Raw genomic sequence first — 135,594 nt, forward strand, 5'->3', positions numbered from 1 at the left:
CAACCCACCCCCTTGTGCGCCGTACCGGCCTTCATCGGTGCTCGCTAAACAGCACTTGCCCCAACAGTCTTTGTCTATCACTAACATCAGCGGTAAACAAAGCAATTTGTCTTGCGCCACCCCTAAGTCGACTCAGCTTAAAAAAAAGGGTTACAGGTCTTTTGTATGGCCAAGTGTTGATATGTTCATTGCGAGCCGGTGGACGGGTGGAGGTGGATTTGTAAATGTGGAAGGACCGAAGCGCTGCAGTGAGTGGGCGTTAATGCGTTCGTACAAAGGTTTTAGACTGATGACCGTATGGGCCTTATTCGTAATTGGTCGTCGGTGTTGGAGATTAATATGGAATAGTCTGGCGCGGTTCAAGTGCAGATCATCATTCAAACCGGGAGATTCTTCTGCGGAGTCGGCGATTATGTGATTATTGTTGACCCGCCCATACTGGACATCTGTCAAAAAGAGCTTCATAGCTCATCGGACTCCTCCTTATAAATATCGTGATTTTTTTTTTACTCTCAAGTGCCCGTCGGGGACGTTGGTATTGTCTCAGGTGATCAAGAATCGAATCCACGGTTGCCGCGTTCATAGCGGTGTGCTAACCACTACACCCACCACTCCTCAAACCGTCCCACATTCGACGAATGCACAATTTTAAAAGGGCATAAAGTTAATGGCCAAAATAATGCTGGGCTGCGACCACTCCACTGCTAGAATTTGATAGAGCTCGTCTCCACTCTTCTCTGGGTGGTACACGTGTGGTGCATTTTTTGCTGACCTCCCCGGCCAATTCGCTCACAGAATGTTATTATTTCAAAGCTGTCACTTGCACCACATTTCCGTCAATTCGCAGATGTCCCCACGTGCCGCCTTCCACCCCACTTCGTAAACCCAGCGCCTGGGCCACGGTGCCGTTGCACCTACTTCACACTCAATATATACACACACTGCTGGGTTCACTCAACGTTCCGACAACATCCTTACCCGCCCCTACTGAACATCTGTGAAAAAAAGAGCTTTATAGCTCATCGGATTCCTCCAGTATAAATATTCTGATTCCGAAACGTGCAGCGCGTGCAACAGTTAAGCCCCCCCCCCCCCCTTTCACCATTACTGCTCCCTGAAGGTTGTGGAAATTAAAAGCTCAACCAATCACCCCCTCTCCCCCCAAACTGCCCCACGTCCTCTCAACGTTATTAAGCATTAATGAACTTGCCACGGCGGCAGAGCAGGCGTGCCCGTGACGGGCCCGGCACTCCCGTCCACCGCCTGTCCACCGCGCCACCGTGCAGAAAGGACACGAATTGGATGCGACCGACAGCCGTCGGCACTCGCCCCCCCCCTCCGTGCCTCGTTCGCGGCGCGCACCGTAGAACAAGAGCAATCAATAGCCAATTACATCCCTCCCAACCACTCCCGGTCTCCACTCAGGCGCGGCTGAAACTACAATAAAGCCTTAAACATAAAAACCGCGTCCAGAAAAGGCAGCACGGGACAATGAAATGTCAGCGAAAGGCAGCCAAGTCGGAAAAAAACGTGGGTCGTTTTAAAAAATACACGCTAAACTGCACCCAACATATTTAGCGACGGATGTCATTTTCGCGAAGTGAACATCCTTTTTTTCAGCTTCCTCTGGGAAGGCCAGCATATGCGGTGTCATTTTGCACTTAATTATCGGTAATTGATCTAATATGCAGCAGCCCTGATGTTTCGTTGTTTTAATGTCATAACTTGCACAGCTTCCAGTAATTGGACTGACCATTATTTCGCTCAAAGCACGAGTAACCCAGGGCCAATGAAAGCCCCAAAGGGGGGGGGGGCTCTCCGTCTGCTTGGAAGTGTACAATTTTACATTGAATTGCTTTAAATAGCATGTATGCTGCAAAATGAACCAGAAAATCGCTGTTTAAACGTAGTCGTTTTGAAAATCAACTGTAGAGCAACACCTCGTGAAATTCGTGTACTAAAAAAGCAACTTTCAGTTGTCGAAAATTGTTGCAAAACGTTTATTTTTTTTAACCATTGAACGATACTCAATAAGCTTATAACGGGCAGAAAAGCACAAATAAAAACATGAGAACATTAAAAACCAATGTACTTTATTGGACATAATTGTTACCAAAATGGAGTGAGAAAAATATGCATTCCAACGGCCATTGTCCAAAAATTTGAAATACTGCTTTAAACAAGGCTGCCATTAAATAAAAAAACGTATTAACTTTCACAAAAAAAAAACCAGGGGCCCATTCACGTTAGATTTTAAAACCTACAATTTGATACTGTAATTACAAAGTTTAGAAAATATGCACGATGACCAAGTAGCTTACTCAAGCAGTTCAAAACTCACAGGATCATAAAATAAAAAGATGACAAGAACTGGAGCTGTGATATTTCACAGAATGTTCTGCAAGATCTTAACAAAAACTCGTTTATCCAATGAGCAAACCATCAATTCAGTTTTTGGCCTTGCCAACAGCAAGCAAAGCCAACATTTAAACTAATAACAATCACCGACTAACATTCGATTGATGTCAACAGCCGTAACTTTACACCCAGAGCCAGATTTTACATCTTGCCAAAATGGTCATAGCTTTTTGTTAATAGAAACAGCACAATTTCAACAAGAATAAGATGAAAAGCATTCACAAACAAGTTAGGTTCATAATAATCTTGCACATTGCAAAAACTGGTTTATGACGAGACTTTATTCACACAAAAAATCCCATGCACTTCAGAATGTGCAATAACCAAAATGGACAGCTGTTTCTGATCATGTAATTGTGTGCTCTTTAAACGCACCAAGTCTACACCACAATTTTTCTATATCCCATGCATCTCAGGTGGGCTAAGATAATGAGTTTTTTTTATAAATAAAAGCAGCTGACTTGAGTGCAGGTCCCTCTATATATCTGGAAATGTTTGAATGGACAAAAGCAATTTTCAGAAAATTGAGGACTATTTGAGTGGACATGTTAATATGCAGTGTTTAAACACTTCCGTTGCAATCGCAGCTATAAGGTACATGTTTCAGGCAAATGTGCTCACTCCCAACTAAGCAACCATCAATCAAAATATAAAGTTTGGCTCAATGTGGACTAAACTTTATTGATTTTAAATATTTTAACAAAAAGTACGCATCACTTTAGATGTAGCCATTATCTGCGTGTCACACCAGTTGTCATCTTGAGTGGTAACATTCCATAAGCATACATTGCTCTAAGACATCATTTTGGAAAGTTATTTTATCACGTATTTCAGTGCTGCACAATTTAACATAAACATAACCCCTGGGCATAGTGTAGCAGCTCACTAATTCAACTCGGTTCGAGAGCAACATACGGGGGAGGGACCTGCTCCTCAGCAAGCACTGTGCCACGACAGATTAACATCCTTTATGTGTGGGAATGCCCTCCTCCTCAGCAGCACACCACTTTTGTGCACATATAGTACTTGCAAAAAACAGCGTTTTTATTTTTCAAAGCGCCGACACAGTTCACGACCATTGAATGCGTGGAGGATTATTGGGTGCACTGAAAATACTTCAAAAGTTCTCCTGATCAATAAAAAAAACTACATGAAAACTTAACTTTTTTCTTCTTCATAAAACATGTATTTTATTTTACGACATACCAAAAAACCCTCACCATCAATTATGACCTGAAACGTTACGGTGTATTTGTTGTGTAGATTATCAGTATCTGAAGAACGGGAAATGGCGCTTTCGTTGTTTGCATCGATTCCGGATGCCCAGTCACCCGCGCCATGGCCTAGGCTTTGTCCTCCTTGGTGTTATCCGCGTCGTCGTCAGGGTACGCATGCCAGGTGAGTCGCTCCTCGTAGAAGGAGATGACGATCTGCGGGCAACTCGTGTTGGCCTCCTTGGCTGGGACGAGGTCTGCCTCGTCCGAGCCTTTCCTACATTTGCGGAAAAGTCAGACAGGATCGTCTTTAATTCACGTGCCCCCTTTTAGTTTCACACGAACCGCATTAAGAGCACCATCTGGCAGCAGCAGTATACCACATTTTACACCACACGTAAAGCAATTGTTAGGAATAATTTGGCAACAAAGGTTATTACGTCACGAATACAACTCTTCTGGATTAAATGCAGCCTCAATGTAAATTCTAGGGTTGTAAATATGTGATAAAAATGTTTTACTTAAAACCACAAGTCAGCATAATACAGCACACACATGAGCGTCAACTACATGTAAATGTCGATTGAAAGTTTTCGTGACTGCAGGGATTCATATTCTTGGTTCTATCGGTAAAGTCACGTAGAAGGAAAATAATACAATAAAAAGTGGCCAAAAAAACCCGCCACTTTAACAAAAAAAATATTGCTGTGGTTTTCACACCTGATGATGATTGCTTGTGTTGCAATCGAAACGTTGTGATAATTTGATTGTTTTATTTTTATTATTTTATTATTTCCCTTCTACGTGATTTTACCGAAAGAACCAAGACTACATGTAAATGTATTGTGTTCACAGCCGTACCATTTCATGAGGAACATAAGCTCTCCACTGGAGTCCGTGGCACCGATTATTCTCTCTGGCTCCAACCCCCGAGAAAATCCAATCTCTTGACCTACCTGAAAAGGCGAATAACAAATACCATCAGTAGGAAACAGCCTTGGTTTAAGTTAGCGGAAACTACATTTTATATTGTCAAGTACAAACGTTATCACTGTTTACATTTCTTTAAACATTTGTTTATAGAACCTTCCTTGCAGGAAATGTTATTTTAATACTTAAATCACAAATTCACATTCTGATAAAATAATTCCTAATTATCTGCCATTTTACATTTTCCAAAATTACAAAGATACATTCACTGCAATTAAATATATGTGCAATACAGCCAATCATTTGTACATACCTTATTAGTATTTAAACAAACTACTAAGGGTTTGTCTTGATATGTTTTCAAAGAGATAATTCTAGAGTGCGAATTGTAAATACTCACATTAACGTGAACAGTTTAAGTCGGGCAAAATGGATATTTTACAAGAACAATACTAGCAGTGTGTATGTAACAATAAAAAAAAACTATTTAAAATACACGTATTACAGTAGTATTTAATTTCTCAGTGTAAATTCAAAGATGTAGAATGAACCAAGACGTACAGAATATATTTTAATATGTCAAAGCTACCATATCAAATCAGGATTGCTCTGGGTATAATTTCCATATTCTACAGTTGAATAAATTGTAAATCAGTCTTTTTTCACGTGGTAATTTTGACAAATGACTTAAAGTAGGGTAAAGTAATTACTTGTTATTTCAGGCCATATGGATCAATATTCAAGGTTATAGGTCACGTCTTTTTCCATTGACCAAATAGATTATACTAACCCCAATATTGGGACATAATTAAGCTCTCTTGATAGCAAGTTCACAAAATCCAATAGTCTGCCAATGTGAACAAATTGCCCAACACTATTATAACGGCGCTATTTATACATGGTTGGTTAAATTGTCACTGCATTTGGGTCCTTAAAAATAACCAAAGGGGGAACGTGAATTATACATACTTTTAACTACACTACGACAACTAGTTACAATAACTGGCAGTCCGACTTTAAACAAGTGCTGCAGGACTATAGTCTTCAAAAACCATGTGCTTTCTTTTGTAACCAGGTGATGCACACAAATCTTACGCTGTGTGTGAGACATTCCCAGAGAACCATATTTTAATTACAGTAGTCAGACTATATGCGTGCACTTTGCAAACTACTAATGCCCAAGTGAGTGCTCATTAGTTTGTATTCAAATCAGGAGACTAGGTCATTTGACTCAGAATGTGTTTAGTTTGTTGTCCTTCCCTCACACCTCCGATTAGCACGGTTGGCTACGTACTGTGTGAAAGAATAATCAACATACGTATGGGTCTTTAAAACTTAAGTCGTGTTTCTGACAAATACCTTTCCTGCCTCTTTTTTTTTCTTGGCCTTGTTATCTCCAGTGCCATTGAGGGAGGCAGATTTCCGTTTGGTGCCCTCAGCCTTGTCCTCGGACACCTGCTGCTTGCCCTTGCTCGTGCCCAGGTACTCCGAAATAAGGTCAGGGCAGTCCAGGTTCTCCTCGGGCTCCCATGTGTTATCCTCCCTAGACAAAAACAAGGGTAGACAAATAGAGTCAGTTTTTAATAACGCTACTACCAAACAGTATCTTGAGTTTGTTAGGCTCTCTCTTTGATATCCCACTCCAATCAAAAAGTACTTTTGATTATTAGTGCTGTAATGCAATTCAATTAGTTGTGTCTGTCCAACTGAAACGGTCAAAAAGCTTCAAGATTTTAGGTTGCAGAGGGTCTATCTCATCTTAATTGTAAATGTCGGTTTGGGGTATAAAATAAAACCGGAAGTGTCGCTCAATGTCTTGTTCAGCATCTCAGACCTTCATATGGCTCAAAGTGCTCTCCACCAATACATCTATCTTTTCCCCTGTCTATGTGAGAAAAGGGCCTTTTATCCCAAATAGTCTACTATATACCGGCAGTCATCGACTTACAAACATGGTACATTCCCAAGACCCGTTTCTAAATGTGTTGCAATTTTAGAAAAAGCATTGTTAAACTCATACGCAGAAATATTGTACATATGCATGCAATACTCTAATGCTGCATAGCAAATAAAACATAAAATAAAGCAACATGAATAGAAAAAAATAGTTTTTATTTCACTTACCTCCAGCCTTGATACTAACTATCTTGCTTATCATAAGTGGCGTTTCTAGGATGCTGGGACTCATTAAATTTCATGGAGAATCGCTCCGCTGACAAAAAAAAGTTCTGCGGTTCGGTAGTACGATCGAAAATTCGCAAGTCGGATGGTAAAATACATAACATCTTATGGTTCTTTTGTAAGTACAGATGTTCTCAAGTCGGACGTTCGTAACTCGGGGACTGCATCATTTGATTGTTATGTGGCATTGAGTTTAGTCTGTTCGAGTTGACATGCCACTGGATAACTGATGAGAATTGTCTTATTCGAAAATATGAAGATGAATGCACTCCACCAGCAACGATATCATTTATGTATTGTACCACACTAGTGGCAAGTGGAACACAACTGATAGCAATTGTAATGTGTAATAAGGGCACTACGACCACCATCTTGTGAATGTGATGCAGCTTTAATGTGTTTAGAGTGTATAGATGAGTGACACATACTTCTTAGAAATACAATTAATTGAGAATGTTAAATATTGTGATATGGTCAATACAAGTTTACAAGGGTGGCCCACGTGTTTTTGCAAGTGATACATGTGCACCACTGCTAACACAGCCTTTTAATGTTTAATGGTTGGAATTGTGCCCAGGATTAGGTGTATTGTCATCAGCCTCCCCGCTGGAATTGTCACCAGCCTCCCTATTGGAGTGGCAGTGCTACATGGACTCAAGATTTGTCCATCTGAACCTGCACGTGCCGAATTTCGGCAACCTTAGAAGATAAGCAGAATTAAGTCGGTTCAGTTCTTGGATGGGAGACTGTCATGGAACATAATGTTATAGGCAGAGAATGGCAGTTCAGAAATGGACTCAAGTCTACACATACAAGCAATATATTGGGTATATTGATTGAACGTTGTGCTTAGTTTGTCCTTCCGCGCACCTCCGATAAGCATGGTTGGCTACGTACAGTACGAAAGTTAAACATACATGCATGAATACGATTCTGTGTGGCGGCTTACAAGTGTTATTTTGGGAGATTTTATATATGTTTCGGTTACACATAAAAAGCCACTCATTAATGCAATTAACCAAATATGAAAATGCAGCGATCTCCTGAAAGCATCTTGAGCCTCGGTGACTTTCTGGGGGAGACTATAACTGCATTAGCCACCAACAGTAGTGGCAAATTAATTATTATATTTTTCTTCATAAGACTTACTCTGTGAATCCCTTCCACTTGAGAAAGTACTCCACCTTTCCCTTCACCACCCTTCGGTCCATGACCTTCTCCACTACATACTCCTCCTCGGCGGGGGGATCCGGATCGCTCTTCTCCTTTCTGGTCTTCTGTTTTCCCATTGTAACTGCACCCATTGAACAAGCACATTTCGGAACGTGGTTAGAAGTACACCACACAATTGGACTTTCTTTTTTTTGATAACTCGAGCCTCGTTGTCCTCAAAAATAGCGGGATAATTCAGGAGTGGGGTGCACGGTATTTAACAGGCACCAACTTAACTCCCCCCCTCAGCCCACTGACAAGGTGATGTGCTTGTTGCCAAATGCAAAGACAACACACGGGGGGGGACTATGTTATATTGTATCATGTTCCAACGGTTTCCCCGCTCAATGCAGTGCACATTCTCTGCAGAGGGGGACACACAATGTTCCAACGACGAGCCTCTCGACCGATGCCCCATCTGATTTCACGATGATACGCATATCCTCAAGTCCGGCACATACAATATTTCGCTCCTCCAAGAGTTGCGGGTAGAATTAACTTAATAATTCCAGATTCATGCTTTTATAATTAAAAATTGGAGGCGGAGTTAACTTCAACCTTCAACGAGTGCAATTCAACAGCCAATCGGAATCCTGCATGCCCAGGTTTTCAGGAGCATGAGCTGAAACTACTTCGATCGGTGGGTGGGGCTCAGAACATTCTAGAACTAACCACAGAAAACTCCCATTATTAAATTCCGGAGTGAATAACCAACAGTGTTATGACATCGTAAGGCCATGAATCTGCGAAAAGAGCCCCACTCCACAGCAAACAAAAACACACGTGGCTGAACGCCATTTCACGTGTACATTCACACACGACAGTAACACACACGTTACATTCACGTTCCAATATTTCAACGAAGACAACATTTTGCCAATTTACAGATAATTTGTGGGGCTCAAATGCATCGGCAGAGTTTGACTTTTACATTTCAGGGGGGGGGGGGGGGTGGCAGGGGTTAGGTGTGTCCCTCACATTAAGAATCGCGGGTGCTTAATTAGTTTTTTTAAATATATTAATTGTAAACTACTGAAGATTACTTAACAAAGGCGTCCAGTTTGGGGTGAGGGACATTGCCTGTCTGTGCACCCCCCGGCCCCCAAAAGTCCGCTCATGCCCAAACGTTACATTAAACACAAATTGTATACAATACGCTGACTTTGTTGAGATGCAAATCATCATGACGTGTATTAAAATACACCCGTAAACATTTTTTTAAAAAAAGTGTATTTTGACGATGCAATAACCACAAAAAAACAACTCCCTACGTATCGCTGACGTATGCATAATCACAATGATGTAAACATGCATTGCGCTTTTAAAACGTTCCACGCATCTGGGTGGCGCCACCACCAGCAAGGAATCTTCTTCCCAGCTCCTCCACCAAGCCCCCCTTATTGCTTGGCTCCATCTCAATCAATCACTCCACTCGGCCGCTACGGCCGGGGCGGGGGGGTGCTGGAGTTTGGATCAGCAATGTTTTACACGGCATTCTCCTCGGCCTCTGTTGTCATCCTGGCGGAGGGCAAATACTGTTCTCGTTCCGGGAGCTAAGTGCCGATGTCCGAGGTCTGATAGCCGTTGAAGGAGCGCATAACTATTGCGGCTTAAGCTGTACGGTACTCTGTACGGTCCCAGAGTTTCGTTTGCCCCGTTGATGGAGCAAGAGGCGCCTCAAGCGGATAAGGAGCATCATCCAGGCTACAGGACACCCGCGTGGGGCTGGGAATCCCCGCTAGTCGTTTCTGTAAAAAAAAACATGTGCAATTTACCCTGAACGCGTGCAGTGTAGGTTGTGCACTCATCTATTAAGAGGAGCAGACAACGTGGGTTGAGACGAGATCCACTCTTTGTTTTTTTTCGGTAAAGTCACGTAGGTGAAATAAAATAAAACTAAATTAAATCTCGACTTTTTGAGACGAGATGTTTAAAGCAAATTGTCCACCTTCCGTTGAGCCGCTATCCCGCGGGCAGCGGAACCAAACGAGGCCTCAAGTTCCCCGGGGCACCCCGCGCCCCCTTCATCCCCTACCCCCAAATCGACACACAAGCGTGCCGCCGAACTGAACGCCGACCCAAGGGTTAATTTGTGGGGGGGGGGGGGGGGGTTTCTTCCTGCAACCGTCCAATGGCCTCTTGCTGAAACTCGCCAGCAGCGCCGAGGTTCACCGCGGGTTTCCCCATGGCCCCGCGCGTCCCGCCGGACCACCCCCAAGTGGCCCCCCTGGAGAACCCCAGGCACGGGTGGCCCCAACACGACTCGCGTCGTGAGCGCGTAAAAATCTTCGAGCGGCCATGTTCCCCACACCCCAACAAAACCACACACCACACCGCGCGTACACAAAACAAAACGGGGCCCCGGCAGCGGCGGCGGCAACAACAACGACGACGCCGCCGCCGCGCCATTCCAGCAAACGAGGCCGCGCGGAGCTTCCCGCGGGAACGAACGTCGGAAGGGCGCGCCTTGGCTTACATTGGGGGGGGGGAAGGCGGTCCAGCCGCTTTGCTGCTCGCTCCGGGAATGAATGAGACGGACGGGTGGGTGGGAGTCTGGCGCCTTCCCGCTACGCGCCAAAAAAAACCACGGCCTCGCCGACGGAAGTCGCACAACGACGGCGGCAAAAAGCCTCGAACGTCAAAAGCTCACGGGTAGGACGGGAACACGCTTTTTTTTGCTCTCGGCGCCACCCCCCCCACCACCACCACCCCCCTCCACCCCGGGCGCCCGCCACCAGCCGCGGCGATTGCAACTTGGTAAGCGACTCAGGGGGGGGGGTGTCGCGTCGGAGTTTTTGTTTAAAAAAAAAATGTAATTTAATTTGTTACAAAAAAATATTTTATTCTCTCACACACGGGGGGCGACGGCGGAAGTGGTCGCCCGTTTCCGCTTCCGGTGCGCGAACTGTTCACGACGCCGCCAAATGGCGCCAAAAAATGGGGGGGGAGGAGAAGGAGTGGGGGGATGGAATCCGCGACCGCCGTTGGTCGACGCGGGGGTCACGTGGCGGCTACCCTTGCTCAATCGCGCGCTCGCGGGGCGTGGCGTGCCGTGCTTATATAAGGCGGAGAGGAGGTAGTTGGCGCCCCCCCCCCAACCCGTCCGTTACCACCACCATTGCCCGCCCTCTGGCCGACATTTTGTACCATGGAGGTGAGAATGTGGCAGACGCGACGGCGGGGCTGGCAACGGGAGTTTAGTCCACCCTCGCCGGGTTAAACCCACGAGGGTGGACTAAGGGAAATGCGCATGGGGGGACGGGGAGGTGTGGGCAAGGCACTGGTCGTGGGATGGATGGATGGGGGAGGACCGCGCTCACACCGCGTGCTGGTGTCGATTGAAACTCCCTATGCGGCATGGCGGGCCCGCGCCATTCGCGGGCTTCGTGCGGGAGAGAGAGATCGATATATATCCGACCCGCGCTTCGAGGGGAGGTTTACTGCACGCCGGGGCGTGCGGGAGACGTGACGAGGGGGGTGGGAGGACATCGAGGTTGGAGAAGAAGATGTGAGCGTGGCCCCTTAGTGTCGGCTGGAAGGACAGGGCCTCAGGCCGACATGGCGGTCGTGGGGGAGCTTGCAATGGACATCGACGGCCTTAAGGCGCCGAGGCGGGACGGAGCGGCGCTTAATGAGCGCCGCACGACGCGCACTTGGATCGGACTCGCCGAGAGGCGACGTTGTTGGTTGCGGCACTTCGCGCCTGTAAAGTGCTCGGGTTGCGTGTTGTGCAGAGAGAGCGAGAGCGTCCATTTGCCGCGCTGCCCCCTCCCCCTCCTGTTTAACGATGTGGTTATCTATCCACCCCCGTCGGTCAGCCCATCCGTATCTAATATCCTCGTTGAGTGGCTGCAAATTACACGGCGCCCGCAGCCTTGCCACTGTGTTTACCAACCACAACAACCCCTGGGTCTGTTCATTCATCCGATTTAGTCCGCGTGTTGTGGGCAAGTCTTTCGGTTCTGGTCCGCATTAATCACCAATTCCGCTGTTAATTTGCCGGCTGGTGCCAGATAACGGATGCGATTATGTGAATCGTGTGTTATGTTTTGGAATATCGGGTCGTAATTGCGCAATTGGCTTCTGTTCGTAAGGTTGAAGACTCCCAGTGGGTGGGGGGGTGTCACCATGGACCACACTTCGTGATGGAGATTGGTTTTCCCCGATAATCTTACAATCGTCAATGTCGTCCATTCCGTGTTAATTATTCACAACCGTGATTCACCGCCACCACCCAAGGTATTGGCTATTGGTGTTAACCCTTACACGTGGAAATCCGTACATAATGCTGATAATTGGTCCAGCGCTGTGAGCCGCCTCTGACCAAATTACACCCCAAATGCCCGATCTCAAGAGATTGTTTGGGTGAACAAACACCGTGTATGAGATGTATAGGTTCCGTGCAAGTCAGCAAAAAAGTCGATGTTAGTACCTTGTAGAAAGGCGCTTTGTTGACAGAATGGGCTGCACGTTTGCGAGCCAAAGGGGGGGGGGGTGTTCGATATTCAAACTTGAAATGCATTTCACATCGTAACGATGGCGCATTAAAACGCATAGTTTTACGCACAATAGGAACAACTGCAATTGTGGTGAGGGATGCACGTTCAACAGTTAACCCAAATGTACGTTTTGGTTTTTTTTGGCCACTAGTTTCATGAGGATTCCTGGGATATCGATGAGGGTGCTGACAGTTCAGAGCACACGTTCCGGGGCGAAATGCGTTCAAGACCTCCATCCCACTTAAAAACGGAGAAAAAAGCTGAGCACCATTTTTACGTACTTATAGCACTGATTACACTTTGCTTTTAACGTGCGTGTTTATTTCATAATGCTCTAAATGATCTCGAGATTAATCACGAAAGCGCACTGCCTTAAATGCATAAGGTCTTTAAATGGCATGTTCCGCTTTCATATTGCTTAAACGTCATGACTTTCCACACTCAAATTGTCTTGCAGTTTCTGTATAAAGCATATGTCAAACGTGTCTTTCTAATGGTTCGAATTTATTATTTCCACCCAGGATCGTGAGCCAGAGCAGTTCCGGAAACTGTTCGTTGGAGGGCTTAGCTTTGAGACAACAGAAGAGGGCCTCCGGCAGTACTTTGAGCAATGGGGAAGCCTAACCGACTGTGTGGTACGTGCATTCGTTCTCCTGCCCTAAGGACCGTGCATGCTATTCGTAAGCATTTGCCTGTTATTTGATGAAATAACGGTGCGCTTTTTAACCATTTAATTTGTTGGTGTGTTTGTTTCAGGTCATGAAGGACACACAATCGAAGCGGTCGAGGGGCTTTGGCTTCGTGACCTTTTCGAGCATGTCAGAGGTTGACGCAGCAATGTCTGCCCGGCCTCACAAGATCGACGGGCGAATGGTGGAGCCCAAGCGGGCAGTGTCTCGAGAGGTAAGGAGTGGTGGGTAAGGTTGGTGGGTCCACTTGATTGCTGAATCCAGAACGCTCTTCTGACATTAGGAAGCCACTGGAGCTCATGAACTTTAAAAAAAATCTAGATTTAAAACTCATTTCTTTAGAACTGCCTTTTTTGTGTTTAGTGTTTGTATGCATGTTGAACTTCTTTCACACTGTACATAGCCAACAGTGCTACGTGTAGTTCGAAAGAAGTTCTACATACAACCCCAGACTTGTTGGTGCTTGCCAAACTTATTTTTCTCTGCAGCTTTCCAGGCAAAAATGGAGATTGGTACTCCATCGTAAATACATTTTCACATTATGCATTAGTGTTTGTCCACCTTGACATTGCAATTCTAGAAACGTTTGCTTTTGAGATTTTTTTACAAGGACCTCAAAACTCATTTTTATTGCAGGACTCGATGCGACCTGGAGCTCACTTGTCTGTTAAGAAGATCTTTGTTGGTGGAATCAAAGATGATACCGATGAAGAACATTTGCGAGATTACTTTGAAAAGTATGGGAGGATTGAAATTGTTGAAGTTATGACGGAGAGGGAATCTGGAAAAAAGAGAGGCTTTGCCTTTGTTACCTTCAATGACCATGACCCCGTGGATAAAATTGTTGGTAAGTCTCTTTATGCGTTTTCCTCCTTTAAATTCTTTATACTGATTGCATGTGTTGAAATGCAATGTTCATCATTAATTGTGCTTTTTCATTTAATCTCCAGTTCAAAAGTATCACACCATCAACGGACACAACTGTGAAATCAGAAAAGCCCTTCCAAAGCAAGAGTTGCAAAATTACGGCAGAGGTAAGTCTTATTATTTGTGTGAAGAGACGTTTGTTACATCGTGCTTAATATTCGATGCTTATTCGTTTTTGCGATTATTTTTTTTGTCAGGCCGAGGAGGATATAACAGAGATTTTGGTCCTTCTGGTGGAAGGGGGGGTGGTAAGTCATTTGCAGAGTTTGCGCTCGTTTGTTCCTCTGTCAATATTTTCTTCTAGTGTTTGTCCTCTTTGAATGATTTACTCTATAGTCTACGAGTAGCTTAGTGTCTTGTATGCCCCTTTTAATGTAAATCCGTTTTCCAAGTTGACACAATAAAATGGCTTTTGTCCATTGGGCAGGTTTTGGTCGGGGAAATTATGGAGGCGGAGATTTCAACGGTTGTGGTGATGGTGAGTAGAGCATCTGAACAACCGCGTGCGCACAGAGTTATTTTTTGTCACTTATCATTTCCTGCAGTCGAAGTAAGTAGTGCATTTGTAAACGGGAGCTAGGGCAGTGTTGCACATGTTGCGAACAATTCAAGTGAGTGATATCTTGACTGGTCCTGGTATCCCCCCCCCTTAACCAGCCTGCAATGACCAGCATGGTCAAACAACTCTCATAGCCGACTTGCAGTGGGGATACCCTGACAACAAGCTCTGTTATTATGTACATATTTACATTTTATGGAATTTCTTGAATAGTATTTTTTTTATCTTTTTTGCAGGTGGAAACTTTGGCGGCGGAGGAGGTGGTGGATATGGTGGGGGTGGTAGAGGCGGTTTTGGCGGCGGTGGCGGCTATGGCAACCAGGGAGGTGGTGGCTATGGAGGAGGAGGGGGTTTTGGTGGCGGCGGCAGCGGCTTTGGGAACCAAGGAGGAGGAGGTGGCTTTGGGGGAAACATGGGTGGTGGAGGCTATGGCAACCATGGAGGAGGAGGAGGCGGAAGCTATGGTGGTGGAGGAAACTACCAAGGAGGTGGTGGTGGTTATGGTGGACATGGTGGACATGGGGGTGGTGGTTATGGAGGGAGTGGACATGGGGGTGGTGGTTATGGGGGTGGTGGACATGGAGGTGGGGGTGGTGGTTATGGGGGTGGTGGACATGGAGGTGGGGGTGGTGGACATGGGGGTGGGGGTGGTGGGTACGGGGGTGGACATGGTGGGGGTGGACATGGTGGGGGTGGACATGGACATGGTGGGGGTGGTGGTGGACAAGGCGGCGGGGGTGGCCATGGGGGTGGCCATGGGGGTGGCAATTATGGTGGTGGCGGTGGAAGCAGCGGATATGGAGGCGGAGGCAGCGGATATGGAGGCGGCGGGAGCTACAGCGGTGGAGGAGGTGGCTATAACCAGCACGGCGGGGGCGGCGGCGGTGGCGGCGGCGGCAACTATGGTGGTGGTAAGTGTGACGTCTTAAATAAGGGCTCCGTTATCATCAGGCAGATGTAACCCAGGGGATTTGCAAATTCGGTCTGGATAAAAGAAAAAACCTGGTGTCTGATAGTCCAATGTGTATTAGCCATAGCCTAAAACCACTGTTTCTTTTTGTCATTAAGGCGATGTAGCAAGTCAGACCAGTACAGGAACAGTCGCTCTTGCAGGTAACTTTGGAGGCGGCGGTGGCGGCGGCAGCAATTTCAACGACTTTGGCAACTACAGCAGCCAGGGACATTCGCATTACGGCCCTTTGAAGGGAGGCCACGGTGGTGATGGTGGTGGTGGGAGCAGTGGCAGTTACAGTGGCCCCAGGAGCGGTGGCGGTCCCTACGGAGGTGAGATATGTTTGTTCAGTAATGCATTAGTGTTAATCGATCTCCAGTGCCATCTTTAGGAAGATTTCATTTACATCAACATTGTCAAGTGCCATATTACAATGGTTTTCGAAAATTGTTCAAATTGCGCCGCCCGCCACTCGCAAGTTATTCCTCCTTTGTTAACCTATTATTTTGACAAATTCAGTTTTATTGAGCATTGGCTTTTGCCATATAATCACTATCAGACTCTCAAACCATTGTATTGTCTTAGCAATCTTTTTAGAGTGCCTTGACGTCTTTTGAAATTGAAGTATTGTTACCATGTGCGAAGTGATTTAGTTCTCACACCATGTAGAAGCAGTTTTTCACGTCATTTTAATGCATTTCCCTCTGCGTTGGAGTTGGGTGTTGAAGTAAATTATTTTTTGCTCAATTTTTTCAGGTGGCTATGGTTCCTCGGGGAGTGATGGCGGAGGCTATAGAAGCGGACGCAACCGATATTAGAGCTGCTTCATTTTCCCCCCGAAAGGTACGATTTGTTTTTTTTTTCCAGACTAAAATGTGAATGCACATCTATCAATTCACCTCTTCACAGGATACATTCAAAATTTTCCAATATTTTTTTTTTACACAATCTTACTTGTGTTGTCTTTCATTGCCACTTAAGTGCATTTACAACCTTGTCTGTTAATTTCTGTGTGTAGCCCATTTTTTTCCCCCATCTTGCATGCATATTGATTTTTGTAACCATATTTCTCTCCTGCAGGCATCAATGTACCATAAATAAGGGAGGCTGAGCTGACTTGGAAGGACAGCGTCAGGGTTCTGACTCAGTCCAGGGAGTGTCAGACAGTGCATAGAGGCAGGAAAGAATCCTGCAGCAAGCAAAGCGAGTCAAGACGCAGTACAGGTAGCAAGACTAAAATCACGTGTCATGGCTACATTTGTCTGAAATTCGCAGATTTTTTTTAAGCCAGGGTTTTGCCACGATTTGTATTTTTATCGAACAAGTTTATGATCATGTAATTCAGATGTTAGTGGTGCATGTTTATTTAGGCCATATACACATGCAATAGACAACAGGTTTGAGTGTAGTATCTGTTTTTTTTTTCCATGGATGTATTGCAAGATGAGTAAGTTGGCAATGCATTTGCTGTGAAGAATTATGTTTTGTACAAAAGTGAAATAAAGCTGTAGACAACTACTTCTGAAGTACGTTTAAGTTTTTGGTTTGATTGAGTAGTCGGTGAAGCTAAGAGAATTGAGAGGCGGCGCTCACAGTTCGTCCCCTGGCTGCGAGAGTGGTTGGAATGTGTCCCCCCCTTTTCAACGTGGCGCGCGCCCGAAGGCAAGTAAGGAATCTCTACAGCAAGGAAAAGCGTGCTGAGGAAGCCGGCAGCCCCCCACACAGTGCAGAAGCGGCAGACACGGGACCCGACCCCACACAACGGCAGCACGAGGGAGGAAAGCAGCAGGCAGCTTGGCCCGGAAGGAAGAAATGCGCAACCAGTCTCTTTTTTGAGGGAAGGAGTGCAATGAGAGGAAGAAGAAATCCCAGGTGTTGGCCTCAGGCATTTTTTTCTCAGAGTGCAGGAAGCTATTGATATTAATATCCGCAAAAGCCAGTAACAGGCTTGAGTTGGTAAGTTACAGGGATACTTTCCTCTTTCTTTTTTGTCCACCAGGACGTGCATGTCCTCTCATTTCTACTTTTAATGCCCGAGTGGAAATTACATTTTTCTTAGGTTGGAGTGAAGCTGTCGGCACTGGACTGGAGAACTGGTCAACTCCATAACAGGGTAAGCCATTAGGTCCGATGTGGTTGTGTTTGTTGTGAATTGTGTTTTAAGTGTTACAAGTTGTATAATGCATGGATTGGTAATGTAAAAAAAGTTTAATTATTGTCTCAGCAACTGTAATACACAAGTAAAAAAATCAACTTTGGCATGTTAGAAGTGGCATGACTGCACAAAAAAAACCTCACTCCATGTGAAAATGTAAACCGTAAGACAACTGATTGAAGGGATGTTAGATTGTTTAATTTGTTAAAGTGGGGATTTCAATTCCTATGCTTTAAATGCAATTGAATACTTTGTTTGCATATATTTTTAATAAATTCTTTATTTTTATAATGTGATTGTTTAATCCCAAGCGGTGTGGTCTCAATTTGTCACTTGTCCAGCATCAAAGCATTTGATCACAGGTCATTGTGTTGGCGAGGCACGTGATGTCTAGGAAGTTTGGCTTTTAAGGACATGACAATAACTTTGACCTGTAACACACGCACAGGTTTTTGCTCGCTCGAGGAGAAGAACATGCTTCTAAATATGTATTAATATACATGCTTTAAACATTTTTTTCTTTCGAGAGATCAACTTTGGCGCAAGGAGATGGTCAAGCTGAAAAGCAGCCAGCCGTTGAGCCAGTCTCAAAAATTACCCACGCTCAAAATATTTATATGAAGACATGTTTGGCCAATTTTAATCCGTTCCGAGACGTCTGCAAGCGCGAGTCCTGTTCCCCACTCAATCTTGGAACGCGCAAGCGTGGTTGGCATTTTGAGGCATAACGCCGTTTTTTTTAACGACTTTGTACTCGCCACAATGAACAAGCCAAACTACTGCCCGCATTTCCACATGGCCTTGTGAGAGCCTCGGTACAGTACTGATAGTTATTTTAGTTTTTTTTCCCCTACGGATCCATTCCAATTACGTGTGCGTACGTAACCAGGGAATGGAAAGGGTTGGTTTGTAATTCGGAGGCAATCCGATCACCTGGCAGAAACCCACACGTGTGAGGTGGGAAGATGTCCCACCCAGTACAGATCGAACCCCATAGAGATTCCCTTGCTATACTGCCAGGGTATGGTGACAACACACAGGAAAGCAGTTTTGCAATATTGTGTTTCACCAGCCCCTTGCATCAGTGCTAGATTATAAAGGTGTGCCGTTGCCTGACATGAAGTAAAATCCTTTAAGATAAATTGTAAGCCAGGAATGATGTCTTCTGAAACATTGAGTGGTGCATAAACTTTCTGACAAGGTGCAAAAATTTAATTTTTCCAGTGAAAGCTTTTCCAAAGTTTTTAGGTGAATTGCAAAAACAACTAGGTGATACATTTTTAAGTAAGACTTTTGTTGGAAGTGCTTAATGCATTTCGAAAATCTCATGTGATAACAGCACTCTAGATAAATCACTGAATCGGCCATATTCTATGAACCTGCTTTTAAGAAATCTGAAAGCACTAATGAAATACAGGACCCTTCTAAAATCCACAATGCAATACAATTTTCTTTAAAATCCGCCAGATGGAAAGTTACATTTTAAGGCAAAAAACTCAACACGTATCTGTCAAAACCACTGCCTTAGGAAAAGGACAGATGAAGGGCCATTGTCCAAAAAACCTGTTGTGTATTTTTCAGGCAATGTCAATTATTCATTAGTCCTGGTGTTTGTGCTTGCGCACCTGCCAACGGAGCGTCACAGAATATATATTTTATTGCAATATAATTTAACGAACACGTGTTACAATGAATTTCTCATCGTGGATCGCTTCCGAGTTCGCTTCCTGTGACATTGGTTGCGTTGGGAGCGGTAGTGTAGCGGGCTAGCGCTCTGCACTGCAAACACGGCGATCCGAGTTCCGATTCCTGCTCACGGCCAACACCAATGACGATTATTCTTAACCGGTCATGGGCCTCCCCGAGGTCGACTCGGCCTCAAATGAGTACCTGGTGCAGTCTGTGTGTAAACATCATTGCCACTGTTGGCCACGCGACTCTTCGTGTGCCGTGCCAGCCTTCATAGCACTTGCCCAAGTCTGTTCAGGCTATACGGGGGTGATCTTTGTTACCCTGGTTGTGTTATCACCATGTACGTCCATGTGGTGGCAGCCGAACAGCCCTTTTCGATGACCCCGGAAGACAAGCGATGCTCCACCCTTAAGGGGGTAAACAAGTCCCTCGGTTAACAGGTTTTACGCGCTCAACTCAAAAGGAAGACATTGAAAACAAAAGGGACCTTAATACTTAATTGGGACTGATACGCAATCACAAATTATTGTACATTCATCATGCATGCTGCCTTCGAAGTAAAATGTGTAATGGGCGATGGTTGGCATTTGCTAGGGGAAGGGCCCAGAACAACCCTTCATTGCAAGTGTTATCAAGAAGGGCTATTGAAATAATGTCGATTTCCCCCCCTCTTTAAGGCAATGTTATGAATGACTAATTTTGGAGAAAACTTTACCAATGTGTTATCGTAAAACTGAGCTCGCTTGCAATGAGGCGTTTGGTTTTTGTGCCACTACTGAAAAAGTTCGCTTTATCGGCATTTTAAGTGACATCGCAATCCGTCTCCCACGCATGAGGTTGTGCAAACGTGTATGGGTTGTGGCTTATAGGTGCCAAAAATCTAAAATTCAGTTCTTTGTGATTCTTCTGGTTCAAACCACGGACGATTTGTGGAAAGTGTCAACGTTCCAGCCCATCTAGGACCTAAGAACTCTCATCACTCTCATGATCACGTGGGCCAGAGGTTCTTAACCTGGAGTGCACGCACCCCCTGGGGGTGTGAGATGCCCTTTCTGGGAGTGCGAGACATGCCCAGATTTTTTTAAAAGGTAAATCCTCGAAAACGAATTAAGTACGGGCATGTAAGTACTACAACTGCTTTGTTTAATCAAACCCTATGTATTAAAACAAATTTACGATTGAGAACGAAAGGGGTGCAAGGCAACAGCAAAAGTTACGAACCACTGCATTGGACTAATGAGTAAAATTACTAAAATACTAACGATGCCTCCATTCTGACGCTGTTTGGTTATTGTTCCTAAACCGATGGTGGACTCAGAGTTAATTTTGTAAGGAACCGATTTCTTTACACAGGATGAACGTTGCTGAATTCCCACGAGGTAGAAATCGTGAACTAGATGGGCTTGAGTGAATCCCGAATCGTTCGTTTTTTTTATAATCAAAAGGGTGCTTTGTCACAGCGCAACTCAACTTCATATTTAACTTTCATGGTGGTTTATATCATTTAATATTAATTTCACTCAAAATACACCCCTTGAGTGCTTAAGAAGCACAAACTACAACCAGGTGATGGGCCGGCGCACCCCACCCCCCCCCCCAGTTCTGCAGGCTCTCTGTTAAGGTGGCCACATTTGCTGTGCCCCCTTTGGCGGCACCTGTTTGCCCACGGGAGGGGAGCTTAACCTTCGTGGGACTCACCAAGCCTTGCCTCAACAGTGCGCGTATGCCACCATCAGCCGTCTGTGCTTTGGGATGATCGCGCACAACCAAATATGTTGTGCATTTAACGTGCGGCTTCAATAATTGTAGTCCTACTTCGTTAAATAAAGAAAAAAAATTCAAACGGCAATGGCCTCGCGTCTTATTACAGAATTGGAGCGCTCTGCTTGAAGGGGAGTTGTTTCGGCTGCTGGACTGTATTTGTGTTGCGAAGACCATGCGGTTCACTTTGTTCTAGAGGCGTGTGGGGCCGGTGAGCTAGACTTTGTTGAGTGTTGCTTCAGTGAAGCTGAATGAGCATTCCATTCTGTCGTGGCGCTGCCGTGCTCAGCAACGCAACTCAAGCACATCCGTGGCATGGGAAAATTACACCGGAATGGACTCTGCTGGGGATTTGGCGTCGGCCACTTTTTAACTGTATTGCCTATTCTAACGTCTCCCCAAAAACACCGTACATACCAATTTAAATATCAATGGACTCCCTCCTGCCCACCTCTCCATGTATTCACTTTCACACACCCTGCTCCATAAAGCAATATTTCTATCGAAGGCCCCCGGTCAGCCTTCACTCTATTGGAACTATGGCCCACTGAGCCATATAGCTCGTTCAGACGTGACCTAGCCACAAATGATAGCTCAAAGTGGCATATTGTTTCGAAATGCATAGCAGCCAAATGCTCTAAATGCGGAGGGAAGACCCGGAGAAAAATCACTTCTACCACAGGAAGACACGCAAAACTCCAAATATGCATGCGTCAGGATCGGGATCGAATCCACAACTTCATACCAGGTGAGGTCGTGAACATCTCGCCACCGTGACGCATCGGTTTGGAGGTTGCTTCTTCTTTGCTGCACCATAGCCTGGAAACGCCTTTCCCCACCTTTACTAGCTGTTGACTACCTGCCCCTGTTCAAGTCAAGGCTTAAGAGCTTTTTTTTCCTTTGCGCATGACCGACACTTCCTATAAAATATATATCCACTGTTCCTGTGGTATATTTTATTAGTTATGAAATGAAGTAATTGCGGATGACTTGGACTCTTGTCAATGGGAAAACCTAGAGTTTTAGGATTCGCAAATTATGTTATTGAACGTTATTTTTTATATTCGACTTGAGCAAGAGGTAGCATGCACATTTGAGTATGGTAGATAAAATAAACGCATGTATCTTTCAGAAATCCAGTTCGTGTGACTATGCGCGAGCATTGTGCATCGTCATTTTATCCTGTGCCAGTGAAAACTCCACATTTCTATGACAGGGTCCAGTCTTTCTGTAAAATAACCATTTGTGGAAATTACACATTGTATGGGGTTGTGGGGGGGGGGACCGGCACTACCCATAGGATAATCACTGGTGGCTTCGCTTAAGGATAATCTCAAAACAAGTGTTCAGCATGTGTTTTATTTGTGTATATCCAGCAGTAGATAAGTCTCGCCCTCCGTGGATGTTAGTTTGATGAGACACTGGCGCCCGAGCTCGTCTCAGCAAATCCGGGCACAACCGGCCACCGTCGCCACGTGTGACGTCGAAGGTGGTGACTGCAGACCTGTCGTGCCACGTGGTGCCACGTGGTTGCGCACGCAAACACGTGCAAAAACATTGGTTTGCGACTCTCGCACCCGGCTGGTGTTGGTTGTTCACGAGCAATTGCCGAGGTGAAGTCACGGGCCAAACGTTTAACCTTGTCTCGCATTATCTAACGGTCATCTGACCAGAAACATCCGAGTTCAATATCTATTCGGCATCGTCCAACATCCGGTGGCTGGTGCCAGGATGGGCGATGTGGCCTCATTGTGTGCACAGATAAAAAAAAGAGCGCTGGGAAAAAGAAAAGAAAAACCGCGTGTCCGTTTCACGAAGTGTGTGTGTTGACACGGAATTGCGTGTACCACACAGGTTTGTAGATGTGTTCAAATAGCCAATAATTTACATTTTGAACTGACATTTACTCAGCCACTTATTTATTTCTCGCTGAATATTATCTGAGCCGCTGGTTGACTGGAGTAGGGCACGTGCCTCGTTGCCACAACGATGCTGGATGTGATGCCGAAATATTTTCCGGGTGTCTGGACCCATTCCGACACCGATGAAATTCACCCTTGCGGTTCGTGGTTTTGGTTTTACAAAATCGAGGTACTGAGGTACCGACCGACACTCGTGTTCGTGGTTATTTTAATTCTCGGCAGCACAAAAAAAGCAAACTAATTGGCATATTTGCCCACGTGACAACGTGATTCAGTTGCCTGAGGGTATAATTGAACATTGGCACACCTACATGATTTAACCCAAAATAAACTAAATACAGTATTATTCCGCACAAGTTAAATACAGAAATAAATGTCGAATCATGTTGGGCTTGCACGAATTAAGGTAACACCCTACCTTTCCATCTCATGTATGTAACACGCATGGCTAACGAGTGATGAAATACAGTAACTCAATATACCTGTAGAGGTAGCGCAAACATAACCTTTGTGGCACACCTCTGGTTAGCAACGGTTGGCTACGTACGATGAGAAAGAAGTTTAACATACATACAAACACAAACATCAAATCTATAGATTCGGACACGCGCCCACACTGGAATGGTCCCGATGGTGAAGCGTTCATTTCAGCAACGTCATAAATAAGACGACCTCCATCGTAAAGTTACCACAGCCATGATCAGACGGCAACTTTCTGTGGGAGTGCACATTGGATTTATTTTCTGAAGTCTGATTTATTGCACGTGGAAATACATTGGCAACCACGCCAGTTCACACTCGGGTATTTGCATATTTCCAATGCTGCGGCTAACACAAATAAGTGAGAAAGGCAATGTTAGGGAGTATTTGATACTGGGCAAGCTACAAGTATACACGTATGCATTATCATTATTGCCATTATGCAGGAGGCCATGGGTTCGTTTCCCACACCTGTATTTTTTTATTTGTATGATCTCCCCGTGGTCGCGTGGATTTTTCTCCGGGGTCCTCCAGATTTTCCCTCCACATTTAGAAACGTGCGTTTTAGAGTCATCGGCTGCTATACATTACACATAAGTCACTTCGTTGAACGATCATTTGTGGTAAGGTAACTTTTGAAAAAAGAGCTATGTGGCTCAGTGGGCCTTACCTGGTAAGATATTTAAAAAGGTGTATTTTTAATTCAAAGTTCACACGAGGCAACGTGTAAATCTGTTGCGTGTCCTCTGAGCCCATCGGTCACGCCACGGCTCCTGCCTGGTATGCAGGGCTTTGTTAGCTCGGGTTCATGGATCGCATATAATACAGTCTGTTCTTCCGTAACGCGGCAATTGCGTTCTTGAAGAACACCGTTATCGGAAAAAGTCGCATTATAATGAAATTATATATATGGGACAAGTATGTGTGGTTAATGCAAACTTTTGATGCATTTTCAAGAAGCGTATCCATTTGGTGTTTTTTTTTTGCCAGAAATGGTAAAAACGCCTTTTTTGCTGTTTGGTTTTGCCCTGGGCTCGTTGGTGCTGTCCACTCCCTTGGCTGTTGTCCCTGCAGGGCCTCGTCCGTGATGTTGGTGTCATGCCCCAGATGCTCAGTCCCAGGGTGTGCCGCTCCTCTCTCTCTCCCCCGTGATTTCCTGCCCTGACCACCAAAAAACCCTCCTACTCTCACGTCGTTTATGTTTCATGTTCGTAAAGTGCCTTTGAGATGGATCTCTTTTGTCACAATGCTCTGTACATTGAAATTGTTTTTTGTGGCGTATCTGTGCGCTGCAGGGATTGTGTATTTTTCAGACTTTTATTTGCAAGTATCAAAACAATTAAAAATAATGATAGGTTCTAGATTTAAAAATAGCCTTAACCATTTCTGGCAATAAAACATGTTAAACTGTTCAAACACCAAATCGATAGTTATTGCAATGCATCAAGTCTGCATTTACCACACGTACTTGTGGCAAAACATGCAAACAAACAGGCTTTAATATATCGTCTTTGAAACTAATTGGCCTGCACCGGATACAGCCTTCTTTATGGCCTTGCCTCGCCAGTGATAGACTAGAGAACACCAAAAGGCAAACAGTTTCAAGGTAATGCTGGTATTTAAAAAAAAACATTAATAGCTCGGGTTGAGCAGTTAAATCTAGTGGGACCTTCTCTGGGCACCTTTACACCATCTTACCGCCCGTTTTATTGCCAGATAGGCAAAATAAAGCCCACTCTTACTGTTTTCATTGCACAAGTACAGAGGCAATGTCAGCAGCAGCCCTAAAACCGGTGTGCTCTTTCCCGAACGCAGCATTCGCTCCAGGAACACGAGCGGAGGTGGTGCGTGCGACACGAAGAGGGGCTCGTGCTCGATTGAATGACATCTACACCGGTTCAAACCTGTACGTTTCTTTTGCAAACATTGGCGTATTCAGCAGGTGCCTATAAAAGGTACGTTCAAGTGTCTCCTTTTGTAATGCTCATTCCGGTTTAGCTGGTTTCTGTGCCGTTAAAATAAAGTCGAGAAATTCCGAACTCACAAAGTGAAAATGGCCATTTTTCTTGACGTGACCCACGATGCACAATGCAATCATCGATGCCCTGCTACTCTGAAAAATATCAGAGGCGACCTTACTCCGTGCCTCTCGCAGGGCTGCAAGTGACGGGGTTAATGCTACCTACCCACGATAAACGAGCATAACGACTTGTCCAAGTATTTGTGCTGCTGTTCTCCACTTTTGAGAATGCGACACGCGAACTGCCTCGTGCAGTGGCTATTTTTTTGCACGCGGGCTCGCTTGTGCACCTGGTGCGGTGTGTAGTAAACATCGCCACCGGGGAGACAAAGGCGGTCGGGCGTGGTGCTGGCCATCCACCCCCTCGTGTACCGTTCCGGCCTTCATAGGTGGTGCCCCCAAAGTCTGTTAAGGCTACACGGGGGGGGGGGATCTTTGGGGTTGTTTTGCAGCGGTGCCCGGTTGTTTTTGCACAGCAAGTTGTTTGTCGCTAGGAACTATTATCTGTCTGCACCAGGTTAGTCCTGCCCAGACTGCCATGCTGCTGGTCCGTCCCTGCCGCATCGTTTCCAAAATATCGGCGTTATATTGTGCAGTGTGCAGCCCAAAACCAGACGCAAGACAATACGCCGAGAGATAGACATATTTAATAAAGAAATACATAGCACACGAGGGAATAATGTACTCCTTAAACCTGGGGTTAAATGCTTTGACTCTATGCAATTTTGTGTAAAAAAATCACGCGAATTAATCTGCCATTTTAGTACAAAATATATGCGCAACAAAACCTGTAAAAAAACTATCGAAATCGAATGTTGGTAACACACGTTTTTATAACTGTGTGACTTTATTGTAATGCATGGAATCACCGTACAAGAAGAAGCCTTAACCAAACATTAACATGTCTACGGCAAACTTAAACACCACCGCATAGAAAAAAAAAGATTAACAATGAGAATTAAACGCAACACAAAAACGACTTAAGAGCTTTCTACATGTAGGAGGGCACAGCCAGCCAGCAAAAAACCCATGTGCATCTGACTACACTGTGTTCTGCGAGCCTCTGGAGGTTGCTGCAAGGTGCATAAACCATCATCACGCAAACTCCGATCATCCTCGCAGCAGCGCCTTTTGGCTAGCCATCGACCAAGAACGTTCGCTGCATCGCGCGCTTTCAGACGCGCTTCTGCTGCGGCCGTCTGGAACGCTCTTCTTCCTTCCGATATTAGGAAGCAACTGGAGCTCACCAATTTTAAATCTAAATTGAAAACTCATTTAATGATATAAGTGTTTTTTTGTGTGTTTAGTGTGTTGTCCTTCCCCCCGCAGCTCAGATTAGCACGGTTGGCTACGTACGGTGAAAAAGAAGTTCAACATACATTATGTGCACATCTTGGCATTTTGCACCAAAAGCCTCGAGTGTGTAGACTGACGCTTCCCTTTCTTGCTCATTCTTGACAGACCCTCCTGGCCATGCCCCCAATAAAATAAAAGCATGCTTTAGACTCCAGAGGAATACAACTACTGGCACTTAAGTAGAGTTTAAAAAAATCACAGACCCAGTTGGTCCACCACAGATGCTGATTTGTGATCAAGTATAACATAAATAAAACAAAAACGTTAAAACTTAATTGTGAACACAAATCTGTTAATCTTAGACCTTAAGTTCCAAAACATGATCCGATTGAAAGGATGAGCAAGCCAAACCAGTTTAATTTCGATTACACTAAAGGCACAGACATTTGTTATAGAAGGCAGTTAAAAATTTTAAGGACGTATACTTTGATGCTATTTAAATCCACAGTGTTCTTCAGCAGAAGTCCACATGTTGCCATTTTAGCAAATAAGCAGTGGACAAACGCTTGTGTTGACTCTCATAACTGTGAGTGGCACGCGTTTAGGCTGAGGAACTTGATTACTGAACCCTTTGCAGCCTCAACTACAAGTTGCACAAGGATGGCAACTTGGAAGTCACCAACATGAACTCTTGCAACAATTGCCATCATAACACGATTAGCTGTGCAACGTGGTATTTGTATATTGGCTTCATCCTCCTTATGGAAGATCAGTACACGCTAACCCTGTTGACCCTATCTGTACAGTGACTCGTGCGGTCGCACAGAACACCACAGGACAGGGGGGTCAAACTTGTTTTTGGTGATGTCTGAACTTGGACCTCTTTTTCATGTTCGCACATGATGCGATACGATATTCTAAAGTTGACCTACACAATCTCTTCACCCGTACCGGGTTCTTATCGACACATCAGCTCGTACAAAACACACTTACAATCACTTATCCAACATCATTAAGCACTGCAGTAAAAGGGAAAACTGAACATTGTCGGTATATAGACGACGTCGGTTTGTGTGACGACAAGCAGCTACGCTTTAAGCACTCTTCAGCAGTATAGTTTTTGTTTTATATATAACGGCGAGTGAGCAACTAAGAACTCTACTTCTGCACTCTGAGCGCTTCCACGGGCCGGACGACGTGGCTCGGGTGCCTGGGCACGAGGAAGATGGTGCCGTTGCTGGCGTACTCGAGGAAGTACTTGGACGGCGAGTACGGCTGCCCGGCATCGTCGCGCAGCGACTCGAACACCTGCCGCTGCATCTGCTCCAGGCCCTGGCGCACCGAGGCGAGGCCCGAACTCAGCTGGTCCCGCTCGCGTTTGAGCCGCTCGCGCTCGCCCAGCAGGCCGTCCAGCTCGCCCTCGAGCGACGAGAGGCCCTCCATCTTGCGCTTGCGGCAGTTCTGCGCCGCCACCTTGTTCTTGCCCCGCCGGCGGATGTCGCGCACCAGGGCCAGCTGCGAGTCGTTGAGCTGGTGCCGCGACAGCAGGCCGACAAAGTCGTCCACGGGGAGGTTGACTATGTCGGCCACCGAGAAGGGGATCTTCAGGGACTGGGCTTTGCGCTCGTCGCGCGACAGGCGGCCGCCGCCCTTCGAGGTTGGGTAGCAGCCGCTTTTGTCCCGCGCAACCGGGCGCTTTGCGGAGCCGTCGCTGGCTGCGGGGTCGGAGCGGCTCAGCTTTGACTTCTTGCCGCTCGGATTACGCCGCTGCTTCTCGTCGTTCCCTGGCGACGAGGAGCTGTAATGTGCCTCGTCTAGAAAAGCCGACCCGTCTTCCTCCTGGCTGTACGTGTGCCTCTCTCCGCTGACACTTTCCATTTCATCCAGATCATCTTCATCACTGAACTCGTCATCCTCGTCCCTGAATAGGGCTTGGTAGTGTGAGCCGTGAGAGCCGTGAGGGCTCGAGCCCGTGGACATCCCAGAGTCTGAGTCGTGCTCATCAAGAGCGGCCGTCGACTCAAACGCTAGGAAGCTGCTGCTGGGTCTGAAAATCTCTATTTTACCCACGTCGCTACTTCCAGGGATGCTTTCCCGTGGAGGGAGATTCAGTGGAATTCTGCTGTTCCCTGCCGTTACCTTCACGATTCCATATTTACTTTCTGGCAGATCCATACCGCAATAATTAGCTTCTGAATCGATGGGGACTTCCACTGAACCAAGGCTGGTAAGGACTGTGGACCCTAGTAATTCATTTAACTCACTGTGTGCTAAATTGTTGCTGGCTTGGACTGCGGCATTGCTGACGGGGGCATAAGTTGACGGAATGGATGGTAGGAGCATGCCAGAGTCGAACGGTGGGTAAATATGTGATGTGCTAACCTGCTCGAGACTGTAAAATGCAGGGCAGGAATTTTCTGCGTTGGGCAAGTTGCTGCCCATTGTGTCGTACGTGGAGTTAAAGTCCTGTGCAGGAACTGCAGTGGCAGTGCTATCACAGCAGAGTGCCGGGCAGTTCTCCAGAACATCCAAGGCTGGCTGGCTTTCTATGCCAGCGTAGAGCGAAGGTTCGAGATCAACCACATGCATGTCCAAAACCTTAAATGAACAACACAAATACAGAAATTAAGACAGCCTGTATGTAATGTACTTTTCTGGGTTTCGGTATTGATTTTAGCCATTTGCAAATGCTTTAGGTCAAATGCACGTTTGGAAAAGGGTGCAATGTGAGGGTGATCATTTCCCTAACCACAAAGGCAAACACACCTGTGAAAACGTCCTCGCTGTGGGCGGATAGAGTGAGCACGCACCACCAAACTCACCTGGAAGTCTGGTAGCGAGAGGATCTCCTGCCACCGCTGCTCCAGGTCGAGCGGTTGGCATTGGGCAGGCGGAGCAGCCATTTTGTCCGGGGCCAGCACTGGCACGCATGGCACAGGTTCGCCCATCGCCATGGGGCCCGTGACATCAGGGAGAGCAGGAACCTATGTGTGTGTGGACATGGGGGGGGGGGGGGGGGGGGGTCACCCAGGAGCCGGTCAGTTACAGTGTCAACTGTAGAGACCTGACTTTAAAATCGGCACGGTTGGCTACATACTAATGCTAAACTTCTTTCGCAAGCATAGGTAGCTAACCGTGCCACTCGGAGGTGCGGGGGAAGGACAACAAACTAAACACAAAAATCAGTTCTAAAGAATGTGTGTAAAATGAGTTTGTGTATGTAAACACATACATGCAAGGGACAGTCCACTATCACCATCGGCTATACTGGGACAAGGCCTCCCCAAGCTATCATCGTCTCTCATGGTCTTGTAATATAAGAATCCACTATAGCACTTTCCCACGAGGAGATTTTGCTGTTCCATCTCCGTAATGGATGGTTCCGTCTCTGGGCGCTTGTCATTCTCGACAATTGTGACGTTTGCATGGTCAATGTCTCATTAGTTGTTGGAATGCGTGAGCGCCCGCGTAAATTGCGCGCTGGGTTTGTGGAGGAGGACTTACATCTGTACAGTGTGTAATCCATTCGTGGTTTCAGACATGTCCATGTCAAATAACGGTGCACTGGAGGACACTGGCTTGATTACTCGTGGGAGGTTCTTTGTCCAATTAAATTAGCATGACAGGAAGGAAATTACAGTCCTGCTATTGCTGCCAAACCCCTATTTGTCTTTCTGCGGGACTTAGCTTCTGTGGAAATATTGGCACAAGAACTGTGCTTCTTGCTTCATATGGCAGGGTTATTAGCATTGTTCTGTGCCGATGGCGAGGTCGGTGAGCCCGTTTGAGGGATACGGGCAGCGGATATTCTGAGCGTGTGAGCTGATGCTACACTGGTGGAAGATGAACAGCATTCTCCACAGGGCGACTGTGAATATCAAAAGCCAAACCATGGAACACACCATCCAACAATTGCCCACTTCGCTCCCTCACCTCAGGAGTGGTGTCAAAGTTGAAGTTTTCTTCCAGAATCTTCAAGCACTCGTCAAAGCTGAGTGGTGCCTGTTCGCCTCCTGGTATTGCAGAATCCTGCACAGAGAAACACGGGACAGAACGTATTAACTTTGATCATCTTCACTGTTCAAACAACCATCCTCAACTATTTCCTAATCTCTTTATGCGCCCTATATGAAGAAGGGCCATTGCCATAAACGTCGCCTATTAGTCGCCTATTATATACGGTGGTCACATTTTAAAACATGCATTTAGAGTATTTGACTGTTGCTACACATGTCCACGTGATAAGCCACTTCGTTGAGGTATTATTTGTGTCCAGGTCGCTTCTTAAAAAGAGCTACATAGCTTAAGCGTGCCTTACCTGGTAAAATAAGACAGAGTTTAGTTTAGTTTTTCCTTTTAAGAGAGTCTCATTGAAATATGTGCAGTCTTTTATAATCACGCAAAGAGTTACAAAATTGGTATGGTGACAGCTGTTTACTCATGGCTTTGTGCAAACATCTTCCATGTGGAAACTTTGGTCCCACCTCAGTGCATTTGAGTGCTTTGGTTTGCACTTCTGACTCACAAAGTAAATAATTCTACACTGGGTTAGCATGATGATCATGCTGCTGCTGCTGCTGGGAGATAATTAAGATGGACCAAAACATTTTTTTTGATGCAGAGATAGACACAGCAGATGTAATTTGCAGGGAATGTTGTTATTCAAAGGACGAAAATGCAAATGCACACGTTTGCGTCTTCGTCGAAACATGTTTTCACAAAGCACCTTGACAGGTTTATGTATCATTGTAAAACTCAAGCTAAGAAAATAAGGTATTTTCTAAAGAGTCAAACTCTTTTTTATATTATTGCACCAACGTGTAAATCTTTGAAAGCATTTTAGTTTTACAATTTTCCTCCCACTGCGTAGTAAAAAGATAAAAAAGGGCTTGCTAAAATGGGACATGTGGATACAATTCATTTCCATACAAGGCCATCCTGTGTGTATGCCCCTGACATGGCAGAATGCAGAGTCAAAGCCCATGGGATGTGGCATGAAGCACATGTGCTTACCTACAATTTAGCATTAATTGAATCGTGACATCAGGCTCATAAATCACACACCACGCTTATCTAAGTGAGCGGTGTGGGGGGTAACTTATGGCCTTCGGACCGGATACAGCCCAGCAGCGACTTCACTTCACACAGTCTGAGTAGTCACATGAGGCCTACCACTTTGAAACGGCCTACAAACAATATTTATCCGTCACAGAGAGCATTTGGCTTGTTTGGAATGGCTACTACAACGGGAATATCTTTGACCTGACAACAGTGTGTTTATAATGTTAGCGTGCTCACTCGCTTCTGTCAATGCCAGGGTGTCTTGCAGTGATATGAAGTGACCAAGGTTAATGTTAATATGTGGCTCCGCCAAAAGAATGTATTTGATAGCCCTATTCGGCCTTCAGTCAGGAAAACATTGCCCACGCTTGTTCCAAGTGGCAGAGTCGAAAACACACCCTGTCCCGCACCTCCGATTAGCACGGTTGGCTTTGTACTGTGGGAAAGAAGCTCAACCTGCATTTATTTATTATTTTACCAGGTAAGGCCCACTGAACTATGTAGCTCGTTTTAAAAAGCGACCTGGCCACAAATGATAGCTCGACAAAGTGGCTTATTACGCGGAAATTTATAGCAGCCAAATACTCTAAACGCAAATGCATGATTCTCAACCTGGAGGGAAAAACTGGAGGACCTGGAGAAAAAAATCCACATGACCACGGGGGAGAGTGAATACGCAGTCTCCCAAATATACAGCAGGCGTCGGGGTCGGGATCGAACCCACGACCTCCTGCATACCAGGCGAGCTATTTAACATCTCGCCACCGTGGGCGCCCCATACAGTGAGGGAAAAAAAGTATTTGATCCCCTGCTGATTTTGTACGTTTGCCCACTGACAAAGAAATGATCAGTCTATAATTTTAATGGTAGGTTTATTTGAACAGTGAAAGACAGAATAACAACAACATCCAGAAAAACGCATGTCAAAAATGTTATAAATTGATTTGCATTTTAATGAGGGAAATAAGTATTTGACCCCCTCTCAATCAGAAAGATTTCTGGCTCCCAGGTGTCTTTTATACAGGTAACGAGCTGAGATTAGGAGCACACTCTTAAAGGGAATGCTCCTAATCTCAGCGTATTACCTGTTTAAAAGACACCTGTCCACAGAAGCAATCAATCAGATTCCAAACTCTCCACCATGGCCAAGACCAAAGAGCTCTCCAAGGATGTCAGGGACAAGATTGTAGACCTACATAAGGCTGGAATGGGCTACAAGACCACTGCCAAGCACCTTAGTGAGAAGGTGACAACAGTTGGTGCGATTATTCGTAAATGGAAGAAACACAAAAGAACTGTCAATCTCCCTCGGCCTGGGGCTCCATGCAAGATCTCACCTCGTGGAGTTGCAATGATCATGAGAATGGTGAGGAATCAGCCCAGAATTACACGGGAGGATCTTGCCAATTATCTCAAGGCAGCTGGGACCATAGTCACCAAGAAAACAATTGGTAACACACTACGCCGTGAAGGACTGAAATCCTGCAGCACCCGCAAAGGCCCCCCTTCTCAAGAAAGCACATATACATGCCCGTCTGAAGTTTGCCAATGAACATCTGAATGATTCAGAGGACAACTGGGTGAAAGTGTTGTGGTCAGATGAGACCAAAATGAAGCTCTTTGGCATCAACTTAATTCACCGTGTTTGGAGGAGGAGGAATGCTGCCTATGACCCCAAGAACATCATCCCCACCGTCAAACATGGAGGTAGAAACATTATGCTTTGGGGGTGTTTTTCTGCTCAGGGGACAGGAAAACTTCACCGCATCAAAGGGACGATGGACGGGGCCATGTACCGTCAAATCTTGGGTGAGAACCTCCTTCCCTCAGCCAGGGCATTGAAAATGGGTCGTGGATGGGTATTACAGCATGACAATGACCAAAAACACACGGCCAAGGCAATAAAGGAGTGGCTCAAGAAGAAGCACATTAAGGTCGTGGAGTGGCCTAGCCAGTCTCCAGACCTTAATCCCATAGAAAATCTGTGGAGGGAGCTGAAGGTTCGAGTTGCCAAACGTCAGCCTCGAAACCTTAATGACTTGGAGAAGATCTGCAAAGAGGAGTGGGAGAAAATCCCTCCTGAGATGTGTGCAAACCTGGTGGCCAACTAAAAGAAACGTCTGACCTCTGTGAATGCCAACAAGGGTTTTGCCACCAAGTACTAAGTCATGTTTTGCAGAGGGGTCAAATACTTATTTCCCTCATTAAAATGCAAATCAATTTATAACATTTGTGACATGCGTTTTTCTGGATTTTGTTGTTGTTATTCTGTCTCTCACTGTTCAAATAAACCTACCATTAAAATTATAGACTGATCATTTCTTTGTCAGAGGGGCAAACGTACAAAATCAGCAGGGGATCAAATACTTTTTTCCCTCACTGTACATCAAACATACAAACATATGTAGGGACGAGGGGGCCAACACATTGAGTGAGCGTCTGCAGCGTGCAGCACGCACGCACGCACATACGTGCGGGCCTCACCTTGACCCCTCGCGTCAAGGCGGACTCTTCCTCGAGCTTGGGCGGCGGGTTCCCCCCGCGCTGCACGGGCACGTACTCGCCCGTCTCCCCGTCCACCTCGAAGCAGGCGAGCCGCGCCTTCTCCTCCTCGAAGGCCACCTGCTCGAGGCGCTCGTGCTCACGCTTCTTGAACAGCTCGTGCTCCAGCTCCTTTCGGCGCAGCGCCACGTCGAAGACCTCCCGCCCAGCGCCCAGGTCCACATCCTGCTTCCACAGGATCTCTATTTGGTCCATCTAGAGTGGGGGTGGGCAGGGGTGGGTGGGGGCGACGACACGGAAAGCGAAAATGAACAAGGAGAGCAGTTTTTTTTAATTGAGTAAACAAAAAAATCTCTATTTCAATAGCCGCAAGGCATGCCACATAGGAGACGGTGGCCCTTGATGAATTACGTCACAGAGCAGTCCTTAAAGAGCCGCGCGCGGCTCCGGAGCCGCGGGTTGCCGACCCCCTGGTCTAGAACTGGGGACACGGGCAGGTTAGCTCAGCACAGCAGGGCCTATGTTCAGAATTTGTTTTTGTATTGCGTTAAAACGCGAACCCGGTACATTCGGTCGATCGACATTGGAGGGGGAACAGAAACTCCGTGAAAGTTTGAATTCGAACGCTCTTCCTTACCATTATAGGAAGCCACTAGACGATGCACTTTTAAATATAAATTGAAAATGCATTTCTTTATAAATGCTATGTTTAGTTATTACGTTTAGTTTGCCGTCCTTCGCCCGCAAAGTTGGATATGTACTGTGCGAAAGAAGTAAAAATACATACATAGGTACTATTATATATGGACATTACAGGATACAGAGCAGCAGTTACATCAGTTACGATGCTGGATGCAGAGCTATACATACCCTTAACGCTTTCCAATGTTAGTTTAATGCTGACCAATTTGGATGTCACTAACCGTTGAAATAGGCTTTGGCTCGAGTTATGTAGATACTAATATTCCCAATTAAATTCTAAGCATGCACCTCTCCATGCTTATTTGTGCACTTTTCAACGATTTAATTATGCATGTTGAACTTCTTTCGCACCGAACGTGGCCAACCGTGCTAATCAGAGGTGTGTGAAAGGACAGGAAACTAAACACGAAACAAAGCGCCATTGTCCATCGATTAGAGAAAACACACCAAGCCAGAGACGTATTGACGGTTAAGAAAGGTAAAGTTGGGCTTGGGCAGGGCACATCACTGCAAGAGATGATGGCCAGTGGCCAAGGTGAATGATGGGAGTGGCAGCCAAACGAAACAGATCACACCTTGAAGGGCTTCCTACGCAGAGAGAGCCATAGCGTGATGAAATCAGCGTACCTTCAAGTGCGCGATGGAATGTTGCATTGCAAGCCTGTGAGAGTTAGCAATGGCTGAGGGAGACTCTACTCGAGCAGTCGAATGAATACGGCTGATGGTAGATGTATTATTTAAATGCACATTTGCCGAACCACAGCACACAAACACAATAAACGTTCGGCTGGGATTAAAGATTCCGATTTGAAAGCACGACCAAGCTATGGCAAGATTAAGTACCATCTTAAAGAAATAACTTATCACACAATTGATGTAGTAACAGGAATCGTAATAATAGGGCTTTTCCCCTTTTTTTTCTGGCAACAAAACTGAAACCTTTTTACGAGGATTCATGTCTGCATTAAACCACATACCTGCAGTCAAAACGTATGTTTTTTTTGTTTGCATTATTATTACATTTTGGTGCTGGCAAAGGAGGTCTAATGAAACAGGAATCGTCTTAAACCTATGTTGCTCGCTTTTTTTATCCAAGTACGGCACGTGCAATGTAACGACCGTAATGCCGTTTGTATCACGATGCAGTTTTTATCTCAAGGACGACACGTTTCTGCTTAAAAACAGACGCGTTTGTTCCCCTTGACTTAAAGCTTTCGGTGACTGCAGAAATTCATATTCTTTGGTTGAAAGAAAACAACAACAAAAATACTTTTGTGATTTTCTTTCAACCTATCTACGTGACTTTACCGAAAGACCCAAGGGAATGTTTATTATTCTGTTCAATGCACAAATATAGACGACGCCCATACAAAAAAAAGAGTGCGTTGCGTGTCGATTGCCGGCGGGGGAACTCACGTTGACACGAAGAGGCAAGGCGAGCGTCAATCGCATGGAAGCCACGAAACGAGCGACCGCAAAACCAAAAAAAACCCGCAGCTCAAAATGCACGGGCAAAGTTTAAAGCGCTCCCAGTCTCTCGCTCAGGAGCGGGCGGTCTCCCAATAACGCGTGGACGCTCACTGCGACCGGCAAACACCACCACCACCACTCCACCTACCCTCACTATCGAGAACTCTGCCTCCTCCGTGCGGATTAGTGCAAATAGACGGCGTGCGCTTTACAGCTTTTGCCGCAGAGCCATTTCGTAAATGTTGACACAAACGGGGAGTGGTCGCTGCCCCGCTTGTGTGTGTTTGTGTCCATGCGAACGCAGCATGAACCCACCCCCCATCCTGCTACTGCTGCTGCTGCCCGTGAACCTGCATGCACACACCGCCTGGCTTTGCAGGGTGAAACCCGACTCGGGCAAAAAAAAACAGCGACGTTTGTAGACTTGGGGGGGGGGGGGGGTGGCGACAGACAGATTTTGTTTTAGGCTCATATTTTATCACCGATGACAAACACAAAATCGGTTACAATGAATGATTGATGCTTCCGTGTAAGCAACAACCTGCACAGTACACCTGACCAATCGCTAAGTGCTCTCTGCCAGTGCACGTTGCACAACAAACACCGGCACCTTCTCGATCGCACGCTTTATGCTCGCCATGCCTTTGTTATCAACATTGCCGCAAAATCAGACTTTCGCCCCTATAATGTAACTCACCTCTGTACCAACAGGTCCGTGTTTTAGCCAAGCAGTGTTTAGTAGGTTTCTACCCACCACGAAGTCTGTCCTCGCAATGCCTAGAGACGATTTCGTAAAGACATCAAGGCTGGCACGGCCCGGTTTAATTCATTCGGGTTTTAATCGGTTTTTATATAAAACCGGACCACCCATTAGCGGCGTTCGGGCCAGGGCCCGGGCTCAGCCGCCACGCGCGTGAGTGACGCGCACGGCGGCATGGCCACGTCGACCGCTGCTGCTGCGTCTGAGCGAAACTTCTCGACGATGGGATCTATCCATTCCAAGTTGAGGAACAGCCTGGCGCCCAACACGAGTCGAGAAGCTCGTCTTCATCGAGTCGAACCTCAACGCGTTCTACGACTACCCCACGCCCGACGACGACAACACCGAGTCCAGCGGCGAGAGCGACGACGAAGACGACGCGGCGGCGGACGACGACGACGAGGAGCAGGATTGAAGTGTGCACGAGACGCCGATAATAAAACCAGGTTTTAATCGGCAAAATCGGGTTTAATTCCATTAAAACCAATAACCCGATTTGTCGGGCAAAAAATATCGGGTTTTTCCCACCCTTGAAAGACGTCGCTAACAACATGGGGCCCTGTTTTTAACCAGTATAAAAGTATGGAAAAACACGAATAGGTTTTAACCTCTGGCAATAAAACAGGCGTTAAGATGTAGGCGAATCAGTTTCAAAGACAACGCATATATTATCTGAGCATATTTGTTTGCATGTTCACCACAAGTACCGTGTGGTTTAATGCGAACTTGATTCCTTGCAAAAGGTTTATATTTTGGTGTTTGAACATCTTAACATCTGCTGCTTTATTGACAGAAAGGGTAAAAAAACTATTCTTATTTTTTTCTTCATACGCCACTAACAATATTAATAAATGCACAATACATCGGTGGCTATTGCTGCGACAGATGCTTCCTGTGTGTGTTGCGAGGCGTGAGGTGGGTGGGGGGAGAGACAAATATTATCCTTCGGTTAAATTGCAAAGTCTGATTTGTGAAAGAGGGCTTTTAACCAACAAAGCCTAACTCGGTCTCAATGTCCTAACCCTGGCGATGGTTGCCATGAGATGAATTGGTACGAAAATGGTACGAAATAGGGCATGGTGGGTGGGTGGGTGGCAGGGGAGAGTCAAATGATTTGGTACAAAATAGGGCATGGAGGTGGGTGGGTGGAAGGGGAGAGACAAATTATTCCAGCACATGCTGGTTCGGCTCGTGACCACACGGGGGGGGGGGGACCACAACCCCAAGAAGGCGCTGCTTGTTCTCACACAACCAGTGCGGCATGGAAGGGCCTTTTCAAGCAATCCATAAAAAATATATATCTCTTAACTGTTGCCCCTTAAACACACTGAGGCACGGTGGCAGTCCCTCCTGAATAGGTATGAAGACTGCTGTTAATAACTCTCCCGGAGAGATTTCGTTTGTTAAATATTTGTTTTTCCTAATTCTTTTCAACAATTCGACAATAACATTATTCTACCCTGGTGCTGGAGCAGAGTGCTCCATTTACAATGAGAAGATGACACGTTTGTTTTACAGTACTGTATTTGTCAATCCACTACTTATGAATGTCTACCCCCCCCCCCCCCCCCCCCACTATGTCGGCAAAGGGGGTTGTTTGACCATACTTCACCACACGGGTAAATTTAGGTTGGTGAAGGCAAGTGCCCAGGCACTACTTAGTTATTGCTCACCCCAGGATTCATGGCTCAGTGTACTGACCACCAATCAGAAGACTGTGTGAGTTCAACTCACGAGTGCGAGTTAACTCTGCCCATTATCTGTCGGAGAGCAATATGATTATTACTGTATTTATTCCAAATTGTGGGATGTCAATAGTGATTGTTCTGTGAAGAAACTGGCCCCAATCATAGGGATGTGTAGTTTCCGGCACTGGCTCTGGGCTGTTAACAGATCTGAGCTCGATAAAGCAGTGCAACACCTGGACACTTACCATATGCATGCACCCTTACTACTCTTTATCAAATATAACCCGTATTGTATGTATGGATGTTGAACTTCTTTGGCACCGTAAGTAGCCAACCGTGCTAATCGGAGGTATTAACAAGAGACGCAAGGTCTACCAGAAGCACGGTAATTGTGGTAGGTGCACACGAGTGGAGATGAATATGCAGGTGTGTCTGTGTGTGATTGAACACTGCCGTTAATAACACCACCAAAACATTAAAAAAGTTTAATCCCGACCAGAGCTTTCTGAACTTTAACAAAAATATTGAATAGTTAACCCAAAGCACTTAACCTGCCATATGGCCTTTGTGAATTACCTTGCCACTGGGAGGCAAGGGCATCATGAAGCTGCCTGTAGAAATGCCCTCCAAGCTGCACTGACCCAATTGTATTCCTGTGTGCACAATTTTTACACATACCCTAATTTTTAGCGTTCATTTAGTAAAACACTGCGTGGAATATTTAACACAATGCCAATTCACAATACATCAAGTTTAACACAGACCTACCATTATTTGTTAGAGGGCAAAATAATAAGACCATAACAATACTGAAATAATAATACTGTCATTTCAGTATCGTATAGTAATTTAACAAAAGCAGTTTTGACTAAAGAATGTTCAAAATGACACTTTGAAAAATCAAAAACGCTGTGGAGAATATTTCTGCAAATGCGTACACTATGTTCCTGTTAAGTATGGAAAATATGCAGCGTTCCATAAATACCCCTCGCCATGAAATGGTCCCATTGCGGCTAATTAGTGTGGTTTAAGAGGTCATGTGAAGGGTTTGTGTGCATTCACCGTACTCTACAGCATATACTGTACGTTACACACTATACTGTACTGTATGCACACATCTTGGTCACCATCTCAAATGAGTGACGTTGTCTCTCGACCTTTGACCTGCTTTCTGTTCTATATTTTACATGTAAAAAAAGGATATGGAACCACATCGAATTACATTTATCGAAAGAACCCAGTTGATTTGTTCACTTAGGAATTAAATTACCTACCTCCATCAACACTGCTGAACTCTGATAATTGGGAGATGATTACGGGGAAATCACATAAACTACAAGAGCCGAAAGAGTAACTCACCCTGGAAAAAACTGAACATTGTCATACTGGGTGGTTCTACCTGCCAGGTTCCTGAATGCAGGTTTTACATGAGCCAGCAGATAGGTTGATGGAGGAGTTCATTACGAATGGCAGTATGAGTCACATCGTTCTAAACTGTGTAGTATCATATCTCAACATGTTCTCGTTAATGCACACTTCATATTCTACAGCAATACAAAATGAAGTTAACGCGTCTGAGTATTTTTTCTACGCCAGCGGCTCTGAAGAGTGTGGTCCACAGACGGTCATCCAGGTGGCCCTCGGGGCCATGATGCCAATTACCTTGTTTTACTCATGACATTGCATTAAAAAATTAAGTTAGGTAAACCACCCAGATTAAAATACCCTAACCCTAAGATCTAAATGCTCCCCCCCCCTCCTAAAAAACATAGCTGGGTTACAATTGTTTATGTTCCCATAATAGTAATAGTTTTATATTAGTGGTATTGAGAGAGAGAAGTAAATGCGTTTTGTCATTAGGGATGGGGGGCTGGGTGGTCTGCAGAAAATGTTTGCATCGGCTGAGCGGTCCACGCGGCCAAAACATTTTCAAAAACACTGCTCTCCGCATTCGGTTTGGAGAAATGAGAAATATTGCTTGTTAGAATATCCCAATTCCACCCCTAGCGTGCTTTCGGCAGGATCTGGCAGGTATAAACATGATGGAAGATTTAGCGCAGAACAAATAACAGCTCACGATGGCCACCTTTTCCTGCTGGTATGTCGCCTATCTGATCTTGTTGTCTAGAGGTCTCCAATGCGGCTTGTGTGGTATGGTACTATAAACATGGCGACACATATCAACAGTGTGTGTGTGTGACCCAGTCAAAATAACATCTTGGCATTATCTTGTTCAGTAGTATTTGCATACAATGTCCTCTTGCAAGACAAAGCATTGTTTTTACTTGCTACGTTTTTTTGGTTTTATCACAGAAGCACAACCAAAGTCATGAGCACTACTGTTTAGATGAATACAGTACTTTACATTATGTTTAAAAAAACCTTTGTGAAAGTCTCCTATAGTCATGGCTCATGTTTTCTATCAATTATATCTTTGAATAAAAATGTCACAATTCAATGCCCTCCCCATCCCCTCAGAAATTCAATGACTTGTCATGATCCTGGGTCACCATTCGATTCAAGAGTCAATTATTAGTTTCATTTTCATCTTCTCATTCGCTTTTCTTTTTTCTCTCTCTCTCTCGCTTCTTTGTCCAATCCGTGTTTCATTTGCGTATAATTTTCACAAGTCACAAGGAACCTATTCTCTCACGCACAATGCAAAGCACGCACTGCGAGGGTGAGAAACTATTATGGTCTGATGATCACCAGCCGCAGAGGCCCAACAGTTCTGCCCTTGTTACAGAGGGTGGTCCAGATGTATTGTGACCCCCCCCACCCCCATTAATTGACCCCCGACATTTTTTTTCTGTTATATATTTTATTCTATTTTAAATAAACCTTACTTTAAAAAAAATATTTCTAAGTTTTAGAGAATAAAATGGGGGGGGGGGGTCACAAGACATCTGGGCCATCCTGAGTACAGGCTGTACAAGTCATTGGCATCGATTTAAGTTACTCATAAAATTCAAAGCCAAATGTGGTATCAAGTCAAACCGAAAATGTATTGATACAATACATGAGGGCCGGTGCATTGGTCGGCGCACCGTGCTACAAACCCGGCCATCTGAGATTATTTCCCGGCTCCGGCTCACGTCAGTGACGGGGGGATATCCACCAACATTTGTCCGGGCCAACACGGTGAAGTACGGTCAAATAACCACCGTTGCTGACACGGTGCGACGGAGCCTTCACACCTAGCAGTGGATTGCCAAAGCACACTCATGCATGCCTACAAACTTGAGGCAGCACCAATAATGTGCGAACCAAGTCGCCACTAAAGGAAATGTGACCCATGCCATGTGCTCTTCGTTTAAGCGTACACACTTGCCGCTGCAGTTGTTCCTCACATTGACACATCTGTGATGAGATGAGAAAGGGGAGTAGGGAAGGTGTTGGGTAATATCAGGTAGCAGGCTAGCTGCATAAAACATGACACCCCCCCCCATCCACAACACACACAGCTGTAAATCAACAGATTTTCGGCCGTTAAGAGTTTAAAATACATATTTATACGAGGCGGTTTTAACAGCTCAAACGGTATCCCTTCTCCCCCCCCCCTCTGCCCTCATTCGCTTGAGCATTCCGTGAAAAAAATTGACGAAAAGTTGAATCGTTTACCGCATGTGGAGGGGAAACTACTCGAAAATGGAGGCTTGGCAACAGGAAAAGTGTGTTTACGATCAAGGGCGGGCGCTCAATTACACAGAAAGCTCCAGAGCCGTGACCTGAAACAACCCGGCCACAACTCACTCGTGTGAACTGCGTAGGGGGAACTACAGGAGGGTTTTTTCCGTTTGTTTCTGCCCGTAAAGCGGATATGAACTTCGTTCGCACCGTACGTAGCCAACCGTGCTAATCGGTGGTGCGGGAATTGCAAGAACATTTGCGTCAAATACTGCGTGGAATACACCACGTACAATAAGATCGCTACGGTTTCATCCATATGTGCATATGTTTATATTTCTCCAAGACAATTTTCGTAAATACTTTTTCTCGAATTTAACTGTAAGTAACTTGTGTCTGCCGGTCAGACTCCCCTTCTAATATGCATTAAATCGCTGTACTGTAACGTGTACAATCTCGGCGTGGCTGTTTCATATTGGCAAATGGTTTTTAGCGGACGCTTCAATCGTGTGTGTATTCACGCCTTGTTGTGTGACCGCTTGAATGACATCAAACGATTTTCAATCATCTACAAAGGCTTGGCGTAATTGAAATTAAAATTCATTTTGAAAAATCCGGAATCTCACCGATATTTTGTGTGGTCGGTAGTGCGTTAACCTCTCAATATTCAGTTTTGCTCCCAATGATCCATCTACTGATTTCCTGATGACGTGGAAATTAACTCCAGGAAATAAAATGATTGAAGAAATTAATCCAGGAAGCCAGCCGCCAAAGTTGCACTAAAGACAAATACAAAAAATATAGGCACGTGCATCAATCTCGCTAAACAATTTAATATTATGCTGTACGTTGAATGGAGTGGAAAACGCACCATAGTATGTATCCCGAGGGCAGTTATTTCAAACGGACCTGGGATCAAAGTGAGGCAGACAACAATAGGTTGAAGTTGTTTTGGAAACTGAACTTGATCATAAAAAGCAGCATACCAATGTGCCTAAAGAAAGAAACGTGGACACTGACAGAGAACGTGAAACTAAAGCTGAAAAGCGCACAGAGATACGCATGCTTAAGTTACACACTGGGCGACAGAAAGAGGAACACAAGTCACAGACATAACGTTGAATCTTTAGGCAAGTGAATTTGGGCAGGATATGTCGTGAGAGGTGATGACGGCCGGTGGTTGAAACTCATGACGGAGTGGCAGCCAAAGCGGGAAAAGGCATACGAAAGGACTTGCACCGAGGAGACGGAGGGATTCAGTTTAATTTCAGTTTCATTTATTAGGTATAACCCTGTCAGCCATGCGGCTCTTGACTCGGGTGCAACCGCAACAAAACAAAAACATGAACAAGAAAACATCTTAAAGTGACTACACGCAACAGAAAAAAATCCTGGAAAAAACAGCAAAGTCTTCCAGCTCCAGATCAGCTCCAGATCAGCTCCAGATCAGCTCCAGATCAGCTCCAGATCAGCTCGCATGCGGGAGCTACAGTGAGGGAAAAAGTATTTGATCCCCTGCTGATTTTGTACGTTTGCCCACTGACAAAGATATGATCAGTCTATAATTTTAATGGTAGGTTTATTTGAACAGTGAGAGACAGAATAACAACAACAATATCCGGAAAAACGCATATCAAAAATTGATTTGCATTTTAATGAGGGAAATAAGTATTTGACCCCCTCTCAATCAGAAAGATTTCTGGCTCCCAGGTGTCTATTATACAGGTAACGAGCTGAGATTAGGAGCACACTCTTAAAGGGAGTGCTCCTAATCTCAGCTTGTTACCTGTATAAAAGACACCTGTTCACAGAAGCAATCAATCAGATTCCAAACTCTCCACCATGGCCAAGACCAAAGAGCTCTCCAAGGATGTCAGGGACAAGATTGTAGACCTACACAAGGCTGGAATGGGCTAAAAGACCATTGCCAAGCAGCTTGTTGAGAAGGTGACAACAGTTGGTGCGATTATTCGCAAATGAAAAAAAACACAAAAGAACTGTCTCCCTCGGCCTGGCGCTCCATGCAAGATCTCGCCTCGTGGAGTTGCAATGATCATGAGAACAGTGAGGAATCAGCCCAGAACTACACGGGAGGATCTTGTCAATGATCTCAAGGCAGCTGGGACCATAGTTACCAAGAAAACAATTGTTAACACACTACGCCGTGAAGGACTGAAATCCTGCAGTGCCCACAAGATCCCCCCTGCTCAATAAAGCACATATACATGCCCGTCTGAAGTTTGCCAATGAACATCTGAATCATTCAGCGGACAACTGGGTGAAAGTGTTGTGGTCAGATGAGACCAAAATGGAGCTCTTTGGCATCAACTCAACTCGCCGTGTTTGGAGGAGGAATGCTGCCTATGACCCCAATAACACCATCCCCACCGTCAAACACGGAGGTGGAAACATTATGCTTTGTGGGTGTTTTTCTGCTAATGGGACAGGACAGCTTCACCGCATCAAAGGGACAATGGACGGGGCCATGTACCGTCAAATTTTGGGTGAGAACCTCCTTCCATCAGCCAGGGCATTGAAAATGGGTCGTGGATGGATATTCCAGCATGACAATGACCCAAAACACACGGCCAAGGCAACAAAGGAGTGGCTCAAGAAGAAGCACATTAAGGTCCTGGAGTGGCCTAGCCAGTCTCCAGACCTTAATCCCATAGAAAATCTGTGGATGGAGCTGAAGGTTCGAGTTGCCAAATGTCAGCCTCGAAACCTTAATGACTTGGAGAAGATCTGCAAAGAGGAGTGAGATAAAATCCCTCCTGAGATGTGTGCAAACCTGGTGGCCAATTACAAGAAACGTCTGATCTCTGTGATTGCCAACAAGGGTTTTACCACCAAGTACTAAGTCATGTTTTGCAGAGGGGTCAAATACCTATTTCCCTTATTAAAATGCAAATCAATTTATAACATTTTTGACATGCGTTTTTTGGACTTTGTTGTTGTTATTCTGTCTCTCACTGTTCAATTAAACCTACCATTAAAATTATAGACTGATAATTTCTTTGTTAGTGGGCAAACGTACAAATCAAATACTTTTTCCCTCACTGTATATGTGAAGTAATCCTTATACATTTTATACCTACGGAAGGCCAGTAAACCTGTCCGTGCGGATTTTTTTTGTAGCGTTCTCCCCTCGTCTGTGTGGGTTGTACTGGGTACGGTGTCTTCCTCCCACAAGCAGAAAGCTCATCATTCAAAAACTGGACCATGCTGACAAAAGCTTAAGATTTAGTGGGGCATTCTTAAGTAAATACTTTAACAGCGTGACCAAGAGGATTAGGCAGAGCAATCAACAACAATGTTTGGCGAATTATCTGTAGAGTTGTTATCCGTCACAAGAGTATGCATACAACGTACACGCAGAGACCTTTATTAATCCACTGCTGGATGAGGGCCTTACCATGCCATGTGGGTAGTGGGAGTTATTTGACCATACTTCACCAGGCTGGTCAATACGGATTGGTGAAGGTGGGAAACGTGGATGGGGAGGGAGCGTTTAATTACGGTACAAAAAATATATTTTGCAGCCAACCTTTTGCCTGCTTACCTATAACAATAACACAACCTGTTTAACATGGTGGTCACACATTCAAGCATTGCCCAGGCTCACACCTGCTTAGCTTCTGAGATTCGATGACATCGGGGTTCATTCCGGATTATTTGAATCACCAGCTTGCACACTGTGCTGTCACATGAATACATAAAAGTCTACGATAATCCAACGTGAATGACCAAACTCAATGCGAATTCACAATGTGCCGCCTGAACAGCAAATAACGAGAAAGAAAACCTAAGCATTCCTCTTATCTCGACACTGTACTGTATCTACATTTCATCATCCCACCCAGGGGTGCACAGCAGCAAGAGATAATGCGAGGAGGCGTTTTACTATGCTGGTCTACACATACAGGCCTTCATCTGGCAGTGGAGTGATCATGGGCGATGACGATGATACACACATGCACAAAGACATTCGTTTTTTTTGGCATACTGTATATCTCCAGAATTGTGACCACATTTTTGAGTTATGCCCACAATAATGTTCTCCAGTAAACATGTTCCCATTTAAAGGAGTGGACGTCTCTGGGTAAAACAAATTATAATAATTGTAGCAATGGAAATGCTTGGAAAAATAAACGGTCCCTAAAAAAAAGTATATGGGTTGCGGCGTGTCACGTGGTTTCTCTCATCCAACATGTGAAAGACCTAAGTGTGCTGTGCACAATTACAGCAGTCGGAATGCACGCATGTGGGTTCCACAGCGAGTCTGTCGCAAGCTGCCTCTTCTCCTTAAACGAACGCAGCAATCTCGTGCTGCGATCACAAACTCGGCATCCCAGCACGATCACAATCCAATAGCTCGAGGAGCTTGAACGGACTTTAACGGCATTGCCTTTAAAAAAAATTGAAGTCAGGCACTAAGGGGCAATACAAGTGAAAGCTCTTAGGCAGACCTGCCACGGACTCACGTGTGTGTACATCCCACCTAAAAAAAAGTAGAGTATGCCTGCGGTGAGTGTGTGTGTGCGCGTTATCTGGATGTGCCTGTCAGCTGCGCCCTAGTTGTGACGCAACGCGTGACCTTCGCCTCTGCACGCAACTCTGGTGAGAGAGAGTGGAGTGTCGTGTGTGCAATAGGGAGGAGGGTTCAGCAGAGGAGTGTGCTACCAGCTATTTTACCCTCGGGTCATTTCGAGCATTAAAATGACCGCGACACTCCCAACTGTACTGCACTCATCCTCCTCCTCCTCGTTCCGTGAAGCTCCGATTGCTGTCTGACAAAATCCACATTCGTTTCGTGCTAACTTCGTTTTTTTTTCTCTCCCCCACAACGAGTGGCCAAATAAAGCACGGCGGTGTGCGTGCGTCCGAATACCCCCCGACGTCCCCCGCCGTGACTTGCATTTCCATTTGGACATCGTACACCGCTGGATAATAACATCACGTATGATCGTGTTCACTAAAATGTAACCACGTGCAACGAACAAAAAGGGGCATTTTTTGTTTGTTGCAAATACAGTCGTGAGCGTGCATTTGAGGATGGAGGAGGGAGAGACAGAGTGAGGAATAAACGCAACTGTGTGACTGGGTGTATGTGGCATTATCGATCGCCTTGTTTATCCAAAAGCTAAGTTGGGCATTGTTGTTACAAGTTGGCGAATTTCGATGCATAGATTTGACAACGATCAGTGGTGGCTCTCTCCACTCATGCACTGGACGAAAATCAACAAGGACCGCCATTTCAGCGGCACAGACAGATCCAAAATAAATATATGCGCGCACAAAGACAAAGATCCCCCGCATAGCCTTAACATGCTGTTGGGGCAAGTGCTGTTAGCGAGCACTTATGCAGGCCGAACGGTACGCGATGGGGATTGGTGGCCAGCACCACGCCCGGCCGCCTTTGTCCCCCTTGTAGCAATGTTTACACATCGCACCGGGTATTTATTTGTGGCTGGGTCGACCTAGGGGAGGGCCAGCACCCGGTTCATATATTTCTCACCGGTGTTGGCCGTGAGTGACGATCGAACTCTGGTTGCCGGGGTTCGTACCACTACGCACATTACTACCACTGCTGCCCCGTTACCACGATTTCCATACCCACGCCCCCGATACGAGTGGATTGTCAGAACCCCCAAAGCAATCGCACTCAGGCCCCGTGAATGTCGCCCTTTGTGGAGCCATCACGGGACCCACATGACGACATTTAGAGCGAAGGCCATCTGGGGGAGAGACTGCATAGCAAGTCGCTTGAAACAGCAGCTGTACTCATCACTATGGCCAGGAGTTTGCCACACCAACATAAACCGCGCGAGTTTCGACGTTTGGTGACATTCCCACTTGACACTTTTCAGGAAATTAAGAAGAAAATACAGGCACATTCACAACAGGAGATGTATGACGTCAAAGGGTACCAGACAGTATGTTCAATTGTCTCGGGCTGAATAGTGGCTTACCTATGCTATATACCATTTCGCTCCGACAAGTTACCAAATTGAACCCCCATACTATTCAGCAGTAGTGCTTGCCCTATCAATACACTAAGCACGCCATAGGAATGTGGATTTTCCACCACGAGCTTGGGTTTGTCAATGAGCACGATAACTAAACGCTTGTTTGAGCAGAAACAGATTTTAAAAATATATATCTATTTAAATGCGGAAATGTTGACTGCTGCCACTATTTCCGTCAGTACGTTGTACTGTAAATACTTTATCCCATCAATTAACACGTCTTATAGTTAGTGCCGTACTGTGATTTCACAATTGCGATAATTTCGAGGAATGTTTTCCGAACTTCATTGGAAACCTGAGCAAATTACCTGATGTTGTTACGCTTCACAGGCTTTGTTCGGCACAGGCGCTTACCGTAAATATAGTTCAAGCACAGCGACCTATCATCACCTTTTAAACACTCTAAAAACAAAGCAGAAAAGAATGCTACTATACACTTATTTAACCGCCGGGAAGCGTAATGCTTCGTTACGTAAACCGCACGCGAAGGACACGCGACTTTACATCACGCAGATTTCTCACTGCTGGCTGAACCCAGACACGTTTAACAGTACCTACTCTGGAGTCAGTTCACTATAAAAGCGTTCTTCACGGTCATCATTTAACGCGTAAAGCTAAAACCGCACACACCGCACACACATGTTGAGCGTGGAATGGCAAAGTTCCAACTGTGTTCTGGACAACACAGCATGAGAAAAAAGTTGAATCGACCAAGTGTCAAGCGGTGACTTGCCCTATGACCTGTCAAAACCCACTCCTACCACGGCCCGACCAAGTACAGACCTGCACGGACAACAAAGACAAAGATCCCCAATACAGCCTTAACAGACTGTAGGAACGGTACACGAGGGGGTGGGTGGCCAGCACCACGCCCGACCGCCTTAGTCTCCCCAGTGGCAATGTTTTTATCCACCGCACCAGGTACTCATTTGAGGCTGAGTCGACCTAGGGGAGGCCCAGGACCGGTTTCAGATAATCGTCACCGGTGTTGGCCGTGAGCGGGAATCGAACCCGGGTCGCCAGGTTCATAGCGCAGCGCGCTAACCGCTACACCACCGCTCCCCACTCTAAGCTACACCATCGCCACCTTCACACACAAACGTCTTCCGACGGTGGTGCATGCTCTAAACTATGATGACATTCAAAGTGACTTTCCAACGTACATCATTGAGCTGCTGACAACAGTCAGGCCCACAACATGGGATGTAATAATGAGGCTATGAAGATTATGGAGCAATTGCTCCGTGAGCTTCAACTGTGCACATCGATCTGGTAGGCTCACGTCTTCCAACATGTGTGGCATTACAAGAGCCGTGTCCCTGCCGCCTATTGTTATCACCGCCATGCCCTATGTACTGCCCTTTCCTGCCCGATTGTCCCTGCCTGACCCCAATACATCCGAGATGCCCACGCCCCCTACCAGGTCCACTCTCCGTGCCCCCTGTCCATGCCCCAGACCTGCCCCATACCCCTATCTGCGTACCATGTCCCAGCACCTCTGCCTCGATCAATACGTATAACCCACACGACACAGTACCTGTTGCGAGTCGCCGTGTCCCAGCGTCTCCATCATCATCATCTTCTTCAGGCCGGGAGTCCCCGGGTTGAGACACCCCCACCACCACCCCCTGTCTCCGGCTTGTCCTCCGCCTGAGAAGCGAACTCCACGTCCCCTCCTGCGCTTCCGCTGGTCGAAATATCTCTCTCGCTTCGTCACCGCAAGTCAGCCGCTCTCTCTCTCTCCTCTCCCTCTCTCTCTGGCGGGGGGGCCTTGTCTCTCTAGACGAACGTGCGCGTGTCTATGTGTGTGTGTCTGCCTGTGCCTGCCGTGTCTCTCTCGACGTCGTCTCTCAGTGTTTCAACAACTCCCCCCACGACCAACACCAAAACTCTCTCACCGCTGGTTCGACTATCAGCCCCCTCCCCGCTCCTCATCCCATCGGTGGGGGTGGCGAGGGGCGGGGCTCGAGCGCGTGCTCACCCCCCTCCTCCCTCCCCCACCCCCGCGATCGCGTGCGAGAAGCGCGTGACGGGAAATCAGATTCACCACTGCGCATACGCGCGTGCGTATTTGTATTTCCCACTGCGATTAAGAGTAGCCGTGTTTTCGTGCGCCGTATTTGGTACAGCGCGCGGCGGAGGCGGTTTTTTTTGTTTTAAATAATTTCACACCGCGGCGGATCGGGATGTGATTGTTATTTCACACTAGGTGTAAGAAAGGGCGATTCTGGGTTGTTGTTTTTTTTTAATCTCACGGAGCGGACGAGTGCCGTTCGCATCCTTCCCAACGCAACACTAATTCATGTTTGAGCTGAGCAACTGTTGCGAGAGGCGAGGTTGGAAGTGTTTCGCCCTATGGCTTCTACGACTGTTCATTAGGCGACACCATCACCACCGAATGGTGATGCACGTTGGAAAGTCGAGGATTGGACAGCGGGTAGTTTGTTCACCCCGCCGCCCGCAGCTGAAATTAGCGCGGTTGGCTACGTACGGTGCGAAAGAAGTTCAGGATACAGTGAGGGCTACTCATCCGGGAAGTATTCTAATTATGACAAATGCTGGTGGGGGTGGGGAGACGAGGACCAAGGTTTCCGTGGGAAAAGCAGCTCGCAAGGGATGCCTTTGACGAGATTAATGAGCAGAAAGTTTAATATGTTGTACACGAGACTCGTGAAGACCCTAATAAAATGGAGTGTAACTATTACGGATGGACATAATTTATATTGCATGGGGTTGTACGCAGCAGAAGCCTCGGACTCTTCGGCAAGGAAGACAGGAGAAGGCTGCAAAGCCTTGAGATGCGTGACTTGTGGCGTCAAATTGATCAAATGTATTGGGTGGAGGGAACGAGAAATCCTGAAGATCTTGAGCAGGTTCAGGAGACGAGTGTTGTTAAATTAAACAAATCTAGAGAAGACAAATATCTGGATTTGGCCACGTTTCAGAGGTGAAAGCTTTATGGAATGGGCTCTGGATCGAGTAGGGGATGTTGGGGAAAAGGACAAAGAGGCAGACTAAAAAAATGCTGCCCGACGACTTGACGGAAGGGTTTCGGTTGCCTTTTTTTTAGTGTTGTGAAGAAAGTTCACGGTCGGAGATGATCTAGGAGGGAGTTTGAGCTGGAGGCTGCCATTTGGCAGAAGACACACGACTGGATAGGCGGCCAGGTCGCTTCTGAAAAATAATCTAAGAGCTCAGTGGGCTTTACCTGGTAAGATAAAAAAAAAGTTAGTTTAATTTGTAAATTATTTTTAAAGTGATTGGTTTACATTTCCTATACTTTACACTCCAATCGTGTTTTTTTGTATTTTGTTCGTTGCCACGTTCTGGCCTGCCACTTACTGGACATATGTAAAGTGCCGTATAGCTCATCGGATCCCCTCCAGTAATATAAATAAATATTCTGATTCTGGATAAGCGGCCTCAGCTAGTGGCCATTGGGCAAATGTTGATGGCAGATTGGTTCGCCAGGACTCAGAGGGCACGCTCCCGCGTACCTTGGCCACTAGTCGGGCTCCAGAGGCCGTGCCCTCTGGCGGGTTAATGTTTATTAGAGGCGCTTGCTTTCTTCCCGCTGGGAAATATAAAAGCTGCGGCGCCCCGGTGTTGTTTACGCAGACATGTCCACAAACATTATTTTTGTGCCGCAGTTTGCCGTTTGCACTTCGCACTTGCCAGTAGGGCCAACTTTGGCCCAGCAACTCCAGCGCAAATGAGATAAAAACGCAGATAATGTCTCCCCGTGTCGGAGAACCTTCCCGTAACAACAACAGCACCCAGACTTCACCTACACACTGCACAGATAACAACACTGTACAAAGTGTTCCCCTGGTCAAACGGCCCTTTTGTGTATGTGTGTGTTGCATTAAGTTGTATTTTGGGTAGGTTTTAATAGACGTCTGGAATGGTGTTTGACCCTTTTCGTCTCCATGTGTGTGCGCATTCAAGCGCTCCGCCGTTAACTGTAGCTCCTGAAAAGGTTTTAACTCGAGGGTCGATCTGTCTACACCACTGTCGGTGGTCCCAAACCAAGGGGGCATTCAAACATTGCTCTGGCAGGGACCGGTTGAACATGTACAGCTCCTTTGGAAATTTACTCCTGAATGGGCAGGGAGGTTATTTGATCATACTTCACGCTGAACAGTGTGAGTTGCTATAGGCGGAGAACATAACATAATTTCACGACACTGCCCTCAGCTGACCACCACGTAACACGAAAATGTACATCGCATGTGAAATAATACAATTCGTGGATAGTTTGGTGTTTAAAGTATTACATCTGGAGCGGGACTGGGTCACCTAAAGTAGTTTAAATAGTTTTCTGTCTAAGATTTGCATGCCAGTTCGTCTCTGCACTGCAATATACTTTCCCTCGCATATCAGCATTGTTCCATGGGCTTTCCGTGATCCATAAGGTCGTCTCTTTCTGTCAGCTTAATCCCCCTTTGCCACACCCCAAAAAATGTGCAATACCTACTTGCTCAAAGCATCGCACCGATGTGTGCAGAAGTGGGTGCTTTTTTATCTATCCATTTTGAGTGATTGCATGCGGTGTACATGGGCAAGTCTTCCTTCCCATAGTAGGAAGCCACTGGGAGGTGGTTCACTTTTAAAATCTAGATTTAAAACTAATTTGTTGAGAACTGATTTTTGTGTTTAGTTCGTTGTTCTTCCCCGCCGCACCTCCAATTAGCACGGTTGGCTACGTACGATGCAAAAGAAGTTCAAAGATACATACATATAAACACACATCAAATCTCAATCTAGTCGTGGCAGTGTGAGGCATGCAGAGGCTTTTACAAATAAAAATTATGTTACGTGAAAGTCAACAGGCTTGAGGAATTATTTTATTCGCTGCTAGCCACAAATGTCATTTTAACACAAAATGCGAAGTGTGGCGAAGATGAGGTAACTAATTGACTCATGCGTTATGATCTATGCCTCTTAAACTATTTTGAACGAAAAACTGTAAAATATATTTATTTTACCAGGTAAGGCCCACTGAGCTATGTGGCTCTTTTTTCAAAAGCGACCTGGCCACAAATGACGGATCACCGAAGTGGCTTGTCATTATGGAAATCTATAGCAGCCGAATACTCTAAATGCTTTTTTCTAAATGTGGAGGGGAAAACCAGAGGACCCGGAGAAAAATCCACACGACCACGGGGAGATCATGTAAACTCCAAATATACAGGCGTCAGAGTTCGGATCAAACCCACGACCTCCTGTATATCAGGCGAGGTATTTAACATCTCGCCACCGTGGAATGGGTGGTTTTCAGAGCCTAAGGTTAGAAAAGCCTCAGGAAGTCGGGGTGACGATGGGATCCAAGAAGGCCGCGTGTGCATTGCGTCTGGTGTTGCTAATCCAGAAGTACAAAAAACCGGGACAAACAACAGCAATAATATCTCAATACTGGAAGATGCGGAACCTACATACAATCTACAAAAAAACTAGACTTTTATAGTTTAATAATCCAGACATAAAAACGTACATATTCACCAGGACAGCTATCTCGAAAAAGAGGACGATCCTCAAAAAACTAAGACAGGTGGCACCCTCGTTGTGTCACATGCAGTGGTGGCGTAGCATGGTTGGCATGAATGAACCCTGGTTCACGAAATTAAATGGGGGGCGGGGGGCGCCTCTGGACAATTTTCCCGCTTTCCATAGCCTGCGACCGTTCTCCCTCCTCCAGCCCGTGAGCCCTCAGTGCATTTGCAAGGCGCCTGCACAGTCGATAGCCGCCACACCACTGGTCCTAGTCCGTAACCACAACCACAATTCTTCCTTTGTGCCTCCCAGAATGCTCTTAATTCTCAGAAACCTATCACGTTTTATGGTCGTAAAAAATCCTAAAACTTCTGTAAAGTATATATCGTTAAAATGGTTTCATTGGCAGGTTTGTGAAGTCTGGTTTTTTTCGATGTTTTTTTATGGTTTAGGATTTTTTTTGTTTGTTAAATCCCACTGTCCTCACATAGGGTTAGCGAACTTAAAGGCGGCAGCAGCCTCTTCAACGGGAGAACGCAGCTCTCTTGACAGTGAGAGAGTGGGCAGCTGCTCACTGATGCATGTCTTGAGAATACAGTACAGTGCCCCTTTAGCCTAGAAAGTTTGAAGGTGTTTCCACTGATACGGGGCGCGCAGCTTTTCAGTATCGTTCGTACGTTACCCGGTCAAATAAAAAGTTTAGTTATTGTTGAACTTCTTTCGCACCGTATGTAGCCAACCGTGCTAATCGGATGTGCCAGTATCCTTTTATCTGTAATTGTACCGTTGTTAACTACAGTAACCTAGTGCCAATCTGTCAATGTTTCAGCTCGGCGTGCCATCTAAAGTTAAATTCTGCACAATACGTGACTGCATTGTGCAATACTGGACAGTGAATGGTGTTTTGTTAGCCGATAAATGGGCACATTACAATACTCAGTGGGAGCAAACTTCAACACTCGAGTTGCTGTACAGCTGGTCTGTCTCCCAATGTCTCTCCATCGTTGATTGGGCAATGCGTGCCCAAACTACAAACAGGAAGTTTAGTGTGTGTGTTGCAATTGTACAAAATTGCTTCTGTGTGTAACCCAAACTATTGACACAAGTGCCTGCACAGCAACACAATGACTGCTATGGCTGCAATATGTCAGTCATGTTTCTTTTTTACCTGAAATTCTCTAAACACACCAAAGACAAAGATACCCCCCGAATAGACTGTAGGGGGCAAGTGCTGTTTGCGAGCACCTATGAAGGCCGGCACGGCACACGAGGGGGGTGGGTGGCCAGCACCACGCCCGGCCGCTTTTGTCTCAGAAAGTGGCGATGTTTACACACCGCACCAGGTACTAATTTGAGGCTGAGTCGACCTAGGGGAGGCCCATGACCGGTTCAGATATTCCTCACTGGTGTTGTCCGTGAGAGGGAGTCGAACCCGGGCCCCCGGGTTTGTAGCGCAGCGCACTAACTGCTGCCACTACCGCTCCCCACTCTAAGCGACACCATCGCCACCTTCACACACAAACGTCTTCCGACGGTGGTGCATGCTCTAAACTATGATGACATTCAAAGTAACTTTCCAACGTATATCATTTAGCTGCTGGCACAGTCAGGCCACAACATGGGATGTAATAATGAGGCTATGAGGGAGTTTATGAACATTTTTCTTTCGAGTGTGAATTTCTTTCAAGACCTACCAACGTGATGTAAAACTAAAACTAAACTAATTTGTATTTATTTTACCAGGTAAGGCTCACTGACCTATATAGCGACCTGGATACAAATTATAGCCCAATGAAGTGGCTTACCACGTCGAAATTTACAGCAGCCAAATATTCTCACCGCACGTTGATTCTAAATGTGGCGGGGAAAAAACCGAGGACTCTGAGACAAAAAAATCCACACGACCACGGGCAGAGAGACATGCAAACTCCAAATATACAGGCATCAGGGTCTGAATCGAACCCATGACCTCCTGTATACCAGGCAAAGTAGTTAACATCTCGCCACCACCGCGAAATGGTGGTGGTGAGGTATTGGCCACGGGGTGGGATTGTTACTTTCCGGTCGAATTAGGTGTCCCGAATAACTTTTGCCATCTCCACCCCTCTCTTAAAATGATGGGAAATTCCCACACCTGTGCGAAGCTCATTCCTCGAGCTTCCACCCCTGAGGGTAACACGGCTCAGTGCTCACTGGCACAGGGACGAGGCCACCACCACCTTCTGCCACAGAGACATGGAGCAAGAGACATTGGTAACAGATGGTGTTTTTTTTATTTCCCCCATCTTTATACACTTATAATGTAGTTGTGCATCAAACTGCATGTAATTGAAATACCCTTGGGGAAGTCGTGGATGTTTACTGCTTCCTACAAAGAATTTGATCAATTGCTTGTGAAGCAGATGTATACTCTTTGCTTAATTCACATCTGTCCACCCTGTATATCCAGAGAGACCACCACTGGGTTGTCTCCATCCTAGAGGTCCTGTTAAATAAATACGCAAGTTACCCAAAGGACCATTCAGTTTCTGTAACTCTCCCCCGTAGCCTCGGCAGAACCTCCTTATTCCGACTAAAAATGCCTTCGTGCTAAAACTTAAGTTTGGACAAAATAAAAAGTTCGTGTGGCTGCTCCACTTGTCTAGAATACTCTTGCCGCTCATAAACAGCTTGGTTCCCTCCCTTCACCCTCCCTATTTAATCCCCTATTCTGCCAACACCCAGAGCTTACTTACAACCTGCGCCTAACTTGCTTTTAAAAATATATATCGTGTTTCGCTTACGACCGTGAAATACTTAGTCTGTTAGTTGTGCAATATTCCTTAAGGGCACTGTGCCCATAATGCTTACAAACCGCCTGATGAAGCTGGCTGTAATCACCAGCGAAACATCGTAATAAATTTGTACACTTTGTGGGATTATTCTCCAACAAACCGCTTGTGTTGAAGCAATAATTAATTGCCACGCTTTGTTTTACGGGACAAAGCTTACTAATTGGCTGTGTCGGGTGGTGGTGGGTTAACGACACACTTATATTTACGCGATCTAATCCCAATAAAACCCTTTATTATGAATATTGTTTGTTTAAAGTATTCCGCTTTTGTTGTTGCCGTGCTCATGCACCACAGATCTCCCATTGTAAAATATCCGGGTAACTGGCTGAACAGGATCATCCGTGTAACAAATAAAAATCAACTTTAATTAAAAAATCTGACACCCGTTTAAGAATGTTTTTTTTTTTTTAACCAGGAGATGGAGCGATTAAATCTTTCTCGTGTACAGGTGCGAGTTGGATTGTTACGTCATAGGACCGTGAGAGCGGTGACCTTGATCCAGCAGTGGATTGATCATGGCTGATGGTGGATGTGCGTCAATCTTTAGCGTAGCAAATAAAAATAAAAGTATAAGCACAAACATGCCAACCTCTCCAAATTGAATAACAACGAGCCGAGGACGAAAATAAATCTAAAGTGTTAATGTTTTAAACCGGTTCAGTTAAATTGGATTATGGTAAACATACACCCAGCAGTATTTGGATTCTATAAATGTCCACATACAGAGTGTATGACGTATCTGTAGAAGAACCAAAGATTAGCTTACACCAAAATAAATAAATAGCTAACCAACAGAATGCCATATGGTAGGAAATGTGTATACATAACCCGGGTTAGATATTGAATAACAATACAGCATGTAATCGTACAGTAGTTCAAAGTGTTGTGGTCAATTCCTATTTGAAACATAATTATGTTTCGCGTGACGCTATTGCTAGTTTTGAGAGGTTAGAGGGGTTATTTATTTATTTCCTCCACGATAAATAATAAGAGTACAGTACTTATGAACACAACTCCCGGAATGTGCCCTACCTCGTCCGATCTCGGCAGCTGAGCAGGCTTGAGGCTGGCCAGCGCTGTGGATGGGTAACCACCGCCGCGCACAAACAGGTCGCCATAGGCTGCTGCGGGACTACGTGGTGTGCCAGCAAAGTAAATTGTTGTACTGCACCTCGATGCTCCCGCGACAATGCTCCTTGCCTTACCAGCGTGGTGAAGTATGGTGAAATTACCCCCCGCAACCCGTATGGTGTGGGCGAGGGGGGGGGGGGCTACTCATCCAGCAGTCGTTGATTGACGTAAAGGGCTGTCATTGTGCATTTCGAAACATGCGTTTAGATTATTTGGATTCTTGAAATGTCCACATGATCATCAGCCACTTAATTGGACTATCATTTGTGGCCAGGTCGCTTCTGAACAAGAGCTATATACAGCTCATGTGGGCCTTACCTGATACAATACAAAAAATACTGTAGGTCCATAGTTTTAATAGTTGAATGTGTACAGCCATTGGTTAGCTGCTCGTGATTCCTCATTGTCCACTTGGCTCAGCCCTGAAGGCGTCTCTGTGTGCGCTAGGAAGCGTGAGCTATGGGTGTGGCGGGGTTTAGGTGTTCCGGAGGCTGCTTATTGACAGCTCGCAATGGGGGATCAAACAGCACGAACCGTGGGATGGGATTGCGTCTCTGTTCCCGTGAGCCTGTCTGGTCATGGTTGCTGGTTATGCGACGGTTTGGCAACCTTTTGTTCCAAGGGTTGCATGAACACCACGGTGGGCGAGATGTTAAATACCTCGCCAGGTAAACGGGAGATCGTGGGTTCAATCCCGATCACGACCCTGACGCCTCTATATTTGGAGTTTGCATGCTCTCTCTCTCTCCCCCCGTGGTCGCGTGTATTGTTCCCCGGGTCCTCCGGGTTTTCCCTCCACATTTAAAATCAACGTGCGTTTAGAGTGTTTGGCTCATAGAAATGTCCACATGATAAGCCACTGTGTTGAGCTATCATTTGTGACCAGGTCGCTTCTGAAAAAGAGCAATATAGCTCAGCGGGCCTTACCTGGTAAAATAAAAACTAGTTTCGTTCATCATGAGGCCTCCTTTGCCAGTACCAAAATATAATTGAAACCTTTTTACAAGGCATCATGTTTACATTAACCACAATACCTACGGTCAGAATCCAAAAAAAACACCGTAGGCTCTAAGGAAAGCTGTCTCTGGTGTGGACCAATCAATTTCAAGGACAATGCACACATTATCAGTGTGTTTTTGTTTGCATTCTGACCGTAGTTATTGTGGTTAATGTTAACATGATTCCTTGTAAAAAGGTTTCCGTTTTGTTGCCAGAAAAAAGGGGAAAAAACCTATTATTACAGTTTAGTTCAGTTTAAGTTTAAATAAACATCATGCTTTCCATGACATCAGTAAGTAAATGGCAGCAACGCGTGTGTATTATGATGAAACTATCCTTATAGCCACATATGCATCATCATTGTCGTCAGTCAAGATCAATCCACTGCTGGATGAAGGCCTCCACAAGCTGTCGCCGTTTCTCACTATCCCACAATGTGACAATCCGCCCAGCAGCTGTACACGAGCTGACGCCATTGCCCCATCTCTGCGGTAGAGTATTAACGCTGTCCATTCGTCTGACGTTCGTAGTAGGAGTGGTATTGTTACAACAAATAACATGGAATTATTCGTTCCCCGAATGCATAAAAACCGTGCCGCTTGAAGATTTAGAGCCTTATTTTATTTCTGTTCATAGGAGGGATGGGAAAAAAAAACTTGGAAAATAAGACCTCTTCCACGAATTTTCTTACGGTTGGATGTTCGAATAATCACATTTATTCTGAATGTATTATATTTCAGCAGTAGTTCTTAGAGTGTAGTCCCCGGTACCACCAGTGGGTATGCGACGGTCCTCCAAGTCGTCCCTGCAGGGGCTGTGATGCAGGCGCAGGTTGGCCCGGACAACAATGACAACGTTTAACAGCTTTTGTTTCGGACATTAATTAATATTTGACTTATGATATTTAATTTAAAAATGAAGTTTGCTAAACTACCCCTTGAGTAAACTACCCTAACGCTACACATATAAATTTCCCTCCGCTTTAAAAAAAAACCCTTATAGCTGCGTTAAAAGATAATGTTTTTAGGTTCCGGTTATTTTAATTATAGTGGTATTTAGAGAGATTAGCGAATGCGTTTTGTCACCAGGGGTGCGGGGCGCTGGGTGTCGGTCGGCGGAAAGGTTTGCATCGGCTGAGCGGTCAAGCGGCCCACAAAATATTTAGAGAAACACTGGGTTACACCAACGAAGATGCGACGTTTCTATTTTCAGGAGCCCTTTTTCAAAGTGGTGAAAGCCCTCCTGGTGCTGGACAGCGATGGCTACCGTCTCTATGGCAAGGTGAATCGCTAGCACAGGCTTCACGGCGTGTCTGGCTCCCTTAAATTGTGGACGTTATTTGTTTGCTTTGCGTCCATTTTTACGTCTCGGTAAACTGGCTTGCATGAAACACAAACAAACAAACTGCAAGTATCTACATCATTAGACCTCCTTTGCCAGTACCAAAATATAAGAATAGGGTTTTTCCCCTTTTTTCTGACAACAAAACTGAAACCTTTTTTTACTTTGATAGTGCATTGTCTTTAAGCTGTACGCCTTTTGGCGTCATCTGGTCGAGCACCAATTGGGTCGAGGCTCAAAAGAAAGCCGTCCCTTGGTGTGGACCAATCAGTTTCAAGGACAATGCATATATTATCATAGTATGTTTTTAGTTTGCATTTTGACTGCAGGTATTGTGGTTAATGCAGACATGAATCCTTGTAAAAAGGTTTCAGTTTTGTTGCCAGAAAAAAAGGGGAAAAACCCTATTGTTAAACTGCAAGTATGTTTGACTTTTCTGAAGATTGTCTGTTGTAAACATGTTGAAATATTCCCAGGACGAAAAAACGTGTCCCGCGTGTTTCGTTCGTTTTTTTTCTTTACAGTACTTTGATGACGACGCCTTCTGCGGTCCAGAAAGACAGAGCGCGTTCGAAACGAAACTTTTTTCCAAAACCAAACACACAGACAGTAAGTTCATACAATTTTTTAACTCGCTTCATAAAAAAAAAATGAATTTAAAAAGGTACTTTTTTATGTTTGCCAAATGAATGTGAATCTTTCGCGTGCAACACTCGATGGCGTGGAGCAACACAAGGCACAAAGCGATTCTTGAAAACCGTCATTCTTGCCCAGCCACATTCACATTGTTTACATGCAGCTGACATTCGATTAAAGGAAAACAATTATTTGCTTGCCACATATGAACCGCAATCCCCTTGCTGGTCTGGTCAAGGAGCGTAAACCACCATCACGCGAACTCCGGTGGCCATCCTTGCAGCAGCAGCAGCAGCTTTTGACTTAACCATCGCACAAAGACGGCGGCCACCGCATCGCGCGCTTTCGGATGCGCTTCTGCGGCCGTCTGGAACGCTCTTCCTGCCGATATTAGAAAGCCACTGGAGCTGTGCACTTTTAAATAATCTGGATTGAAAACTAATTTCTGTAGAACTGCTTTTTGTACTTAGTTTGTTGTCCTTCCCCCGCACCTTCGATGAGCACGGTTGGCTACGTACGGTGCAAAGGAAATGCAACGTAACGTAACTACATGTTAATCTGGAATTGTGTCGCGGTACTATTATCGTACGCTTGTGTTGCTGTTTCATTAGCAGTGTGGAGGGGGGGGGGGCAAGGCCTAGAGTCCACCATCGAGTTTGGGTGAGAGGGCCCACTCGGGGACAGTGTGTGCCACACGACCAATTGCTGAGCACATCCAAAGAATGGGTTTGTGGCCACGTTGGGCCCAAGTGTCTCGAGGTCGGTGCGCACACGCGGCCCCTGGCCGGTGCGGGACCTGTTGATGAGCAGACGCCCGTGGCCGGCGTGGCCGATTGAGGCCACGAAGACGCACACGGTGGGGGTTGGCGATGAGGAAGTGGTTCTTAATGTCTCGGTTGAACCATTCCTCAACGCCACCTTCATGCCGTAAACAATGCACCCCATCTCATCAGATAATCAGAAGTTAAGCAGGCTAGAGCCAGGTGCTGGGATGGGCGGCCACCGTGCCTAAAACATAAGTTGTAGGCTGCTTGCGGGTCTAGATTGTCAGAAGAGGGTGGCGTGGAAAAAACATCCATTGTTCTGTACTATGCTCTCCAACTGGCACTGTCCAGCATGGAGGTCAAATAACATCTATGACCCAAACAGCTGTTGAGGCCATCATCCAGCAGTGGATTGACATTAAGGGCTTCATGCCGATGGCCTGTGTGTGTGGAATTCGATTCCCGCTCACAGCCAACGCCAGTGATGATCATCTGAACCGGCCCTGTGCCTCCCCTAGGTCGACTCAGCCTCAAATGAGTACCTGGTGCGGTGTGTAAACATCGCCACTGGGAAGACAAAGGCGATCGGGCGTGGTGCTGGCCACCCACCTCCTCGTGTGCCGTGCCGGCCTTCATAGGTGCTCGCTAATAGCACTTGCCCCTACAGTCTGTGTCTTTGTTTTTGGTGTGTCTGAAGACGAGGTGATGATGCTGGAGGGCTGCACAGTGCTGTATCGTCCCAGCATGGACGTTTGTGTCTATGTGGTGGGAGAATCGTGCGGCAATGAGGTACGAACGTGCAGCAGCGGCCACGCAACGCGCGATAGCCATATCATATGTGAGAACATTACGGTAACACCAAGTACATATCCTTACAAAAAAAACAACAGCACACACAAACACATATATGAAATCTGCATCCGTAAATAATTTCAGTGTCGAAGGCAGATGAGAAAACAAACGTTTGGAAACAGAATTCATGTGTATTGAACGTGCAATTTTCCACGTGAAACAATCTGGCCCTGTGTGTGGTCCGTGTGTCGGCCCGTGTGCGGGGAGCGGTGGTGCGGCGGTTAGCGCACTGCGCTACGAACCCGCTCACAATAAAAAAAAGTGGCGCATATTGGAACCTGCCCGGGGCCTCCCTTAGGTCGACTCAGCCTTACATCGAGTGCCTGGTGCATTGTGCGTGGTGCGCTGTGAACACATCGCCACTGGAAAGACAAAGGCAGCCGGGAGTGGTCTCGGTCACCCGCCGTGCTCGCTTGCACCACTTGCCCCAACAGTCTGTTAATGGGCTTTACGGGGGGGGGGGTGTTTGTCTTTGTGTTTGTGCCCTCTCCAAGCTCATGCTGCTGTCGGTGCTGGAATGCTTGCTCAAGCTGCTCAATCTCATGCTGGGGTACGGTCACCCTTCCCTCACATCTCTCTCTTTCACAGCGCTTTGTCAATACACTGCTGGATGAAGGCCTCCCCGTGCCGTGTCGGTCATGGGGGTTGTTTACTCGACCTGTGGAGAGCGGTGGCGCAGCGGTTAGCGCTACGCTGCACTACAAACCCGGCGACCCGAGTTCTATTCCCGCTCACGGCCAACACCAGTGACGGTGGTGTATAAGCATCACCACTGGGGAGACAAAGGCGGCCGGGCGTGGTGTTGCCCCTCGTGTGCCGTACCGACCTTCACTTGTCCCAACAGTCTTTTAAGGCTATACGGGCGCTCTTTGTATGTACTATACCTCACTGTGCTGGTCAGCGCGGATTCATAAAGGTCAGGGGAAAGGGAGAAGGGCAGATATCACTCGCCATGATCAGGAATCAAACTCAGGTGCCCGGGTTGAGAGGGCAGTGCGCTAACCGCAGCACGGCAATTCGCCCTGAAAACCAACACGCTGCAGCACTTTCTTAGATTGTATTTATTTAACGTTACCGCCTTGTTTCCTTGCAGCTCTTAAGATCTATCGTGTGTGAAATTATGTAGGGTGTTCATCTCGGGGCTCCCGTGGAGAACGCAGTAACAACCCCCCCCACCATCTCCGCCACCCCCCATCTCCAAGCGCGATTGTTTGCCTGGACAAGCCCCACGAGCTGTGGGTGGTGGTGGTGGTGGCAGCGCGTGTCCGTGGAATGACCCAGTTGTGAACCGTGCGTTGTTTGCGACAGGAGCGTGGAGAGGAGCGCTGTGCTGGATAACATAGACGCCCTCCTCCTTGCTGTGGATGAGATCGTGGATAGAGGGTGAGGCGGTGCCGGATTAAGCTAGTGCGGGGCCTGTAGCATTATGTTATAAAGGGGCCCTAAATAAAAACAAAAAAACACGTAAATATTAAAACACAAATTTTGAACTTGGATAGTAAAGTAATTGTATTTTTTCATTTGCTATACAGCCAGATAATACGACAATTGGCTAACCTTAAACACCCAGTCGTTCATAAAAGCTGAAGGCAGTATATTACTATAGTGATAGAGCAAGTGCAGAATCACTGAACCGGCATTGATAGCTTGAAAGCATTTAGCGCGGGGCCCTTGAAAGTGCGTGGCCTGTAGCTAATACATATGTTGCTACTTTTGCTACTGGTGAGGCCAATGCCGGTGGGATCTTTGCAGCTCGTGGCCCGCCGATGTGCGTGATGTACACTCTGCGTTAAATTAAATTTCATTTGCATCACCCGAGGACATTCAAACCATCGCGCGAGCTCCGATCATCCTCACGGTGGCAGCTTTTCCCCTGGCCATTGAACAAAGATGGGCACCGCATAGCGCGCTTCAGGACGTGCTTCTGCGGCCGTCTGGAACGATGTTTCTTCCGATATTAGGAAGCCACTGGAGCTATGCACGTTTAAATCTCGATTGAAAACTCATTTTTGTTCGAACCACTTTTTGTGTTTAGTTTTCTGTCCTTCCTCTGCGCCTTCCATTAGCGCGGTTGGCTGCATACGGTGCGAAATAATTTCAACATACATACTATGTCCTCTGACATTTGCACGGGAAAGAAAATCTTCGGCATCAGCTACACAGGGTTTAGTTTCTGAAATGCCAAAGACAACGCCCGCACACTGAGTCATGGAACTGGGCTCATCTCAACTGCCATTCCCCACTTGCCCAGCTGAGTCGCAGTATCTTCTCCTAAACCGCTGTAGTTGCGTTCCTGAATAATATCGCGTTATGGAAAATCGCGTTGTGATATACAACACGGGGGTAAAGCACAGTCCGTGATCACGCGTGAGGTGCGTACGCAGGCTGAACAAATACCTAGACGCGTGTGCAGCATCTGGAAGCATCCAGCAGCATCCTGCCTTGTGCGATGCTACGCCGGAGGCAGCCGTACAACCGCTTTGGGGCCGTCCATAAATGACGTCACGCGATTTTGGACGATTTTTAACCCCCCCCCCCCCCGTCGTCACGCGGCGTCACACAAAGTCAGGACCCCCCCCCCCTCAAATATGACGCACAAAGCTCTGCCCCCCCCCCCAAATAAAATATAAAACATGCTTCAAATCGCTTTAAACTATTGCCATTGTTGTGCGTATTTAATGTGGCGCTGCACTCTGAGGTTGTAGTAGAAACATTTATTCAAAAGTTGATTTAATTAAGTAGAACGTGTTGTCTATATTTATTTAAAGTTGGGCATTTTGATGTGACGTCACATTTCTCAACCCCCCCCCCCCCTCCTCGTCACACATCGCATGGTTTGGTTGTGTTTTAACCGACCGTCTGTGTTGCTTTATATAGTTTGCAAATTTTGCTAAATTCCCCCTACTTAAGAGGTCTGTATATATATCTGCGGTTATGTGTTTCCTCTACCTGATGATGATTGCTTGTGTTGCAATCGAAACGTCGTATATTATGTAATTTTATTTTTCTTTTTCTTATTTCTACGTGACTTTACCGAAAAAACAAAGATTAATTCCTGCAGTCACGAAAGCATCAAATCTAGTTATTGTTCATACATCCCAACGCAGGCCATTCTGCAGAAAAAAAGACCGAGAGACTCATTATCCCGGAGGCTTCGCCTAGATAAACACTTTCATAAACTACAGTACTCTGTACATTTCAGTTTTTTTCAGTTTCAGTTCATTTTGGTATAGCCCTGTGAGCCATTCGGCTCTTGAATCGGGTGCAACCACAACAAAAAAAAAACGAACAAGAAAAACATCTTAAAGTGACTATGTGACTGTGCAAACAGAAAATCCATGGAAAAAAAACACAGCAAAAATATTCCTGAAAAAAGCACCGTACACCAACGCTGTGCAAAAAATCCCGATGGGATGCAAGTCAAACAACAACAACAACCACAAAAAACTTAGATGAAGGGCTTTCTCGCACTGGTGCGGATCGTAGGCGGGAGGGGGGCGGATTATTGGACCATACTTCTTCACGTTCGTCAGTGATGCTTGGTTGAATTCCAGACGCATGGATGCTTAGTACACTGCAGCAATGGAATATATTTTGCTTCACTGCCCTCTGCTGACAATGTACTTTTTTTGCTGTACTGTATATCTTGCAAAAATGTACATTGTGATGTCCGTTCGGTTTCATGCAAATGTTCATGGGCGCGATTTAACCTTTCGGAGCCCACAAACACAAGTTCGAAAATGTAAAGATGTATTTTTGTTGTTGTTGTAGTATCACCCACATTCTGGCTAAAGCAGAGGAGCCACAGTCACATCGCAGGCTTGATTAATATTTAACAATTGTACGACTGTGAGTAAACTTGTGAACTATTAACCTCATTGGATCTGGACATGGACCCCCGCCCCACCCCCCCGTGTGTGTGTGTCACGTGGCGCAGGGTGGTGCTGGAGGTGGACGCTGAGGCTGTCCTGAGCAGGCTGCAGCCCAAGGTGGTTGCTGGCTCACCCCCCCCCCGCCCCCATTCAACCCCCCCCCCCCCACATTGGTGTTCTTCATTGCAAAGGTCCACGGGTCAATAGTGGCCCGCCTCCCCCACCCATCACCGTGCTCCTGTCAAAACCCCCAAAGGTTGTCTGAAATGCGTGGTGGCCCTCGCACACTGATGATGTCTCATCGGCGAAAGTGCCCCCCCCCCCTCCCCCCTAATTCTGAAAATGGGTGAAGAACACTGCCCTAACACTGCTGGATAACTTTAAAAAACAGAAGTTAAACTCTTTTTTTGCAATACGTTTTATAACAATCGCTTAAGACCGGAAGCGGTTGTGCACTGGTTCGCGATCTGCGCCATGAACCTCGTGTCCTTAGTTCAATTCCTGACCACGGCTAACATCAGTGGTTGGCGAGCGATATCTGAAACGGCCCTGGGCCTTTCCTTCACCAAGCTACGCTGAGAGGTGTGCGGTGGTGAAGTATGGCCCCATGGACAAACACGGCTTGGCGGACGCCTCCATGCCATGGGGAGGCCGGTGCAGTTGCACCGCCTGCACACTCAGCGGCTACGTCACTGTTATTACCAGCAACGTTTATATGCCTTGCTTTTGCCTAACCTAAATATTATGTGTCTGTGCCCACTATTTATCGTATAACAGGTTAACTACATACCTGTGACGGAACAGACGATGTCCCAGGTATGCATTCCGCGGCTGCGTAATGCCAACGGCCGCGAGATGAAAGGCTGCTCAGAGGGGTAGTGCCATGATGTCGTGTTCACAGAGAGGAGAGGACAGCGAGGGTTAAAATGTTTCCAGAGAATAAACGGCCTTGTTAAAAAATAAACATTGAGTAATGTTTAAACGGTACACTCATGTTCACGGAGTTGCATCGAGAGGGAGGAGAGTGAAACAGTTGAGACGAAATGCAGAGCCCCGGTCAAAGGAAGGGGGTTGTTTTTTTTGTTGGTGCGCAGGGAGACATTTATTTGTCTCTCGATACCCAGATGTTCAATTAATTCGCCCGTCTTGCACCACCTGGACGTTCAGTTAAGGCTGAGCTCGACATGTGAGCTGGCCACACTTGTACCCGATACCCGTGCCAGTATCAGCACCGTGAGTTGTGAACGTCTGTTGCTGTTGTTGCAAACTTAGACAATGCCACCGCCAGTCCATCAACAGATTAATCTAAATCTGAAGTTTTCGTGACTGCAATGATCCATACTCTTTGGTTCTTTCGGTAAAGTCACGTAGGTATAAATTAAAATAAAATAAAAATTTTAGGTATAAATTTAAATAAAAAAGATGTTTTTGTTTTATTTTATACCTACGTGACTTTACCGAAAGAAACAAAGAGGATGCATCAACAGATTAGCCCAGTAACAAGTGAATCCCGTGTCCTGTCTGCATTGCGTTGGTTGAATGCATCACAAAGTCGTAGAATTTAGATTTTAGAGAATGCAACTCTCGATTTTGTACCGACACTTTTTGGTAGGGCCTCATCATAGCAGCAACTCTGAGGATGCCAAAAAGTCAGAACTTGTCTTTTGGGAATGAGATATTGATTAGTTAATGAAACTTCCCCATGAGGACAATTCTGAAGAAAAAACCCTGTCTCTAGATCTAAATCAAGCTCATGTTTAGCTACCCTTGAAACACAAAGCAAATGCAAATATCTGCAATTGTTCATTTTTTTCGACAGAAAAAGGCAAGTTCATTGTAACTGAGTCAGTCCTTGCATCATGCCTTACACATCATGCCTTACACATGACAGTCCTTGCATCATGCCTTACACATGTAAGGCATGATGCAAGGACTGTCACCATACTGCATGTTTAATTCACGCAGCACAGCTTTAGGCCACTAAGAGACAAAACTGTATCCACATTTTGATTTAAAGCTTTCGTGACTGCAGGGATTCACGTAGAAGGGAAACAATAATATTTTATTGTTTCCCTTCTACATGACCTTACCGAAAGAACCAAGAATATGTATCCACATTTGTTTACTTGCTGTTTGAAATCACCTTTTGCATGCATTGTTACTCTAATTTGTCTCCAGCCTCCACTGCCCATCACATTAGTGTCTCATCATTGACAGGAAGTGTTTCGAGTTGACTTGAAGAACATCACATTTTTTTAAAGTAACTTGTGCTTGTTTTTCTTTCTCCTTTGGTGCTTCTCATTCTCTGCAGCTCATGCAGACTGCCAAGCAGCACATCAAGTGGCCGCTCCTGCAGTGAGCGTGGTGTCAGAGTGATGTGCGGCAAATGGGATGGCGTGCTGGACATTACGTTACTGTGCCTGTGGTGGCAAGGGGTTATCTCCCTCGCCTGGTATGCAGGGGGGATCGTGTGGTTCGACCCTGACACCTGCTGTATTTTAGGAATTTGCATGTTTTGTCCCCCCGGGTTTTTCCGCCCTCCACATTTAGAATCAAAATGCCTTACGAGTATTTGGTTGCTAGACATTTCCAGATGATAAGTCACTTCGTTGAGCTATCATTTGTGGCCAAGTCGCTTATTAGCTCAGTGGACCTTACGTGGTAAAATTAAAATAAATAAAATAGGAGTAATAGTAAGTATTTCAACATGTAACGCGCATATAGTATTCCCTTGTTCCCAAAGAGAGAGAAAGACATGGAAGTTGTGAGGAACCAAAGGCAGCCAGGTGACGAGCCAGTGCCAAACTCCTTCTCCAAGCTCTGCAGCCCTCGACATCATTAAAATAAAATTTTATTACTAATTTTAATTACTATTTAATTTAAATTAGAATAATTTTAATTATTATAGGTTGTGGTGCACAAGGAAAATAGAACCAGAACAAAAACTCAACACAGTCGTCAATAAAAGTGCCTTAAAAGAAAAAATATATATCATAGACGACGTTTCGGGCAATGGCCCCTTGGTGCTATGAAGCTCAAACCATCGCCTATTTTTTATTTTATTTTAAGGCCACAGTGTTATTGACGGAATGTGTTGAGTTGTATTCCCCTCCATATATCCAGGGGTTATTGGCCAGCCACCGTGGTGGGTCTTGACACATCAATGTTGACCCCCCCTATTTTTGTGAGCCGGTGGCCTGAAAATGAGGCTTCGTGTTGCACTCGGCGCGGTGGTGCTGGTTGTTGTTGCGTTGTGTGGCGTTCCCGTGACGTGTACGAGGCACGCGGTCGCCACAATCGCGCCTCGCACCGCCGGCTCGAATTCACATGTCGCGTGTCATTACCCTTGTCATTAAATATTGCACGCACAGGAGTGACGACGTCTTGGCTCAGAGAAGAGGAGTGTGCCAGCGGGGGGGAGGGGAATGGCTTCGTCACGACGGTCCTGGGGCGCCTCCTACAGATCGATGCGTAACATTGTACGTCCCCCGTTGTAAGTGGGACCTCAATGTAACCCAAACGTCTCATACATTTTCATATACCGTACGTAACACACCCGATTGTTCAGGTGTGGTCTACAGAATTCGGACTAAAGAAAGACACACGTGTACTATGTGACAAAACCATAAATCGTACCAAGAAAATTTAAACGAAATTAAATCTACGATTACGCTTTGAATACAAACCTTCAGCAACAAATTGGGCACTTTTTAACGAGCCGTACTTGCATAACACCGATATAACTTAAGTTTTTTTTGCTCACGTATAATATAAAGGGAATGCACAGCTCTTGTCAATCCACTGCTTGGATAAAGGCCTCGCCGTGCCGTGCCACTGTTTGACCGCGAATACTTCACGGTGGTCACTGCGGACTGGTGAACGGGAGCCCGGGGCAGGCTCTGAAGCCACTCGCCACTGGCGTTAGCCGCGTCGAGGAATCGAACTCGGGGCGTGGGGTTCACAGTGCAGTGCCGCATCTATTGCGCCGCCGCTACATATACGTATACGGTACAGTATTAGAATACATTTATTGAAAATTCCTGAACTTGAATTGCAAAACTTTTTTTGTTGCAATGATAACAAAAATTTGTAGCTTTTATTTTCCTGTTAAAAAAAATATAAAGTGAGGTAGGTGGCCGGTGCAGGGTGGGGGGGGGGCGATGGTGGGGAGGCGAGGGGAGGGGACATTCTCGGAGCAAAATGCCTCCTCGTCTCCCGTGTTTCGCCCGAGTAATTCCCTTGGCATCCCACGGCGCTGGCCCGGCGTGACCTCGGCCAAGGGGGCAGGGTCGGCCCCTACCCCCTGGCCCGGGGCCTCGCGAGGGGGGCCCAGTGACGTTCGTAGCCGCGGCCGCGCGGGGTGCAGCCTTCCTGTCTGCACGGCTTTCCTTCCTCCAGCCGGTGGCACAAAGTGACGGCGTCTCTCGACTCGCACCGCCGGCGAATCGGTCCCCGAGCGGCAGGTTAGGAAGGCCGGGCGCTTCCCATGCCTCTACGAGCCCACGCGGCCGCGCGGCCCCTCTGATGAAGGAACAAGCCCCGGCCCCCTCCCCCGCCCTCTTGGCACACAATAATGGGACACGTGTTGCGAATGTTGAATTGCCTTTTGGGTGGCTAAAAACGCACGTCGCGTCGGAGGTGGCGCGGTGCCGCTGCTGAGAGTTATTTTTAAGGCGGTCAAAAAGCACGGCATTGAACTTTTTCCAGCCTTTTGTGAGCTGCTTGCTTTCCATCAATTGTTAGTTAATGTTTTGTTTTGTTTTTTTCATTAAAGGCAATGCCAAAATCCACATCGCAAAGCAGCAAGGGATCTGGGTTTTGTTAATGCAGTGTAGCAATGTCAGCTTTTGTCCAAGAGAGAAAAAAAATAGTCCTAAATGAGCCTCATATACGTTTCAACAACTAGACATGAAGTGGTAATGGGACCTTACTTTCAAACTTAGTGATTATGTAACAATTCAAATAGGATCGATTGACAGTCCTTCGAGGTTAGTTTTCATTGGACACTTGGCCACGAAAAGAAGTGTCTTCAAATCTCGATTTAAAGGTTTCGTGACTGCAGGGATTCATATTCTTGGTTCTTTCGGTAAAGTCACATAGAAGGGAAATAATAAAATAATACAAATACAAAATAGAATGCTCACGACGTTTCGATTGCAACACAAGCAATCATCATCAGGTGTGAGAACCACAGCAAAAAATTTTGAAAATAAAACCGCCACTTTTTCAAAATTTATTGCTGTGGTTTTCACACCTGATGATGATTGCTTGTGTTGCAGTCGAAACGTCGTGATAATTTTATTGTTTTATATTTTTATTATGTTATTGTTTCCCTTCTACGTGACTTTACCGAAAGAACCAAGAATATGTCTTCAAATCATGCTGATAGTCGGTCTTGATCTATTCACCGCTAACTGAATGCCTCTTCCAAACTATTGCCACCCCTCACGTTCAACGAGTCATCGAGCTCCCGCATACGTGGTTACCTCATCGCTCCATGTGGACGTTCTCCTGTGCGCGTGCTTTTTGCTTCCATCATTGGCTACCATTCCGTCATTAGTCTCGACCACTGGCCATCGTCCCTTCTGGGCGCCGCGGTGGCTAGGACATGTTCACTCCCTCGCCGGGTATACAGGAGGTCGTGGGTTCGATCCCGACCCTAACGCCTGTATACTTGGGAGTTTGCATGTTCTCTCTCTCCCCGTGGTCGCTTGGATTTTTCTCCAGAGTACCTCCGGTTTTTCCCTCCACATTTAGAATCAACATCACGCGTTTATAGTATTTTGGCTGCTATACATTTCCACACGATGAGCCACTTCGTGGAGCTATCATTTGTGGCCAGGTCGCTTCCGAAAAAGAGCTACGTAGCTCAGTGGGCCTTACCTGCTAAGGTTAAAAATAGTTCAGTAAAATAGTTCGTGGGACGTGCCTTGCTTACGCTCACTTTCATCAACATGTAACGCGATGTCTGCTTCGCGAATGTTCTCTGATCCACGTATTCCTCATTCTGTCTCTCATTATTGTGCTTCCAAGCGCACCCCCCTGCACGCAGCTTTGCGCAAGTTTCAGCCTTTGTTCCGCTTTCTGTATCATTGTCAATGTAGACGAATACAAACACAGTTCATCTTCTTGGTTCTTTCGGTAAAGTCTTATTTTATTATATTATTTTATTCCCATTCTACGTGGTGACTTTACCGAAAGAACCAAGAAGATGAATCCTTGAGGTCACGAAAGCTATAAATCGAAAAATAAAACAAACACTTTGTTCTAAAGCAGATCGTTGGCATTTTTTTCTTCTTTTTTCTTCAAAGCACTTCAACCGACACGCATGTTATACTTTAGGTGGCTATTGAATCACACCAGGACAGTATTCATCTGTCTCTAATAAAAAAAAACAGCCGTCACGTGACAGCATCCCCCTATCTCCTTCACAAGAGTTGTCCAGAAAGCAGATTCATGTTTGTGAACCAAATGCGGCAGTCCTTTTATTTAAGACACGGTCTCTACTGCCACCACGTGGAGCCTTAGGACATCTGCACATTGGCTCATGGATTTGCGGGGACAATCTCGTCAACATTGTCGTTGGAGAAACGCAAACACAAAACGATGCCCGTTCATGCATTAAAGTGCCAATATCTGACACGTGCCGGACAAGCAGATATATCCCCAGCAAGACGCTGCTGGCTCTTCTCACGCGTGCAGCTGTGCATGGCGAATGCCAGACGTGACAAGGTCTGTCCAGAAGCAGCAGATGGTGCGATACAAAGATGACCCCCCCCGCCGCCACCGTCAAAGACGACGACGACGACGCCGCTCTGTACCTGAGCAAGTTTTTCTCATCATCTTTGACTGCACCTAAGCGGTTGACCCCGCGTGCTGTAACGGGGAATGTGGCCGCTGTTGCCGACACACAAACGGTGGCTGGAAATATCCAGTGGCATATAGCGTGGTGGGCATAACCTCTGCTTGGTGTAATGAATGAATGAACGAAATTGGGCATCACGTTCAATTTCATCCGCTCCACCTCCCCCCACCCACTCTGATCCTGCCTCGCCCCTCGTCGCAGTCCGGCGCCTGGGTCCCTCCGACCTCGTGGTTCCCCCGGTGCAGTTGCACCGCCTGCACCCGCCACTCTGCAGACCTCAGCATTGCTTCACCTTAATTCCCAATGGCTTGAATATTCTGAATCTCATTGGACAACCCGAGAATGTGCGTGGCCGTGCACCGCCCAGCATAAGGCCTCGCCACGATCCCAGCTCTGTCCACGCAGCACAGGTGGTTCTTAACCTTCACTGCAGCCAGCACCCCGTTGGGTTCTCAGAGGGTATCTCGCACCCCCAGGAGGTAGGTGCACCCCAGGTTAAGAACCACTGCCCTGGCATGTGGCTCTGTGTCTTTGAGGCGAGCCATTGCGGAATGGAGTTCCCTATTGTCGAGCGCAGCAATGCGGTTTGACTCGCCGCCGAGTAGGCCAACACACAGAGTGCACACGTGCAGGTAGATGCCTTGTTCATGCATTTGCTCGTCACGCGTCACTCCACGCAAGAGCATTTCTCCGTTAGCCGCTGACGGGTGCCGCCCTTCATCGGAATCACTCTGCAAGTGTTACTGGAGAATTATAATTTGCTAAGGCCACGCGTTCACTTGGGGTTTTCTCAACGCAGCTGCAACACGCCAGACTGAAGGTGAATTATGTAGGCATGTGCTGGTGAACTTCTTTCGCACCGTGCGGAGCCAACCGTGCTGATCGGAGGTGCACTGCCCTCTGGCAGAAACATCTATAACTCCGTTATGTTCGAGGTAAACTCGAAAGGTTTATTTTTTTGTGTGAAAAACTGCCATTAAATATAAATGCTCAGATATAACCCGCAACTGATGTTACCCGGGAATCAATGTCTCGTGGCCAGGTCCATCGCACAATGCGGTTTACTGCTGCACCACCGTTACACTTTCACTACATTACGTAAATTTGGCATAAACGCATAAAACCCGTCCACAACTGTGATACGTGAGACTGACATTTGCGTTTCACAATGAGGATTTGTGAGCATCAGGCACACAACCACCACTCAGGAAGGTGTGTGTGTGTTATCCCTAACCCTTGGAGCAGAGCAAACCCAACCTGTTCTGTCAGTGCATTTCTGCGGGACCTGAAATATTGCTTTCAGGTGATCTCAGGACACACGTCGCGAGTGAACCGTAATTAGAGGCACCGACATAGGAAGTGCATTTTTTTTGGGGGGGAGGGGGGGGGAATTTACGTGTTGTTTTAACCTTCATGATTTGGCAGATAGTCTTCGTGACCGCCGTGGATGTCGGTGGTTCGTGTCTTGCATCCACTCTTTAGAGAAACCGCAGGGATCCGTAGGAGTGTATTTATTTTACTAAACAGTCCACGGTTGTTGTGCATGCGGGGTCATTGTTAATGCTGTGCGCAGAGCTTTGAGCCATTGCTTTGTTAATTAGCAGGCACGTACTGAATTTCCATTGGGATGTCGGAGGAATTACTCAGTGGGGGTGTTTTTTTTTTACCTCGTGTGCTGCGGGTTTTCGCGTTGTTATTACAGTCGTGTGTTGATTATAATCGCCGGTGGTTTGGATGTAATTCTTCACGTGTAGATTATCTTGACTTCAAGAGAATTCCACAAAGTTTCGAGGATACGTACGTTCGAGCCTTTTCGCGAGGAAGGATTTTTTTTTTCTCTCGTTACAGCGTCTGCGTCCAACCGATTTTCCCAAACAATTCTTATATCAAACTAAAGCACGCTATGTGCCGTACGAAATAGCTGGAAGGGAACTCCAGTAAAAGCCATTGGAATTATCGCGGTGACAAGCAACACGAGTGGCCAGCTGCGTCTCTTGTGCAATCGCCAGAGGGCAGCAGAGCCTTTGAGTTCCAGAGAGCTGTGATTGGGAACACAAAGTGTTCTTTGCAATTCACCTCAAATGTTCAAGATCGATGCCAACATAAATTCAGAAGAACTCCTGCAGTTGGCATTTAACGGCATCGAATTCAAAGTGTACTACACAGTTTAATGACAGGTGCAGTAACTACACTACAGCCTGTGTTTATATATATGGTATCTTACTTCAAGTTCAACACAATCGGCGTGCTGTCGAGTAAACTCACAACATTTACAATTCGAGTACGACGTTTCGCTGGTGATCACAACCAGCTTCATCAGACGATTATCCAGAATTGTGTGGATAATATCGGTCGCGAAAGCCCCACGCGTTCAACTCCAACAGTGTTTGCCTGCAGGTCCAATTCCCCAATTGGGGGTGAATTTATTTCATCGACGCAACATCCCCAAGTGGCGAGCCCTTCCGTACCCGCAGGGTCGTGTCGTTGCAGAACGTGGGATAGTGGGTCGGTAGGAACTGCACAGGATGAGAAACTTCCTCTCATGCAGCTAAATTCATCCGCGTGTTCTACTTTTTCGCCCACGTTAACAAAGGTGCGTCACGCGTCGGCGGAAAGGGGCCGTCCATAAATGACGTCACGCACCTGGGGGGGGTGGGGTCAGATATTTGTGACAAGGGGGGGAGGGGGTTTGAGAAATGTGACGTCACATGAAAATGCGCGACTTTAAATGCTTAAGTAAATAGACTTTTTAATAAATGTTTTCTCCTACAACATCAGAGTGCAGCGCCACATTAAATACGCACTACAATGACAATAGTTTAAAGCGATTTGAAGCATGTTTTATATTTTTTTGGGGGGGGGGCAGAGCTTTGTGACGTCATATTTGAGGGGGGGGGCTAACTTTTTGTGACGCCATGTGACAAGGGGCGGGGGGGGGGGTCAAAAATCGTCCAAAATCGCGGGACGTCATTTATGGACGCCCCCAAAGTGTACGAGCGCAGCCCTCGTCAATCCACTGCTGGACGTGGGCCACGGCACGCCGCGCTGGTCGTGGGGGGTTTATTTGGCCGCGCTTCCCTGCACCGGTCAGTGGCCAGTGCGGCTTGGTAAAAGGTGAGGAACATAGACGTGGGAGCCATAGAAACGCAGTACTGTACAATACAACGATGATTTTTTTTAAATTCTGCACTGCCCTCTGCTACCCACCACTTGTGTTCATCAGCGTAAATTTGCCAAGAACATTGGGCGTGTGTTCGTGTTGAGAATAGAGTCCAAGCGAGGTGACGGGGACAGCTTAAGGGTCAGAATCCAGGCAGTGGCCTCTGATTCACTTGGATTCTCAAGTGCAGTGAGTTGATTAAATAAAAGTACAGCTGTAATAAGCACAGTTATCATTTTATTGTTACGTGGCGAACATTTCCCTGCAGCACGGCCGCTGAGGAAGTGCTGACCCCTAGTGTGGGTACGAGGTTCCAGATGGAGTTCTGTGGCATCCTTGCACGGACCGTTCTGTAACGGGGGTGGGTTGGGTGGGGTGTTGTGGGTTGCACTGCTCTGCAAGAGTTCCGGCTGGATTATTATTCATCCCATGACGTGACGCTTGACAGCACGAGTGAGATAAAATTGGATAAAAAAAACCGACAAAATATATTTCTTAAAAGCCGGAGGAGGTGGTGCACGAGAGGGAGATAGATATATAAAAAAATGCCCCTGTTTCTGAGGAGAGGCCTCAGAGCTCTGTTCTCCGTCTAATGCAGCTCCGAGGCATGGGCAAATTTAAATTATGCGGGGAAAGAAAATTGGTCAAGATTTTGGCAAATAGATCCTCATCGTGCTTAGTATAGAGCTGTCAGCCAAAATCTTGATAAATTGTATTTTTCTTTCCTATATTATTTTCAGTCTCTTGATTTTCTTATCCCCTAATGCAGTATTTAAAGTAGCGCTCGCAACGCCTTTGAAGGGCGCACAAAGGCATTTCGGAATGATTGCAAAACCTGTCTTTAATTAAAATCTCATTTTGAGACCTATTAAGAATGCAAGGCCCCCTTAAAGTGTGCGCTGGCAGGCAAGAGATGACTACATCTGCCGAGGGTTTGGTGTAGAACCTTGCAGTGGTGTTTTGCTCTTGGCAAGGCGCACATTCGTGGGGGGGGGGGGGGGGGGGGGGGTTAATCGGCGAGCCTTGAGGTTGAGGAGCCTAATGTGGGGGAGGGATGGAAAAATAATTGGATCGTGGGACCGAAAAATGACGCGCGGAGAAACGGTTTGCGCATCGCACTTGAGTCAACACACAACGGGGATATCACGTCTCAATATTATCCGTCACAGCATAATTAGCGGCTTCTACATTTGCAAGTGACCGCGGTGTCTTTGGCCGCTCGGTGTGGTCTGCAAATTGAGAGCGCAGATATTCAATGACCTCTCCTCATCCGCCCGCCCGCCCGCCCGCCCGCTACCACCACCCGTCCTGTAAATCTCTCCGGGAAGGCCCTCCCTGGGACACGTCCCACCTTAGCGTCACCGCACACTGACTGATGGCCGTCCCTGATGGCGACAGCTTTCATAAAAAAAAATACATTCTTTTTTGGAAATAAATCGTGCGGAAATCCCAGCTCTGCTCTTTTTTTTGTGGGCGGCGAGGGGGCGAGGGTGCGAGGGGGCGGGGGTCACGTTCGCAGGATGCCTGAAGGGATCGGGGTGGGTCCTGACGTCTCGGGAGAACCGTGTGCCTTTATTCCCACGGGTGCGTCAGTATTTGTGGGATTATGATTTACACTATTGTGATTTAGGGCTCTTAGGATTTGCGGTATTGTGACGGTAAATCCTTTCCACTTGTCTTTGGTGAGATCCTTGTTTGAAGGAGAGTGCTATACTATACTGACAATTGTATAAATATAAAATAATAATGTGTATGTCGTGTGTACAGATTTGGTCTTGTATTACTTGTGTAAGGTAAGATAGATGTGTTTGACTTGCCCTGGCAACCGCGTATGAAGTGGAATGTGTTTGTTTTATTGTCAGTATTTGATCTCATTCTTAGAACAATAGGAATAAAAGCAGAATTTTTAATCACAGCCATAAATTTAACATCAGTCATTAAACGTTATCTGCAACGTATTTAATGGATTTTTGGTATAAAATAAGACATACAATTGGCTCAAAATTTAGTACTGCATTAGTTTCATGTATTTATTTGGTACCACAAACACAAATGTTCTCTATTTGAGAAACACCTCGCAATGTGCTGCTGTGAATTTTTACCAACTGCGGTGTCTGTCTGGAACATTATCTCTTATAACGAAAACAGAGATACAATTATTTTTGAGTTTTAGTTTAATGTGCATCTTTAAAAAAAACGAACCCTGTCCGTATAAATGTTATGGAAGAATTTCCTTTTAGCAAAAAAATAAAATGCAGGAAGCTCGAGGCAGGAGATAGGAAATGCATTTGTGTGACCCAGAGGGAACCGCACCGCGTTACGTATGGGCCGAGCCCGACACACAATCTCAGCGAGGACAAATGTGCGCTGCGACGAAGCTGGGAGGTTCGTTGTCTATCGTGACTTTGACCTGGGAACGACCCCGGCGAGGGACACGACCCCGTGGCCCCATTTTCCTCGCCCCCCCCCCCGCCCCCCTCTTTGTTTTTGGAGCCCTGGTTTCAGATTGGAGGCCCTCCAGATAAAAGTGGGACTAAATGACCGAGGTGGAGCATTCCGTCTTTCAGTGTCGCCAAACAAACTCACTGTGAGATTCCGCAGAATTAAACCCCGATAAGACCCTCGCCACTATTGATTCTGGACATAGAATACTTGCCTGATGTTTGTGTTGTTGTTACTCTTTGCAATTTGCAGTAACACTGTTTGGCTGCGCACTTTGGAGTATTATTCAACCATGTACATGTTCATTCTTTTTTTGTTTTAGCACGTTGGCTTAAAATAGCCTGGGTCTTTAAAATTTATTTGGGTAATGCATTTGCTGTTCTAAAAAAAAATACCCATTTATCTTGGTCACGACGGAACAAAGGCCCGAAGTTAAAATGTATTTTCCAGTCGGCTCAAGACTATCAATTTGCAGTTCCAACAAACCGTGTTCAATATTACATAATGTTTACAGCGCAATGATCTTGGATGTTTCGAACTAAAAAATATTTGTGCAAATGTCTTACGCGAGATAACAAAAAAAAGCCACGACGATATCGATTGCTCGTAGCTGTACATGATTTATTTACATTTAGTAGATACTGTATATACAACACAAAGACACCCACCACCACACCACTTCACTTGACTTATATATAGTCCGCGAGTGCAAACATTGTTAGGGAGCATCGACTCATTTGGGATTACATCAGCAGCAGTTATCGCATCCAGAATCAAAATAAAATAAAAAAAATATATATTTATCTTACGAGATAAGGTCCACTGAGCTATTAACTTATTTTTCAGAAGCAACCTGGCCACAAACGATAGCTCAACAAAGTGGCTTATCATGTGGACAATTATAGCAGAAAATATATCTAAATAATCCACCCCACACCCCCTTACTGGTCAACTAATGCCAATTTGCAGGCCAGATTCTGAGTCACCTTGTGCCTACAATGTATGTGTGTATGTTCAACTTATTTCGCACCGTACGTAGACAACCGTGCTAATCAGAGGTGTGGGGGAAAGACAACAAACAAAGCACAAAAGGCAGTTTTAAATAAAACAAAAAGCCCACAATAATAGTTATTTTTGGATAATATCGCGTAAATATAAGAGCGTCCTTAAACTCGCTACCACCCGACACCGCCAATTAATAAGGTTTGTCACGTAAACAAAACGTGCCAATTAGTTACTACTTCGGCACACCGGTGTGTTGGAGAGTAAACCCACAACATTTACAAAACAAAAAGCAGTTCTAAAGAAAAGCGGTTCTACCAGGTGACACCTACCACTGAGGAGGGAGTGGCAGGGGTGCCCTTTCGATTGTTTGAGATGAGATGCGATGATGGCAAAAGCAGGAAGACATCTTCACATTTCTGGGACATGCCTGATGATGAAGCTGTTGTTGTAATCAACAGCGAAATGTCGTTCACAAGTGTAAATGTTGTAATTTTGCTCTCGAACACGCCGGTGTGCTGAAGTAGTTACTAAACGGCACGTTCTGTTCAGGTGACAACCTTATTAATTGGCCGCATAGGGTGTAGGTGGGTGTACAATACATTTACAGTGACGCGATCCAACTCCAAACACATAATCACGAAATCATTCTCGTTCGTGAATACCGTACAAGAGACGTTTTATACGCAATAAAGGCCTGTGCCTAGATATAAAGGTCAGCTTCATTGCCCAAATAAACACGCATGTGCCTGCCACGTGTGTGCTTGCAAAGGTGTGTGCCTACCACGTGTTTTCCTGCCACGTGGGTGCCTGCCAACGGGCACCTATCACGGCATTGTCCAACAACAACCCCATTCGTCCACAGCATTCCTCTGGAGCCGCGCGGCCCATCCGCGCGGCTCACCGACGTTTGTGCACGGGACAAATCCGCAGGCCCCCGGGGTACATGGCTCAAAAAGGCAGCGCTGGGGCTGTTCTGGCACGTGGACATAAATCCATGCGTGCGCCGAGTGTGTGGAGCACAAGGGGAAGTTTCTCCTCTGCTCTAAAGCTCTGGGAAAACTCAAGAAAGATGTATTACGATAGGAAGACGTGCACGCCACGTGCCCTCTTGTGGGCTCGCTGTTGGACGTGCGGGTCCATTGGGGTTATTTGACCATACACTGGTCGGTGCAGGATGCATGTTGAACTTCTTTCGCACCGCACGTAGCCAACCGCGCTAGTCGGAGGTGCGGGGGAAGGACAACAAACTAAACACAAAGAGCACTTTTAAAGAAATTAGTTTTCAATGTAGATTTAAAAGTGCATAGCTCCAGTGGCTTTCTAATATCGGGCGGAAGATCGTTCCAGACGGCCGCAGAAGTGCATCTGAAAGCGCGCGATGTATTGGTGAAGGCGGGGAGCACGCAAGTACAGAACAACAATAGATTTGTCTCCACTGTCCACTGCTGACAACGTAGTTCTGCAGAACGTGCAGGGATCTTGTTACTCTATCTCCGTGGCGGGCGTCCTTCTGGGCGCGTGTCATCCTTTGCTTGATATTCGGCCTTTTTTTTACATTATTTCTTATTAACGCTCTTCCCTTTGTCTCCGTGAATGTAATCGCAAGCATGGATATCTTGAACTTTCAAATGGTATTCACCTGAAGAATAGTTTGATTTCCCGTAAAGCACATCATTGGGTCATTATAAAAAAGCCATCTCTAAACACGTTTCTGGAGGCAGTGCAAACTGTGTTTTAAATTGTGCACCATCAATAAATACTATGATGAGGGTGACGACACTGCTGTGTAGGTTTTCGTGGTTTTGATATTTAGAACGGACGCTTCGCTCCAGCACGTGAAGCCAAACGTCGGACGCCATGGCGAACAACACGCGGTACAACTAGAAACCCCACTGGTGAACTACAATAATCACAATCAGAATCTTTATCGCGGAAATATCCGATGAGCTATGAAGCTCTTTTTCACCGATGTTCAGCAAGGGCGAGTGATGATGATGACGACCACGCCGATTGTGATATGTTCATATTGTGTATTAAGAGCGCATTATTTACGGTACTGTGGTTAATTGTGCTTGCCACAAATGAACCGGAACACTTTGCTGATCTCCTCAAGGAGCATAAACCATCACGCGAATTCCGGTCTCGTCCTCGCAATGGCTTTTGGCTGCTGGCCATCGAACAAAGACGGCCACTGCGTCGCGTGGCGCTTTCAGATGCCCTTCTGCGACCGTCTGGAACGCTCTTCCTTCCTCTATTCGGAAGCCACTGGAGCGACGCACTTTTAAATCGTCGAGATTGAAAACTAATTTATTTTTAGAACTCATTTTGTTGTGCTCCGTTTGTTGTCCTCCCCCCTCGCACTTCCGATGAGCACGGTTGGCTACGTACGGTGCGAAAGAAGTTCAACGCAAAAAAAGTATATACATTATTTACGGTCACAAGCGACTACAATTTTCTCTCTCTCGCTCTCTCTGATCGGCAGTGGCGCTGCGATATTTACTGCTGCTGCTGTGTGCGTGGGGGTGGTCGGGGGCTATCCCGGAGGCGTGTTATCATGCGCGCCTGAGTGATTCTTACAGTCGTCCATTTCCAGCCACCCTAGGGCACATGTCGTCCGCACTCCCTGACCTCCCCGACTCCCCCACCCCCCAGAAATTTAAAGCACATTTCTCGCGACTTACTTTCTACAGGACAGGCGTGAAGCCAGGGGAAAAATCACGGCCCTCGGCCACGAGATGGCTGGCAGCGGTTTCGCCGCAAAGGAGCCGTCTGTACGAGAGAAGAACAAGAATGCATTTTGTAGAAATTCCATCCAAGGGTACACATGTTGAAAGTGCCTGGAATAGTTCGTAAAAAGGTGTTTATTTGTTTTTGTTTTTTTCTTTCTTTTTGTGTTTTCTTTCCTCTTGAAATAAAGCACCGATTTTTTTTTTAGATTTTGAAAATCACCAAAGTGAGGAATCTGAACATTTCTTAATATTGTTTAGTATATACACAGAAATCCAGGTCACTCCGCGAAGGGAAAATTTATTGAGGAAACGTTAGCTATTGGGGAATTTTTTTTTCCACGTGAATATATCGTTGTTTAAATATTTAACAATGTCTAGGTTCATGCCGATTTCGTTTCACAAAAACAACCAACCCAATACCGGGAAGGCTGTGAGTCTGGCCGTGTGTTTATGAACCTCGTGACCTTAAGCGGCATGAAAGAGGGCTTCTTTAGGTGAATCCAAGGATCCGAAATTGCCCTAAATGTTGTAGATAATGGGAGAAAGAAGTGAGTGCGAACCAGTATTGAGCTGATGTTGAGGCTATACGGGGGATCTTTGTCTTTGTGTCTTAGTGTGTGTGTGTATATGTGTGCGCACGCCTGTGGGGGAGCGGTAGTGTAGCGGTTAGCGCTTGGCTGCGCTACGAACCCGGCGACCCGAGTTCGATTCCAGCTCACGGCCAACACCAGTGACGATTATCTGAACCGGTCCTGGGCCTTCCCTAGGTCGACTCAGCCTCAAATGAGTACCTTGGTGTGTAAAAAAACATCGCCACTGGGGAGACAAAGGCGGTCGGGCGTCATGCTGGTCACCCATCCCCATCCTGTGCCGTTCCGGCCTTCATAGGTGCTCGCAAACACCACTCGCCCCAAAAATTATGCTGAGGCTATACGGGGGGGGGGGGGGGATATTTGTCTTTGTTTTGTGTGTGAGTGCGTGAGTGCCGTGCCGTCTGCGTCTGCCACGCCGTGCGTTCTTGCTCCAGAGAGAGAAACGCCCCCCCCCCACCCCGAGGTCTTATCCCCACCGACCGTTCCGTGCACACCTGCGGCGAGAGGCGAGGGAGCCTCGCTGCTGCTGCTGCCTCCCCTACCCCCACCCCCGGTTGCCGGCCGGGTCGGTGGTTCCGGTGAGTGCCGCAGCTGAGAAAATAGGTGACGCGCGCGGGAGCCTCCACCACCACCACACCCCAACCAGCCACCGCCCCACCCCAACCACCACCACCCCAACCACCACAACCACCACCACCACCCCAACCACCACCACCCCAACCACCACCACCCCAACCACCACCACCCCAACCACCACCACCACCCCAACCACCACCACCCCAACCACCACCACCACCCCAACCACCACCACCCCAACCACCACCACCACCCCAACCACCACCACCCCAACCACCACCACCACCACCCCAACCACCACCATCACTCCTCCGCTGAGCCAGCTCCACCTGCTGGGGGCCCCTCCGTGGTAGCGCTTTGGCCACGTGCGTGCTCGGCGTGGATTCACGGAGTTTGTTGTTTCCAGCGCACGCGCACGCACGCGCGCTGGAACGCGATCAAATAAATCCGCCACAGGATGAATGGGAAATTATGTTAATGTAGAAGGCCCGTATGGCAGCGACTTTGCCCATGTAAGGAATGGTGGAACGAGAAACGTAGGGGTTTTAACGATACAAAGCTTGATTCATGCTTGATCCATGCTCGAAGACGCACACACATGTATTCCAAATACAATGTGCCTATGTGTTCGAGCATGGATCAAGCATGGATCAAGCATGGCTATGATATTTTGAATACAAAGTTGTTTTTTATCGTTATAGTGATTCCTTTTACGTGATTTCTAGAATCTAAAGACACGATTTGTGATCGCAAAAAAGCGAATATTCGGCCGCCCCTTGACGCTGATTGGCTTCGTTCAACATTAACATAATTTATCATTCATTCTGTCGCGGATTCATTCTATCCTGTTGTGCGCGCTGTGGTCGTACAACACCGCGACCCATCGACCAATAATATATCGGCTTTCCAGACGGGCAAAGCTTCGCGTCTTATTGAAGGACCCGTTGAACGACCGCCACACTCCCCGACAATGCAAGCCGCATTTGTTCAACAGACCTCGCCGCTTATGAGCCCCCAGAGGGTTCAAAAACCAGTCCATAGTTTCCTTGCTGAGGCAAATGCCGTTGTGATGATATTAGTCTGGAAAGCCAATCGGTTTCATGGACTTGAAACACATTCCTCACTTGTGGAGACATCGCAGTGTCCTGGCGTATATACATACATACACACACTCCCAACAACACGTCGCATTTGGGGGGCCCTCATTTGGGGGGGCCCAAATATGAGGGCCCCCATCCAGCCATGGCTGGATGAACCCCCCCCCCACGCCTTCAGGGTTACGAGGGGCTAATTAACCATATGTCACCAAGCTGATCAAGTGTGGGTTGGTGAAGGTGCCGAGCGTAGACGTATGTGTCTATGTGGGGGGGGGGGGGGCACAGCAGTGCAGTACAACAATTTATAATGTTGCTCCACCGCTCACAAATGTATCCCCGTAGCAGCCTATTAGGTACTGGTCACCTCATGCGATCGCTACGCAGGCTTAACCCCTTACTTGTTTTGTGTTGCACGTTCTCACGGGGGGGGGGGGGGGGCTTGCCCCCTCCCGTGTCACGCTGCTTGTGGGTCTCGTGGTGAGCACGTGCGGGTGACGTCGTGTGCGCCTTGGTGGGTGAGGCTGCAGGGCGCGTTGAGGGATTGGTTGTTGTAGGCACGGCCACGTGCAGTGGCGTCGCGTGGTTGGCATGGGGCCCTCGAGGTCCTGGGCCCCGGTGCAGTTGCACCGCCTGCACACTTGGTAGCCGTGCCGTTCGTCATACTGTCCGTTTAGAAGCATGCGTTGAGATTATGTGGCTGCTTAAGAATGTCCAAGCGATAAGCCACTTCGTTGAGGTATCATTTGTGGCCAGGTAGCTTCTGGTAAAATAAAAAAAAAATGTTTAGATTTTCGTACCTTTCATATACTTTGCACTCCTATCGTGTTTGTTGTTATAAAGTTTTGACCCCCTCCCCCCTAATGCACATTTGTGAAAAAGAGCTTCATAGCTCATTGGATTCCTCCAGTGTAAATGAATACATGAAATCTGATTCTGTGATAGATTTGCAAAATGCGTTCCGTCAATAAATACACTTAACACCCCCTACGTTGAATAGACACATGTAAGTGAAAGAGGCTTTCTCCATCTTATCAACGTTCACTTCAACTGGTTTCCATTAATATGAATGACTGAAGCTTGATGTATTTTTAATCGTTACCTAAAAACGAAGACAAATTGCTAAACATTATTAACACAGGCCCCTCGGCATGTGTTAGAACGCGCCCCTGAACAAGGGCACACGGCACGAGGTAACAAAACGACGTCCTCTGTACGGGGGGGATGAGAGAGTGCTTATCGAGAACCACGTGTTGGGGGGTTTCTGCTGGCTGTTGTGAAAATAAATCTTGTCTGCGTGACACGATGGAGGCCTTGTTAGAACGCATCTGGCGGCCAGGAGGCTGGGTTGTTTGAGGGTGCCTCGTGTAGAGGCGAGTGTTTGGCTCTGTTGGCTCTCTGCCCCCACAACGAGTCGCTTTAAAACAAAGTCGCTCCCAGTCCCTCGAAGTGGGGACGTGGTGGGGACCCAGAAACAAATCCAATCGGTTGCTTAACCCGGTTCGCCACGCTAAGCTAAGCTAAAGACGTCAGCGAAATGCTCTTGTTGAGAATGTATTATTCCTCAGGACGCTTTCGTATTTCCCCGCACGCAAAGAAAAATATTTAGACTTCATCAACCTCTCGGCTCTCCAGGGCCGATGTCACCAAACCAGCATTTGCTCTCAGCGAGCAATCTCTGGGCTGATTTTTGGCCGTCTGAGGGCTCATCAGCAGTGCGGTCTGTGGGGTCGAAGGTCAGTCACAGGCTCCCCTCCAATGAGAATGACGAGGGCACATCGCGGCCCGTTACACTGTGTTCGCACGCGTCCAATGCGATAGCGGCACTGCTGCTCCGGCAACGGCCCCAGCTCGCGCGGCGCGCTCGAACGGACGGCAGTTTGATAAAATTGTGCCGGGAGACGGCGATCACCCGAGTGGGCCTATGGCATCATTTTTCTCCTCTTTCTCTGATCGATGACCGCACAATTACTCAATTGGAGTGTTGCATGGCAATCATCGCCCGCCTGCCCGCCCCACCCCACCCCCACCTCACCCCGTCTCCCTCCTGCCGCGAAATATTGGCAGGACCCTCCTTAAAAATAGCCCTTGAGACTCGGCGAGTCGTCTCTCCCGCGTCGTAAACAAACACGATATTCAGTTTAACAAGTAGGCAATCGGCTTTCGCGACCAATATCCATAGTCTAGTTTTTTGGAATACAAGCGCGTGAATGTAAGTGTGTCGGTAAACCCGCCGCCAATTAGTAAGTTTTGCAACGTCAATAAAACGTGCCAGTTACATTATGAGACGTCCTCTGCCAGTAGCAAGATATAGTAATAGGTTTTTACCCTTTTATCTGGCACCAAAACTGACACCTTTATACAAGGGTTCATGTTTGCAATAACCACAGCACAAGCAGTCAAAATGCAAACAAAAAGAAACAACTCTGATAATGATATGCACTGTCCTTGAAATTAATTGGTGGAGACTGGGCTCTAAGAAAAGCCGTCTCGGGTGTGGACCAATCAATTTCATTTTATCAGAGTTGACTCTTTTTGTTTGCACTTTGACTGCTTGTGTTGTGGTTATTGCAAACATGATCCCTTGTATAAAGGTGTCAGTTTTGGTGCCAGATAAAAGGGTACAAACCTATTACTATACGTGCCAATTAGTTACGACTTCAGCACACAGATCATAAAATGTTGTGGGTTTACTTTCCAACGCACCGGTGTGCCGAAGTAGTAACTGGTTGGCACGTTTTATCTACGTGACTGAACTAACTAATTGACCGTGTTGGGTGGTGGCGGGTTCAACGACGCATTCATATTTACGCGATCTAACCCAAAACAACGATAATTCTGGACAAGCATCATCACAACCATCATAATAATATGGGCTACAGCTCGCAGCCACCAGGGGGAGACATTCTTTGGCACCTGGAGATTCCGGGCAATGTCACGCATGTGCAGCACGGTATAAATAAACGACGACGACGATGATGATGATGATGATCTTGTTGAGGACTGTACATTTCTAATGGTTTACAATAACACTGCATTTGCTTGAGCCACAGAACTCGTGTACTGCACGAGTCTGATGCGCTCCCGCGGGATCCACTTTGCCACGTGTTTTTTTTTTAGGTAAAACTCGAGTTGGCTGTCAACTCCGATTGGCACGGTTGGCTAAGGTACGGTGCGAAAGAAGTTCAACATACGTACATCACGGGTTGGCCCGAGTTCCCCACGGAGGAATTCGGGGCCGGCTGAAAAAGGCATCGACCACACGGGTTACAATCAAAATATTGTAGGCGAATGGGATTATTTAACGTTTTACTTAATTTACTCTTTAACATTTAATTTTGTCAACAGCGTTGTGTTGACCTTCTGCAAGCGCTTTCTGGGAAAGCCTCACTCGGATGTATTTCTGGGAAAGAGCTCCCCAACTCGCACGATAACTCGAGTCACTCGAAAAGTCATGGAAACAACACTTTTATTAATTAAACAGACTCACTTTGTTGTCCCTCGACTCAAGCACAGGCCAACTGGAGTTCACTCAAGTCAACCGGAGTTCGCTGCCGATGGAAATTAGACATTAGCGTTTCTGGGCCATGGTTGTCGCGTGCCGAGCGTTGCCTTTATTCTATTTGGGGGGGGGGGGGAGAGAAAAGCGTGACTTTAGAAACGTTTTGTCTGCGCCGTTCCCGTTACCCTCGTGCTGTGGATCCCGGTGTAAGTGGCACCCGCCTGTTTCACCAGGCGGGTGCGTCGGCGCCTTGCCAGCCGAGCGCCGCTCACCCAGATTTCCTTTTTCGTAGCGAAGCAAAACCAAAAAAATGAAAACTCGGCAAAGTACTACATTTGGTCTCTGCTGATCTGGACCTCACCTTTATTCGGAACAAAGGTTAGGTCAAGAGGTCAAAGTGCTCAAATTAGCGTTGGGCAGTGATCGTCTCTGTCGGTAGCGATGAGCCAGTGATGGAAATTCCACATGACGATTTTGACAACTGCTGTTGTCATCCCGTGAAGTTTTACTAATTTTAATTTCTCCTGCACTCGATCCTGTCAGGACAGGGTTTGGTTGGGCGACCGCAGCGCCACAGAACAGGTGCTGCGGACTGCTGCCCATCTGCATTGTCACGAGCAGAGGCAGCAACATCCATTGTTGTGCTCGACTTCTATGAGACAATATTTGTTCTCCCAATCGGCACTGACCAGCGTTTATGGTCAAACAACCCCCACGACCCGCGCGGCGTATGGGGGGGGGGGAGGGGGGCGGTGGCCCTCATCCAGCAGCGGAATGACACGAGGAGCTGTGTTTCCTAAACCTGAAGACGCGTTTAGGGAGCCAAGGTTTTACCGGCCACTGAGCCACCAGCACTCACACCGCCGCCCTCTGTGCTCGCCCACACAGTACGTGGGGGGCCTGGTGGCAGCCGGTTCCAGTCTGGGGGGGGGGGTTGCGCATTGAGGGTGCGAAAAGACGAACAACCACTTCGTGAGTGGGCGTAGAACGGCCGCGTCCATATCACTGCTCAAGGTCACGCTTAGAACTCGTCCGCTTCGCGAGCGTTGAAAAGGGATGCCGCTTGCCGTTTTGTGCAGGGTCCCCTATGCACTGGGTTGAGCCTGCTCGGTACTTGGATATCTGTGAAAAAGAGCTTTATAGCTCATCGGATTCCTCCAGCACGAATAATATTCAGATTCTGAATGTCGGAGGAACCGCCTTCGACCACCAGGTGCGTCGTCGAGGCTTGGGCTGTTAAGATAGCTGTAAAAATCTAATTACAGGAATGGATGTGAAGCAATCTGTGCGGAACGCTGAGTGTTAGCCCAGCCTCCCCTCTCCCCCTTGAGACACGTGCTGGGTTTTCTTCGAGCACCTTGAGACACGTGCTGGGTTTTCTTCGAGCACCTTGAGACACGTGCTGGGGTTTTCTTCGAGCACCTTGAGACACGTGCTGGGGTTTTCTTCGAGCACCTTGAGACACGTGCTGAGTTTTCTTCGAGCACCTTGGGACACGTGCTGGAGTTTTCTTCGAGCACCTTGAGACACGTGCTGGGGTTTCTTCGAGCACCTTGAGACACGTGCTGGGTTTTCTTCGAGCACCTTGAGACACGTGCTGGGTTTTCTTCGAGCACCTTGAGACACGTGCTGGGTTTTCTTCGAGCACCTTGTGACACGTGCTGGGGTTTCTTCGAGCACCTTGAGACACGTGCTGGGGTTTTGAGCACCTTGAGGCACGTGCTGGGGTTATCTTCGAACACCTTGAGACACGTGCTGGGTTTTTCTTCGAGCACCTTGAGACACGTGCTGGGTTTTCTTAGAGCATCACTTCCGGTTTCGTTCAACCAGCAAGCGCACTCGTTCGTTGACTCGCGCTAACATCCCCTGTGCAGGACCCTCCTTAAAAGAGAGTCTTGAACATCGCTGAGAGGTTTTACCAGGTAAATGAAGGACATTCATCATCGTCACCATCATCGTTATCATCGGCCATGATCATTCCACTGCTGATTAAAGCCCCCCCCTCCCTCCTCAATCATTTGGGTCCTGCGATGCACAACGCTCCACATGACAGCGCCGTATTCATGATCTAATCTTGAATCCACTCGTCTCCGGTCAGATCGGCGAGCGTTACAGTATGAAATGAGTCTCCTTAACGAGCAAAAAGAGTCAATTGAATCAGAATCGCTTTGAGTAGCGCTAACAAGACAAGTCTGTCGGGAGACGTGGGAGCAAACTTGAGCTGGCGTGGGGGGGGGTACACGGGGCTGGCACTCACAGGGCCCCGTGTAAGGGTGGGTAGGGGGTAGGGGGGGGGCGGTGGTGATGGGGGGTGGGAGATGTTCTCCCCTGGCAGGGCCCAACCCCCCATGGCTGGCGTGTGACCCCACATCAGTGAGGTCAGCTATGGCATGAGAAGGGGCCCCGGCAAGGGAGGATGCCCTGGGGGGGGTGGGGGGGGTTGCACGAGGGGGTGGTGGTTGTGTGCCCAGAGGTCTGGGGGGCTGCAGGGTGATGGCAGAATGCAGTCCCTTCTCTTTCTTCATGTGACCGGAGGAATCCTTGGCAATTACAAGGAAGGGGATCGGGGGGCGCGTAGGAGTATAAAATTGCTCTAAGCTTTTTCCTTGTGGAGCTCTTGGTTGTTATGTGCAATCAGCCCACTTTTGTGTTGCGGCAGCTGCAAGCAGTTAGCTCATCCCTCTGGCCAAACAGGGGGCTGCTCTTGAAATCTAAAATGTCAATGAGACTTGTACTTGCTCTGCCTTTTATTGTTGCCGCTCTTTGGGAGAATGCTTTGCATTGCTGACATGGGGTCGCATCCTAGCCGCTTTATGAAGCCGGTTGTGCATTGTATTCAGACAACAACAACGAATTAAACAGCGATGTTGAATGTATTCGTTCACCTCTAAAGCACGCATCACCGAATGTAGTGACACGCGTGCTTTTGTGGAATTTACGTGCAGAATACCAGGCAAAATACTGTATCCGTTGTAGATTTGAAGTTTTCGTGACTGCAAGGATTCATACTCTTTGGTATCCGTTGTATGGATTGTAAACAGAAGTACATGTTTTTTCTCCATTTAAAAATAAAATTAGAAAAAGCAGAATTGTAAAGGTTACCCCCCGCATGCATTGTTCTCTAATCGATAGTTATGGACAGTTGGATCACCTTATCTATGATCACGCACGAGTCCATTTAAATCAAGAGCCCCTTCCGTGGGAGACCTGGGTTCGATAGACGCATCCTCTTGCGGGATTCTACTCGAAGCAAGCATTTTTAAAGGGAACCCTTAAGAATCACAAGGGTGCTTTAATGTGGCTCGATGAGCCTGGGGCAATTACTGTGAATGACCCTTTGCGAATCATAATGGTGGCTTTGTTGGGCTCTATAAAGCCTCGGCAGCTAACACTGAACTTCCGAAATCATTCCGGAGCAATAGCCCAACTCTGTAAGCCTCGAGAATGAAGGTTGAATGTTGTTATTGTTCTTGCGGTATTACGGTGTGCTGTTAACATCACAGCACTTGTGGTATTTTCAGTTGACAAACACATTTTAACGAAACAAGGGACGGGATGTGATTCACGCTTGCAGGAGGTGTCCCGGACGCCCGGCTCACCACGTCCAGTATATGCCTCGCTACCATAGTCCCGCACCTCCGATGAGCACGGTTAGCTACGTACGCTGCGGAAAAAAGTTCAACACACGTACGTTCGTACATGCGTAGTCACGCGCCTTACTCCCAGTGTGCCAGCGACCCAGAAAACGTTCAGTGACAAATTCAACCGTGGCTAAAATTCGCAGCAAAAGGTGCGTTCCGCGGAGGCTACTTCACACGCGCGCGGCCAGGTCTTCTTTCGCGCGCGCGAACCAGGACCGCAGAAGGGGACAAGTCACGGGACTCTTCCTCTGTTTGGCCCGAAACATCCATTACCGGAGTTTGCGTCTCACCGCGGAGGGCTGACGGCTCGCGCCGTTGGCTACCTTCCGGTGCGAAGGAAGTTGAACGTGCACACACGCCGCGCTCGCGCCGTGCTGCCACGCTTTCACGAGGTGTCACGTTGGATGTCTTGCTTTATTAAAACGCGCGCTCGGAAGAGACCCAGAGAGACATGGAGGGGCGGGGGGGGGGGGTTCGGGGGGTGGGGGAGCACGCACTCTGTGGGGTTGGTGTGGTAGGGGGGGGCAGGGGGAGGGAGGGGGTGGGGGGGGAGATGGCAGCGGGCGTGCCGGTGAGGACACTCCGGGTCGCTCTCTGCAGGAGGAGGAGGAGGAGGACGCAGCGTCCTTCTCCGTCCTCCGGTCACGAGACTCCACCTTCACACCTTGCGTCTTTAACCCTCGCCGAGCCAGGGAGCTCCTCCCGGCTCTCTACAAACGGCTCAGCGGCTCACCTGCCCGACGCGGTCTCATGGAAATGCCGGTGCAGATATTGGTCTATGAACGGCTCGTAAATATAAAACGTCGGTTTCACACGCAGTAGGCTTTCGTGACCAATATCATCCATGATACAGGTTTTTTTTTTGGGGGGGGGGGGTTAGATCGCGTAAATATATAAATGTGTCGTAGAACTCGCCACCACCCGACACAGCCAATTAGTAAGATTGGTCACGTAAACAGGACATGCCAATTCGTTACTAGTACAGCACACTGGTGTGTTGGAAAGTAAATCCACAACATTTACAATCAGGCATGTTCTATTTACGTGACAAACCTTACTAATTGGCTGTGTCGGGTTGTATTATGGATATAAAACGTGATTAAATTTTTTTGGGCTTCAATCTCGTCGGTGATGGACTGCTGGTTTAGCGGGGCTGTTTTGAATGCGTGGCTTAAAAGTTCATGGCAATAAATCAAGACGTTACCGAGCAATCAACTTAACTCGTGTCGGTCGTGAAGTCTAAAACATTCATTTCCACCGGTCATGAGCGCGCGTGCGAGCGTTAGGAACGCAAATAAATAAATAACGCCGTGGCACGAGATGTCAAATGTCAGCCGCAAAGAAACCTGACAGCCAAGGGGGTGTTTTATTTTCTTCCCAACGCCCCCACACTTCTCCATTTGTGGACCCAAGGCTGATTCGTGCTCTCACGCGCTCGGCCCCCTCCGATCGTGCGTGGTTTGTGTCCCGAGCCGAGTGGAGAAGACGAACACGAAGTCGTGTTGTTGTTTAAAGTCTCCGTATGTTTTCTCACGCAAATTGGTTTCAGCAGCTTTGACGCAGTAATAACTGGCCCCGAAACTTTAGCCTAATGCATGTTTACCTTACCTCTGGTGTGTAGTGTTTAAAATATATATATTTGTGTGTGTGTGTGGAGCGCTCACCGAGGGAATACTTGTGTTTTGAGTTATATATGTATACACCCAAAAAAAACTTTTCCGTTTTATTTTCGTTCGTCCGCAGCTGTGAGCCCTCTCTCTCTCTGTGTCTGCGGCGGCGGTGGTGGTGGTGGTGCTGGCAAAAACCAAGCCCACCGCGCGCTCTCCCTATTGTGGGGCCTGCGTTATTTCACGGGGAGAATCAACAATGGGGCGGGCAGCCGCTAATGGCACGGGGCAGTGAGTGGCCGCTGCTCTGGTGCGGAGGCAGGCGACGGGGAGCACCACAAACAGCGGTGCCCCATTACGACATCTCGACTCCGTGCAGACAGGATCTGGGGGGGGGGGGGGGGCTTTTCATTAGGGGCACACAGAGATGAGATTGGCCCACGCAGAAACCGCAGTCCCTCGAGAGAGAGTGGAACCTGCTTATTATCCAGGGCGAAGGAGGGAGGGGGGGGGGGGAAGGCGATGTTTGAGAGAATTGGGGCAAGAGGGGGAGGAGGAGGATGAGAGAGAATATGGGGGCAGCGTGGAGGGCAGCGGCAAAAGGTTGTCCCAGGCAGCCCTGCTGTCTGAGGCTGAGGATTGATGGGACGTGTAAGTGTCATCACAGTCGCCAGCCTTTGAACCTGAGACAGGCGCGTTCGGGAGGAGGCACTGAGCGATGCTGCCGGGCAGCCCCAACGCGGAGTCCTTGGGCGAACGGAGCGAGCCGTGACACGCGGCTGGCTTCTCGCGACCGACCTGGGCGGGACTGCGCCGAATTTCGTCAACAGCAAGGCGTGACCCTTTTGCCTTGCTTTGGGGGTTTATCGCCTAATTCATTCAACCACAAATTGTATACGTATATATATATTTAGAAGGAAATAACCAGAGCGCCAATTATCCAGCGTATTGCGGCACCGGTTATATTAATTTATCCCAACCTTCAAGCATCTGACAAATCTGTTACCAAAAAAAAAACTGAAGTCACAATTGCGTTGACAATGGGACACCGCTATAACAGACACTCAGTTCTTCACTCTGTCTGCCTAACAGCACTCAGCAGGCGCGGGTAATGGAGATGCAGGGACAATGGGGCAACTCTCGCCGGTGACTGACCGAGTGGTTATAAATGGCCGGGAGCCGACAGCTGCTCTGGCAGGGGGGTTGAGCCGGGGCAGGCTGACAGTCTCAGTCATTGGCCAAGGGATTCACACGTCGGCCCTGCAGAGATCGGCTGGGAGGAAGAGAGAGAGAGATGAGAGAGATGAGATGAGAGAGACACACACACGCGCGCGCACACACACACACACGCGCAGAGAGCGGCTCTGAAAATCAAGCGCATTGGCAGCTGTCTGTCGACTGGGAGTCGTGGCCTGTCGTGGCCTACCGTCTCCGTTTCGACACCCGGTGTCATCTCGCTCACTCAAGCACTGACGACCCAACTCAGGTGCAGCCGAGGCAATGTGCGGACAATGAGTGAAAGGGGGGGGGGGGGGGGGGGGTGGTGCGCCTCAAATGGCCGGCCACGCTTTGGCTGTGATCTCGGGCACAAGAGGGTTTGCACGCTTGACATTCCGGTAAAAAATAAAAACATCGCCGGCGAGCAGGAAAATTGGAAATAATTTAGGCGGTAAACTGCAAAGCGAGTTCTCTAAAGGCGACATGGGACTACTGCTACTTTGAAGATTCTGCAATGAAAGGCGTGATGGCTTAAACACACGACTGCCCAGTCATACACGATTTAACCGATGCCGGGCAAATGTAGCGGCGCGTAACGTTGGTTTAAAGGAAAATGTGGACTTTATTTTGAGAAATCTCTGAGGATGAAAACGAAAGGCTGCATTACTCGAGCGGCATTATTATTATTATTATTAGTTTTGTTGTTGCTGCTGCTGCTGCTGTTGTTGTCTTCAGTCACAGTGGCTGAGTTTCAACGCCCAATGCTCCTGCTTGCGTACACGACGAGATGATGCCACTCACTCACGAAACAACAAGAACAAAAGCTCCCTCGTATATCCTGAACAAACTTTTGGGGCAAGTGCTGTTAGCGAGCTGCACCTATGGTAGCCGGTACGGTACACGAGGGGGTGGGTGGCCAGCACTACGCCCGGCCGCCTTTGTCTCCCCTCGTGGCGATGTTTTACGCACCGCACCAGGTACTCATTTGAGGCTGAGTCGACCCAGGAGAGGCCCATGACCGGGTCAGATAATCGTTACTGGCGTTGGCCGTGAGCGGTTATCGAACTCGGGTCACGGGGTACACAGCGCAGCGTAGCGCTAACCGCTGCACTACCGCTCCACACACACAAACACACACAAACACACACAAACACACACACACACACAAGCACACACACACAAACACAAACAAACACACAATCACACACACAAACACACACAAACACACACACAAACACACACACAAGCACACACACACACAAACACACACACAAACACACACAAGCACACACACACAAGCACACACAAACACATACACACACACAAGCACACACACAAACACACACACAAGCACACACACACAAGCACACACACACAAACACACAAACACACACACACAAACACACACAAGCACACACACACAAGCACACACACACAAACACATACACACACACAAGCACACACACACACAAACACACACAAACAAACACACAATCACACACACACACAAACACACACATAAACACACACACACAAACACACATAAACACACACAAACACACACACAAACACACACAAACACACACACACAAACAAACACACACACAAACACACACATATATTATACCTGTCTCTCGCCACGGCCCACGTGTCAGCCAAAGACGTTCGCGCATTCGCGTGACGAGGTTCAACATCCGAACGCGCCGAGAGAGTGGCCGTGCCATGCTGTGTTTTAGTGTATCGCACGGGCGTGTATTAACGTCCCCTTTCTTGCAGGATCACCGCATAAATCCGATCAAATAAACATAAACATTAGCTTCTCTCTAGGAAACCTAACCCTGGCATGCGCGGGTGAGAGAGTTAATCACGGATGTCCACGGTCATCCGCAATTTACTGCCCCATCTGTTTACTCGAGCGGAGTCCGCGGGCCGCAGATGTTTATTTAACTGTAAATCAGGGGACAAGCACTTTGGGATCCATCATTCTGCATTCTCCCGCAACTATCTAAATTACGATCTATACGCCGCGAACACGGTGTGATTCTCCTGCAAAAATATCGTAATTTAGCCCAAACTGCTGACAAAGTGGTCATCGGAGGAAGGGCTCGCAGCTCGTACCCTCACTGCCCCAAATCTGACATAATTGCTGCACCGAGTATGGGTTATGATGATGGTTAACGCGCGCGATACCTTGATTTCAGGCGGTAGGGTAGAGCAATGGTAACACCGGTTTTGTGACTCACAGCCAGATAGGGGCCTGAGTTCGATTTCCCGACCTGGCTGCTTTTCCGATTCTGTGTGGAGCTTGTACTTTTATACCTCCGCGTTCTCCATCGCTATATATACAATGTAACTTGTAATGGACAAACATTCCAATGTTTAAAACAATACCTGCAAATTACTCAATGGGGAAAACACGCGTCAACATCGTCACATACTGGAAACACTTGGCAGGAACCCTCCTGATAAATATTATTGAGAATTAATGAGGGTGTATAGGGTACACCAGCGTAATAATGATATTGTAACAATAATTATGATAATCACCCATTGTTAATCACAACAGTCAATGGGGCTTGGACGTGTTCTCGCGGTGGCTAGGAGATGTTAACTTCCTCGCCTGGTATACAGGAGATCGTGGGTTCGATCCCGACCCTGACGCCTGTATATTTAGAGATTGCGTGTCTCTCGTCATCACGGTGGCTAAGAGATGTTAGCTATCTCGCCTGGTATACAGGAGGTCGTGGGTTCGATCCAGACCCTGACGCCTGCTGCTGTATATTTAGAGATTTCGTGTCTCTCGTCATCACGGTGGCTAGGAGATGTTAACTATCTCGCCTGGTATACAGGAGGTTGTGGGTTCGATCCCGACCCTGACGCATGCTGCTGTATATTTAGAGATTGCGTGTCTCTCGTCATCACGGCAGCTAGGAGATGTTAACTATCTCGCCTGGAATACAGGAGGTCGTGGGTTCGATCCTGACCCTGACGCCTGCTGCTGTATATTTAGAGATTGCGTGTTTCTCTCTCACCGTTGTCACGTGGATTTTTCTACGGGCCCTCCGGGGTTTTCCCCTCCCCTCCACATTTAGAATCAACATCACGCGTTCAGAGTATTTGGTTGCAATACATTTGCACGTGATAAGTCACTTCGCTGAGCCATCACTTGTGGACAGGTTGCTTCTGAAAAAAAGAGCTATATAGCTCGGTGGGTACCTTACCTGAAATAAAAAAGTGTCGCTAGAAATGATGATAGCCGGTGGTCGACATTAACAATGGATGGGGCACCCAAACACACCCGAGAGGGTGTTCCCCATTGAGACGGAGCGATGAAATCAACTCGTGTGCAGAAGATGCATCGCGAGACGCATGTATGTTGAACTTCTTTCGTGCCGTACGTAGCCAACCGTGCTCATCGGAGGTGCGAGAGGGATGACAACGAACTAAACACCAACATAAGTTCTAAATAAACGAGTTTTCAATCTAGATTCTTTAAAAGTGCACAGCTCCAGTGGCTGCCTAATGTCGGAAGGAGGAACGTTCCTGACGGCCGCAGAATCGCACCTGAAGGTGCGCGATGCTGAGAGCTGACGACAGTCTGGGGAGGCGTTCATCCAGCAGTGAATAGATCACGACTACTGCTGTTGATGATGTCCATACGTAGTAATTATGCATTTGTGCAGCCTGGTCCACAATAATCCACTGTATATGAATTTAATTGTATTCTTAAAGGGCTATATTGCGTGAAATCATTCAGGTTGTAGCTTTTAACAACATCATAAAATGCCATCGAAGTGCATGCATACATTCCCCGAGTGGATCAAATGCCAAAACGTTGACAAAAACGTTGACAGTTTAAATTTTGATTTAAAGCTTTCGTGACTGCAGGGATTCATATTCTTGGTTCTTTACCGAAAGAACCAAGAATATGTTGACAGTTTACTCAACATTCATCTGCGGGGGGGGGGGGGAAGAAACGTGAACAACTTGTAATTGTGTTATTGTTAATATACAGGCAGTCAGATTACATCATCTGCACGGGGGTCACAGAAAATGCACCTCAAAGGAACAGTTGAAGCGACAATGGTTGACCTCTGGCGTGCTGGCGGTGCCGTAGCTATGCTCTGCACACTGGAGCTGCGTGCAGGTTTCTGTCTGCAGGTTTCTGTTTGCAGGTTTCTGTGTGCAGGTTCATGTGTGCAGGTTTCTGTGTGCAGGTTGATGTGTGCAGGTTCATGTGTGCATGTTGATGTGTGCAGGTTTCTGTATGCAGGGTGATGTTTGCAGGTTGATGTGTGCACGTTTCTGTGTGCAGGTTTCTGTGTGCACGTTTCTGTGTGCAGGTTTCTGTGTGCAGGTTTCTGTGTGCAGGTTTCTGTGTGCAGGGTGATGTTTGCAGGTTGATGTGTGCACGTTTCTGTGTGCAGGTTTCTGTGTGCACGTTTCTGTGTGCACGTTTCTGTGTGCAGGTTTCTGTGTGCAGGGTGATGTTTGCAGGTTGATGTGTGCAGGTTTCTGTGTGCAGGTTTCTGTGTGCAGGTTTCTGTGTGCAGGTTTATGCGTGCAGGTTTCTACGTGCAGGTTGATGTGTGCAGGTTGATGTGTGCAGGTTTCTGTGTGCAGGTTGATGTGTGCAGGTTGATGTGTGGAGGTTGATGTGTGCAGGTTTCTGCGTGCAGGTTCATGTGTGCAGGTTTCTGTGTGCAGGTTTCTGCGTGCAGGTTCATGTGTGCAGGTTTCTGTGTGCAGGTTTTTTGTGCAGGGTGATGTGTGCAGGTTTCTGTGTGCAGGTTGATGTGTGCAGGTTCATGTGTGGAGGTTGATGTGTGTAGGTTGATGTGTGTAGGTTTATGTGTGCAGGTTCATGGGTGCAGGTTTCTGCGTGCAGTTTTACGCGTGCTGTTTGCTGACTGCGCGTGCGGCTGTGCTAGCTATGATGTAGCTGCGCTGAACACGTGTGCACCGTGCCCGCTATGCGTCAGCCGTGTGGGCTATGCGTGCGTTGCACCGGCCACGAGTGAGGCTGTGCTGGCTATGCGCAGGGCCGGATTCAGGCAGGGGGCTTTAGGGGGCTGCAGCCCAGGGGTCTCCGCCAGCTGGAGGGCCTCCAGAGATGAAGTCGAAAAGTTATTTCAGTTGTGAATGCTCAATTTTATTTTTTGTTGGCCTCGTAAAAAAATAAATTGTATTTTTCCTTAACTTTGCTTTCCTTTTGAAAATATTACTGGGGGGCCTCACAGTCACCTGTAGCCCAGGGGCCTACAAAATCTCAATCCGGCCCTGGCTATGCGCGAACTGTATCGGCTATGCGTGAACTGTGATTTATATGGATGTGCTGTACCGACCGCGAGTGATTGATTCTCGCTGTGGGGTGAGCTCTTGCAGCCTGTGCGAAGCTGCCACGGCCATGCATGAGCTTACAACGGCTATGCGTGTGTTGCGCAAGCTATGAGTGATTTGCGCTTGCTGTGCGCGAGGCGTGTTGCCCGTGCGTGAGCTGCGCTGGCATGCGGCGTCTCTCTTAAGTGGCACGGGCTTGGGTTACATCAGCAGAGCGCCGTCACAGCCCACCTTATTACATCCGTATGTGGATCTGAGGGCTTCAAACGCCACATGCCGTGCTCTCCCTGCGCGTGCATGCGACCTCCTGCCAGTGTCTCTGACCCCCAGGAGCACGTGGCACATGCCTTAGACGCCCGGTCTGGCGGCGGTGGTAGCGGTGGCAGTGACGGTAGTGGTGGCGGTGGTGGCGGTGGTGGTGATGGAGATGATGTGATCGTGGTGATGCTGGTGGTGGTGGAGGTGGTGGTAGTTATGGTGGAGATGGTGGTCGTAGTGGTGGTGGTGGAGATGATGTGATCGTGGTGATGCTATTGGTGGTGGTAGTGGTGGCGGTGGTGGTGGTGATGGAGATTATGTGATCGTGGTGATGCTGGTGGTGGTGGTGGTAGTTATGGTGGAGATGGTGGTCGTAGTGGTGGTGGAGATGATGTGATCGTGGTGATGCTATTGGTGGTGGTAGTGGTGGCGGTGGTGATGGAGGTGGTGGTGGTGGAGATGATGTGATCGTGGTGATGCTGGTGGTGGTGGTGGCGATGGTGGTGTTAGTGGTGGTAGTGGAGATGATATGATCGTGGTGATGATGCTGCTGGTGGTGGTAGTGGTGAGGGTGGGTTGCTGCTTTGCGGCCTGTGACGCAGTTGGCTGTAAATGCTAATTTCCTGCCTAAAATTATTCCAGGCTGTGGCATGCACGTGTGTTGAGCTAATGCGGCGTACGTGGAAATGACAGCAGCTGTAAGTTTGCTCGTTATGGAGTAAGGTATTATATGTGTTTGCTCTGAGAGGGCCACATGGGCATTTATCCCAGGTGTTTACATTTATTTTAGCTATGAATATGGTAAAATAACACTGTCAAGAAAACGCAGCCACGCTTGCTCCTAGAGGATTAGAAATATTCTAGAATAGGATCGCTAAAAAAGAGAACATCTGGTGTTTAATCAGTGTGGGTATTGTAGTCTCGGGGTCTACAATTTTACTAAATTTTCTTAAATTTTTTACTGTACCCTGTATCTAGCGTTGATCCATCGTTAACAACAACAACAAAATACCGCAAAAAGTGGGTAACAGTGCGATCATAAAATCAAAACTTTTTCGAAATCATGTGGCAAAAACTAAACTTTACTTCATTCACAGCCAGTGTGAGTACGGGTCGATGTATTCTTGCCGGGCGAGCCCTTTGTGCTCTCTTCTCGGTCTTTAAGGGCCAAATGCAGAGGTCACAGAGACATTTGTCAAGTCAGGGTGACTCTTAAACTAAACTAGAAACTATATATTTTGTTTTACCAGGTAAGGCCCACTGAGCTATGTAGCTATTTTTCAGAAGCGACCTGGATATCACAAATGTTAGATCGACGATGTGCCTTATCACTTTTAAATGTGTATAGCAGCCGAATTACTCTAAACGCACGTTTCGAAATGTGGAGGGGAAAACCGAACACGGAAAAAAATATCCACGCGACCACGAGGAGTGAGAGAGACACGCAAATTCCAAATATACAGCAGCAGGCGTCAGCGTCGGAATCGAATCCACGACCTCCTGTGTACCGGGCGAGGTAGTTAACATCTCGCGACATGTGGCGACCCAGAGACAATTGTGAAGCGAGGGTGACTCACTGACTCGCTCACACCCTTCCCAGCCAGGCCCCTCTGGGCCGGCATTGATCCAATCCCTCTGTGAGGGGGCAGAGAGCATGGAGGCCGCACGGGTGGCTTGGTGGAAGATTGAGGCCATTCGGGAGGTGATGGACCGAGGGGCAGCGATGCGTGTCGTGTGTGGGCTCCGCAGTTGCCGGCAAAAACACAACGGACTCCCACAATAGAGTCATTCTCATGCTCAACAATAACAAAACAAAAAAAACAGCGCAAACGCACTCTCCTCTTTAAAAAAAATGACTTCTGAATTTAATACATTTTTATAACAAATCTCGCGAGCGTCCGCTTCATTACCCATAGATCAGTAGCCTCGATCGTTCGCCCTTTGGCCCCGGAGCCGCACGTGGGTCCCTGATAACCGCGCTTGTTTGCCGCTGAAAAATGAGCGGCCCTTTGTCCCGGGTTATCAGGGCAGCGGCAGCCGCGGTGGCGCTGGACGGGGCGCGAGCAGATGATTAAACCGCCCATTGCTCATTCGTGACACGTGTGACAAAACAGGAGCGATAAGGCCGCTCCACCGGCCCTGTAATCGCGCCCTGCCCCGTGGCACGGCTTATCGCCCAACGCCTAAGTGGCAGTGGCCGCCTCTCTTGGCCTTCCAGCTGCTACCGCTGGACGCGCGAGCGCGTTGACAGCGCAGCGTCGACAGGCGCGGCGTTTGACGGCCACGCGCGGCTGCTGCGGCTTGGGCATGCGGAGGCAATGCCCCCCGTGCGTGTGACATCGCGAGGTGACGCTACACGGAACGGCAGCACACCACGAAAACAGCGCGGCACACTCCACAACGGCACAGTAAAGACGAATAAATCCCCCTGTGTCGCCTCGAACAGACTGCTGGAGCAAGTGCTGTTGTGTGTAGCACCTGCGAAGGCCGGCACGACAAACACAGAGGGTGGGTGGCCAGTACCACGTTCGGCCGCCTCTGTGTCTCCCCAATTGCTTGCGTTGTACACGCCCCACCAGATACTCATTGAAGGCTGAGTCGACCTACGGGAGGCCGCAGGAGCGGTTCAGATATTCGTCACAGATGTTGGCGCTGATCACTGCACCGCTACTCCCCACAACAGCACAGCACAACACACACACAATGACAGCACACAACCACCGCACAGCACACACAATGACAGCACACAACCACCGCACAGCACACACACACACAAAATGACGGTACACAACCACCGCACAGCACACACACACAATGACAGCACACAACCACCGCACAGCACACACACACAATGACAGCACACAACCACCGCACAGCACACACACACACAATGACAGCACACAACCACCGCAACAGCACACACACACAATGACAGCACACAACCACCGCAACAGCGCACACACACACAAGAACCAAAGCTTACACAGAAAACAAACACGCATGAGCTGCAGAGATTGAGTGCTGAAGCTGAGAGCCACATCACCAGCTCGGCATGACTTCGGTGTGAAGAAGAAATGAATTACAGCAGCGGTGCATGGTCAGTGACAGAGGAATATCGAGCCACGTTAGAAACCTTCTGAGAGAATAGCACGTGGGGTGTGTGTGTGTGTGTGTGTTTTACAGCCTTTTGTCCATCCGCTGCTGGATAAAGGCCTCCCCATGCCGTATCAGTCAAGGGGGTTATTTGACCTACTTCGCCGTGATGGTCAGTGCGGGGTGGTGCAAAAAAAAGAGGGACGCGTGTGTGTACGTGTGATTTAAATTCATCAAACACTCGAAGCAGACAAAATAACAAAGCATGAACGCATAGCTCTAATGCTCTACAAGGTGACGAATTGCAATCGCCCAGCCACGGTGCTGGAAGGGAGGACAACTGATAGACAATATGCCAACAGTGGGAGAGGGAGCCAGACACCCAAAAAAGGACAACATTTTAAAGGGATGACTAATGAGGAAATGGGACAATGAAATCACAGCCCGTGCAGGGGCGGGATGGATCACAGCCGCGTTTTGCCTGCATCCCCCCACGCCGCTGCACGTGGACTCTGCAGTCGTTGTTTCGATTACGATAAAAACAGAGACACTGTTTTGACTTTACCGAAAGAACCAAAGAAGACAAAGTAGAGCAATCACGCTGCTAAATATATTAAGGAGGACAGCGTGTGAAACATAACCTGTAACAAAAAAAATGGATTGCATAAATAAAAAAAATGGTTCTAATTATATTTTAAAAAAATCATCGTCGGTGCATAGCGAAGATGTCATGAAGAATTAAGGGCATTTCAACGGCACTGAGATGTGGGGGAATTCACCGGGGAGAGAGCGATTCTGGAAAAGGCGTTGGGAGCAGCAGGAGGAGGAGGATCTCCACACGTTGCGATACAGAGGTACTGCTTCGGCCGGGACACGGAGGAGGAGGAGGAGGGTGCTGCAAGCTTGGACTCGTCGGGACACTTTTACGAGAGCGGACAGAGAGTTTTGGCAGAAACGCATGGTAACAGCCCCAACACACGAGAACACGTGTACGGACCAACTCGACGCATAAACACCTCCCCCCAGCCCCCGCAAGCGGACACAGCGCATAAACACGTGGTAATGGGCCGCGGGCCAGATGGCCCCAGGACCCCACGCCTCAGCAGAGATTAGAGACGCAGAGCGGGGGCCGGAGTAAACACTGGTCCGGAGGTGACCCCGGGCCGAAGACCTCGGAGCCAGAAAAAATCCCACGGGAGCAAGACGGAGCCAACCACCCGCCACCCCCCCACCCCCCGCCGGGAGAAGAACTATGCGGAAGACCTCACTTCCTTCGGCGGAACGTCATTCGTTCTAGTAGAACAACAACAACAACAGCAAAACACAAACGCCATCTCGAGAGGTCTGAAATTCATGGAAATCTGTACCAGTTTTTTTCTGAGTTGCCTAACTCTTAACACAAATTAGTTGGCAGACGTTTCTTCGATGACGGCGGGTGGGTGGGTTGGGTTGGAGGGGGGGGGGGCAGTGCGCGTTGCGATGGTGCCAGACGGTGGCCCTCGTGGGTTTATTTCAGTTTTTTTTTTTCCTCCCCGGCCTGGCCACGCCGCCGAGGCCTCACGGGCCCTCCCGAGGCCTGCACTTCGCTAATACAAAGCGACGTTGCGTTAAACAAAAAAAAAAACATCCCCGTGTGTCTGCACAAACCAGAGCGTTGGGGGGGGGGGGGGGTGAGGGCGGTGATTTTAGGGAATTTTATTCATTTTTTAAAAGTTCCACGTACCACAACGTTGCGTTTAAATATGACAGAGTAATCTTTAAAATAAAACAAACCTCGTTACTCAATGTCATGCAGAATTATGGATAATGTTATACATTGAAAAAAAAAAGTCTCCACCATCTCTCCATGTCAAAAGTAAATAAATTATCAACTAAATATTGGAGTCCGTCATCCTGTTGACTTTTCGTACCTGCTGGAAAGCGTTTGTCCATAAGCTGACCAAATGTTGTTTTACGCAGAAACAGAAACAGACTCTCGTCTATTGAGAATTACTCTCAGTCGCTTTAACCGAGAATTTCACGGGCTTCCCCGACGCTGGGAGCATTTTGACAAATTCAACAAATTCATCAACGGGTTACGAAGATTCAGGGGGGGGGGCAGAATCAAAGTTCACACGGGGGACGCGGCTATAAGAACCAGCGGGCAGTGAAGCAGCAGCAACAGCCAGTTGCGTACCTATCCGGTATGCAGGCGGTGCGATTGCACCGTGGCCCAAAGACCCGAGGGATCCAGGCCCTGGGTTACGAAAGAAGGTTGGTGGGGGTGGGGGGGTGGATGGCGGGAGGGGGCGGTGGGATGGGGTTGATGGAAATTGCGCAGGGGGCCCAATTTCTTTCCGAGAACCAGCATCGGGGCAGAAGTCAAGCAGAGGCTGCCACTGGCGTCGGCTCGGAGGTGGCGCCGAGACGGCCGAGACGGTGGTGGCGGTGGCGCGCCACGTGGGTCGCCTCCACGGCCGCACGAGATGAACGGTCCCCCCGCGCGCGCCGGGCGGTGCCGGGGTTGCGGCGAGATGAGCCGGCCGAGCGGTAAAGCAGGCATTGACCGGGCAGCGCCGGGCAATTCATCAACACCTCTAACGCGCCTGTTAACAAATGGCTTTGTCGCTTGAGGAGCTGAGTCAATACGGTGAAACTGCTTTCCAGGGCAGTGTTTAAGGAAGAAGTCACTAAGTGTCCGCTTGATGAAGACCCGCGCAAGTGCTTATCGTGCGAGGCAGCGTCCCGAACCCAGCATTTTTATTGTTGGCCCTTTCTTTCATCGCATTTTGAAGAGTTATCGCATTATTATCGTCCCGGACCGATTGGCACCGTGGTAATAAAACTACAACTCTGATTTGCATTGTGCAGGAGCAGAGGCTAATAAAGCTTTCTGGTCAGCAGCGCCACTCACCCACGCGCCCCCATCCCCCCTCCTCAGGCAGAGGGGCCAGAGAGGAACCTGAGATTCCTCCTCCTCCTCCTTGGTTGACTTTGATTAAATCACGCAGTCACGCAAGTCAGCGTGTCGCTGCCCAATGCGCGTGCACACGAACGCACGTCGCAACGACCGCCTCCATAGGGTTGCCAAGACACAGAGAGTTGAACAAACTCACAGCGGCATCAATCCACTGAGCTTAATTGAAGGCAGTCCGGACACATTAATTTTTAAGCGATGGGATTAATCATCTAAATAAATTGGTCGGCCCAGTTTGAAACAACATTTTTTTTAAACGTGCACCAAAGACAAAGATCCCCCGCATAGCCTTTAACAGGCTGTTGGGCCAAGTGCTGTTAGCGAGCAGCACCTATGAAGGCCGGCACGGCGCACGAGGGGGTGGGCGGCCAGCACCACGCCCGACCGCCTTTGCTTTCCTCGTGGCGATGTTTACACACCGCGCCAAGTATTAATCTGAGGCCGAGTCGACCTAGGAGAGGCTCAGGACCGGTTCAGACAATCGTCACTGGCGTTGGCCGTGAGCGGGACTCGAACTCGGGTGGCAGGGATCATAGCCCCGGGACTGAAGACTTAAGGCAATCATTTCACGCGTTGCTTCTCGTTTCACGAGCACGTTCTCTACTGCCTTCACTTGTCAAACAGCCGTCGGGGTTTAAACCCTCGTGGCTTCAAGAGCGAGGGGACATTTGCAGGTGCACGTTCGGAGAGGCACTGAGATGAGACCGTTCCACTGCCCCCTGGATTATTTGAAATTAATCCGCCGTGCTTTGCTCTTTCTATTCGGCGAATGGTGACCCTGATTCTTGATCAAGAGGGAAAAGGGATACTCTCTCATTTAACCACAAACACAAATTGGCATTTAAATGTGCTCATTTAATGCCGCCGTATGAAATTACACGGAGCACTGCACTATGCTCCTACATGTACGCTGCCTGCCTTTTGAACCAACCCACCGCCGAATAGCCCGATAAAGTGGGTTGACAAAGATGGACTGTGCTTGTACGAAGTCCTATACGCAATTGTGCAATAGTTCGGCGATTTTTAGACAGAATTTCCGCACGACCAGACGGGGATGGTTCCAGACACAACGTGGCAGCTCCGAGATGCCCTCCCTCCTGCCGGCGTGCGCGCGTCACCTGGGAGGCGTCACAATCACGGCGCGTGACACGTTCGGTCACGTGCGTCGTCATCATCTCGCTGCGGCCGCTTCGCTCCGCTTGAGCTCCGTGATCCGAACCGTGAAGGGTGCAAGTTCTCAAGATCTCTTGTCCTCTCTCAAATTATGTCGTGATGTATAGTGGATCGGCGAGCGCCGGGGACATCAGCCAACCCCGGGTTCGCAATCGAGCAGCTTCCAATTTACATCCACCGCACCCGCTCTCCCTGGGAGATCACGACGCCCCAGGTGCCCTCTCCCGATGGCAATCTCACAATGCAACTCCATTTCATCTCACACTGATATTGGGCCATTTCAAGGTTGGCTTCCAAATCAGCAGACGGCCTCTTCCCGTGGACGAAGACGATCGTTGTTGCATTGTCTTTTTTTTAGCCTGGGTCCCCGCGGTGGGGGGGGGGGGAAGAGAGAAGTTCCAATTAAATGCCTCCGAGCAGATGTTTCCACGGAGTGGCGCATCCCCCCGCAAGTTGCGCGGTTTAATTACACCTAAATAGATTACAACAGAGCTATGTAGCGCTTAATCCGTGCTGGCAACGAGAGCGATCGGCACTGCCTACATGCACGTCGGAGCCGCAGGTTTTTTTAAGGCTCGTTTTTGGAAACGTCAGCGAGGAATGGTTGTTTGATTGATTTCATTTTGGTCATTTTTGAATTACGTAAAAAAATGTTTTTTTTTTCTCACATTGCCATCAATTCATTACTTCTTTGCCCGGCTGCGGAATGTAACGCAAAACCCTTCCGATTTAATTATCATAGTGGGCGAAGTTGGAACGGGTGTGTACTGTAATATTTGGCTGCTTTAAATGTCCGCGTGAGCAAAGACTTCGTTGAGCTGTCATTCGTGATGGACAGGTCGCTTCTGAAAAAGAGCAATATAGCTCAGTTGGCCTTACCTGGTATAATTAAATCCTTAAATAGAAATGTAATAATTAGTTAAGGATTTGGCTGTTCCAAAAGGGCATCACGTGTGCGTGGAGAACTTGAACCATTGCAAAGAGCGCGTCGTACAATAGCATCGCCGAGTGATAGCCGGTGCACGTATACGGGCGGCTCAAAATAAATGCGTGAAAAACTCCAACTTGCATCGGAGCGCAACTCAAATAAAACGACAACAATCAACAACCACAACAACCAACAACAACCAACAACAACCACAACAACAACCATCACAACCATAACAACCAATAACAACCACAACAACCAACAATCACAACGCCCAACAATCACAACAACTAATAACAATCACAACAAACAATAACAACCACAACAACCAACGATGAAAACAACCACAACAACCACAACAACAAGGCATGACTCATGGGGCCACGCAGCTAGGAGACCGAGGTTCATTCCTGGGTCCGACAACTCGCACAGGCTACGACATCCAGCCCCGTATTTGCAAGTCTGGCAGTGCAAGTTATTTGTGTAAGTGGTCACATTAAACATGCTACCTCCTTTTTTTGCTTTAACGCAGGCATTGGTCTTTGCAAACGACAGCGCTGCAATGTGTCTAGAGTCAGATGATGTCCGTGTGCCTGGTACCCCTGTAATGAACAGTGTCAACTTGTTCTTGCAAATGTATAAGGTTCGCGAGAGAGGGAGGAGAGTGTTTCCATCTAAGTGGTTTTGGAAATTAAATAAAGGAATCACGCTGAGCTTAGGTAATTAAAACCTGGTTGAAAATGTCCAGATTTGTGTCTGCGTGCATGCGCGCTTTGTGTATATATGTGCATACGCGTGTGTGTATTTGTGTGTAAAACAGGTACATGTGTGCGCGTGTATGTACATGTGTGCATGTTTTACATGTACGTGTGTGTGTGTGCTTATGTGGGGAGCGGTAGTGTAGCGGTTAGCGCTGCGAGCTCCAAACCCGGGGACCCGACTTCGATTCCCGCTCACGGCCAACACCGGTGACGATCAATTATCTGAACTGTTCCTGGGCCTCCCCTAGGTCGACTCAGTCTTAAATGCGGTGTGTAAACATCGCCACTGGGGAGTCAAACGCGGCTGAGCGTACCGTGCCGACCTTAATAGGTGCTCGCTAACAGCACTTGCCCTAACAGTCCGTTAAAGGCTACACGGAGGTTCTTTGTGTGCTTGAGTGGGTGTGTGTGTGTCCATTCGTGTCCTTTCGCGTGTACGTGCGTGCACTAGCATGTCGCGTGTACACAAGCGTGTCCGTGTACTTGTGCGTACACGGACATTCACCAACAGCACAGCACCACCCCAACGCGATCCCCAGATGTGCCCACGCCTCGCCCCATCAATCCACGTCCCGCAGCCCGTGGCAGTAAGATGAATGGCGGCAATAATGTCACAAGTCTCTCCCTTTAAATCCAATTAATCTGCAGATTTCCCTGCAGAGCCAAACAAGCGGTGGGGCTGGCTGCTTACAGCTGTTTCCTGTAGCGTTCAATATCGCCCGCACGAAGTGGCAGCCGAGAAATTGAGTCCTAGTTGGGTTCTACTCTCACCCCCCCCCCCACCCCTTACAGCCCCCCCCTACCCCTCAGCCCTGATTCCTTCTCGTCCACGCCCCCCCCCCTCGTCCTGAGTCGAGGGGGGGGGGCAGGAAGAGAAGCGTGCATTCTGTACGATGCCAGGATCCCCATCGGGCGAGTGCTGCTCCCACTCAGCCTGATGGAAAACGTCTCTGGAATAAAGTTCCTGTGCACGTATTCATCGCTGAGACGCCACGGCATCTTCAAGAGCGACTTGCAAAATACGCGGCACCAGCCTCTTAAGACTCGAGGCACCTTAGTTCTGAATTGTCGCGCGAACATATGCACAGCTATCGAAGCTGCACGCGTCAAACAACAAAAAAAAGCCAAAAAGGTGGAACAGAAACAAGACGCCAAATGAAAGGCCGCGTGCCACTGCTGCTCGTGCGACGCATCGATCAGACGGAGCTTGTTGCCCATCCTCTGGAGCAATTGCCTGCCAATTCCATTGACCCGACATCAGATTGTGGAGTTAACGTCGCACTAATCCTCATTAGCTGGCACTGCAGCGCAGTGCTTCTTTGCTCGCTCGGCATTTGGCACTTGGAACGACCGCCGCCGCCCAGCAGGCCATGGTGAAACAGCGCACGTCCGTTTGACAAAACGGACGTGCGCTTTTTTTGCGTGTATTTTTTTATTCCTATTATTATTCTTCCTTTTCTCTCACTCTCAACGTGGCACTCCGCAACAATAAATCATCCCAAATATTAAATTGCTTTCTGCGGCACCTCGAAGAAGAACCCCCCCCCACTCCACCACCCCCGCGCGTGTGCGCGAGCGAGGAATGACTCCTCGTGTCTGGGAATGTGGGCTGCGCTGCAACGGAATTTGGGGGGGGGGGGGGGGCTGGCGGTAGTGCGGGGGGGGGGTCGGCGAGGGGGGGGGAGAGGTGGGGGGGCAGGCAAGGCCACACAAATTAAACCCAAATAACGGTGAGCCTCAGGGGCTCACTCTCTCTGCGCTCACACACACACACTCTCTATAGCTCACACACACACACTCTATAGCTCACACACACACACTCTATAGCTCACACACACACACTCTCTATAGCTCACACACACACACTCTATAGCTCACACACACTCTATAGCTCACACACACACACACTCTATAGCTCACACACACACTCTCTATAGCTCACACACACACACTCTATAGCTCACACACTCTCTATAGCTCTCACACACACACACTATAGCTCACACACACACTCTATAGCTCACACACACACACACTCTCTATAGCTCACACACACACACACTCTATAGCTCACACACACACACACTCTATAGCTCACACACACACACACTCTCTATAGCTCACACACACACACTCTATAGCTCACACACACACTCTATAGCTCACACACACAAACACTCTATAGCTCACACACACACACACTCTATAGCTCACACACACACTCTATAGCTCACACACACACACTCTATAGCTCACACACACACACTATAGCTCACACACACACACTCTATAGCTCACACACACTCTATAGCTCACACACACACACTCTATAGCTCACACACACACACTCTATAGTTCACACACACACACTCTATAGCTCACACACACACACTCTATAGTTCACACACACACACTCTATAGCTCACACACACACACTCTATAGCTCACACACACACACACTCTATAGCTCTCACACACACACACTCTATAGCTCTCACACACACACACTCTCTATAGCTGACACACACACACACTCTATAGCTCACACACACACACACACTATAGCTCACACACACACACACTCTATAGCTCACACACACACACACTCTATAGCTCACACACACACACACTCTATAGCTCACACACACACACACTCTATAGCTCACACACACACACACTCTATAGCTCACACACACACACACTATAGCTCACACACACACTATAGCTCTCACACACTCTATAGCTCACACACACACACTCTATAGCTCACACACACACACTCTATAGCTCACACACACACACACACTCTATAGCTCACACACACACACACTATAGCTCACACACACACACTCCATAGCTCACACACACACACACACTATAGCTCACACACACACACTCCATAGCTCACACACACACACTCTATAGCTCACACACACACACTCTATAGCTCACACACACACACACACTCTATAGCTCACACACACACTCCATAGCTCACACACACACACACACTATAGCTCACACACACACACTCTATAGCTCTCTCACACACACACACTCTCGATAGCTCACACACACACACACTCTATAGCTCACACACACACTCTATAGCTCACACACACTCTATAGTTCACACACATACACACTCTATAGCTTACACACACACACACTCTATAGCTCACACACACACTCTATAGCTCACACACCTCTATAGCTCACACACACACACACTCTATAGCTCTCTCACACACACACACACTCTCGATAGCTCACACACACACACTCTATAGCTCACACACACACACTCTATAGCTCACACACACTCTATAGCTTACACACACACACACTCTATAGCTCACACACACACACACTCTATAGCTCACACACCTCTATAGCTCACACACACACACACCTCTATAGCTCACACACACACACACTCTATAGCTCACACACACACTCTCTATAGCTCACACACACACACACTCTATTGCTCACACACACACACACTCTATAGCTCACACACACACACACTCTATAGCTCACACACACACACACTCTCTATAGCTCACACACACACACTCTATAGCTCACACACACACTCTATAGCTCACACACACAAACACTCTATAGCTCACACACACACACACTCTATAGCTCACACACACACTCTATAGCTCACACACACACACTCTATAGCTCACACACACACACTATAGCTCACACACACACACTCTATAGCTCACACACACTCTATAGCTCACACACACACACTCTATAGCTCACACACACACACTCTATAGTTCACACACACACACTCTATAGCTCACACACACACACTCTATAGTTCACACACACACACTCTATAGCTCACACACACACACTCTATAGCTCACACACACACACACTCTATAGCTCTCACACACACACACTCTATAGCTCTCACACACACACACTCTCTATAGCTGACACACACACACACTCTATAGCTCACACACACACACTATAGCTCACACACACACACTCTATAGCTCACACACACACACACTCTATAGCTCACACACACACACACTCTATAGCTCACACACACACACACTCTATAGCTCACACACACACACACTCTATAGCTCACACACACACACTATAGCTCACACACACACTATAGCTCTCACACACTCTATAGCTCACACACACACACTCTATAGCTCACACACACACACACTCTATAGCTCACACACACACACACACACTCTATAGCTCACACACACACACACTATAGCTCACACACACACACTCCATAGCTCACACACACACACACACTATAGCTCACACACACACACTCCATAGCTCACACACACACACTCTATAGCTCACACACACACACTCTATAGCTCACACACACACACACTCTATAGCTCACACACACACTCCATAGCTCACACACACACACACACTATAGCTCACACACACACACTCTATAGCTCTCTCACACACACACACTCTCGATAGCTCACACACACACACTCTATAGCTCACACACACACTCTATAGCTCACACACACTCTATAGTTCACACACATACACACTCTATAGCTTACACACACACACACTCTATAGCTCACACACACACTCTATAGCTCACACACCTCTATAGCTCACACACACACACACTCTATAGCTCTCTCACACACACACACTCTCGATAGCTCACACACACACACTCTATAGCTCACACACACACACTCTATAGCTCACACACACTCTATAGCTTACACACACACACACTCTATAGCTCACACACACACACACTCTATAGCTCACACACCTCTATAGCTCACACACACACACACCTCTATAGCTCACACACACACACACACTCTATAGCTCACACACACACTCTCTATAGCTCACACACACACACACTCTATTGCTCACACACACACACTCTATAGCTCACACACCTCTATAGCTCACACACACTCTATAGCTCACACACACACACTCTATAGCTCTCACACACACTCTATAGCTCACACACACACTCTATAGCTCACACACACTATAGCGCACACACACACTATAGCTCACACACACACACACACTCTATAGCTCACACACACACACTCAATAGCTCACACACACACTCTATAGCTCACACACACACACTATAGTTCACACACACACACTATAGCTCACACACACACACTATAGTTCACACACACACACTATAGTTCACACACACACACTATAGCTCACACACACACACACTCTATAGCTCACACACACACACTCTCTATAGCTCACACACACACACTATAGCTCACACACACACACTCTCTATAGCTCACACACACACACTCTATAGCTCACACACACACACTCTATAGCTCACACACACACACTCTCTATAGCTCACACACACACACACTCTATAGCTCACACACACACACTCTATAGCTCACACACACACACACACTCTATAGCTCACACACACACACTCTATAGCTCACACACACACTCTATAGCTCACACACACACTCTATAGCTCACACACACACACTATAGTTCACACACACACACACTATAGCTCACACACACACACACAGTCTATAGCTCACACACACACTCTATAGCTCACACACACACACACTCTATAACACACACACTCTATAGCTCACACACACACACTCTATAGCTCACACACACACACACTCTGTAGCTCACACACACACACTCTACAGCACACACACACACTCTCTATAGTTCACATACACACACACTCTATAGCTCACACACACACACTCTACAGCTCACACACACACACTCTATAGCTCACACACACACTATAGCTCACACACACACACACTATAGCTCACACACACACACTCTATAGCACACACACACACACTCTATAGCTCACACACACACACACTCTGTAGCTCACACACACTCTGTAGCTCACACACACACTACAGCTCACACACACACACTACAGCTCACACACACACTACAGCTCACACACACACACTCTATAGCTCACACACACACACTCTATAGCTCCCCCGGCCCCGTGGAGAAATGCATTAGCTCGAACCGGACCCCCGGGGGGATGAGAAGGGAGAGGGGAGGGGGTGGAGTGGAGTGGAGGGGTGGCCAAAACGAGGGCGCGCTCATTAATTTATTTACGAATCGCATTGGAGCCGCTCTGTATGAAAATCACAGGAATTCGACCACGAAGCTGATCTGCATCAGAGAGGGCCGCGGGGGGAGCTGCCCGGGAGAGTGAATCGCGACCCTCGCGAGCAGGCGTCACCGCGGCGGTCGAGAATCGCGGTGACCCAGCGATGGGGTGAACGTTTTATCATTGCCCCCGTGCCACGTGCGGTGACGTTTGTTACTGTTTAACGGACTCCGCAGGGGGTTACGATTGATGAAGAGTGGAATGTTTTTGCTGACCTCGTAAAATACCTTTGTAGGAATTATATAAAATGTTAAGTTACATTTTTTTATGATGGAAAATACGATTAGAGTTGTGATATATCGTGATTATATTTGTGTATGTACAAATACATCCAGCGTGAAATACACATCCATGTTGCTTCTGCACAGCGCCATGAGATGCAGTGAAATTTGCATGCTATATAGTAATTGTTATCGTTTATACACTCATTTACACTGCATATAAAAACATTTTTCACTTTGATTTGCCAACTCGTAGATGCTATGCGGCATTGTTTTGAGGTTACTTATCTCAAAACTAAAATATACAGGTTTCCCTCGCTATATACGGCTTTGGTTTGTGCGGTTTCGCGTATATGCGGCTAACCTATTTCTACCCAAAATTCGCTATACGCGGTTTGAATTCACTCATACGCAGCTATGCAGTCGGACGTGAGGCCAACATTGTGTGTGTACTGGAGGCGCTACTCGGCAGGCAACTGTCTGGTGCGGTTTTCCCTTTGGTGTGCACTTCTTTGGAACGCATCTACTACCACCGCATAAAGCGAGGGAAAACCTGTACTCTCTTCTGACTATGCCATATGTACACTAGCACGAATGTCATTGCGTGCATGAGTCTGTGGCCCTGAAACCCACGCATTCGGGAGTTTTAGTTGCTAATTGCGACAGTAAGAAGCCTGACACGGCAGACATAAATGAACCGCCTCATCGTTAACTTCGTAACATTTCTTGTGGTGCTCAACTAAGACGGGAAAACAAAGGTGGAAAGCTCGTTAAGTTCTTCAAGATGAGCGCGGACGGTGCCGGGCAGTGCAGATTTTAACACAAATTGGGGGGCATGCAAGGCGGTTTGTTGTAATTGTTGTCTCTCGTGCTAAATGCTGCGCACGGTTGTACAGTGTGACGCTTACACGAAAATTTTCTCAGCTACTTTTAAAAAAAAATACAATTTGTTCCTCCACAGGTCCTTCAGAACAACCCCCACAACCTCTCCTTCCTTTTGACACCCCCCACCCTCCCCTTACCTCCACCCCATTCCAACAGAGCACGCAGAGCTCAACGAGAAACCAATTTTTCCAGCAGCCGGCTTAGCGGTCCCTTTTTTCCCCGCCTGCGCGAGCGTCCGCCGGAGGTGATGGTGATTGAGCCGTTTCGTCCTAATGACGCTGCACGCCGCTGTACCGGCCTATGTCAGACGGGCGCAATCACTGCGCTGTGCGGCTTGGCTGCGTGGATCCAGGGGCTCTCTTCCCCAGCGAGGACGAGGGGCCTGCCTGCTGCCCCCCACCCCACCCACACCCACCAAGACTCCACCCCGCGTTTTTCACACACACACACCCCCCCTGCGCTTCTGCTGCCGACGCCGTCCCCGATGCTGCGGTTGAGCCCCTTGCTGCGTGGGCCGCCGGGCTCGTGGAAGAATCTCCAGTCGCGTCGCTTGGGGTCACACCTCAGGGATTTACATAATTGCCAGGCAATATCACCTGGCGTCATTCTAATAATCGCCAATGTCATCGTTGCTGTCATCACGGTTATCATCGTTCTCGTTGTCTCCATGATGATCATCGTCACCACCACCACCACCGTCAGCGGTGTAGCTGTCGAGTGTGCAGGCGGTGCAACTGCACCAGGGTCCACGTCATGGAAGGGCCCAGGCTCCGGGCTACGGAGAGAGGATGGAAGGGGAAGAGGGCAAGCGGACAAGAGGGCCCCATTCAATTCCTTGCACCGCACCAGGGCCCGCGCTAACGACGCTACGCCAGCGATCATCATCGTCGTCATCATCATCGCTCTAATCGCTGAGGACATTCGCAGAGTGCTTTTGGACACACTATAGGACATTCCCGAAAGAGTTTAGCAGAATAACTGATTGTGCCAGCTGTGAGTTGCATACATAACCGATTGAGTCAGTACACACACCACGTCGCGGCCCGCGCACACAGAGGGCTTCACGCAAAACCAACCTCCAGCCTTCGGGTCACACACCCAAGTAACCACGGTGTGTGTCACATTGCAACGTAACGAGGGCTTTGAAATGCCGGGAAACCGTACCAGAATTAAATGAAGAAACGCACCTCAACGTTAGTTGTGGAGACGTCAGGATGTGTAAAATTACCTTTGTTTGTATCGTGGAGGAACAGATATTGGAAGATGTTTATTCTGAGAATGATTTTTTGTGTCACATCCATTGACTCCAAGGACGGCAATTGTAATGTTGTGTTGTGTATTCTATAGTTTTGCATCGAACTAGGACCCATATCTGACAGAGAGGGTTCCTTCCCATAAACATCAGGCAGTTCACCAGAATTGGTTCACGCAAGCCTCACTCTGATGATGAGACATTGAATGTCACGTTCGGTCCAGAATTTGCTGGTATTAATTATGCACTTGGAAGGGGCTGCAATGATTATTTATTTCAGGGCCAATATCTTCAAGAGAGGATCCTAGCCTAAAACATCTGGCAGTTCACCGATATTGGTTTACGCAAACCTGACACTGCTGATGAAACAATGAATGTGGAAACCGGTCCCGAGTTTGCTTGTGTTTGAATAAATGCTGCTGATAAGCATGCACTCCCAGAAAAACAGTGGAAACAGGTATTGGAAGGAGGCGTATTGTCTGTTCATTTATTCAGTGAACAATAGTTGGTTATCTTTCATCTTGCAAAGAATAAAGGTGTTCAATTAGTTACTAAGGCTCCTTTCTGTGTAGAGTTTGTATGTTCTCCCCCTATTCTGCATGGGTTTCCTCTGGCTTCCTCCCATAGCCAAAACAAACATAGGGCATACTCGGTAATGGCCAAACATCCCAATGCTGATAAATGACATGCAAATTGCTCAATTTGGATCACACGTGGCAGCATCGCCCCTTACAGTGGAAACTTGGCACAAACCTCCTGAAAAAGAGTTGAGACTGAGCTAGGATTTTTCTGGGCAATGAAGTCTCGACAATAATAATGATTAATACTCATTAGAGTATGACCAGTAGACATGGATGAGCGTTACTGATATTTTCCAAATCGCAGGTAGACCGGAGTGGGCAGTGCGTGGTTACTACCCACAGCCACAAACAGTGATCATACTGGATGTGGTGTGCGGGGTGCAGCAGTCGCGTAACTTGCGTGGGGGCAGGGGGTGCCCTGCCACCCCCCTGGTGGCCAAAGCAACGAGTTGGGGCCCCCCTTGACAACCACAATGAGATATGTTTTCGACAAGTGTAAAATAAAAACGGCGTATGTAATGATGTGATTAGGCAAGAGGAGCCGCCATACAAACCAAATATTGGGGCCCCACCTGACCGTTTGCTGCATCCCCTGAGCTGATAATGTCGTTACTACCCCACTGGGTTGCAGTCATAATTTCCGAGTCACCGATTCGGCACAGACCCAGGCTGGAACGAAGCAAACGTCCCGCGCCTCCACGCAGCTGAGATGAACTGGCGTGGAGATTCCGAGGACGTCTCCATGTCCTCACGACACGCTCGACAGAGCCGCCACGTGAGAGGCGGTACCGTGAGTGGTTGGCATGGGCCCTGGCGCGAAAACAAGAAATGGGGCCCTCTGTCCAAGGCCCCGGTGCAGTTGCACCGCCTGCGCACTCGACAGCTACGGGACCGGCCCATCCCTAGGCGAAGGAGTCGTGAAGACACCATCGCTGGGTGGATTTTCACATGTTCGTGCAGTCAGTGACGAGACCACTGTATACCTACTCATGTGAGAAGTTTCATATCCTCATCACCGTCAGCCACGGTCAATCCACCGCTGGATGAAGGCCTTGCCCAAGACGCTGCCACGTTTTCCGCGACCCCAAGGGCCAATGCGCAGACAAAGGCTGCGCCCGTCTCGAGCCGTGCGGAGTACTTTAACACGGGAGTGGAGCAATGGCACGCACGACTACCAAGCACCACTTCCACCGCTACCGCGACAACTGCGGCAATATTCACGAGTCTCAACCGAATCGATCCGTGGAGACAAAGCCGCCCGAATGAAGTCAAAACAACGAAGGCACCCGAGCGGTAGCGGACGGCCAGGGTGTTCTCTCGCCACGGAAAATCAATCGCGGCCCTCACTGCGCGTGGATGCCTCACTCCGAGCGAAGCATCGTCCGCTGGGCATTGTTTGTTTCTCCATGGCAATTTCAAATATAACTCCCCCCCCCCCAACAAAATAGGTATTAATTAGTTGCGTGTTTATTGTTGTGGTTGTTGTCATTCAGTTAGGTAGAGAGGAAGAGCGGGGTGATTAGGTCAAAAGGGCAACGGAATGAATGCGTCTTCACGTGGCGATAATTAGCACCCACCCTGGGATGCAGGGACCACGCCATTTTAATTTAGCTAAATTAAGAGACCCGTTTCACCGCATGGGACCTACTTAACTATCCAAATGTGATACCAGACCAAAGGCAACTACGTTACCTTACAGACAGTAGATAAACTGTATTACCTTAGAGACAGTAGGCAACTACAATACCTTGCAGACAGGAAACTACAATATCTTAGAGACAGTAGGCAACTACAATACCTTACAGACAGTAGGCAACAGTAGGCAACATTACCTCTCTGTTAGCTTTCTTCCTGTTATCACTGTTGTTTTTTGTCATTTCCTTGCTGCAGTCATTTTAAAATTACAATCAGCATATAACAGGACATGGTATTTGTTATATATTCTTGGTTCTTTCGGTAAAGTCACGTAGAAGGGAAACATTAAAATAATACAAATATAAAATTATCACGACGTTTCGACTGCAACACAAGCAATCATCATCAGGTGTGAAAACCACAGCAAGCAAATTTGAAAAAAGTGGCGGGTTTTTTTAACGTTAGCACCACGGAGAGCGATTTGGCGGTTATTCAGATGGACGAGTCCATCTATGTTCGGAAAAGAGGAGGGGGGAGACGAAAATAATGGATGCGGTCTGAAAGCCACCGTAAGCGTGAACAATCGATTAAGACCCGAAATGGTTGATCAAATCCTTCCAATGATTGCTAAGCCAGAATTCATCTTCTCGGTTGAAATTCTCTGTTTGCATATGTGTATAGCCTTATGAACGAATCTCTCATGGTAGCCAGATGGCTTGCAAAGAACCTCTGTCTTGGAGAAGTCAATGTCATGTGAGCCTACTGAATTATAACAGTGATCTGCCACGGCCGAGGTGTTGGTCCTACCGTGTTTTAGGTCTGCTTTGTGTTCACGAATGCGGTCTGAGACATGTCGTTTGGTTTCTCCAATGTAACTACTACCACAGAGGCAACTTAGTTTGTAGACGCCAGGGTAGATGGACTCGTCCATCTGAACAAACTGCAAAATCGCTCTCCGTTGTGCTAACGTTAAAAAAACGCCACTTTTTTCACATTTTCTTGCTGTGGGTTTCACACCTGATGATGATTGCTTGTGTTGCAGTCGAAACGTCGTGCGAATTTTATTGTTTTATATTTGTATTATTTTATTGCTTCCCTTCTACGTGACTTTACCGAAATAACCAAGAATATGAATCCCTGCAGTCACGAAAGCTTGAAATCAAAATGGCTTTTGTTGTTGTTTTAAGTTTCGCGGTTACATGATATAACTGTAGAGCTAGCACTGATAAATCATGTAAGTGCAGGAGTGTGGTGAGATTTGCATTCCCCCCCCCCCAACACTTTATAATAGGGAAGTTGCTCACACGAGACCATTGCTGTGTTTGTAAGAGTCTGTGCGTGTGCACATGGGCAGACACCGTGGCCTTACATTGCTGCTTGCGTACGCCTCTTTGTGTTGTTGTTATTGTTGTTACGTGCACGCGTGTGAGCAATTAATTGTGTTCACGGGCGTGTGCACCCGGTGTTCATGTTCGTGGTGTGCGCACGCACACTCACGCGTGTGTGTGCGTGCGTGTGGTGTGTGCGCGCGTGTGTGTGCGTGTATGTGTGTGTGTGCGTGGTGTGTGTACGTGCGTGGTGTGTGTGTGGTGTGTGTGTGCGTGGTGTGTGTGTATGTACGTGGTGTGTGTGTGCGTGGTGTGTGTGTGCGTGCGTGTATGTGTGGTATGTGTGCGTGGTGTGTGCGTAGTGTGTGTGCGTGGTGTTTGTGTGTGCGTGTGTGTAGTGTGTGCGCGTGCGTGTGTGCGTGGTGTGTGTGCGTGTGTGTGTGCGTGGTGTGTGTGCGTGTGTGTGTGCGTGGTTTGTGTGCGTGTGTGTGCGTGGTGTGTGTGCGTGTGTGTGTGTGTGCGTGGTTTGTGTGTGTAGTGTGTGTGTGGTGTGTGTGCGTGGTGTGTGCGTAGTGTGTGTGCGTGGTGTGTGTGTGTGCGTGCGTGGGTGCGTGGTGTGTGTGTGCGTGTGTGTAGTGTGTGTGTGCGTGTGGTGTGTGTGTGCGTGGTGTGCGTGTGTGCGTGGTGTGTGTGCGTGTGTGCGTATGTGTGTGCGTGCGCGTGTGTGTGCGTGGAGTGCGTGCGTGTGCGTGTGACGGGCACGCAGACCCGGCCACTGACAAATGGGCTGTCACACGGATAATTCTGGGTAATTTGGTGCAAAGCATGGGACAGCAAGCACCCCCAGACCCCGTGGACTCGATAGCAAACACCGCTTCTCCCCACGAATAAAATAAGAGGCTCAGAGCAGCAGGGAAGACAGGCAAAGACATGGCTGATAGGAATAGAGGGGTAGGGGGAAGAAATGTCAGTGCCGTGGCCTGGCGTTGTCAGATGAGATAGTGCTATCTCTCAGGCTATGAGTGAAGCACTTGATACTTGAAGGGACAGGCTTTGACTTTTCATTAATAAACATCCTGATGACATGGTCCCCGAAGGAAGATTCACACGAGCAAATAAAAAAGCGTGCATCACGACTACAAAACATCGGTCGCTCTTTAATGAGCCGATGGGTTATTTCCATCTTCTTGGCTTCTACAAGATCCCAACGAATATTCCCTAGCTTCTTGAGTTAAGAGTACTTGTGTGTATATTCAAATGGCTCAACAAATTATATATTGCAGTAATGTTTATTTTGTTGAAAGTGCCAATGGTGGTTTTAGAAGTCATATTTATTTTAAAATACTCAATTACTTTGGCTGTTCGTCTTCGATAACGATGTATCAACAATGGGTTCTTGAGTCGCCACCACATTGTGCGGCTTTATAAGCCAAAAAAAATGGTCTTGTTACATGATCACTGAGGTGTCTAAAGATTAACAAACCATATTCTTGGTTCTTTCGGTAAAGTCACGTAGAAGGGAAATAATAAAATAATAAAAATACAACATGATCAAAGAAGGGAAATAAAATTAAACTTAATAAAAATATTTTAATAATAAAAATAAAACTTAACAAAATATTTTATTGTTTTAATTTTTATTATTTTATTATTTCCCTTCTACGTGACTTTACCGAAAGAACCAAGAAGATGAATCCCTGCAGTCACGAAAGCTTTAAATCGAAAATTAACAAACCAGTTATACAATAAATTGTCATGATGTAGGGTCATGCTTCGATTCAAGAGCTCATTGTTCTTTGTCTCATTTTGACCATCTCATATTTATTGTTGCTCAGTTTCTGTCTCATTTGCACGGTCGTGCTTGCCCCAGCGGTTTTAATAGCATAATAGCGTATAATTTGAATTCCATTTGCATAAACTGAACGTAATTGCTTCTCATGCACATGCGTGATTTTATGCCCAGATCATGAGCTTTGGAAGTGTTTTTTATCGATGGATCGATGTTTCGTTACATGCCGAGTAATTATTAGTATTCGAATACGGTAACTCCACACTGTAATCGCCATTGCGATGTGACTCGGTTGCTTAATTCCATCATTGATCTGTCAATGTGCACTGCACCAGAGCCACATTCCATCCGCATCAATGGATGTTCAGTGGATAATAAGAAACAAATACACCTAACGCCACTCAGCCAAAGCACATTCTCATTATCTCTAAAGGGCTCGGATGCAAGGCATCCTTAGACAAGGCTAATAATTCCCTAATAATCAATACATGAGGTAAAATTCGATTTCGTTTACAGGCCTTTGTCAATCCACTGCTGGATGAAGGCCTCCCCCACGCCGTGTTGGTTCCGGCTGTCGTTTGGTCATAATTCACCAGGCACATAACGTTGCTAATTTATTGCATTGGGAAGGCTCTGTCACGTAAGCGTGCAACAGCAATGCCAAGTGCTTTGGTAATACAAAGAAACAACCCAATGTCCATCGGAGAGCACAGGAAGCCGCGTTTAGTGGAACAAATAAATTTTATTTAAATCGCTAAAAAAACATATTTTTACCAAGTAAGGCCCACTGAGCTGTATGCAATTTTTTTAAAGAAGCTACCTGGCCACGGAGAAGTGGCATATCACGTGGACATTTATTGCAGCCAAATATTCGAAACGCATGATTCTAAATGTGGAGGGAAAAAACCGGAGGACCCGGGCAAAAATCCACACGACCACAGGGAGAGAGACGCGCAAACTCCAAATATACAGCAGCAGGCGTCAGGGTTGGGATTGAACCCACGACCTCCTGTACACCAGGCGAGGTAGTAAACATCTCGCCACCATGGCACCCCTGTTTTTCACAAAATAATATGAACCGGTTAATCCCCAAACGTGTTGCCTTAAAACGATTCAAAAGAAACAACCTCAATGTCATCCATTGCTGGAAAAGTAATCCATTGGCAAAAAAAGTAATCCATTCAAAAGAAAAAAAAATGGTGGAAAAGTAATCCACTCAGTAAAAATGCAGGCACATCGGAGATAAGGGTATCTCTTCTGTGTGCGATGGGGAGCGCTCTGTCTGTGAACGTGGAGGCGGCTCTGGGTCTGCATCTCACGCATTCGGCGAGGCCCGGCTGAGTAAAACGCAGATGGGGACTACGCGTGGCCCTCACACACTCGGACACTTAATTGAGGCGAGGGGGGGTGGGGACTGTGGCTCCCGGCAGCGTTCGCGACAGCTGAAGGGGCTGCCCTTTAGCCCGCACCCCTCATGTTTCTCATCCCCGACTCCCTGGCAAGGGATGTGTATAATTACCAGCGCAGCTTATTAGTTTTCAGGCCATCTGGGAGCGCCGGGCGTTGAAGTGAAATCCTGCCGGCCGCTGCCAATCAGGAGGGTGGGTGTAGTTTGGGGATTTCTCAAATTCGTGGGCGCAGTAATTAGTGGCTCCTGCCAGCTGCTGCACCGGGGTAGGGCTCGGGACTGGGAGCTTGCGACGGCGTTGGCCTCGTCCGCGCCGGCGGCTGGCAGGTGTGAGCCCAGCCGACGGTGGCCCCACATTAACCGCTTGCTCGAGGACAGGACTCGCACGGTTGGATGATTATTTACTTTGTGTTTCATTTCGGACACCGTCTCCGCTGGTGTCGCAGCCCAGAACGTGTTTCGAACGGTTGCAGGATTGACGCGTGTTTTTTGTGTGTGTGTGTAAAGTGTGGTATCTGCATGCCGTGCTTTCAGAGGTATAATAATAGTGTTGAATAATTTCCCCCATCTACTGCTGGATCAAGGTGTCCCCCACACCGTGCCGGTCATAGGCGTTTGCTTGGCAATGTTTAGCAATGCTGGTTAGTGCGAATTGGTGGGAGAGGGGTCAGAACCGCCTCAGATACCATTTTCCACTTTTAACGGTGGCAAGGAATCGAACCCGGGTCACCACGTTCATTGCGTGCACTGCGGGGCATTGCGATTTAATCTTCTCGCCGTCCATTTCAACTCTGCCTGTGTTACGCTCTGTGAATCAGTGTAATTAAGTGCTGTGAAGGCAGAGATCGTGAAACAAGCAGGCAGACTACGTGCACGAAACTCGCAACATACTCATCACAGTTAGCCCGAGGCTACCTTATGCAAGACATGCTTTCAGTGAGCCCTTTATCAATCCACTGTTAGACGAAGGTTTTGCCACATTGTGCCATTCACAGGAGTTATTTGACCATGTTTAATCATACACAGAGCATGCAAAGCCAGCAAAGCAGATATATTCTCTATTTGCATACTTTTTTGGTGTTATCACATCATAAGTGTGGATTTTTTTTGTTATATATATGGAGATAATCCAGTTTCTTCCCCGTATGCTGAAACGTGCAGAAATACATTTGTCAAATATCCCATGTAGGAAGTCTCCTGTTAACAAGTCATGAGACTCATTGCGACTTTTCTGTAAACAGAAAAAAGCACCATTACTCTCCTCGCACTCCTTCAGTGGCAGTGGATTCTGCTCACGGCAAAATGGTATCCGTTGCATATTTATTATGGGAATGGCGCAGCTGTGCGTGTGTGTGTGTGTGTTTTGGATTCAGAAACCGTGTTGGGCTTTTAACGAGTGCATAATCCAGGCAGCGTCGCCGCGTTACTCCCGCTCAATTGTTGAGCGTCTTTTGGTGCCAAATTGGAACAAATTGAGTTTGACGTTTTATTATTTTCTTTTCACAAGACAATCGTGGACCCATTCGCTACCCAGGAAGAATCCGGACAGAGCCAGCCACGCGCAGCGTTTGAGCGAAAGCGACTGACGGGGCTCCTGGTGTGTTACACTAGTGGCGCTTGCTTGGTCTTGGGGAATTTTTAAAATATATTGCGCCTTTTGACGTCAAGAAATCAGCTTTTCTATTTATCACGTTTAAATTGTGCGGTCACATTCGCCGACGATCGTGATGAACGTGAGAGAAATGCGAGGCAGCCAATGCACGATGAAGCGTGAAGAGACGACGTTTTTTTTTGTCCTTCTCCCCGTACCTCCGATTAGCACGATTGCCTACGCACGGTGCGAAAGAAGTTCAACATGAATACATACATACATACGTGCGCTCATTAAAATGAAACTGAGAGGGAAAAATTGATACACGGATCAAGGAACAAGCACAACTGAAAGACGTGATATTGACAATTAAGACACATCAATGACCTTGACGGGATGATGGTGGCCCATGGAGGACCAGACTGGTGAGAGAATTGCAACCAGAGGAGAGACCGCATACAGAGAGGACAACCACCATGAAGATGGAGCAATGAGAACAGTTATATGTGCAGCAGTGAGATGGATGGTTGCAGTGCTGGACCGTGGGGGATGGTGCTGGTGTGGAGAGTCCTTCAGCCAGCAGTGCGTAGCCAATGGCTGATGATGATGATGATTATGATAATGAAATGCAGCTTACTATGATCTAGAATTACATATTTCACTTTTACACTGTGGACTATTTATTTAAAAAAAAATGTGTGGGCACTCATTTGGTGATTAACGTGGCCAACAATGTTAATTGTGGCATGTTGTAACGTGACCTTTTTTTTTAAATTGCCAGCCCAAAAATGTATCGTGTAACAACTGAGCATGTTTATATTTTGTCTCGGCACGCACATGATTATTTTTCCAGTTCGTGGAGTTTTCTACGTGGCTTTAAAAAGATGTTAGCTCCGTAAACAATTATTCCAAATCGCGGGGGGAAAAAATATGCTCACCAAATATTTACCGTGGTGAAAATTGCCATTTTTCTAACGTTTTCCTTGTTTATTTGGGTTCAGTGTAACGTGTAACAAATGCCAATTGCACACAAAAGGGAGCACTGTTTTTGTTTTAGCCCACGACGCCGAGTTTTTTTTTATTTTGCCTCAGGTATGTGAACGTCTTTTTTTCGTTCCGTGTTAAATCCACCACCTCTTTGTTGCGTCGCCGGGGTCGCAGGAACCGTTTCCATTCATAAACGGTTCCAGTTAATTATAGACGAGTTCAGGGTTGATGTGAAATTTTTAATGAGCTTTGTATTTTCATGTTGTACCGCGATACACAAATGCCGCCCTGGACGGATTAATGCAAGCGAGTCCTTGTACACACTTGGGCCAGACAAGCGCGTGGGTCATAGGGGTCAGCAGACAGCTGCAGCCCATCCATCATCTGCTTCCTGGGGGTGCAAGTTGGGGGGGGGGGAGTGGGGGGGTAGTTTAGGGGGTGGCTGTACCGGCGAGCTCAGCCAATAGCAACGAGTCAGGCCAAGCACCAATCATGGCTCTCTAATTACCCGCACATGGGCCCCCGATTGGGAGTGACCAGACGGCAGCCAATCAGAGACTGCAGGTCATTGACCAATCAGTGGTACGTGACCGTCGGCCAATCATGAATGGGTTAGGATTTCCGAGGCGTGGCCACTGAACGCACCAATCACGGGCTTGTGCGCATGGACCAATGACGATGTTTGCGTCGGACCAATGAGGAGCGATTATTAGATATTCACTCTTTAAATGTTTTAGCCATTCAAAGCGTTTTGTCTAAAGCAAATTGACCAATTAGAAGTGCCAAGGTGTGGCCAAAAACCTCCCCAATCAGAGTCCTGTGCATGTGGACCAATCGTTAGAGCTCGTGTGTGTCCATGCTACGAACACATCATGCGCGGGTGGAACTATTGTGCAAGTGGGTTGAGTGCAAAATGCATGTCCTGGTGATGATGATTACATATTTGGCCAATGAAGAGCATTTTATTTGAGAGTCAATGCTCTGGTGGCTGGTAGCTGTAATCAAGGCATTAGCAAAGATGAATACACAGGGGGAATTCTGTCCTGCACTCTGTCACACCTCCGATTAAGCACGGTTGGCTACTTACAGTGCGAAATAAGTTAAACATGCATACATACATACGTACGTCACATGGTTAGTTTTCGGATATTATAGTGCAGAAGTTAGCAAAAAAAATGTTGTTACAATGAATGAACCTGTAGCTTTCAGATCATGGAGAGCATTTGGCATCACACCCAGCCATCGTGTAGTAGATCTCCCAACGGCAGAGCAACCCCGAGCCGGTTTAATTATTCACGTGGCCACATTAATATTGCATCGCACATTACACTCCATAACCGAGTGACATATGTCGCAGTTTTATAGGTGCTGGAGTTTAATTATGACGCATTGACTGTAATTTGTCCATAAGCATAAATCACAAATGGAATTTTAATGATGAAAGATTGGCATTACTGCAAACACATTGTCAAAGGAAAAAAAATATGCTCAAGTCTTCCCAACCAGCTACAAGGGCCTAGGTTTTATTCCCGATTTAGGGAACCTTTTCTATGTGGAGTTAATATGTTCTCACCCTGCTGTGCACGGGTTTCCTCCGAGTTCTCCAAAAAACCATGTGATGCAACTGATATGGGCCAAACATACAATTGTTGAACAATTTCCTCCAAACTATTCAATTGGGATCACACTCAGAGCAGCGACATTGTTCCCCAACTGCGAAAGCTTTGCACGACCCACTTGAGAACGAGTCTTTGGGTACTCGGCGAGGCTTTCCTGGGTAAACGAGCGTAATAACAATACAGAATAAACAAATTCAGGGCCCACAAACTCAGGCTCGTTTACGAGTGCCCTGCCATCTCGCGTGACGTCAGGGGTCGGCACGGCCATTCGCGTGGCAATCCACTCGCCATGTCCCTTACATTGATACAAATCCCGCACGAGTCCATTACAGCCTAATGCCATGCAAGCGGAAAATTGCTCCTCACAAATTGACACCGCCGTTACAATGGAAGTAATCATTTCTCCTCGGCTTGCCAGAGGCGTCGCGCATTAAATCCGCAAAAAAAAAAACCGTAGCTTCCCAAACAGAGTGTTCTCCCCACACCGGAGCGGAATAAATTGTGACAGAGTGCTGACTGTAAATGTCACACGGTGGCCGGTGTTCATGCGGTCTCGGACAATAAGGTGTCGTCTCTCCATCACGACACAGGACAGCTTTTTCTCTTGATAATTGAGTGGCAAGCGATCATTAGCCGAGACTACATCTGCAATAGGGCTCTCGTAGGTGCGCGAGGCAACGCTCAGAGTGTCTCTCTGCCTGAGCAAGGATTGAGCGGTGTTCATCTGAGCTCAGAATGGATACTCCACATTACTATGGCGTGAGCCGTTTTATTCGTGAAATAACCTATGACAACTGTCACGTGTTGTCAGCGCAATCACATCAAGATGGAACGATAGTCCAGTAAAATGTTGTGGTGGATTATGCTCGCCAGTGATATACATTTTAAAATAATTATTATATTCTTTGGGTAGACAGGTACAAATTAATAAAAAAAAATATAAAGCAAACAAAAAACTACGACGTTTCGATCACAACACAAAGCGATCGTCATCAGGAGGAAAGAGGGGGAAAGCTGCTGAATGCAGACTGTTTTATAGGGTGTAGTCCTAGGGTGATAAACGAAGTGGGCGGGGCTAGTGATGTTAATGTGAGAAATTAGCATATGTTAATGTGAGATCGCAGATCCACCGCGACGTAGAGGCTGACGTCCAGAGGTGGCCACGTTGGCGCGAGAAATTCAACCAAGTGAGCTGAGTTAAGTACAGATGAGGTGGTCTTACCAGTGAATGGTTGCAAGGTCTCAAACAGAGTATCAATAAGTTTAAGTAATTCAAAGCGTCTTTGGCACAGGGTGATCCCCTGCTTGATGCGAGAGAATCAAACAGCAATATATTATAATTCTCATGACACGGCACTGATTTAAAAGTCGGACTATAACTTGGAAAGTAAAAAAAGCAAAAAGAAGCCTAAGTTTTAGAATCCAGGAACACAATAAGCTAAAAATACCAACTCCCATAATTAGCATTTGCATTTATTGGGTGTTTCAATGTCGCCTTAAAAAAAACACACACACATTCCGTTAGAAGTGAAGCCCTGGTGACGTGCCCACGCCGTGCTCGGCGCAATGTCAGGTTTGTTGTTCAAACCCATATCCTGACGAGAGGAGACACCTTGCGGTTGGGTTCTGCCGTTTAGCCAAAGGCAGCCTCTGCCGTGTCTAGCCGACAACGCTGCAAGTTCCGTGGAACCGATGGTGGTGATGAGCCAAGTGATTGGGCGAGGTATCAACCAGAGCAGTGGTTCTCAACCGGGGGGAGGGTAGGGGGGGGGGTGTGTGCATGCGGACCTCCCTTGGGGGTACGTGGCATTGTCCCAGCGGGGGTACGTGATGCGATTTATAAATGCGTGAAGTTATATTATACGTGAAAGTCATTGGTGAATAATCACGTATGAATCTGCCAATATAAAATAACTACGGTAAAATTAAAATACGCATGGTCACCTAGAACGATATAAAATACCTTTCTAAACTCATTGATATCAATGTGATTTTCAAGAGTAACTGGCGAGCGCCAACAAATTATGTCATATGCATGCAGGGCGTCCGTAGAATGTTTTTGTATTCGCTTGCAGTAACTCGCTCGTTAGGATACCTCACGCAATTGACAATTGGCAAAAATATTGATGTTCATTATTCATACATTCGTTTCTCTGAACCATTTTGGGTCAGGCAAGGGTGAAACAAAATTCAACAAGCGAGGTACACGGTAGCCAAAACCAAATAGGTTGAGAACTGCTGAACCAATGTGTCTCCATCTGGTGTCACGAGGCCACCTACTGGCGGCACCTTCTCATCGCATCAAAGGGAGTCGACTCCGTTGAAAACTAAATCAACAAGGGGGTACAACAGGAGCCAAATAAAAATTAGGCAATACAAAAAAGACATGCTTTTCAATGCACACACGTTTATTTCCAATCAAAAGTAGATTTGTTTAGTTAGACGCTAGAATTAATCAAATTTTGATGTGCTGAATAAAAGTGGGTGGCTTGCAAGAAGGAAATTTAAAATATCGAAAGGAAACCACCCACTTATATTCAGCACATCAAATTTGATTAATTCTGCGGTCAAAATACTTCTGAGTGCAAGTAAAAGTGTGTGCATTGAAAAAAATGTTTTTTAACCTAATTTATTGCACAATTTTATTTTAATCTTGTAAAAATAGTTTATATATCTAAATCTAGACAATAACAATCGTTCATTATTGTCTGGATAATTTTAATATTTTAAATGATGCATAACATTTCAAGTAAAGACACAAAGAGACCCGGAATAGACGGGACCTGGACCGGTTCTTTAACTTAAATCTTGAATTGCCACGTGAGACGAGCCTGTGTACAACATTTCAGCTCGTTATGCTTCGTAGATGCGAAGATATTAAGCATCAAAGATTTGAAATAATATAAACAGACAACGGGGCAAATTAAATAGAAGTGTGTAATAATAAAAGTGTGTAATAATAAAAGTGTGTAATGATAATAAAAGGTTGAGAACCATTGAACCGGATGATTCCAGGTTGTCTCCATCTGGTCTCACGAGGCCACCTACTGGGGCCACCTGCTCATCGCAACGCGACAGTGAAATTCGCCTGCAGCGTTTATTGCAATAACGTATACTGTATGTAATGCCACAGCTGCCCCCATATACACTGCTGATCGCGGGGGGTCCCCCCCCCCCACACGACTTGTGGGTTGTTACAGTGGGGGATAAATTCGTCCATACTTCACCTTCCTGGTGCGTGCGGGCCGGTGAAGGCAGAGAGCATACCCGCAATATAGTACAGCTTTGGATGTTTGCTGCCGGCTACTGCTCATAACGAAGCCGTAGACCCCGTCTATAACTAAAAACTTTTTTTTAAATGTTACCAGCTAAGGCCCCACTGAGCTATACAGCTATTTTTCAGAAGCGACCTGACCACGAATGATAGCTCAACGAAGCGGCTTGTCATGTGGAAATGTATCCCAGCCTCTCAAAACACACGTTTCGTTATAAATGTGGAGGGAAAAACCGGAGGACCCGGAGAAAAATCCACGCGACCACGGGCAGAGAGACACGCAAACTCCAAATATATACAGCAGCAGGCCTCAGGGTCGGGATTGAACGCAAGACCCTCGTGGTCGCGTAGGGTTTTTTTCCCTCCACATTTAGACACATTCGTTGAGAGAATTTGGATGTTATAAATTGCCACATGATAAGCCACGTCGTTGGGCTATCATTTGTTGCCAGTGCGCTTCTGAAAAAGAGCTACGTAGTTCAGTGGGCCTTGGTAAAATAAAAAAATATATGTTAAAGCCAGCCCTCGTGAGTAAAGTGGGGGGGGGGGGGGTCTGAGGTTGCGTTGCGCCCCCCCCCCATCACAGTTAAGGAGACAGTTGCCATCAACAGTCCTAGAAGATATCCCCGGGGGTAACGGCCCGGTTGCTGTACAAATTTATCCTATCCCGTCAAAGAATAATTACACGCAACTTGGAGACGTCACATTTACTATCAATCAACAAAGTAAAGTGAGTGGGCTTGTGCAGGACACGCCACGGCTACACGGGTGGTGGTGGTGGTGGGGGGAAATCGACGACTTCGTGGCGGCCAAAGAGAGAGGAGGGGGACGAGCCAAGGGGGCACCAGCGCAGGAGATGGAGCCACGATAACGAAGCTGTATTCCGGAACACGAAGGCATTCGTCCAGCGGTGAACGGATCACGGTCGCTGAGACCACCGCTGACACGAACCTTGGGCCGATTGATTCACCCGAGCCGAAATGGCAGGGGGGTTGCGTCCAATTTAGTCGGTGGCGCACAATCCGCTGTCACGCACGACTCGAAGTGCCTCGCAGGCTCGCCCGCGTCACACAACAACAACAAAAGGCCGTGTAACTTGCGCTACGAAACCTGAGTTTGATTCCCTGCCCACGCTAACATTGGTTACGAGTGGTATCGGATTTTTTTCCCGAGTCTCCCCTAGGTAGACTCGGCCTTAAATCAGCACCTTCTGTGCTGTGTAAATATCAGCACTGGTGGAGACAAATGCGCCTGGGCGTGACCCTGGTCACACCACCTCCTCGCCCAGCCTCCTCCTGCCTTCATAAGCGTTCGTTCTAACAGCACTTGCCCCGACAGCTTTGGGCAGGCTATACGGGGGATATTTGCCTTTGTGTGTTTCTCAATCTCCTCTGCTGTGGACAAACAAGTAGCGTACGTTTCCACGTTTACCAAACTTCAGGTGCGTGCAAAGTGGAACGCCTAAACTCGCGTTTTATAGCCCAATTGGCCCGAGCCCTTGGACTATTAAACGCGCGACTTTGGTGGCACTAATTTCTCTGCACGGCCAGTAAAAGTTAATTATTCTGTGAAAACCTTTGCAACGCGTTACACATTCAATATGTGCAGGAACATAGACGTGGGAAGGGCACGTCTCGAGACGGAACGATGACCGGTGGTCGAGAACAATCATGGAGTGGCAGCGAAAGGAGGCAACGCGCCGGAGAGGATGTACACTGTGAAGATATTTGAACCAGGCTTGGGTCTCGCCTAGTTCGACTCAGCCTTAAGTGGGTAGCCCAGCGCGGTTTGTAAATATCAGCACTGGGGAAACAAAGGCGGCCGGGCGTGGTGTTGGTCACCTACTTCCGCATGTGCTCGGTAACAGTACTTACCCCAACAGTCTGTTTTTATTTTAACTGTATCTATTTTTATTTTACCAGGTAAGGCTTACTGAGCTATAGAACTCTTTTTCAGAATTGACCTGGCCAGAGATGGTAGTTCAACGAAGTGGCTCATCACGTGGACATTTATTGCAAGCCACATACTCAACGCGTGTTGCTTCTAAATGTGGAGGGAAAACCCGGATGATCCGGAGAAAAATCCACGCGACCGCGGGGAGAACATGCAAACTCCAAATATGCAGGCGTCGGGGTCTGGATCGAATCCACGACCTCCTGTATACCAGGCGAGGTATTTAACATGTTGCCACCGTGGCTACACGGTAAGGGGTGTGTGTGTGTGGGGGGGTCTCAGTTGATCAGGTGGTGGCCTTTATCCGCCGGTCGATTGATTGATTCGTTTGGTCATGGCCCATGATGATGATGACGACGACGACGAAATTCAGTACAAGTCATGCGCTGTTTGCCGTGCCTGATACCCCCCGCGGGTCTGTGTGCCTCGTGGGGTCATCGCCCGGCTTCAGTCAAGACGAGACTTGCCCCCTCCCCTCCCCCAGCAAGGGGGCACTGTGAGGCTCGTGCCACGCAACCGCCCTGGTGGTGGTGGTTGGTGACGACGATGGTGGCGGCGTGGCTCTTTGCCTCTCTCTGTAAGGCAACGAGAGCAGGGAGGGAGGGATGGTCGCTGTGTCGCCACCGATATGCGAGAATGCGCCAGAGCTCGGAAGCGAAGCGGGGGGTCGAGACCGCCTACGGCAGTGTCTTTCACTCATTTTCAGAGAGAGAGGTGGGGGAGGGATGTTGGGCACTTTCGCCGATTAGACATCATCAGTGTGCGGGCCGCCACACCATTTGAAACCATTGGGTGTTTGACAGCAGCACGACGATGATGATGGGGGGTGTTTTCACTCGGTGTGTTATTGTCTGGGGCCGCAAGTCAGGGGCCGCACTAAAGGCCACCAGAAGCCGCGAGTGGCTCGCGGGCTACTCGCAATGAAGAACACTGGCCCATTCATACAGCCCACAAAGGGATATGAAGAGGACACTTGAGAGGGTCAAGCAGGATCTTTGTTTCCAGGGCAAACTCACACCGTACTTACACTCATCATGGGAAACCGACCACGAACCCTCCAACTCTTCTCTCTTATGTAGCTCGTTTCCCGCCTCCCCCCTTTTCCACACTCATTCACTTCTCGGGTTTCCCCCAGTTTGTTCATCCTTCTGGGGCCAATCCGATCAGAGTGTTCCTCCACTCAACACTCGGATTGCGTGTCGTACACGGCAGCGCTCCCGTTAC

General features: G+C 47.5%; 4 protein-coding genes across 5 annotated transcripts; 2 read left to right on the forward strand and 2 right to left on the reverse strand.

Moving 5' to 3' along the window:
• Positions 1-2,072: 2,072 nt before the first annotated feature.
• On the reverse strand, positions 2,073-10,734 carry LOC116938500 (chromobox protein homolog 1-like). The gene is made up of 5 exons (XM_032945641.2): positions 10,432-10,734; positions 7,893-8,037; positions 5,922-6,105; positions 4,494-4,588; positions 2,073-3,909 (listed from the first exon to the last, which is right to left on the reverse strand). Exons 2-5 carry the CDS (start codon positions 8,030-8,032, stop codon positions 3,762-3,764), a joined length of 567 nt encoding a protein of 188 aa, XP_032801532.1. The 5' UTR covers positions 8,033-8,037; positions 10,432-10,734; the 3' UTR covers positions 2,073-3,761.
• A 264-nt stretch (positions 10,735-10,998) lies between these two features.
• LOC116938498 (uncharacterized) lies at positions 10,999-17,099 on the forward strand. Its single transcript, XM_076059980.1, has 14 exons — positions 10,999-11,109; positions 12,606-12,731; positions 12,976-13,089; positions 13,211-13,357; positions 13,780-13,990; positions 14,094-14,177; positions 14,268-14,318; positions 14,498-14,548; positions 14,866-15,171; positions 15,214-15,291; positions 15,358-15,540; positions 15,743-15,913; positions 16,338-16,424; positions 16,662-17,099. The coding sequence occupies exons 1-13, from the start codon at positions 11,104-11,106 to the stop codon at positions 16,397-16,399; spliced, it is 1,590 nt and encodes a 529-aa protein (XP_075916095.1). The 5' UTR covers positions 10,999-11,103; the 3' UTR covers positions 16,400-16,424; positions 16,662-17,099.
• A 9,141-nt stretch (positions 17,100-26,240) lies between these two features.
• Positions 26,241-50,684, reverse strand: LOC116938497 (nuclear factor erythroid 2-related factor 2-like). 2 transcript variants are annotated; one of them, XM_032945630.2, is made up of 5 exons: positions 50,284-50,684; positions 34,453-34,725; positions 30,841-30,936; positions 29,730-29,891; positions 26,241-29,505 (listed from the first exon to the last, which is right to left on the reverse strand). In XM_032945630.2, the coding sequence occupies exons 1-5, from the start codon at positions 50,323-50,325 to the stop codon at positions 28,066-28,068; spliced, it is 2,013 nt and encodes a 670-aa protein (XP_032801521.2). In that variant the 5' UTR covers positions 50,326-50,684; the 3' UTR covers positions 26,241-28,065. The 2 variants fall into 2 exon arrangements, with proteins under 2 accessions (XP_032801521.2, XP_032801522.2); XM_032945631.2 differs by lacking the exon at positions 50,284-50,684 and adding an exon at positions 36,589-36,693.
• A 4,368-nt stretch (positions 50,685-55,052) lies between these two features.
• On the forward strand, positions 55,053-70,800 carry LOC116938496 (coatomer subunit zeta-1-like). The gene is made up of 9 exons (XM_032945629.2): positions 55,053-56,492; positions 60,416-60,484; positions 61,069-61,153; positions 62,642-62,733; positions 63,291-63,346; positions 64,105-64,179; positions 66,734-66,785; positions 67,446-67,484; positions 68,980-70,800. The coding sequence occupies exons 1-9, from the start codon at positions 56,475-56,477 to the stop codon at positions 69,025-69,027; spliced, it is 534 nt and encodes a 177-aa protein (XP_032801520.1). The 5' UTR covers positions 55,053-56,474; the 3' UTR covers positions 69,028-70,800.
• Positions 70,801-135,594: the final 64,794 nt, after the last annotated feature.

The sequence above is a fragment of the Petromyzon marinus genome, chromosome 4 (genome assembly GCF_048934315.1).
Source record: "Petromyzon marinus isolate PM22_M1 ecotype Great Lakes invasive population chromosome 4, UKy_Petmar_22M1.pri1.0, whole genome shotgun sequence".
Taxonomy (NCBI): domain Eukaryota; kingdom Metazoa; phylum Chordata; class Hyperoartia; order Petromyzontiformes; family Petromyzontidae; genus Petromyzon; species Petromyzon marinus.

What these genes read in the sequence shown, in the direction of transcription:
- LOC116938498 (XM_076059980.1), top strand. An exon ending in AAGCTGAGCACCATTTTTAC is followed by an intron (nt 12,732 to 12,975) that starts GTACTTATAGCA and finishes ATTTCCACCCAG; the next exon opens with GATCGTGAGCCAGAGCAGTT. An exon ending in TTCTGGTGGAAGGGGGGGTG is followed by an intron (nt 14,319 to 14,497) that starts GTAAGTCATTTG and finishes TCCATTGGGCAG; the next exon opens with GTTTTGGTCGGGGAAATTAT.
- LOC116938496 (XM_032945629.2), top strand. An exon ending in CTGCTCAATCTCATGCTGGG is followed by an intron (nt 63,347 to 64,104) that starts GTACGGTCACCC and finishes TGTTTGCGACAG; the next exon opens with GAGCGTGGAGAGGAGCGCTG. An exon ending in GATGAGATCGTGGATAGAGG is followed by an intron (nt 64,180 to 66,733) that starts GTGAGGCGGTGC and finishes CACGTGGCGCAG; the next exon opens with GGTGGTGCTGGAGGTGGACG.
- LOC116938497 (XM_032945630.2), bottom strand. Translation starts at nt 50,325, where the DNA reads ATGATGATGATGGAGACGCTGGGACACGGCGACTCGCAACAG. An exon ending in CCTTGACGCGAGGGGTCAAG is followed by an intron (nt 30,937 to 34,452) that starts GTGAGGCCCGCA and finishes TTCTCTGTGCAG; the next exon opens with GATTCTGCAATACCAGGAGG. An exon ending in ACTTTGACACCACTCCTGAG is followed by an intron (nt 29,892 to 30,840) that starts GTGAGGGAGCGA and finishes ACACACACATAG; the next exon opens with GTTCCTGCTCTCCCTGATGT.
- LOC116938500 (XM_032945641.2), bottom strand. Translation starts at nt 8,032, where the DNA reads ATGGGAAAACAGAAGACCAGAAAGGAGAAGAGCGATCCGGATCCCCCC. An exon ending in AAGTGGAAGGGATTCACAGA is followed by an intron (nt 6,106 to 7,892) that starts GTAAGTCTTATG and finishes GTTTTTGTCTAG; the next exon opens with GGAGGATAACACATGGGAGC. An exon ending in AAAAAAAAGAGGCAGGAAAG is followed by an intron (nt 4,589 to 5,921) that starts GTATTTGTCAGA and finishes TCGCCTTTTCAG; the next exon opens with GTAGGTCAAGAGATTGGATT.